The sequence below is a fragment of the Pseudophryne corroboree genome, chromosome 2, assembly GCF_028390025.1.
Source record: "Pseudophryne corroboree isolate aPseCor3 chromosome 2, aPseCor3.hap2, whole genome shotgun sequence".
NCBI lineage: Eukaryota > Metazoa > Chordata > Amphibia > Anura > Myobatrachidae > Pseudophryne > Pseudophryne corroboree.
The window spans coordinates 15984574-16128752 of record NC_086445.1 but is presented as its reverse complement, the minus strand read 5'-3'; the positions used below and the strand labels follow the sequence as shown (position 1 = coordinate 16128752).

Below are 144179 nucleotides of genomic sequence, written 5' to 3'. Positions count from 1 at the left end.
CTGATGTCACAGCGTGGCGTGCCCGTGTTCTCCTGGTGTCAGAGTGTGGCGTACCAGGGGGTGCGTGTGTGCCCGTGTGATCCTGGTGTCACAGCGCGGCGTGCCGCGGGTGCGTGTGTGCCCGTGTGCTCCTGATGTCATAGCGTGGCGTGCCAGGGGGTGCATGTGTGCCCGTGTGCTTCTGGTATCACAGTGTGGCGTGCCAGGGGGTGCGTGTGTGCCCGTGTACTCCTGGTGTCACAGCGTGGCATGCCAGGGGGTGCATATGTGCCCATGTACTCCTGGTGTCACAGCGTGGCATGCCAGGGGGTGCGTGTGTGCTCCTGGTGTCACAGCGTGGCATGCCAGGGGGAATGTTTTCCTGCTGACTGTGTATGAGGTGCCAGGGGGAATGTTTGCCCGCTGACTGTGGATGAGGTGCCAGGGGAACTGTTTGCCCGCTGACTGTGGATGAGGTGCCAGGGGAACTGTTTGCCCGCTGACTGTGGATGAGGTGCCAGGGGGACTGTTTGCCCGCTGACTGTGGATGAGGCTGGCAGTCTGGCCCGGCAGGATTTTAACATGTGGCAGCTTCCTGTGGTGACCCGCAGGGTAATTATATGCTGAGAGATCTGATCCCCATCGCTTCCAACCACATCAATACCACACTTGTTAGTAACATCAGATGGGAGTCTGGGACAAAGGACTCGTGTGTCAGCGGCTGAGGGACGAGCGTCACAGCAGGGGAACCATTACACGGCGACGAGGGGGCAATGTGCACTGAACTTGGCGCTACAGATACCGGCAATCATCCAGTAAATGACACAACTACTAGGTTCCTATTCCTCTTACATTACATGTTACCATCACCCCATATAGGGTAGCTGTATGGGGTGATGGCACAGTATACACAGGTAATATACTGAGGGTCACAATATGTGACAAATATTCCACATCAATTAAACAGATGCCGCTAATCTGTGTATTGGTAAAAGTGACTAGCACAAAGGTATGCATTAACCCTCAATGCCAAAACGGTATCCGGACTCTAGGCCGACACTGTCTAGGTCGACACACATTAGGTCGACACCTATTGGTCGATGCACATTGGGTCGACACAAGCAATAGGTCGACACGGCCATTAGGTTGACCTGAACAAGGTCGACGTGGAAATAGGTTGACATGAGTTTTTCATATTTTTTTCATTATTTTAACTTTTTCATACTTTAAGATCCACATGGACTACGATTGGGAAGGGTAGCCTGTGCCAAGTGCAGCGAGACACCTTGCCCGAAGCATGACGAACCATGCGAGCTATGCAAGGGGACACAGTGCACTAATTGGGGTTCCCCATCACTTTACGAAGAAAACGACACAAAACCCCCCCATTAAAAACTCATGTCGACCTAATGACCATGTCAACATATTTCCTGTGTCGACCTATTTACTGTCGTCCAATGTGTGTCGGTCTAGACACTGTCGACCCTGAGTCCCATACCCTGCCAAAACACAGTCCGTTTATGTACATATATATATATATATATATATATATATATATATTTCTACAGAAAATGGGTATAAATGAAGCCACCACTGGTACCCCACTATGTGAAAGGATTATTCCACCATAAAATAGCCATGTAGGAGTATATCAGTTACAGCAGGGATAACATTCACATTTGGTGCTGTATTCATCCAGTTTCTGTCTATACACTGTACGGTATACGTTCAAGATACTGGTTGTAGGGATCTCGGCAGTCGGAATCCCAACACCCGTTAGAACACCGACACCGGAATCCCAAACAGGTCAACATCCCGACACTGGAATCCTGACAGCCAGAATCCAGAATAATCTAGAAGTTGAGCAACCTATTATTTTTTACCAGCCTTCCACTACATACTCCATCTACATTTCCCTGTGCTGCCCTCTGATCTCTCAGCTAGTTCTTGATTAATGAAAATATTCTTAGTTACTTTCTATGTGGGTATTATAGTTTATGAAACTGCCATCCTGTCTGTCACTGGTGTGTGGCAGTGTTTCATAGATGTGCTATAAACTGCCGGGTGTTTGTGTCGCTGCTCTGTCCCTTAGTGACCAGCCAGCTCACTGCGGCCTTTGGCCAATGTTAGTGAAATCAATATTGTGAGCTGTAAGGTGGTCAAAATTGACTGGAAATGACTGGGAATTAATGTTATTGAAGTATTAATCTACAAATACTGTACAAAAACAAGCCCAAATTAAATGATTTTAGCTGTTTCTAGCATTTTTTTTATTTTAAATATACAGATCTAAAGTCAAAACACGAGGGTGGTTTTGCAAAACCAGAACCAAGACACAAAAATGTATCCAGATCCAAAACCAAAACACGGGGTTCAGTGCAAATCTTTAATATGTAGGTGATGATTCATTTATTCTCTAAAGTTGGCTTGGGACAACCCTTAATACTGTTCTTATCACCTGAAACTCCTTTTCCACCTACTCTTAGAAACATTACATCAGAAAATGAAAAGTGTCAAAAAGTAAATGTGTTTTATCAGTCCCGTAACAGGGTGCCACTGCGCCCTGTGCTTCACCCACCCCCTGGCTGTGCTCAAGCCATCATAACTAAATGACCCAGGGGGACAGTAGGCTGGTCCACATTGCTCTGGCCTATCAGCCTCCAGCTCAGAGCATCTTACAGATGCCCAAGCAGCAGAGCGGCTCCCACGGCCCTAAGGGAGAAGACATAACTTCTCTCCCCACACAGTGCGGGAGCCATGAGCTGGAGCAGGACGCGGGCTGCAGCGGAGGGTAAGTACTGCTGGTACCGCACCCAGGTCATCCCACCCTGTATCCAGCACTGGATGCACGCACACCCCACCTTACAGCACTGTGTTTTAGTTTTTCAGGAACTCTGTATAGTTGAGAATCCAAGAACAAAGAAGCAACTGGTTACAAGGTAAGTATAAACAATTCAGAGCATATTATATGTATAACAGATTTAAAAAGCCAGCACTCACAGTCAATGGTTCAGTTGCAGGGTGCATCCGGTGTCAGTAAGGAGGAATGGCCCGTTTCTCTAACATGGACATAATACACATAAGGCAGGGCACTCACCAGACGTACAGTATGCGCATCAGAATGACTAATCCATAATAACATACTGTAAGATGATCAGATAACTAACAGATTTTTGGTCCTTAATCATGACAGACGGCATCCACAAAGTGAAGTGAACCACATGTCCTAAACCAGGTGTAAATAGCATGAAGGACACTGGCCCTCCCATGGGGAGCAGGCGGCACTCTCCAGTCCTGGCAAGAGGCTGTTGGGACCGCCTCAGTGTTCGAGAAGGCATATTGGGCCCGAAGAGATTACCTGCCCCACGGGTGTCGGTGAGTCTGGTAGATTATGCTACCCACAGCCGCAGTAAAGGAGGTGGCAGAGTCTGGCCACAAGCAAGGGCACTCATTTTGGAAAAGTGAAGACCTACCATTCTCTACGGTGGCAGTTTTTCTGACCCGGCTTGTATGGGATGGTGGAAGGGGTATGCAGAACACGACCAAGCTGTACAGAGATGAAACTATCAGCGCAACAAGTAGAAACGCAGACCATCAAGACAGGAAGGCCATTAGAGATCTTGATGATTGACTACATGTTTATCAGTGACTCAACCAATGGACAACAGCATGCCTTGGTCATGATAGACCACTTCACGAATAGTGGTGCCCATCCGGGATCAACCAGTGGATTCTGCTGTCCAGGCCATCGTGAACCGATTTATCAGTCACTGTGGGGTGTATTCAATTGTTTGAAAAGTCAGTTGGGTGTCAGACACCCAACCGACTTTTCAAACAATTGAATTCCCCCCTATGACTGTCCAAATTGTAATCACTCTCACCAAGGAGCCCACTTTCCAGGATGATTGATGTAGCAGCTGTGCCAGGTCTATGGCCTGGCACAGTCAAGAACCATGCCATATCATCCACAAGGGAATGGAACCTGTGAACGATTCAATCGGACACTCCTGCAGATGATAGGAACTATGGAAACTGAACAAGGCGAGGCTGGCCGGAGGTGATTCTTGTGTTAGTGTGGGCCTACAATAACTGAATCCACTCTATTACAGGGTATACGCCTTACTATATGCTGTTTGGGAAAGAAATGACACAGTAGGTACTCATGTGGACTCCATCTGAGTGGGTGCAAGAGCTCACATACTTGCTCCATACCCCACACTGGATTGCAGGGGATCATATTCAGCAAAACAAGTATCTGGTGCCACCCTTCAGTGCGGAACCATTGCACAATGGCCACAGAGTTCTGATTTGTGATCATTGACCTACAACAAAGCTCAGTGACCATTGGCGGATGTACCTTCCATGTTCCAGAGGCAGATTTGCCCAGAAGGACCCATCTACAAAGTAAGAGGAGGTGAGGGTGCTAGACACATCTTGAGGCTTCATCGCAATGTGATAAGGCTGTGTCCGTTCCCACAGTAAAAGCTGGCCAAGGTTATCTCTGCAGACTGCGGACCAGCAGTAGAGGTAATCAGGGACAAGCTGACCTCCCAGGGTCCTAAGGCTGCCACCCCACCGCCATCAGGGGCAATGGCATATTCAGGCCTGTCCACTAACAGCAGCTATGAGATGCTCCCAGAAATCAAATATTAGGCAATCAGGAGGATGACCCATGGACCGCAACTTAATTTGATACCACCCCATATTAGTAGGAGGAAATCAGGAGAGAAATGTAGTGGGGGTCACATGGGAGTTCTAAGCATGATGGTGGTCTGGATCTCAATGGATCTCAGCCAAAGATGTGCTGGGACCTGCTGTGGTTCTCAGGCACAGAGGCGTTCCTAGTTCTGGGAGGATCCAGCCCCCGCCTGCCCAATCAGCAGAGCACAGCACTGGCTGTGAGTGCATCAGTGGTGTGGACCCACAACACTGCCCCACATGGACAATGGTGATAGGCCTGAAACTACCAGGCTTTAGGCCCAGCTTGTCGTGGCACAGCATTTCGACTTTGGCGCCAGCTGCGAACCAATCGCAGCTTGTAGACAGGAATACAAATGCGGCTTGCCACATCATTGTCCCACCCTCTGGCATTGGCTCACCAACAGGGTTCGGGCATAGGCCTGCGGGTATGTACAGGCATTAGGCCTGGGCATCATAGGTGAGCAATAGGCACAAGGTATGTTAGGGGGCACTAGGCTGTATAGGTCTGCACATTATATTGCACATATAAAATGGCACTAGGCCGAGCCACAAAGGACACTAGGCCTTAAGGCCAGGTTGTTGGTATTGCAATGCTAGGTGGCACCAGCGGCAGCAGGCCCTGTAGAATTGCAGCAGCTTTCCTGGGAAACCACAGGGCAGTACAGACGTGCGGGTGAGCTGTTTATTTGGATTTATTTGCAGGTGCAGATATCAGGACCAGTCATCCCGCGAGGGGGCAAGGTTACATCTGGTGAGTGTAATTCATGTCTTGTGCGTAATTTGTGTGTTATCCCATCCCCCCTCTTATTTGGGCGCTTTGAGGCAAGGCTGTGCCCTGTGCTTTGCACTAAAGGGTAACCAGTCTGAGGCCAGCAGTGCCAATGATGAGCATTAACTGAGCCCAGTGGAGATCATCCCCTCATAACGGGTCCATCTTGCTTTGCAGGGTCCAACAGGAAGTTCCTGTCTGCATCCGGACCGGCGTCCTGAGAGGCGTGAGGTAAGTGCCAGACTATACCTGCAGCGCAGCAGCCCCTAGACACCTCCACAGTAGCACACTTGCTTTGACTTGGTTTTGCGTGTTATGTGTCTAGGGTAGGTGATACTGAATGACAAGACGTATCATTCGCCCTCCTCGTTTCATTCACTCCAGTATAAGCCAGTTACCTACCTCACAACTGTCCCTATTTCAGCAGGACAGTCCTGTTATTCGGACACTGTCACGTTGTTATTCAGACACACTACCGTAGTCCATCCCATGGGCTGCAGTGTCCCACTGGTGGGTGGAAGGCTGGGTGGGATCTTTTGATCTCTGCTGCTGTGTTCCATGAATAGATGCTGTCTCTGCCTCCTGTACTTGCTAGGTGTGGTGGTAGCTTCAGTGTCCGATAGCGGCTGCACAGGCTGGAGCGCTGGAATTGGATTCTATGGGGGTAATTCAGATCTGATCGTAGCAACAATTTTGTTAGCAGATGGGCAAAACCATGTGCACTGCAGGGGGGGGCAGATGTAACATGTGCAGAGAGAGTTAGATTTGAGTGGGGTGTGTTCAAACTTAAATTTAAATTGCAATGTAAAAATAAAGCAGACAGTATTTATCCTGCATAGAAACAATATAACCCACCCAAATCTAACTCTCTCTGCACATGTTACATCTGCCCCACCTGCAGTGCACAGGGTTTTGCCCATCTGCTAACAAATTTGCTGCTATGATTAGATCTGAATTAGGCCCTATTGAGTTGATCGCTCGCTGCCGTTTTCGCACCGCAGCAATCAGGTCTCTACTACGCATGTGTACGCACCGCAATGCGCAGGCGCGTCGTACACAGCGGATCGTTGCTGAGTGATGGATTTAATGAAGAATCCATTCGAACAGCCGATCGCAAGGAGATTGACAGAAAGAGGGCGTTTGTGGGTGTCAACTGACCGTTTTCTGGGAGTGTTTGGAAAAACGCAGGCGTGGCCGGGCGTTTGCAGGGCGGGTGCCTGACGTCAATTCTGGCACCAAAAAGACTCAAGTGATCGCAAGGGCTGAGTAAGTCCAGAGCTACTCAGAAACTGCACAAACTGTTTTTGCAGAGCTCGGCAGCACAGGCGCCCGCACACTTGCAAAGCGAAAATACACTCCCCTGTGGGCGGGGACTATGCGTTTGCGCGGCTGCAAAAAGTAGCTAGCGAGCGATCAACTCGGAATGAGGGCCAATGTTCGGTACATGGTGTAGGGCTTGCAGCGGGTGTAGTATGGTATGCCGGCAGTCGGGCTCCCGGCGACCAGCATACCGGCGCCGGGAGCCCGACCGCCGGCATACCGACAGTGTGGCGAACGCAAATGAGCCCCTTGCGGGCTTGCTGCGCTCGCCACGCTGCGGGCGCAGTGGCGCCACGCTATTTTATTCTCCCTCCAGGGGGGTCGTGGACCCCCACGAGGGAGAATAAGTGTCGGCATGCCGGCTGTCGGGATCCCGGCGCCGGTATACTGAAGACCACCCCTTGCAGCTGCTGAAGTTCTGTAACCTGTAATGTCAGCCACTTCCTCTGTACCGGAACTTGCAGATATCTTATTACAGTAACACAACAACAGGGAACTGTCCGTCTCACAACAGTGTAACAATATACAAGAGCAGTGCAAAATGTTTCTTACTGTAATATTGTAACATGGGTTGTATGATGCATCGTATGTGATACAGCATAACACAGCAGTGTGACCTGTATGCGTAGGCAAACGTGGGGGGTTGGGGGCGGGGGGTTCTGGATGCTCGGAAAAACCCCTCCTCTTGACAAGAGGCTCACATTATGACAATAGCAATGGTATATAATAAGATTACTAGAGCTGCCGCCACATCATGCAGTGTAAGGGACAGAGCAGAGCTGCTGCACATGCCCAGTGGTAGCTACTTCTTCTACCAAGTTTGCTGTGTGTGTGGATTTGAGTGCACTGGACCAGAGAGTAGCTGCCAGGAAGAAGAGACAGGAGCCTTACCATGAGGTGGGAGAATGTGAGCTTAGGAAGTGCAGTACTGGTTCTATTATATCTGTCTATTTATTTACTGTGGTATGTTTAACCTTTTCAGGACCACTTTGTTTGATACAGCCTATACTATAGACCATCTATAATTAAATATTAATACTGTATTCCATACAGTATCCAGTGTATAAAAAGACCACTGTTTACATTAATGTCCAGGGTCAGTACTAGGTTCTTCTACTGCTCCCCCAGACTCCCGCACTTGCTCCAACGTTCCGCAGAGTGGGAGATTGTGGACTGGCATTTGGAAACCCCCCTCTAGAATTCCTGCATTTGCCACTGGTATGTATATGTAACACACAGCAGCGTGAGCTGTCTGTGTATGTACGGGTGACTTCGGGTGGTTGCGGTGGGGCTGCAGGCGGTGGAAGGCGGCTCTGGGAGACTTGGCAGCTTTTCCAGGTGTCGGAAGTGCCTCCTGATTTTCAGGAACCTCCCGGCCGTCGGGTAAGTAGGTGAGTATGTATTGTGCGGCACAGGTACATTCTCTGAGCTGCAGCCCACAGGATACTATGGGCTAACGTCATCTGAAGCTGGCATTGGCTGCGAGGGACAAGCTCCAGAAACCTTCACATCTCACAGCTTGGTAAATCTGAAGCCTATGGGGGCTGCCGTGCAATTGGACTAGGAGGGACTGCGGTAGATATCTGCTGTGGTCCCTCCATGTTCAATTCATTTGATGCTTAATATTTGCGGGTACACCCCTTAATGTTAACTCAGAAGCGCACCGGGGGTCTCTGTGTCGAGTTTAGGCCTTATTCGCAGAAGGCGATACAGCAGTTGTTTCATTGGACAGAAATAGGTTTGTTGTGTAAATAGACGCCTCCGGCCCGCTTGTGTGACCCGCAGCGTCGGCCATCAGAGCAGCCATGGGGTTATGCAGGATGGCCGGGCTGTTCCCGCTGCCAGGGCCAGAAAATCTGCTTACGCAGACCCCAGCCTCACCACTCAGGAATGCCAGCCGGCATACTTTCCCACATCAGCTGCGTACAAATCGGAAACCGGCCCAACGTGTGTATCTGCACAACCAGCGTACGGATTGTATTACGTCTGACATCTGACGTACGTCTTGTACGCTGCGCTACCAGCTTCTGTCTCCCATTCACCAGATGGGTATCTCAGATCAACTGTGCGCATATGGAAGAGTTATTCTCAAGAGGATTTATTATAAGGGGTCGCTATACTGTATATGTGTGACATTCATCACGTCGACGTGATTATAATATCGACAAAACTGTGCGTCCCTCCAGTGCAGCTGCTTCACTGACTTGGCCGCTGCTCCAGTGCTGCAGCAGTGTCTTCTGGGTCTGGCTGTCATCTGATCCAGCGGCGGTGAGCATGTTACCCCTATTTCTATACCTTCCCCTAGTGCCTGACACTCCTCTCCCACAGCCTAAGCCTAACCCAGCCCTCCCGCACCCTAACCCTAACCTCCCGCAGCCTAACCCTAACCCAGCCCTCCCGCAGCCTAACCCTAACCTCCCCTCCCGCAGCCTAACCCTAACCCAGCCCTCCCATAGCCTAACCCTAACCCAGCCCTCCCGCACCCTAACCCTAACCCAGCCCTCCCGCAGCCTAACCCTAACCCAGCCCTCCCGCAGCCTAACCCTAACCTCCCCTCCCGCAGCCTAACCCTAACCCAGCCCTCCCATAGCCTAACCCTAACCCAGCCCTCCCGCAGCCTAACCCTAACCCAGCCCTCCCGCAGCCTAACCCTAACCTCCCCTCCCACAGCCTAACCCTAACCCAGCCCTCCCGCAGCCTAACCCTAACCCTACCCTCCCGCAGCCTAACCCTACCCTCCCGCAGCCTAACCCTAACCCAGCCCTCCCGCAGCCTAACCCTAACCCAGCCCTCCCGCAGCCTAACCCTAACCCAGCCCTCCCGCACCCTAACCTCCCCTCCGCAGCCTAACCCTAACCCAGGCCTCCCGCAGCCTAACCCTAACCCTTCCCACCCACAGCTTAACCCTAATCCTCCCCTCCCACAGCCTAACCCAACCCTATCGTGGCCTAACCCAGCCCTCCCGCAGCCTAACCCTTCCCTCCCGCAGCCTAACCCTAACCCTCCCCACCCACAGCTTAACCCTAATCCTCCCCTCCCACAGCCTAACCCAGCCCTATCGTGGCCTAACCCAGCCCTTCCGCAGCCTAACTCAGCCCTCCCACAGCCTAACCCTAACCCAGCCCTATCGTGGCCTAACCCAGCCCTATCGCAGCCTAACCCTCCCCTCCCACAGCCTAACCCTCCCCTCCCACTGCCTGACCCTAACCCTACCCTCCTGCAGCTTAACCCTAATCCTCCCCTCCCACAGCCTAACCCAGCCCTATCGTGGCCTAACTCAGCCCTCCCGCAGCCTAACCCTCCCCTCCCGCAGTCTAACCCTAACCCAGCCCTCCCACAGCCTAACCCAACCCTCCCGCAGCCTAACTCTAATCCTCCCCTCCCACAGCCTAACCCTAACCCAGCCCTCCCACAGCCTAACCCAGCCCTTCCGCAGCCTAACCCTAACCCAGCCCTTCCACAGCCTAGCCCAGCCCTCCCGCAGCCTAACCCTAACCCAGCCCTCCCGCACCCTCACCATCCCCTCCCGCAGCCTAACCCTAACCCAGGCCTCCCGCAGCCTAACCCTAACCCTCCCCACCCACAGCTTAACCCTAATCCTCCCCTCCTACAGCCTAACCCAGCCCTATCGTGGCCTAACCCAGCCCTCCCGCAGCCTAACCCTCCCCTCCCGCAGCCTAACCCTAACGCTCCCACAGCCTAACCCTAATCCAGCCCTTCCGCAGCCTAACTCAGCCCTCCCACAGCCTAACCCTAACCCAGCCCTATTGTGGCCTAACCCAGCCCTCCCGCAGCCTAACCCTCCCCTCCCGCAGCCTAACCCTCCCCTCCCACGGCCTAACCCTAACCCAGCCCTTCCGCAGCCTAAGTCAGCCCTCCCACAGCCTAACCCAGCCCTATCGTGGCCTAACCCAGCCCTCCCGCAGCCTAACCCTCCCCTCCCGCAGCCTAACCCTAACGCTCCCACAGCTTAACCCTAATCCAGCCCTTCCGAAGCCTAACTCAGCCCTCCCACAGCCTAACCCTAACCCAGCCCTATTGTGGCCTAACCCAGCCCTCCCGCAGCCTAACCCTCCCCTCCCGCAGCCTAACCCTCCCCTCCCACAGCCTAACCCTAACCCAGCCCTTCCGCAGCCTAAGTCAGCCCTCCCACAGCCTAACCCAGCCCTATCGTGGCCTAACTCAGCCCTCCCGTAGCCTAACCCTCCCCTCCCGCAGTCTAACCCTAACCCAGCCCTCCCACAGCCTAACCCAACCCTCCCGCAGCCTAACTCTAATCCTCCCCTCCCACAGCCTAACCCTAACCCAGCCCTCTCACAGCCTAACCCAGCCCTCCCGCAGCCTAACCCTAACCTTCCCCTCCCGCAGCCTAACCCTAACCCTCCCCTCCCGCAGCCTAACCCTAACCCAGCCCTCCCGCAGCCTAACCCTAACCCAGCCCTCCCACAGCCTAACCCAGCCCTCCCGCAGCCTAACCTTAACCCTCCCCTCTCACAGCTAAAAACACAACCCAGCCCTCCCGCAGCCTAACCCTAACCCAGCCCTCTCGCAGCCTAACCCAGCCCTCCCGTGGCCCAACCCTAACCCAGCCCTCCCGCAGCCTAACCCTCATCTCCCACAGCCAAAAACCTAACCCAGCCCTCCCGCAGCCTAACCCTAACCCAGACCTCCTGCAGCCTATCCCTAACCCTCCCCTCTCACAGCCAAAAACACAACCCAGCCCTCCCGCAGCCTAACCCTAACCCTCCCCTCCCGCACCCTCACCATCCCCTCCCGCAGCCTAACCCTAACCCAGGCCTCCCGCAGCCTTACCCTAACCCTCCCCACCCACAGCTTAACCCTAATCCTCCCCTCCCACAGCCTAACCCAGCCCTATCGTGGCCTAACCCAGCCCTCCCGCAGCCTAACCCTCCCCTCCCGCAGCCTAACCCTAACGCTCCCACAGCCTAACCCTAATCCAGCCCTTCCACAGCCTAACTCAGCCCTCCCACAGCCTAACCCTAACCCAGCCCTATCGTGGCCTAACCCAGCCCTCCCGCAGCCTAACCCTCCCCTCCCGCAGCCTAACCCTTCCCTCCCACGGCCTAACCCTAACCCAGCCCTTCCGCAGCCTAAATCAGCCCTCCCACAGCCTAACCCAGCCCTATCGTGGCCTAACCCAGCCCTCCCGCAGCCTAACCCTCCCCTCCCGCAGCCTAACCCTAACGCTCCCACAGCCTAACCCTAATCCAGCCCTTCCGCAGCCTAACTCAGCCCTCCCACAGCCTAACCCTAACCCAGCCCTATTGTGGCCTAACCCAGCCCTCCCGCAGCCTAACCCTCCCCTCCCGCAGCCTAACCCTCCCCTCCCACAGCCTAACCCTAACCCAGCCCTTCCGCAGCCTAAGTCAGCCCTCCCACAGCCTAACCCAGCCCTATCGTGGCCTAACTCAGCCCTCCCGCAGCCTAACCCTCCCCTCCCGCAGTCTAACCCTAACCCAGCCCTCCCACAGCCTAACCAAACCCTCCCGCAGCCTAACTCTAATCCTCCCCTCCCACAGCCTAACCCTAACCCAGCCCTCCCACAGCCTAACCCAGCCCTCCCGCAGCCTAACCCTAACCCAGGCCTCCCGCAGCCTTACCCTAACCCTCCCCACCCACAGCTTAACCCTAATCCTCCCCTCCCACAGCCTAACCCAGCCCTATCGTGGCCTAACCCAGCCCTCCCGCAGCCTAACCCTCCCCTCCCGCAGCCTAACCCTAACGCTCCCACAGCCTAACCCTAATCCAGCCCTTCCACAGCCTAACTCAGCCCTCCCACAGCCTAACCCTAACCCAGCCCTATCGTGGCCTAACCCAGCCCTCCCACAGCCTAACCCTCCCCTCCCGCAGCCTAACCCTCCCCTCCCACGGCCTAACCCTAACCCAGCCCTTCCGCAGCCTAAATCAGCTCTCCCACAGCCTAACCCAGCCCTATCGTGGCCTAACCCAGCCCTCCCGCAGCCTAACCCTCCCCTCCCGCAGCCTAACCCTAACGCTCCCACAGCCTAACCATAATCCAGCCCTTCCGCAGCCTAACTCAGCCCTCCCACAGCCTAACCCTAACCCAGCCCTATTGTGGCCTAACCCAGCCCTCCCGCAGCCTAACCCTCCCCTCCCGCAGCCTAACCCTAACCCTCCCCACCCACAGCTTAACCCTAATCCTCCCCTCCCACAGCCTAACCCAGCCCTATCGTGGCCTAACCCAGCCCTTCCGCAGCCTAACTCAGCCCTCCCACAGCCTAACCCTAACCCAGCCCTATCGTGGCCTAACCCAGCCCTATCGCAGCCTAACCCTCCCCTCCCACAGCCTAACCCTCCCCTCCCACAGCCTAACCCTAACCCTACCCTCCTGCAGCTTAACCCTAATCCTCCCCTCCCACAGCCTAACCCAGCCCTATCGTGGCCTAACTCAGCCCTCCCGCAGCCTAACCCTCCCCTCCCGCAGTCTAACCCTAACCCAGCCCTCCCACAGCCTAACCCAACCCTCCCGCAGCCTAACTCTAATCCTCCCCTCCCACAGCCTAACCCTAACCCAGCCCTCCCACAGCCTAACCTAGCCCTTCCGCAGCCTAACCCTAACCCAGCCCTCCCGCACCCTCACCATCCCCTCCCGCAGCCTAACCCTAACCCAGGCTTCCCGCAGCCTAACCCTAACCCTCCCCACCCACAGCTTAACCCTAATCCTCCCCTCCTACAGCCTAACCCAGCCCTATCGTGGCCTAACCCAGCCCTCCCGCAGCCTAACCCTCCCCTCCCACAGCCTAACCCTAACGCTCCCACAGCCTAACCCTAATCCAGCCCTTCCGCAGCCTAACTCAGCCCTCCCACAGCCTAACCCTAACCCAGCCCTATTGTGGCCTAACCCAGCCCTCCCGCAGCCTAACCCTCCCCTCCCGCAGCCTAACCCTCCCCTCCCACGGCCTAACCCTAACCCAGCCCTTCCGCAGCCTAAGTCAGCCCTCCCACAGCCTAACCCAGCCCTCCCGCAGCCTAACCCTCCCCTCCCGCAGCCTAACCCTAACGCTCCCACAGCCTAACCCTAATCCAGCCCTTCCGCAGCCTAACTCAGCCCTCCCACAGCCTAACCCTAACCCAGCCCTATTGTGGCCTAACCCAGCCCTCCCGCAGCCTAACCCTCCCCTCCCGCAGCCTAACCCTCCCCTCCCACAGCCTAACCCTAACCCAGCCCTTCCGCAGCCTAAGTCAGCCCTCCCACAGCCTAACCCAGCCCTATCGTGGCCTAACTCAGCCCTCCCGCAGCCTAACCCTCCCCTCCCGCAGTCTAACCCTAACCCAGCCCTCCCACAGCCTAACCCAACCCTCCCGCAGCCTAACTCTAATCCTCCCCTCCCACAGCCTAACCCTAACCCAGCCCTCTCACAGCCTAACCCAGCCCTCCCGCAGCCTAACCCTAACCTTCCCCTCCCGCAGCCTAACCCTAACCCTCCCCTCCCGCAGCCTAACCCTAACCCAGCCCTCCCGCAGCCTAACCCTAACCCAGCCCTCCCACAGCCTAACCCAGACCTCCCGCAGCCTAACCTTAACCCTCCCCTCTCACAGCTAAAAACACAACCCAGCCCTCCCGCAGCCTAACCCTAACCCAGCCCTCTCGCAGCCTAACCCAGCCCTCCCGTGGCCCAACCCTAACCCAGCCCTCCCGCAGCCTAACCCTCATCTCCCACAGCCAAAAACCTAACCCAGCCCTCCCGCAGCCTAACCCTAACCCAGACCTCCTGCAGCCTATCCCTAACCCTCCCCTCTCACAGCCAAAAACACAACCCAGCCCTCCCGCAGCCTAACCCTAACCCTCCCCTCCCGCACCCTCACCATCCCCTCCCGCAGCCTAACCCTAACCTAGGCCTCCCGCAGCCTTACCCTAACCCTCCCCACCCACAGCTTAACCCTAATCCTCCCCTCCCACAGCCTAACCCAGCCCTATCGTGGCCTAACCCAGCCCTCCCGCAGCCTAACCCTCCCCTCCCGCAGCCTAACCCTAACGCTCCCACAGCCTAACCCTAATCCAGCCCTTCCACAGCCTAACTCAGCCCTCCCACAGCCTAACACTAACCCAGCCCTATCGTGGCCTAACCCAGCCCTCCCGCAGCCTAACCCTCCCCTCCCGCAGCCTAACCCTTCCCTCCCACGGCCTAACCCTAACCCAGCCCTTCCGCAGCCTAAATCAGCCCTCCCACAGCCTAACCCAGCCCTATCGTGGCCTAACCCAGCCCTCCCGCAGCCTAACCCTCCCCTCCCGCAGCCTAACCCTAACGCTCCCACAGCCTAACCCTAATCCAGCCCTTCCGCAGCCTAACTCAGCCCTCCCACAGCCTAACCCTAACCCAGCCCTATTGTGGCCTAACCCAGCCCTCCCGCAGCCTAACCCTCCCCTCCCGCAGCCTAACCCTCCCCTCCCACAGCCTAATCCTAACCCAGCCCTTCCGCAGCCTAAGTCAGCCCTCCCACAGCCTAACCCAGCCCTATCGTGGCCTAACTCAGCCCTCCCGCAGCCTAACCCTCCCCTCCCGCAGTCTAACCCTAACCCAGCCCTCCCACAGCCTAACCAAACCCTCCCGCAGCCTAACTCTAATCCTCCCCTCCCACAGCCTAACCCTAACCCAGCCCTCCCACAGCCTAACCCTCCCCGCCCGCAGCCTAACCCTAACCCTCCCCGCCCGCAGCCTAACCCTAACCCAGCCCTCCCACAGCCTAACCCTAACCCAGCCCTCCCACAGCCTAACCCAGCCCTCCCGCAGCCTAACCTTAACCCTCCCCTCTCACAGCTAAAAACACAACCCAGCCCTCCCGCAGCCTAACCCTAACCCAGCCCTCTCGCAGCCTAACCCAGCCCTCCCGTGGCCTAACCCTAACCCAGCCCTCCCGCAGCCTAACCCTCATCTCCCACAGCCAAAAACCTAACCCAGCCCTCCAGCAGCCTAACCCTAACCCAGACCTCCTGCAGCCTATCCCTAACCCTCCCCTCTCACAGCCAAAAACACAACCCAGCCCTCCCGCAGCCTAACCCTAACCCTCCCCTCCCACAGCCAAAAACCTAACCCAGCCCTCCCGCTGCCTAACCCTAAACCAGACCTCCCGCAGCCTATCCCTAACCTCCCCTCCCACAGCCAAAAACCTAACCCAGCCCTCCTGCTGCCTAACCCTAAACCAGCCCTCCCACAGCCTAACCCTCATCTCCCACAGCCAAAAACCTAACCCAGCCCTCCCGCAGCCTAACCCTAACCCAGACCTCCTGCAGCCTATCCCTAACCCTCCCCTCTCACAGCCAAAAACACAACCCAGCCCTCCCGCAGCCTAACCCTAACCTCCCCTCCCACAGCCTAACCCTAACCCAGCCCTCCCGCAGCCTAACCCTAACCCTACCCTCCCGCAGCCTAACCCTAACCCTACCCTCCCGTAGCCTAACCCTAACCCAGCCCTCCCGCAGCCTAACCCTAACCCAGCCCTCCCGCAGCCTAACCCTAACCCAGCCCTCCCGCACCCTAACCTCCCCTCCGCAGCCTAACCCTAACCCAGGCCTCCCGCAGCCTAACCCTAACCCTTCCCACCCACAGCTTAACCCTAATCCTCCCCTCCCACAGCCTAACCCAACCCTATCGTGGCCTAACCCAGCCCTCCCGCAGCCTAACCCTCCCCTCCCGCAGCCTAACCCTAACCCTCCCCACCCACAGCTTAACCCTAATCCTCCCCTCCCACAGCCTAACCCAGCCCTATCGTGGCCTAACCCAGCCCTTCCGCAGCCTAACTCAGCCCTCCCACAGCCTAACCCTAACCAAGCCCTATCGTGGCCTAACCCAGCCCTATCGCAGCCTAACCCTCCCCTCCCACAGCCTAACCCTCCCCTCCCACAGCTTAACCCTAACCCTACCCTCCTGCAGCTTAACCCTAATCCTCCCCTCCCACAGCCTAACCCAGCCCTATCGTGGCCTAACTCAGCCCTCCCGCAGCCTAACCCTCCCCTCCCGCAGTCTAACCCTAACCCAGCCCTCCCACAGCCTAACCCAACCCTCCCGCAGCCTAACTCTAATCCTCCCCTCCCACAGCCTAACCCTAACCCAGCCCTCCCACAGCCTAACCCAGCCCTTCCGCAGCCTAACCCTAACCCAGCCCTTCCACAGCCTAGCCCAGCCCTCCCGCAGCCTAACCCTAACCCAGCCCTCCCGCACCCTCACCATCCCCTCCCGCAGCCTAACCCTAACCCAGGCCTCCCGCAGCCTAACCCTAACCCTCCCCACCCACAGCTTAACCCTAATCCTCCCCTCCTACAGCCTAACCCAGCCCTATCGTGGCCTAACCCAGCCCTCCCGCAGCCTAACCCTCCCCTCCCGCAGCCTAACCCTAACGCTCCCACAGCCTAACCCTAATCCAGCCCTTCCGCAGCCTAACTCAGCCCTCCCACAGCCTAACCCTAACCCAGCCCTATTGTGGCCTAACCCAGCCCTCCCGCAGCCTAACCCTCCCCTCCCGCAGCCTAACCCTCCCCTCCCACGGCCTAACCCTAACCCAGCTCTTCCGCAGCCTAAGTCAGCCCTCCCACAGCCTAACCCAGCCCTATCGTGGCCTAACCCAGCCCTCCCGCAGCCTAACCCTCCCCTCCCGCAGCCTAACCCTAACGCTCCCACAGCCTAACCCTAATCCAGCCCTTCCGCAGCCTAACTCAGCCCTCCCACAGCCTAACCCTAACCCAGCCCTATTGTGGCCTAACCCAGCCCTCCCGCAGCCTAACCCTACCCTCCCGCAGCCTAACCCTCCCCTCCCACAGCCTAACCCTAACCCAGCCCTTCCGCAGCCTAAGTCAGCCCTCCCACAGCCTAACCCAGCCCTATCGTGGCCTAACTCAGCCCTCCCGCAGCCTAACCCTCCCCTCCCGCAGTCTAACCCTAACCCAGCCCTCCCACAGCCTAACCCAACCCTCCCGCAGCCTAACTCTAATCCTCCCCTCCCACAGCCTAACCCTAACCCAGCCCTCTCACAGCCTAACCCAGCCCTCCCGCAGCCTAACCCTAACCTTCCCCTCCCGCAGCCTAACCCTAACCCTCCCGCAGCCTAACCCTAACCCAGCCCTCCCGCAGCCTAACCCTAACCCAGCCCTCCCACAGCCTAACCCAGCCCTCCCGCAGCCTAACCTTAACCCTCCCCTCTCACAGCTAAAAACACAACCCAGCCCTCCCGCAGCCTAACCCTAACCCAGCCCTCTCGCAGCCTAACCCAGCCCTCCCGTGGCCCAACCCTAACCCAGCCCTCCCGCAGCCTAACCCTCATCTCCCACAGCCAAAAACCTAACCCAGCCCTCCCGCAGCCTAACCCTAACCCAGACCTCCTGCAGCCTATCCCTAACCCTCCCCTCTCACAGCCAAAAACACAACCCAGCCCTCCCGCAGCCTAACCCTAACCCTCCCCTCCCGCACCCTCACCATCCCCTCCCGCAGCCTAACCCTAACCCAGGCCTCCCGCAGCCTTACCCTAACCCTCCCCACCCACAGCTTAACCCTAATCCTCCCCTCCCACAGCCTAACCCAGCCCTATCGTGGCCTAACCCAGCCCTCCCGCAGCCTAACCCTCCCCTCCCGCAGCCTAACCCTAACGCTCCCACAGCCTAACCCTAATCCAGCCCTTCCACAGCCTAACTCAGCCCTCCCACAGCCTAACCCTAACCCAGCCCTATCGTGGCCTGACCCAGCCCTCCCGCAGCCTAACCCTCCCCTCCCGCAGCCTAACCCTTCCCTCCCACGGCCTAACCCTAACCCAGCCCTTCCGCAGCCTAAATCAGCCCTCCCACAGCCTAACCCAGCCCTATCGTGGCCTAACCCAGCCCTCCCGCAGCCTAACCCTCCCCTCCCGCAGCCTAACCCTAACGCTCCCACAGCCTAACCCTAATCCAGCCCTTCCGCAGCCTAACTCAGCCCTCCCACAGCCTAACCCTAACCCAGCCCTATTGTGGCCTAACCCAGCCCTCCCGCAGCCTAACCCTCCCCTCCCGCAGCCTAACCCTCCCCTCCCACAGCCTAACCCTAACCCAGCCCTTCCGCAGCCTAAGTCAGCCCTCCCACAGCCTAACCCAGCCCTATCGTGGCCTAACTCAGCCCTCCCGCAGCCTAACCCTCCCCTCCCGCAGTCTAACCCTAACCCAGCCCTCCCACAGCCTAACCAAACCCTCCCGCAGCCTAACTCTAATGCTCCCCTCCCACAGCCTAACCCTAACCCAGCCCTCCCACAGCCTAACCCAGCCCTCCCGCAGCCTAACCCTAACCCAGGCCTCCCGCAGCCTAACCCTAACCCTCCCCACCCACAGCTTAACCCTAATCCTCCCCTCCCACAGCCTAACCCAGCCCTATCGTGGCCTAACCCAGCCCTCCCGCAGCCTAACCCTAACGCTCCCACAGCCTAACCCTAATCCAGCCCTTCCACAGCCTAACTCAGCCCTCCCACAGCCTAACCCTAACCCAGCCCTATCGTGGCTTAACCCAGCCCTCCCACAGCCTAACCCTCCCCTCCCGCAGCCTAACCCTCCCCTCCCACGGCCTAACCCTAACCCAGCCCTTCCGCAGCCTAAATCAGCCCTCCCACAGCCTAACCCAGCCCTATCGTGGCCTAACCCAGCCCTCCCGCAGCCTAACCCTCCCCTCCCGCAGCCTAACCCTAACGCTCCCACAGCCTAACCCTAATCCAGCCCTTCCGCAGCCTAACTCAGCCCTCCCACAGCCTAACCCTAACCCAGCCCTATTGTGGCCTAACCCAGCCCTCCCGCAGCCTAACCCTCCCCTCCCGCAGCCTAACCCTCCCCTCCCACAGCCTAACCCTAACCCAGCCCTTCCGCAGCCTAAGTCAGCCCTCCCACAGCCTAACCCAGCCCTATCGTGGCCTAACTCAGCCCTCCCGCAGCCTAACCCTCCCCTCCCGCAGTCTAACCCTAACCCAGCCCTCCCACAGCCTAACCAAACCCTCCCGCAGCCTAACTCTAATCCTCCCCTCCCACAGCCTAACCCTAACCCAGGCCTCCCACAGCCTAACCCAGCCCTCCCGCAGCCTAACCCTAACCTTCCCCGCCTGCAGCCTAACCCTAACCCTCCCCTCCCGCAGCCTAACCCTAACCCAGCCCTCCCACAGCCTAACCCAGCCCTCCCGCACATTAACCTTAACCCTCCCCTCTCACAGCTAAAAACACAACCCAGCCCTCCCGCAGCCTAACCCTAACCCAGCCCTCTCGCAGCCTAACCCTCATCTCCCACAGCCAAAAACCTAACCCAGCCCTCCAGCAGCCTAACCCTAACCCAGACCTCCTGCAGCCTATCCCTAACTCTCCCCTCTCACAGCCAAAAACACAACCCAGCCCTCCCGCAGCCTAACCCTAACCCTCCCCTCCCACAGCCAAAAACCTAACCCAGCCCTCCCGCTGCCTAACCCTAAACCAGACCTCCCGCAGCCTATCCCTAACCTCTCCTCCCACAGCCAAAAACCTAACCCAGCCCTCTCACAGCCTAACCCAGCCCTCCTGCAGCCTAACCCTAACCCAGCCCTCCCACAGCCTAACCTCAGCCCTCCCGCAGCCTAACCCTAACCCAGCCCTCCTACAGCCTAACCCTAACCTTCTGCTCCTGCAGCCTAACCTTAGCTGTCCCCTCCCGCAGCCTATTTATTATTTTTTTATTAACAGTTTCTTACATGGCGCAGCATATTCCATTGCTCTTTACAATCGGAACAACAGTGATAACAAAAAACTCGGTACTATCAGACAGTCATAGAGGTAGGAGGGCCCTGCTCTCAAGCTTACACTCTATAGGGAAAATGGCATTGATACACAAGGATAGGCGCTATCTATTGCATAATGGTCCTGCTCGATTGCAGAGGTTCTTGGTGCACTGTATGATATGGTCACACAGTGATGTTGGCCTGGGGTCAGAAGGATGGGAGAGTGAAGAAAGAGAAGACATGTGAGTATATGTGTGGACTGTGAGGTCCATGATGCACAGGACGGCTACACAAATTCAAACGACATACTTCTCCAAAATACCAAGATTTTAGTGGGTCTTAAGTTATAGGGTAAGGCAATGCTACATCGCAATGATGGTACTGTGGGCGGTTCTGGAATGTGATAAGCTGTCTGAAGAGGCGAGTTTTCAGGGAACGCTTGAAGGTTTGGAGACTAGAGGAGAGTCTTATTGTGCGTGGGAGGGCGTTCCACAGAGTGGGTGCAGCCCAAAGAAAGTCCTGTAATCGTTCATGGGAGCGAATAATGGGGGTAATTCAGACTGCATCACTGCAGTGGCAGCGATCGCAGTCTGAATTATTGTGCGCACACACAGCAGGCGCAGCCAGTGAGACGCGGCGGTTAGCCCCCTGCCAGCGCGCAGAAGCTGTACTGCAGGGTGCTACTTGTCAGGTACAAAAGCATCTCCACCATGCAATGCTTTTGTATCTGTGCGGGGTGGGGGGTGGGGGAGCAGGGTCTGGCATATGGGACGTCCCCCCGCATGTCAGAGTAACTGATCGAAGATCAACTCTGAATTACCCCCAATGTGTGGATGAGAGACGTAGATCTTGTCGTTGCCTAGCGATACCCCTCTGCCTGATTGACAAGCAGAGGCGGTCACTGGGCGGGAGGGGGTGGCACGGCAGCGTTTGGCCGCCATTTTGTGGGTGCGGTACAGCAAACCGGACCTTGCGGGGGGGGGGGGGCACAGCGTCTGCGTGACGTCACACGCAGCTGCTGCGACCCAGGCGACGAGTAGCTCCCGACCAGTACGCAAAAGCTGCGCTGGCCGGGATCTACTCCTGAAATGCTTTTGCACTTCTGCGACGGGCAGGGACTGACATGCGGGGCGGGCGTCCCCACGCATGTCTGTGTTCCTGATCATAGCTGTGCTAAATTTAGTACAGCTACAATCAAGTCAGAATCACCCCCTATAGGGTGTAGTGTGGTATACCGGCTGCCGGGCTCCCGGCGACCAGCATACCGGCGCCGGGAGCCCAATCGCCGGCATACCGACAGCGTGGCGAGCGCAAAGGAGCCCCTTGCGGGCTCGCTGCGCTTGGCACGCTGCGGGCACGGTGGCGCGCTACGCTATTTATTCTCCCTCCAGGGGGGTCGTGGGCCCCCACGAGGGAGAATATCTGTTGGTATGTCGGGATTCCGGCGCCGGTATAATGTGCGTCGGGATCCCGACATTCGGCATACTGAAGACCACCCCCCCCCCATGTATGGGAAGACCGGTCAGGAGACTATTACAATAATCAGTGCGGGAGATAATGAGAGCGTGGATTAGAGTTTTTGCTGTGTCTTGTGTAAGATATGGGCGTATTTTGGATATTATTCTTAGATGTATGTAACATGATCTTGAGACAGATTGAATGTGGGGAACAAAGGACAGATCAGAGTCAGGGATGACACCTAGGCAGCGAGCTTGTGGGGTAGGGATGATTGTCGAGTTCTCAGCAGTGATACAGATATCAGGTTGGAAACTACTATTGGCCGGTTGAAATATAATTAACTCTGTCTTTGAAATATTAAGTTTGAGGTGGTGAGATGTCATCCAGGATGAAATGGCAGAAAGGCATTCAATGACACGGCCCAATACAGATGGTGACAAGTCAGCGGAGGATAGGTAGATGTGAGTATCTGGGGAGGATAGGTAGATGTGAGTATCTGGGGAGGATAGGTCGATGTGAGTATCAGGGGAGGATAGGTAGATGTGAGTATCTGGGGAGGATAGGTAGATGTGAGTATCTGGGGAGGATAAGTATATGTGAGTATCAGGGGAGGATAGGTAGATGTGAGTATCAGGGGAGGATAGGTAGATGTGAGTATCAGGGGAGGATAGGTAGATGTGAGTATCTGGGGAGGATAGGTAGATGTGAGCGTCAGGGGAGGATAGGTAGATGTGAGTGTCAGGGGAGGATAGGTAGATGTGAGCGTCAGGGGAGGATAGGTAGATGTGAGTATCAGGGGAGGATAGGTAGATGTGAGTATCTGGGGAGGATAGGTAGATGTGAGCATCAGGGGAGGATAGGTAGTATCAGGGGAGGATAGGTAGATGTGAGTATTAGGAGAGGATAGGTAGATGTGAGTATCAGGGGAGGATAGGTAGATGTGAGTATCAGGGGAGGATAGGTAGATGTGAGTATCAGGGGAGGATAGGTAGATGTGAGTATCAGGGGAGGATATGTAGATGTGAGTATCAGGGGAGGAGAGGTAGATGTGAGTATCAGGGGAGGATAGGTAGATGTGAGTATCTGGGGAGGATAGGTAGATGTGAGTATCAGGGGAGGACAGGTAGATGTGAGTATCAGGGGAGGACAGGTAGATGTGAGTATCTGGGGAGGATAGGTAGATGTGAGTATCTGGGGAGGATATGTAGATGTGAGTATCTGGGGAGGATATGTAGATGTGAGTATCAGGGGAGGATAGGTAGATGTGAGTATCTGGGGAGGATAGGTAGATGTGAGTATCTGGGGAGGATAGGTAGATGTGAGTATCAGGGGAGGACAGGTAGATGTGAGTATCAGGGGAGGACAGGTAGATGTGAGTATCTGGGGAGGATAGGTAGATGTGAGTATCAGGGGAGGATAGGTAGATGTGAGTATCTGGGGAGGATAGGTAGATGTGAGTATCTGGGGAGGATATGTAGATGTGAGTATCTGGGGAGGATAGGTAGATGTGAGTATCTGGGGAGGATAGGTGTGTGTGAGTATCAGGGGAGGATAGGTAGATGTGAGTATCAGGGGAGGATAGGTAGATGTGAGTATCAGGGGAGGATAGGTAGATGTGAGTATCTGGGGAGGATAGGTAGATGTGAGCATCAGGGGAGGATAGGTAGATGTGAGTGTCAGGGGAGGATAGGTAGATGTGAGCATCAGGGGAGGATAGGTAGATGTGAGTATCAGGGGAGGATAGGTAGATGTGAGTATCAGGGGAGGATAGGTAGATGTGAGCATCAGGGGAGGATAGGTAGTATCAGGGGAGGATAGGTAGATGTGAGTATCAGGGGAGGATATGTAGATGTGAGTATCAGGGGAGGAGAGGTAGATGTGAGTATTAGGGGAGGATAGGTAGATGTGAGTATCAGGGGAGGAGAGGTAGATGTGAGTATCAGGGGAGGATAGGTAGATGTGAGTATCTGGGGAGAATAGGTAGATGTGAGTATCAGGGGAGGAGAGGTAGATGTGAGTATCAGGGGAGGAGAGGTAGATGTGAGTATCAGGGGAGGATAGGTAGATGTGAGTATCTGGGGAGGATAGGTAGATGTGAGCATCAGGGGAGGATAGGTAGTATCAGGGGAGGATAGGTAGATGTGAGTATTAGGAGAGGATAGGTAGATGTGAGTATCAGGGGAGGATAGGTAGATGTGAGTATCAGGGGAGGATAGGTAGATGTGAGTATCAGGGGAGGATAGGTAGATGTGAGTATCAGGGGAGGATATGTAGATGTGAGTATCAGGGGAGGAGAGGTAGATGTGAGTATCAGGGGAGGATAGGTAGATGTGAGTATCTGGGGAGGATAGGTAGATGTGAGTATCAGGGGAGGAGAGGTAGATGTGAGTATCAGGGTAGGATAGGTAGATGTGAGTATCTGGGGAGGAGAGGTAGATGTGAGTATCTGGGGAGGATAGGTAGATGTGAGTATCTGGGGAGGATAGGTAGATGTGAGTATCTGGGGAGGATAGGTAGATGTGAGTATCTGGGGAGGATAGGTAGATGTGAGTATCAGGGGAGGAAAGGTAGATGTGAGCATCAGGGGAGGATAGGTAGATGTGAGTATCTGGGGAGGATAGGTAGATGTGAGTATCAGGGGAGGATAGGTAGATGTGAGTATCAGGGGAGGACAGGTAGATGTGAGTATCTGGGGAGGATAGGTAGATGTGAGTATCTGGGGAGGATATGTAGATGTGAGTATCTGGGGAGGATATGTAGATGTGAGTATCAGGGGAGGAAAGGTAGATGTGAGTATCAGGGGAGGATAGGTAGATGTGAGTATCTGGGGAGGATAGGTAGATGTGAGTATCTGGGGAGGATATGTAGATGTGAGTATCAGGGGAGGATATGTAGATGTGAGTATCAGGGGAGGATAGGTAGATGTGAGTATCTGGGGAGGATAGGTAGATGTGAGTATCAGGGGAGGACAGGTAGATGTGAGAATCTGGGGAGGATAGGTAGATGTGAGTATCTGGGGAGGATATGTAGATGTGAGTATCTGGGGAGGATAGGTAGATATGAGTATCAGGGGAGGATAGGTAGATGTGAGTATCTGGGGAGGATATGTAGATGTGAGTATCTGGGGAGGATATGTAGATGTGAATATCTGGGGAGGATAGGTAGATGTGAGTATCTGGGGAGGATAGGTCGATGTGAGTATCAGGGGAGGATAGGTAGATGTGAGTATCTGGGGAGGATAGGTAGATGTGAGTATCTGGGGAGGATAAGTATATGTGAGTATCAGGGGAGGATAGGTAGATGTGAGTATCAGGGGAGGATAGGTAGATGTGAGTATCAGGGGAGGATAGGTAGATGTGAGTATCTGGGGAGGATAGGTAGATGTGAGCGTCAGGGGAGGATAGGTAGATGTGAGTGTCAGGGGAGGATAGGTAGATGTGAGCGTCAGGGGAGGATAGGTAGATGTGAGTATCAGGGGAGGATAGGTAGATGTGAGTATCTGGGGAGGATAGGTAGATGTGAGCATCAGGGGAGGATAGGTAGTATCAGGGGAGGATAGGTAGATGTGAGTATTAGGAGAGGATAGGTAGATGTGAGTATCAGGGGAGGATAGGTAGATGTGAGTATCAGGGGAGGATAGGTAGATGTGAGTATCAGGGGAGGATAGGTAGATGTGAGTATCAGGGGAGGATATGTAGATGTGAGTATCAGGGGAGGAGAGGTAGATGTGAGTATCAGGGGAGGATAGGTAGATGTGAGTATCTGGGGAGGATAGGTAGATGTGAGTATCAGGGGAGGACAGGTAGATGTGAGTATCAGGGGAGGACAGGTAGATGTGAGTATCTGGGGAGGATAGGTAGATGTGAGTATCTGGGGAGGATATGTAGATGTGAGTATCTGGGGAGGATATGTAGATGTGAGTATCAGGGGAGGATAGGTAGATGTGAGTATCTGGGGAGGATAGGTAGATGTGAGTATCAGGGGAGGATAGGTAGATGTGAGTATCAGGGGAGGACAGGTAGATGTGAGTATCAGGGGAGGACAGGTAGATGTGAGTATCTGGGGAGGATAGGTAGATGTGAGTATCAGGGGAGGATAGGTAGATGTGAGTATCTGGGGAGGATAGGTAGATGTGAGTATCTGGGGAGGATATGTAGATGTGAGTATCTGGGGAGGATAGGTAGATGTGAGTATCTGGGGAGGATAGGTGTGTGTGAGTATCAGGGGAGGATAGGTAGATGTGAGTATCAGGGGAGGATAGGTAGATGTGAGTATCAGGGGAGGATAGGTAGATGTGAGTATCTGGGGAGGATAGGTAGATGTGAGCATCAGGGGAGGATAGGTAGATGTGAGTGTCAGGGGAGGATAGGTAGATGTGAGCATCAGGGGAGGATAGGTAGATGTGAGTATCAGGGGAGGATAGGTAGATGTGAGTATCAGGGGAGGATAGGTAGATGTGAGCATCAGGGGAGGATAGGTAGTATCAGGGGAGGATAGGTAGATGTGAGTATCAGGGGAGGATATGTAGATGTGAGTATCAGGGGAGGAGAGGTAGATGTGATTATTAGGGGAGGATAGGTAGATGTGAGTATCAGGGGAGGAGAGGTAGATGTGAGTATCAGGGGAGGATAGGTAGATGTGAGTATCTGGGGAGAATAGGTAGATGTGAGTATCAGGGGAGGAGAGGTAGATGTGAGTATCAGGGGAGGAGAGGTAGATGTGAGTATCAGGGGAGGATAGGTAGATGTGAGTATCTGGGGAGGATAGGTAGATGTGAGCATCAGGGGAGGATAGGTAGTATCAGGGGAGGATAGGTAGATGTGAGTATTAGGAGAGGATAGGTAGATGTGAGTATCAGGGGAGGATAGGTAGATGTGAGTATCAGGGGAGGATAGGTAGATGTGAGTATCAGGGGAGGATAGGTAGATGTGAGTATCAGGGGAGGATATGTAGATGTGAGTATCAGGGGAGGAGAGGTAGATGTGAGTATCAGGGGAGGATAGGTAGATGTGAGTATCTGGGGAGGATAGGTAGATGTGAGTATCAGGGGAGGACAGGTAGATGTGAGTATCAGGGGAGGACAGGTAGATGTGAGTATCTGGGGAGGATAGGTAGATGTGAGTATCTGGGGAGGATATGTAGATGTGAGTATCTGGGGAGGATATGTAGATGTGAGTATCAGGGGAGGATAGGTAGATGTGAGTATCTGGGGAGGATAGGTAGATGTGAGTATCTGGGGAGGATATGTAGATGTGAGTATCTGGGGAGGATATGTAGATGTGAGTATCTGGGGAGGATAGGTAGATGTGAGTATCTGGGGAGGATAGGTGTGTGTGAGTATCAGGGGAGGATAGGTAGATGTGAGTATCAGGGGAGGATAGGTAGATGTGAGTATCAGGGGAGGATAGGTAGATGTGAGTATCAGGGGAGGATAGGTAGATGTGAGTATCAGGGGAGGAGAGGTAGATGTGAGTATCAGGGGAGGAGAGGTAGATGTGAGTATCTGGGGAGGATAGGTAGATGTGAGTATCAGGGGAGGAGAGGTAGATGTGAGTATCAGGGGAGGATAGGTAGATGTGAGTATCAGGGGAGGATAGGTAGATGTATCAGGGGAGGATAGGTAGATGTGAGTATCTGGGGAGGATAGGTAGATGTAAGTATCAGGGGAGGATAGGTAGATGTGAGTATCAGGGGAGGATAGGTAGATGTGAGTATCTTGGGAGGATAGGTAGATGTGAGTATCGTCTGTGTACTGATGATACTGAAATCCAAAAGAGCTGATTAGTTTACCAAGAGATGAGGTATAGATAGAAGAAAGCAGAGGACCTAGGACTGAGCCTTAACCCTAACCTCCGTTCCCGCCTAACCTAACCTCTAATGTTGTAGTTCTGCCGAATGTCGCATCTCAGATGATGGCATGTTCTATGTTAACATTAAAACAATGTCGACAATTTATTTTTTATTTTTTTGAGCTGAAATACATCCTTTTGCTCCAAGAGGTGGCATCTGCCGGTCACTTGCGTCAGGGGCTCAGCGCAGTGTTCAACGAGAGGAGCTTAGAAAACAGATTTTATTCACAGATATAACATTATACATGACAGGAAATATCCCGCTGCATAACCATACGCAGAACAGTCAGTCAGCCTGGGCACAGTAACCTATCCGGTATAGCGGCATCGCAGGAGCGTCACGCCACACTGTCCCCGGAAGAGACATTTACCCCTCACCCTGGGCACATCCTGTGTTATTTATCCCAGAATAGAGGATACGGTGATAAGAGAGGTCTCCCGGCATATAATGTCAGAGGACACTCTCTGCTCTTTTCACATTACAATGGGGTCACCGGGGGCCACAGTGTGGTCGACGGACACCTACCGCAGTAACTTATGGGGCCTGAAAATGCACAACAATGTGTGTAACAAACTGTTGTAGCTGAACCAGAGCTGGATTAGCAACATGGCAGCCAGGGCAGCCGTCATCCCCTGCCCACCACCACATAGCTGCATCACCAGTGTGGGGGCACTGTAGCATAGTGTGAACTGGGGTGACTCTGTGGCATAATGTGTGTAGCATAGGGGGTTATTGGGATGTGGATGGAGGTAGTGGCAGAAGTTGTGAGTGGCGGGCCCAGGTGCAGATATATAATTTGGGACCCCTCCTTCACTCCAACCCAAGTTTACAATATTCCACATGGCAGTGGGTGACAGGGAGAGGCAGTGGGTGACAGCAGAGGGCAGGGGGAGGCAGTGGGTGACAGGGAGAGGCAGTGGATGACAGGGAGAGGGCGAGGGTGACAGCAGAGAGTAGGGGGAGGCAGTGGGTGACAGATAGAGGCAGAGGGTGACAACAGAGAGCAGGGGGAGGCAGTGGGTGATAGAGGCAGTGGGTGACAGGGAGAGGCAGAGGGTGACAGCAGATTGCAGGGGGAGGCAGTGGATGACAGCGAGAGACAGTGGGTGACAGGGAGAGGCAGAGGGTGACAGCAGATTGCAGGGGGAGGCAGTGGATGACAAGGAGAGACAGTGGGTGACAGAGTGAGGCAGAGGGTGACAGCAGATTTCAGGGGTAGGCAGTGGATGACAGGGAGAGACAGTGGGTGACAGAGAGAGGCAGTGGGTGACAGCAGATTGCAGGGGGAGGCAGTGCTTGACAGAGAGAGACAATGGCTGACAGAGAGAGACAGTGGGTGACAGGGAGAGGCAGAGGGTGACAGCAGAGTGCAGGGGGAGGCAGTGGGTGACACAGAGAGACAATGGGTCTCAGGGAGAGACAGTGGGTGACAGATAGAGGCAGAGGGTGACAGCAGAGTGCAGGGGGAGGCAGTGGGTGACAGAGAAAGACAGTGGGTGACAGGGAGAGGCAGTGGATGACAGAGGCAGAGGATGTCAGCAGAGAGCAGGGGGAGGCAGTAGGTGACAGAGAGAGACAGTGGGTGAATGATAGAGGCAGAGGGTGACAACAGAGAGCAGGGGGAGGCAGTGGGTGACAGGGAGAGGCAGAGGGTGACAGCAGATTGCAGGGGGAGGCAGTGGATGACAGGGAGAGGCAGAGGGTGACAGCAGATTGCAGGGGGAGGCAGTGGATGACAGAGAGAGATAGTGGGTGACAGAGAGAGGCAGTGGGTGACAGCAGATTGCAGGGGGAGGCAGTGCTTGACAGAGAGAGACAATGGGTCTCAGAGAGAGACAATGGCTGACAGAGAGAGACAGTGGGTGACAGATAGAGGCAGAGGGTGACAGCAGAGTGCAGTGGGAGGCAGTGGGTGACAGGGAGAGACAGTGGATGATAGGGAGAGGCAGTGGGTGACAGACAGCAGATGGTGGCAGCAGAGAGCAGGGGGAGGCAGTGGGTGACAGAGAGAGACAGTGGGTGACAGGGAGAGGCAGAGGGTGACAGCAGAGTGCAGGGGGAGGCAGTGGATGACAGAGAGAGATAGTGGGTGACAGAGAGAGGCAGTGGGTGACAGCAGATTGCAGGGGCAGGCAGTGCTTGACAGAGAGAGACAATGGGTCTCAGAGAGAGACAATGGCTGACAGAGAGAGACAGTGGGTGACAGATAGAGGCAGAGGGTGACAGCAGAGTGCAGTGGGTGACAGGGAGAGACAGTGGATGATAGGGAGAGGCAGTGGGTGACAGACAGCAGAGGGTGGAAGCAGAGAGCAGGGGGAGGCAGTGGGTGACAGAGAGAGACAGTGGGTGACAGGGAGAGGCAGAGGGTGACAGCAGAGTGCAGGGGGAGGCAGTGGATGACAGAGAGAGATAGTGGGTGACAGAGAGAGGCAGTGGGTGACAGCAGATTGCAGGGGGAGGCAGTGCTTGACAGAGAGAGACAATGGGTCTCAGAGAGAGACAATGGCTGACAGAGAGAGACAGTGGGTGACAGATAGAGGCAGAGGGTGACAGTGGGTGACAGGGAGAGACAGTGGATGATAGGGAGAGGCAGTGGGTGACAGACAGCAGAGGGTGGCAGCAGAGAGCAGGGGGAAGCAGTGTGTGACAGAGAGAGACAGTGGGTGACAGGGAGAGGCAGAGGGTGACAGCAGAGTGCAGAGGGAGGCAGTGGGTGACAGAGAGAGACAGTGGGTGGCAGCAGAGTGCAGTGGGTGACAGAGAGAGGCAGTGGGTGACAGAGAGGCAGAGGGTGACAGCAGAGAGCAGGGGAGGCGGTGGGTGAGAGAGAGGCAGTGGGTGACAGCAGAGAGCAGGGGAGGTAGTGGGTGACAGAGAAAGGCAGTGGATGACAGGGGTATAATTACAATGTCCTGCACAGTGTGTACAGCAGGGAGCATGTACCTTGGAGGGGGCAGGAACACAGCGGCCTCTGCTCTGTCTGTGACAGGGCCCCCCGTCCCGTGTGCTTTCCTCAGTCTGGAACACACAAGGTTAGCCCTGCCCACCTAAGGTAAGGGACCGCAGCTGCAACTCCCTCGCCCTTGTACACACACGAATCTGAGGCGGCGGGAGTACACACAATGCAAGGAATGGCGGCAGTCATTGTATACACATTACGTTTAATGGGCGTACAGTGCAGATAATAAGCGCCCACGTGGCTGGCAGCATGGGAAACGCTGGGTGGAAATGGAAGCAAATATCAAGACTAATACACATAAGGGCAGCCGCCCCCTTCAGTGCAGAGTAATGTGACCGGGCATACACCGCTGCAGCACTTTCACTGTGTTTGTATAGATGGGTTTTAGTTGTTCTTGTCCAGTCAGACGCAGCTGCCTCCATCATCAGGTCACAATGTACACAGGTGCTTCCACAAGTCAGGTCGCCCGCCACACCCTGTTCTTTGTCCGCATCTAGGTGCCCCAACAGAGTCGCAGGTCCATGTTGCGTGTGGAAAGAGATGCACAATGCGCACAGACTGAATAAGGCCGCCGTGCTCTTTGCTGTACATCCGGTGTTGTCTCTCCATATATTACTCTTCCATATGCTGTAATCATGGGCGTAAGAGTGGGCGCAGGGGGTGCCATTGCTATGGGGCCCAGAGGCTTAGAGGGGCCTGGACCCAGGTTATAAAGTTGCCCAGCCTAAATTGTGTGACATTATATTGTCAGTGAGAAGAGTGTGTGGTGGATGTTAAGATGGTAAGTGGGCACTGTATTGTGGCACAGCATGAACTGGAGGACACTGTATTGTGGCACAGTATGAACTGGAGGGCGCTGTAATGTGGCACAATATGAACTGGAGGACAATGTAATGTGGCACAGTATGAACTGGAGGGCACTGTAATGCTGCACCGTATGAACTGGAGGGCACTGTAATGCTGTACAGTATGAACTGGAGGGCACTGTAATGTGGCACAGTATGAACTGGAGGGCACTGTAATGTGGCACAGTATGAACTGGAGGGCACTGTAATGTGGCACAGTATGAACTGGAGGGCACTGTAATGTGGCACTGTATGAACTGGAGGGCACTGTAATGCTGCACAGTATGAACTGGAGGGCACTGTAATGCTGCACAGTATGAACTGGAGGGCACTGTAATGTGGCACAGTATGAACTGGAGGGCGCTGTAATGTGGCACAGTATGAACTGGAGGGCGCTGTAATGTGGCACAGTATGAATTGGAGGGCACTGTAATGTGGCACAATATGAACTGGAGGGCACTGTAATGTGGCACAATATGAACTGGAGGGGACTGTAATGTGGCACAGTATGAACTGGAGGGCACTGTAATGTGGCACAGTATGAACTGGAGGGCACTGTAATGTGGCACAATATGAACTGGAGGGCACTGTAATGTGGCACAGTATGAACTGGAGGGCACTGTAATGTGGCACAGTATGAACTGGAGGGCGCTGTAATGTGGCACAGTATGATCTGGAGGGCACTGTAATGTGGTACAATATGAACTGGAGGGCACTGTAATGTGGCACAGTATGAACTGGAGGGCGCTGTAATGTGGCACAGTATGAATTGGAGGGTACTGTAATGTGGCACAGTATGAACTGGAGGGCGCTGTAATGTGGCACAGTATGAACCGGAGGGCGCTGTAATGTGGCACAGTATGAATTGGAGGGCGCTGTAATGTGGCACACTATGAACTGGAGGGCACTGTAATGTGGCACAGTATGAACTGGAGGGCACTGTAATGCTGCACAGTATGAACTGGAGGCAAATGTAATGCTGCACAGTATGAACTGGAGGGCACTGTAATGTGGCACAATATGAACTGGAGGGGACTGTAATGTGGCACAGTATGAACTGGAGGGCACTGTAATGTGGCACAGTATGAACTGGAGGGCACTGTAATGTGGCACAATATGAACTGGAGGGCACTGTAATGTGGCACAGTATGAACTGGAGGGCACTGTAATGTGGCACAGTATGAACTGGAGGGCGCTGTAATGTGGCACAGTATGATCTGGAGGGCACTGTAATGTGGTACAATATGAACTGGAGGGCACTGTAATGTGGCACAGTATGAACTGGAGGGCGCTGTAATGTGGCACAGTATGAATTGGAGGGTACTGTAATGTGGCACAGTATGAACTGGAGGGCGATGTAATGTGGCACAGTATGAACCGGAGGGCGCTGTAATGTGGCACAGTATGAATTGGAGGGCGCTGTAATGTGGCACACTATGAACTGGAGGGCACTGTAATGTGGCACAGTATGAACTGGAGGGCACTGTAATGCTGCTCAGTATGAACTGGAGGCAAATGTAATGCTGCACAGTATGAACTGGAGGGCACTGTAATGTGGCACAGTATGAACTGGAGGGCACTGTGATGTGGAACAGTATGAACTGGAGGGCACTGTAATGTGGCACAGTATGAACTGGAGGGCACTGTAATGTGGCACAGTATGAACTGGAGGGCACTGTAATGTGGCACAGTATGAACTGGAGGGCACTGTAATGCTGCACAGTATGAACTGGAGGCAAATGTAATGCTGCACAGTATGAACTGGAGGGCACTGTAATGTGGCACAGTATGAACTGGAGGCAAATGTAATGCTGCACAGAATGAACTGGAGGGCACTGTAATGTGGCACAGTATGAACTGGAGGGCACTGTAATGTGGCACAGTATGAACTGGAGGTCACTGTAATGTGGCACAGTATGAACTGGAGGGCACTGTAATGTGGCACAGTATGAACTAGAGGGCACTGTAATGTGGCACAGTATGAACTGGAGGGCACTGTAATGTGGCACAGTATGAACTAGAGGGCACTGTAATGTGGCACAGTATGAACTGGAGGGCACTGTAATGTGGCACAGTATGAACCGGAGGGCACTGTAATGTTGCACAGTATGAACTGGAGGGCACTGTAATGTGGCACAGTATGAACCGGAGGGCACTGTAATGTGGCACTCTATTAACTGGAGGGCACTGTAATGTGGCACAGTATGAACTGGAGGGCACTGTAATGTGGCACAGTATGAACTGGATGGCACTGTAATGCGGCACAGTATGAACTGGAGGGCACTGTAATGTGGCACAGTATGAACTGGAGGCAAATGTAATGTGTCATAATCTGCTCTGCTCTTTGTAACGTGGAGGGCAGTATAATGTTACATAATGAGCACTGGGGCACTGTAGTGTTGCACAATATGAAATGGAGACACTATAGTGTGGTATAATATGAACTGGGGCACTGTGTGGCATCATTTGAACTGGAGGGCACTATCATGTTGCATAATATGAACTGGGGCACTGTGTGGCATAGTGTGCACTGGCAGCCCTACAGTGTGACATCATGTAACTAGGGAACACGATGATTCAGAAAATAAACTAGGGCACTACTATGGGGAATAATATAAACTAGGGCACTACTATGGGGAATAATATAATCTAGGGCACTACTATGGGGAATAATATAAACTAGGGCACTACTATGGGGAATAATATAATCTAGGGCACTACTATGGGGAATAATATAAACTAGGGCACTACTATGGGGAATAATATAATCTAGGGCACTACTATGGGGAATAACATAAACTAGGGCACTACTATGGGGAATAATATAATCTAGGGCACTACTATGGGGAATAACATAAACTAGGGCACTACTATGGGGAATAATATAATCTAGGGCACTACTATGGGGAATAATATAAACTAGGGCACTACTATGGGGAATAATATAAACTAGGGCACTACTATGGTTCAGGATATTAATTACTCTTGCCGAGACGACAGGGGCCCCTTCAATATGTTGCTACTGGGCCCCCAAAGTTCTGGTTACGCCACTGATTGTAATATTAGATATTCGGTGCTTACTGTATATTTATTTTCTTGATTCCAGTTTCCCAGTTGTAACATTATGGGACATATTTATTAGTTATTGGGTATGACCTGAAAATGCTTAGACTCTCAGCGCAGGTATTCTGACCTATCGCTTGTGTTTCCCATGAAGCCGAGGTGCATACGGCAGGAATTTACTGACCGCTCATTTCCGCTACAAATCCAACTACTCGGACGTCTTGCAAAAAGACAGCCGGGGACTGGCACAAGCTAACATCCCGCATGGTAAGTCTGAATAATAACTGTTTGTCCATAACAATAATAATGATTTGTACAACACCGTCAGCGAGCTTTACTGCAGGATCCTGACACAACCTGACCATGGAGAACACACAGTCGCTGCTTTCCTGGCCTCCTGGTGTAGTCGTGGATAGAGGTACGGTGGTTGCGTCCAACACAAGGTGACCGAGCAACTGTCCGAGCTTTTGCTGAACGTCACTAAACTGAGGTCTCCTATCCTGAATCTTGGGTCTAAGTTTCCATACTACAGAATACACATACTTTATTTATTGGTTGAGGGGACTGCAAATAGTCTTCAGCACTTTGAAAGGGGAGATTGTAAGGCCTAGGAAGGACGTTGTGAGGGCCTTCCCCTGGAGGCATTCCCTACTCACAATATGAAGCATGGACTCTTCTTCTTGACCGGGGTTGGGTCAAGAACAGCTTTCACTGACTCCATAAAGACCTCCTTGATGCCGTCATGGTTCAAAGCCGAGCATTCCATGTACTTGACGGCGTGGATGTGCTTGGACAGGCTGACGCCCTGCTGGTGGGTGATCAGGGAAAGGTTCTGCTCCTTCAGCTTTTTGATGGCTTCAGGGTTATTCCGGAGATCCTTCTTAGTCCCCACCAGGAGGATGGGCACATTCGGGCAGTGGTGGCTCACCTCCGGGTACCACTTGTGCTTTACGTTTTCATAGGACGGAGGACTAGAGATGGAGAAGCAGATGATAAAGACGTTAGTCTGGGGGTAGGAAAGTGTCCGTAGCCGGTCGTACTCCTCCTGGCCCGCCGTGTCCCACAGGTTTAAGCTAACAGTTCTCCCGTCCACTGTGCTCTGAGCGCTGTAATTGTCAAACACCGTGGGGATGTACTCCTTGGGGAAAGCGTTGGTGGTGTAGCAGATGAGGAGGCAGGTCTTCCCCACGGCGCCATCTCCCACCACCACGCACTTAATGCTCTGCATCGTGTGTCTGCCGGGTCTCAGCAACCTGGAGAAGAAGAGATGGACGTGGTCAGACATGAACACCGCTGTCAGCAATCTACTCAGTATTTATTTCTGCTACAGTTTAGAAAATGCAAGGATGGTTGCTACGGGTGACATCACTTTATCCTGCGCACCAGGTTTTCAGCAAACTCCCAATAACTGGCGTACTGCTGCAATGTCACTGTCTTCTGAATGAATGGACGGGGAACTGGTGACATACTGTATCACACAATATCGTTACCTAAGCTTCAGGATGGGAGAACTACTATATATATATCTGTATAATAATGTTACATGGTCTGTCCCGAGGCAAACGTGTCCAGTGGTAGCGTGGCTGATTCAGGACAGACGTGCGCCCGCCAACAGCTCCCACTTCATGGGGACGAAGAGAAGGGACCACAATTATAGAACGGCCTGGGTAGACGTGGGTGGGCTAGAGGGATTAATATGCTTATATATACACATATGAGTGGGAATAGAACCCCCCTCCTGGCAATCTGGCACCAGTCACCTAAACCCAACCCGTGGAGACATGGTTCACACATTGGGATGTGTAGTGTGATCAGATGTCTGCGTCTAAAGGGCCCATCAGCAGCTGACATTCATCGCCAGGTGAACGGTGATAGCGTCATGTTGCGGGGACAGGTTTGGGTTTGATTAGCTGCCTGTGGTAGACGTGCTCGCCCGGCTGGATTGCTGCTCATCTTGACTGTCTATCCTGCCGTTATCACGGGCAGTGTGCCACGCCCAAACCTGTTTCTGTGACCTGACGCTATCACCGTACACCTGGACAAGTTGGCGATATAGAGAACATCACACACGTGAGAGGTTGTTACCTTGCTTACTGAACCACCCTCATATATATATATATATATATGTGGCGACACGGTGGGCCCAGGTGCGACAAAATGCTTTGGGCCCCCCATCCCATCCAAGGCTACCCCCTCACCCCTGGAGAGGATCTGGTGAGGGGTACCTGCTCAGGGCCAGAGAAATGGATACCTAGCAACAGTGCCGTCACTGTGTGCAAGAAACGGCATCGGAGCCCCCCACCTCCATGTAAAATAGAGGCAGTGCGCGCGGCAGGAGTGCAAAAAAATATAGGGGCATGGCTTTGTGGGGAAAGGGTGTGGCCACAAAATAGTACCACAGCGTCCCCTTTTTACACATTATGGCAGACAGCGCCCCCTTTTTACACATTACGGCAGACAGCGTCCCATTTTTTACACATTACGGCAGACAGCGTCCCCTTTTTACACATAACGGCAGACAGTGACCTCCTTTTTACACATAACGGCAGACAGTGACCCCCTTTTTACACATTACGGCAGACAGTGACCCCCTTTTTACACATTGAGGCAGACAGAAAAGAAAGAAAGAAAGAAAGAAAGAAAGAAAGAAAGAAAGAAAGAAAGAAAGATAGAAAGAGAATTATACTTACAGTCTCCGCTGGCTCAGGCTCCTCGTGCAGCTTCTGGCAGACGATGATCCCGGGCAGGAGAGAAGGAGGAGGAGGGAGGTGGAGGAGGGAGCCGCAGCAGCGCACTGTAATTGGTAGAGGTGCTGCAGCATTCACAGCGGCGGAGGACAGCCTATGGGGAAGGAAAGGGACAGCAGCAGCGTCTCTACCAATTACAGTGCGCTGCTGCGGCTCCCTCCTCCACTTCACTCCTCCTCCTTCACCCCCGTAGCCGCTGCTCCTCTCCTGTCCTCGGCGGCGGCTGTGTGCTGCGGGCGGCAGTTTGACTCATTACATGCCGCGCTGCTTTGGGCCCCTAGACAGTGGCGGGCTCCAGTGCAACGCACTGGTTGCACTGGCGGTAGTTCCGCCACTGATATATATATATATATATATACACGCAAGTCACACATGTGCAGTTGGCCAGCAATGAAGCGGTAAGTTAGTAACACTGCTACGTCAGTGTTAGAGATCCCCAGGACAGCTGATTTTCAGAGCAGATGTCCCCACACTGGAGCAATACTGAAGGCTAACCTTGACACTCCAGCTGTTGGTGAACTACACATCCCAGCATGCCCTGCATCAGTTTTAGCATGGCCAAATAGCAAAACTGTAGCAGGGCATGCTGGGATGTGTAGTTCAACAACAGCTGGAGTGTCGAGGTTAGCCATCACTGATGTAAGCACTTACCCAGCCATGTCACACACTAATTTGGGGCTTTGCAGCCTTGGGACCCTCCATTCCCCCTCACACCATACTTGCCTACTTTTGAACAAGCCTGTCAGGGAGATGTGACAGTAACACCTATCGGCACGGACGTGCACTGCTATATCGGAGAGACGTGGCACGAAAATGACTTACATCCAAATGTAAATAAGCCCCAAAGTTAGTAAGATCTACTCGTTGAAGAAAAGACTCTGATATGTTTCAGGATTTGTGTATTGTGTTTTACAAGAGGCTCCATATACTGTAAGTGGCCACAAGAAACCTTATGTAAAATCATGTAGCCATAGGGATCACTGTGCCTTATAAACAATGCTGGGACTGATGATCCCATGTGAATGTTTATATCTCTGATTTCTCTTTCTCCCCAAGAATGTAACAGCTGGATAATGGGGGTCAGGTGCAATCAGGGAGATTGCTGGTCTATTCAGGGAGTCAGGGAGATCGCTGCACTATTCAGGGAGTCAGGGAGATTGCTGCACTATTCAGGAGTCAGGGAGATTGCTGCACTATTCAGGGAGTCAGGGAGATTGCTGCACTATTCAGGGAGTCAGGGAGATGGTTGGTCTATTCAGGGAGTCAGGGAGATCGCTGCACTATTCATGGAGTCAGGGAGATTGCTGCACTATTCAGGAGTCAGGGAGATTGCTGCACTATTCAGGGAGTCAGGGAGATTGCTGCACTATTCAGGAGTCAGGGAGATTGCTGCACTATTCAGGGAGTCAGGGAGATTGCTGCACTATTCAGGGAGTGTGGGAGATCGCTGCACTATTCATGGAGTCAGGGAGATTGCTGCACTATTCAGGAGTCAGGGAGATTGCTGCACTATTCAGGGAGTCAGGGAGATTGCTGCACTATTCAGGAGTCAGGGAGATTGCTGCACTATTCATGGAGTCAGGGAGATTGCTGCACTATTCAGGAGTCAGGGAGATTGCTGCACTATTCAGGGAGTCAGGGAGATTGCTGCACTATTCAGGGAGTCAGGGAGATTGCTGCACTATTCAGGGAGTCAGGGAGATTGCTGCGCTATTCAGGGAGTCAGGGAGATTGCTGCACTATTCAGGAGTCAGGGAGATTGCTGCACTATTCAGGAGTCAGGGAGATTGCTGCACTATTCAGGGAGTCAGGGAGATTGCTGCACTATTCAGGGAGTCAGGGAGATTGCTGCACTATTCAGGGAGTCAGGGAGATTGCTGCACTATTCAGGGAGTCAGGGAGATTGCTGCACTATTCAGGGAGATTGCTGCACTATTCATGGAGTCAGGGAGATTGCTGCACTATTCATGGAGTCAGGGAGATTGCTGGTCTATTCAGGGAGTCAGGGAGATTGCTGCACTATTCAGGGAGTCAGGGAGATTGCTGCACTATTCATGGAGTCAGGGAGATAGCTGCACTATTCATGGAGTCAGGGAGATTGCTGCACTATTCAGGGAGTCAGGGAGATTGCTGCGCTATTCAGGGAGTCAGGGAGATTGCTGCGCTATTCAGGGAGTCAGGGAGATTGCTGCACTATTCAGGGAGTCAGGGACATTGCTGCACTATTCAGGGAGATTGCTGCACTATTCATGGAGTCAGGGAGATTGCTGCACTATTCATGGAGTCTAGGAGATTGCTGGTCTATTCAGGGAGTCAGGGAGATTGCTGCACTATTCAGGGAGTCAGGGAGATTGCTGCACTATTCATGGAGTCAGGGAGATTGCTGCACTATTCAGGGAGTCAGGGAGATTGCTGCGCTATTCAGGGAGTCAGGGAGATTAGCGATTGCTGCACTATTCAGGGAGTCAGGGAGATTGCTGCACTATTCATGGAGTCAGGGAGATTGCTGCACTATTCAGGAGTCAGGGAGATTGCTGCACTATTCATGGAGTCAGGGAGATAGCTGCACTATTCAGGGAGTCAGGGAGATTGCTGCACTATTCAGGGAGTCAGGGAGATTGCTGGTCTATTCAGGGAGTCAGGGAGATTGCTGCGCTATTCAGGGAGTCAGGGAGATTGCTGCACTATTCAGGGAGTCAGGGAGATTGCTGCACTATTCAGGGAGTCAGGGACATTGCTGCACTATTCAGGGAGATTGCTGCACTATTCATGGAGTCAGGGAGATTGCTGCACTATTCATGGAGTCAAGGAGATTGCTGGTCTATTCAGGGAGTCAGGGAGATTGCTGCACTATTCAGGGAGTCAGGGAGATTGCTGCACTATTCATGGAGTCAGGGAGATTGCTGCACTATTCAGGGAGTCAGGGAGATTGCTGCGCTATTCAGGGAGTCAGGGAGATTAGCGATTGCTGCACTATTCAGGGAGTCAGGGAGATTGCTGCACTATTCATGGAGTCAGGGAGATTGCTGCACTATTCAGGAGTCAGGGAGATTGCTGCACTATTCATGGAGTCAGGGAGATAGCTGCACTATTCAGGGAGTCAGGGAGATTGCTGCACTATTCAGGGAGTCAGGGAGATTGCTGGTCTATTCAGGGAGTCAGGGAGATTGCTGCACTATTCATGGAGTCTGTCACGATCCGGGTATCTGGACGCCATTTCTTACCCATCAGATGCCTCCTAAGGCTGGCTCAGCGCTCCAGGACCGGATCCCATCTGTTATCCTGATGTTTACATTCCTGTATCCTTTCCTGTCACTCTGAGACGCTGTCACAGTAAACGCCATATTACACCTGGCATGGCGTCTCCCGCGGCCTCCGCCGCCGTCCCTGAGCGTCTGCATGCAGAGTGTCTGAGTGGCGATTACGTCAGCCGCGGCCTCCGCTGTGTCCGCGTGGTTGGATGTGCACCTGTCAGCTTGGCGCCTCCTGTCTCCAGTGGCCGGCGCCGCCATTACTGTTTTCATTACCACATGGATTACAAACCAAACTTCCCTCCAAGTGTCTGCATGGGCGCAGCCATCTTGGATTCTGTCAGCTGATCATTTCCACCAATCTGTTCTCAGTATTGATAATCTGCATAATTGCCTAGCCAATCCCTTCCTTGCTGCAGGTATAAATACACTGTGCCTGAGCAAGGAAGGCGTCAGTGCTTTGGTTGTCAAACCTAGTTCCTGTTTGTCTCTCTCCTGTGATTGTCTTTCAGGTTCCAGCTCCTGTCTCAAGACTTCCACCATAGAGACCCGCACCAGCATTCCACCTGCGGTGTAGCCTGACTCTCCGATCCATTGTGGATTCATCTGTTTCCAGCTACAACATTACCTGCTTCCAGCCCAGCTTCCAACAGAGTACAGCTTCTCTTAAAGGGCCGGTGTCCTTTCTACAGTTTACCACTCTCCACCGGTATTATTATTTCTCCGCTCTCAAACTCTACATTTCATTCATATTGCATCGCTCTCAAGCCTCATTTATTATTTAACTGGTTCCAGCCAGTATCCACTCCGTGCCAACATCTGTCTGGTTCCAACCAGAACCCACAGCAGCTATTTTATTTACAGCAGTCCAGCTTTCCCTGGAACACCAGCTGATACGATCCTGGGCTTTCTTCATTGCTACAGTCAGGCCTGGTAAGGACTTTCCAACTCGCAGATAATAAGAACTGTCTCATACTACCAGAGCTCTGTGGCCCCTGCCCCTGTAGTACCCAGGAACTGTATTATTTCTCTGCTGATTTTATGTTTCTTTTACTGCTACTGTGATGCATGGAGTTTGTCATAAATAAACATCATTGACTTTTATTCAAGTTGTCGTGGTCACGCCTTCGGGTGGTTCTTCTTCATGTTTCTTACATGTCCAGGGGTCTGATACAACCTCCCAGGTTCCGGTACATCTCAGCCCCTACAACTGAGGCTGCCTCCCGTCAGCTCAGGCCCTCAGTTGTGACAGTAAGCACTGACCTAAATGAATCCAGCCGGAGACCAGGATCAAGCGGCCAGGCCGATGCAAGAACTGGCAGCCCGACTAGAACATCAGGAGGCTGCACAGGGCCACATCATCCGCTGTCTCCAGGATTTCTCTACTCGGCTGGATGGGATTCAGACAACTCTCCGTGGATCAGGCGCGTCTGGTGCGTCAACCACAGTGACTCCAGCTATAACCCCACCCACCTTACCCATTTCTGCTCCATGTCTTCATCTTCCAACGCCAGCAAAATTTAACGGATCTCCAAGATTCTGCAGGGGATTTCTCAACCAGTGTGAGATTCAGTTTGAGCTACAACCTGGCAATTTTCTCAGTGACCGTACAAAAATTGCCTACATTATTTCTCTTCTCAGTGGCTCAGCCCTTGATTGGGCATCACCGTTATGGGAGAGGTCCGACACCCTGCTATCTTCCTACACTGCCTTCGTGTCAACATTCAGGCGCATCTTCGACGAGCCAGGCCGGGTAACCTCAGCTTCATCCGAGATTCTCCGTTTACGCCAGGGGTCACGTACTGTAGGACAATATCTGATACAGTTCCAGATCCTGGCATCCGAACTGGCATGGAACGACGAGGCCCTGTATGCTGCATTCTGGCATGGCTTATCTGAGCGTATTAAAGATGAGTTAGCTACCAGAGACTTACCCTCTAAGTTAGATGAGCTAATCTCACTCTGCACGAAAGTTGATTTACGTTTCAGAGAGAGAGCAACTGAGCGTGGAAGATCATCTGCTCGAAAATCTTCTGCTCCTCCTCCTCGCCAACTGTCACCAACTAAAGATGAGCCCATGCAAATTGGCCGTTCCCGTTTAACTCCTGCTGAGCGCCGAAGACGTCTCTCCGAGTCTCTCTGTCTTTATTGTGCAGCTCCGTCTCACACCATTAATGCCTGTCCCAAACGTCCGGGAAACTCCAAATCCTAGCTCGCCAAGGAGAGGGCCGGCTAGGAGTAATGATCTCCTCTCCATCTCCTCAAGATTGTAATCTCCCAGTCTCACTTCAAGTTGCTCAACGTTATCGGAACGTCATTGCCCTCCTTGATTCCGGAGCAGCTGGGAACTTTATTACCGAAGCCTATGTTAAACGGTGGTCCCTACCCACCGAGAGACTTCCTTCGTCCATTTCTTTAACTGCTGTGGATGGCAGCAAAATTTTTGATGCAGTTATTTCTTTAAGGACTCTACCAGTTCGTCTGAGAGTGGGAGTTCTTCATTCCGAACTTATTTCTTTTTTAGTGATTCCAAGAGCCACACATCCTGTGGTCCTGGGCCTTCCATGGCTCCGTCTTCACAATCCTACAATTGATTGGACGACTACGCAAATCCTGGCATGGGGTTCCTCCTGTGCTGAGACATGTTTGTTTAAAGTATTGCCTGTCTGTTCTTCCTCCCCCAGGTCGTCTGATGTTCCACATCCTCCATATCAAGATTTCACGGATGTGTTCAGTAAAGCTTCTGCTGATATCCTTCCTCCTCATAGAGAATGGGACTGCCCGATTGATCTCGTTCCAGGGAAGGTTCCACCTCGAGGCCGAACTTATCCGTTGTCTCTGCCTGAGACGCATTCTATGGAGGAATACATTAAAGAGAACCTAGCAAAGGGGTTCATTCGACCTTCTTCTTCCCCAGCCGGCGCAGGCTTCTTTTTTGTAAAAAAGAAAGATGGTGGTCTGCGGCCGTGCATCGACTACAGAGGTTTGAACGACATTACCATCAAGAACCGTTATCCTTTACCCCTGATTACTGAGCTCTTTGACAGAGTTAGCGGAGCTACCATCTTTACAAAGCTGGACTTGAGAGGTGCGTACAATCTCATCCGGATCCGTGAGGGTGACGAGTGGAAGACCGCCTTTAACACCCGTGACGGACATTATGAGTACCTCGTCATGCCCTTCGGATTGAGCAATGCTCCAGCTGTCTTCCAGCATTTTGTAAATGAGATCTTCAGAGACATTCTATACCGTCATGTCGTGGTCTATCTAGACGATATCCTCATTTTTGCCAACGATTTAGAGGAACATCGTTTTTGGGTTAAAGAGGTTCTGTCCCGTCTCCGTGTCAATCATCTCTATTGCAAATTAGAGAAATGCGTCTTTGAAGTCAAGTCCATTCCGTTTCTAGGGTACATTGTGTCCGGTTCCGGACTAGAGATGGATCCTGAGAAACTACAAGCAATCCAAAATTGGCCGATACCCTTAACCCTCAAAGGGGTCCAGAGGTTCTTGGGGTTCGCCAACTATTACCGAAAGTTTATACGAGACTTTTCCACCATTGTGGCGCCTATTACTGCTTTCACTAAGAAGGGTGCTAACCCGTCCAAGTGGTCTGAAGAAGCCATGCAAGCATTTCATCTTTTAAAACAAAGGTTCATCTCAGCGCCTGTTCTGAAACAGCCTGACATCGACTCTCCTTTCATCTTAGAGGTGGATGCCTCCTCCGTTGGAGTAGGAGCGGTGTTATCTCAGAGGGCTAAAGATGGCCATTTACACCCTTGCAGTTTCTTCTCCCGGAAGTTCTTCCCAGCTGAGCGCAACTATGCCATTGGCGATCAGGAGTTGCTAGCCATCAAGCTCGCTCTAGAAGAGTGGAGGTATCTGTTGGAGGGAGCTTCTCATTCAATCACCATACTTACAGACCACAAGAACCTTTTATATCTGAAAGGCGCACAATGTCTCAACCCTCGTCAGGCCAGATGGGCACTTTTCTTTTCCAGGTTCGACTTTAAACTCCAGTTCTGTCTGGGCTCTCAGAATCGCAAGGCCGATGCCCTTTCCCGCTCATGGGAGCAAGAAAATGAGTCAGAGTCTTCAGACAAGCATCCTATTATAAATCCGTTGGCATTCTCCACGGTAGGGATGGACTCTACGCCCCCATCAGGGAAAAGTTTTGTGAAACCAATGCTAAGGAAGAAGCTCATGCATTGGGCCCATGCTTCCCGTTTTGCCGGACATACAGGTATCCAAAAAACCCTGGAGTTTATCTCTAGGTCCTATTGGTGGCCAACTCTGAAAAAGGACGTCTTGGAGTTTATTGCATCTTGCCCAAAGTGTGCTCAACATAAGGTATCCCGCCAGTCGCCTGCGGGGCAACTGGTTCCACTATCTGTTCCCCGTCGACCTTGGACCCATTTGTCGATGGATTTTATTACAGATTTACCCATGTGCAACAAGTTCAATACCATCTGGGTGGTAGTTGACCGGTTCACCAAGATGGCACACTTCATTCCTCTCACCGGTCTTCCGTCAGCTTCCAAGTTGGCTCAAGTATTCATACAAGAGATCTTCCGACTCCACGGTCTTCCTGAAGAAATTATCTCAGATCGAGGAGTTCAATTCACAGCCAAATTCTGGCGAAGTTTATGTCAAGTCCTCCAAGTCAAGCTAAAGTTTTCTACGGCTTACCATCCTCAGACCAATGGTCAAACCGAGAGGGTGAATCAGGATTTGGAGGCCTTCCTCCGCATCTATGTGTCCTCCTCTCAAGATGACTGGGTTCAATTACTTCCCTGGGCCGAGTTCTGTCATAACAACCAGTATCATTCTTCATCTGCTTCAACACCATTCTTCACTAACTTTGGATTCCACCCTAAAGTCCCTGAGTTCCAACCGCTTCCAGCAACTTCTGTTCCCGCAGTGGATATCACCTTGCATCAGTTTGCCAATATCTGGAAGAGCGTACGATCAGCTCTGCTCAAGGCATCGTTCAGGTACAAGAAGTTTGCGGATAAGAAGCGTCGAGCAGTTCCTGCTCTCAAGGTGGGTGATCGGGTATGGTTATCCACAAAGAATTTGAGGTTAAGAGTTCCCAGTATGAAGTTTGCACCTCGCTATATCGGTCCTTTCAAGATTTAACAAGTCATCAATCCTGTTGCTTACAGACTTCAGTTGCCTCCCTTCTTAAAAATACCCAGGACATTCCATGTTTCCCTGTTGAAACCGCTGATCTTGAATCGGTTTCATTCCTCACTTCGTCCAACTCCGAAAGTCCAAACTCAACGAGGCGTTGAGTATGAAGTAGCCAAGATCCTGGACTCACGTCACCGTTACGGTCGACTACAATATCTTATTGACTGGAAGGGTTATGGTCCTGAGGAACGTTCATGGACCAATGCTTCTGATGTCCATGCTCCTGCCTTGGTCCGGAGATTCCATTCCAAGTTTCCTCAAAAGCCAAAGAAGTGTCCTGGGGCCACTCCTAAAGGGGGGGGTGCTGTCACGATCCGGGTATCTGGACGCCATTTCATACCCATCAGATGCCTCCTAAGGCTGGCTCAGCGCTCCAGGACCGGATCCCATCTGTTATCCTGATGTTTACATTCCTGTATCCTTTCCTGTCACTCTGAGACGCTGTCACAGTAAACTCCATATTACACCTGGCATGGCGTCTCCCGCGGCCTCCGCCGCCGTCCCTGAGCGTCTGCATGCAGAGTGTCTGAGTGGCGATTACGTCAGCCGCGGCCTCCGCTGTGTCCGCGTGGTTGGATGTGTACCTGTCAGCTTGGCGCCTCCTGTCTCCAGTGGCCGGCGCCGCCATTACTGTTTACATTACCACATGGATTACAAACCAAACTTCCCTCCAAGTGTCTGCATGGGCGCAGCCATCTTGGATTCTGTCAGCTGATCATTTCCACCAATCTGTTCTCAGTATTGATAATCTGCATAATTGCCTAGCCAATCCCTTCCTTGCTGCAGGTATAAATACACTGTGCCTGAGCAAGGAAGGCGTCGGTGCTTTGGTTGTCAAACCTAGTTCCTGTTTGTCTCTCTCCTGTGATTGTCTTCCAGGTTCCAGCTCCTGTCTCAAGACTTCCACCATAGAGACCCGCACCAGCATTCCACCTGCGGTGTAGCCTGACTCTCCGATCCATTGTGGATTCATCTGTTTCCAGCTACAACATTACCTGCTTCCAGCCCAGCTTCCAGCAGAGTACAGCTTCTCTTAAAGGGCCGGTGTCCTTTCTACAGTTTACCACTCTCCACCGGTATTATTATTTCTCCGCTCTCAAACTCTACATTTCATTCATATTGCATCGCTCTCAAGCCTCATTTATTATTTAACTGGTTCCAGCCAGTATCCACTCCGTGCCAACATCTGTCTGGTTCCAACCAGAACCCACAGCAGCTATTTTATTTACAGCAGTCCAGCTTTCCCTGGAACACCAGCTGATACGATCCTGGGCTTTCTTCATTGCTACAGTCAGGCCTGGTAAGGACTTTCCAACTCGCAGATAATAAGAACTGTCTCATACTACCAGAGCTCTGTGGCCCCTGCCCCTGTAGTACCCAGGAACTGTATTATTTCTCTGCTGATTTTATGTTTCTTTTACTGCTACTGTGATGCATGGAGTTTGTCATAAATAAACATCATTGACTTTTATTCAAGTTGTCGTGGTCACGCCTTCGGGCGGTTCTTCTTCATGTTTCTTACATGTCCAGGGGTCTGATACAACCTCCCAGGTTCCGGTACATCTCAGCCCCTACAACTGAGGCTGCCTCCCGTCAGCTCAGGCCCTCAGTTGTGACAGAGTCAGGGAGATTGCTGCACTATTCAGGAGTCAGGGAGATTGCTGCACTATTCAGGGAGTCAGGGAGATTGCTGCACTATTCATGGAGTCAGGGAGATAGCTGCACTATTCAGGGAGTCAGGAAGATTGCTGCACTATTCAGGGAGTCAGGGAGATTGCTGCGCTATTCAGGGAGTCAGGGAGATTGCTGCGCTATTCAGGGAGTCAGGGAGATTGCTGCACTATTCAGGGAGTCAGGGAGATTGCTGCACTATTCAGGGAGTCAGGGAGATTGCTGCACTATTCATGGAGTCAGGGAGATAGCTGCACTATTCAGGGAGTCAGGGAGATTGCTGCACTATTCAGGGAGTCAGGGAGATTGCTGCGCTATTCAGGGAGTCAGGGAGATTGCTGCACTATTCAGGGAGTCAGGGAGATTGCTGCACTATTCAGGGAGTCAGGGAGATTGCTGCACTATTCAGGGAGATTGCTGCACTATTCATGGAGTCAGGGAGATTGCTGCACTATTCATGGAGTCAGGGAGATTGCTGCACTATTCAGGGAGTCAGGGAGATTGCTGCACTATTCAGGGAGTCAGGGAGATTGCTGCGCTATTCAGGGAGTCAGGGAGATTGCTGCACTATTCAGGGAGTCAGGGAGATTGCTGCACTATTCAGGGAGCCAGGGACATTGCTGCACTATTCAGGTAGATTGCTGCACTATTCATGGAGTCAGGGAGATTGCTGCACTATTCATGGAGTCAGGGAGTTGCTGGTCTATTCAGGGAGTCAGGGAGATTGCTGCACTATTCAGGGAGTCAGGGAGATTGCTGCACTATTCATGGAGTCAGGGAGATAGCTGCACTATTCAGGGAGTCAGGGAGATTGCTGCACTATTCAGGGAGTCAGGGAGATTGCTGCGCTATTCAGGGAGTCAGGGAGATTGCTGCACTATTCAGGGAGTCAGGGAGATTGCTGCACTATTCAGGGAGTCAGGGAGATTGCTGGTCTATTCAGGGAGTCAGGGAGATTGCTGCACTATTCATGGAGTTAGGGAGATTGCTGCACTATTCAGGAGTCAGGGAGATTGCTGCACTATTCAGGGAGTCAGGGAGATAGCTGCACTATTCAGGGAGTCAGGGAGATTGCTGCACTATTCAGGGAGTCAGGGAGATTGCTGCACTATTCAGGGAGATTGCTGCACTATTCATGGAGTCAGGGAGATTGCTGCACTATTCATGGAGTCAGGGAGATTGCTGCACTATTCAGGGAGTCAGGGAGATTGCTGCACTATTCAGGGAGTCAGGGAGATTGCTGCACTATTCAGGGAGTCAGGGAGATTGCTGCGCTATTCAGGGAGTCAGGGAGATTGCTGCACTATTCAGGGAGTCAGGGAGATTGCTGCGCTATTCAGGGAGTCAGGGAGATTGCTGCACTATTCAGGGAGTCAGGGAGATTGCTGCGCTATTCAGGGAGTCAGGGAGATTGCTGCACTATTCAGGGAGTCAGGGAGATTGCTGCACTATTCATGGAGTCAGGGAGATTGCTGCACTATTCAGGGAGTCAGGGAGATTGCTGCGCTATTCAGGGAGTCAGGGAGATACCTGCACTATTCAGGGAGTCAGGGAGATTGCTGCACTATTCAGGGAGTCAGGGAGATTGCTGCACTATTCAGGGAGTCAGGAAGATTGCTGCACTATTCAGGGAGTCAGGGAGATAGCTGCACTATTCAGGGAGTCAGGGAGATTGCTGCGCTATTCATGGAGTCAGGGAGATTGCTGCGCTATTCAGGGAGTCAGGGAGATTGCTGCGCTATTCAGGGAGTCAGGGAGATTGCTGCGCTATTCAGGGAGTCAGGGAGATTGCTGCGCTATTCAGGGAGTCAGGGAGATTGCTGCGCTATTCAGGGAGTCAGGGAGATTGCTGCGCTATTCAGGGAGTCAGGGAGATTGCTGCGCTATTCAGGGAGTCAGGGAGATTGCTGCGCTATTCAGGGAGTCAGGGAGATTGCTGCGCTATTCAGGGAGTCAGGGAGATTGCTGCGCTATTCAGGGAGTCAGGGAGATTGCTGCGCTATTCAGGGAGTCAGGGAGATAGCTGCGCTATTCAGGGAGTCAGGGAGATTGCTGCGCTATTCAGGGAGTCAGGGAGATTGCTGCACTATTCAGGGAGTCAGGGAGATTGCTGCACTATTCAGGGAGTCAGGGAGATTGCTGCACTATTCAGGGAGTCAGGGAGATTGCTGCACTATTCAGGGAGTCAGGGAGATAGCTGCACTATTCAGGGAGTCAGGGAGATTGCTGCACTATTCAGGGAGTCAGGGAGATTGCTGCACTATTCAGGGAGTCAGGGAGATTGCTGGAGTATTCAGGGAGTCAGAGAGATTGCTGCACTATTCAGGGAGTCAGGGAGATTGCTGGTCTATTCAGGGAGTCAGGGAGATTGCTGCACTATTCAGGAGTCAGGGAGATTGCTGGAGTATTCAGGGAGTCAGGGAGATTGCTGCACTATTCAGGGAGTCAGGGAGATTGCTGCATTATTCAGGGAGTCAGGAACATTGCTGCACTATTCAGGGAGATTGCTGCACTATTCAGGGAGTCAGGGAGATTGCTGCACTATTCACGGAGTCAGGGAGATTGCTGGAGTATTCAGGGAGTCAGGGAGATTGCTGGAGTATTCAGGGAGTCAGGGAGATTGCTGCACTATTCAGGGAGTCAGGGAGATTGCTGCACTATTCAGGGAGTCAGGGAGATTGCTGGAGTATTCAGAGAGTCAGGGAGATTGCTGGAGTATTCAGGGAGGCAGGGAGATTGCTGGAGTATTCAGGGAGTCAGGGAGATTGCTGGAGTATTCAGGGAGTCAGGGAGATTGCTGCACTATTCAGGGAGTCAGGGAGATTGCTGCACTATTCAGGGAGTCAGGGAGATTGCTGCACTATTCAGGGAGTCAGGGAGATTGCTGCACTATTCAGGGAGTCAGGGAGATTGCTGGTCTATTCAGGGAGTCAGGGAGATTGCTGGTCTATTCAGGGAGTCAGGGAGATTGCTGCACTATTCAGGGAGTCAGGGAGATTGCTGGAGTATTCAGGGAGTCAGGGAGATTGCTGCACTATTCAGGGAGTCAGGGAGATTGCTGCACTATTCATGGAGTCAGGGAGATTGCTGCGCTATTCAGGGAGTCAGGGAGATTGCTGCACTATTCAGGGAGTCAGGGAGATTGCTGCACTATTCATGGAGTCAGGGAGATTGCTGCGCTATTCAGGGAGTCAGGGAGATTGCTGGAGTATTCAGGGAGTCAGGGAGATTGCTGGAGTATTCAGGGAGTCAGGGAGATTGCTGGAGTATTCAGGGAGTCAGGGAGATTGCTGGAGTATTCAGGGAGTCAGGGACATTGCTGCACTATTCAGGGAGTCAGGGAGATTGCTGCACTATTCAGGGAGTCAGGGAGATTGCTGCACTATTCAGGGAGATTGCTGGAGTATTCAGGGAGTCAGGGAGATTGCTGGAGTATTCAGGGAGTCAGGGAGATTGCTGGAGTATTCAGGGAGTCAGGGAGATTGCTGGAGTATTCAGGGAGTCAGGGACATTGCTGCACTATTCAGGGAGTCAGGGAGATTGCTGCACTATTCAGGGAGTCAGGGAGATTGCTGGAGTATTCAGGGAGTCAGGGAGATTGCTGCATTATTCAGGGATTCAGGGAGATCGCTGATATTTCAGGGAGTCTCCTGCAGAATGAGGGAGGGTAGGTAACTATGCCTCACACTGTATTCTCCCTTCTATGTGACGGACCCCAGAACCTGCTGTGACCCACCACTGCAGAGGCTTCGGTGACCAGTCCCAGGGGGGAGATACCGCAATGGATAATTGGGAGTATAATTTACCCCAATCATTGCACACAGGGCTGTAATGTAACTACTGGGATCCCCTCCCCCCTGACCACAACTGCATTGCAGAACGTGCCAGGAAACGGCCGGGGGTCACAAAGAGGAATTTCTTGGGTCACAATAAACAAAAAATAAAAAAAAATTTGGAGGAAATATTACTTAAAATGGGATTATCCTTCAGCGAATTACAGAGAGAGTTCCTGCAATTCAGTACTGTGACTGAGGCCTGTTATTAAACGGAAAAAAACAAATAGGGAAGGGCAACCAATGACACTGGTCTGTGGGAGGGGAGAACATACAAACACACACAGGGTCGCTTCATCCTATACGTCCATTGGTGAATGGGCAGCTTTCATACAGACCATGTACTATGGACCTTTAGGCAAAGTGTATTTACTATTTAAAAAAAAATAGGCAAAAACATTTGTTATCACTGTAATAATCTGTTTAAACATAATGCTGTAACTAACAGACCCAGCCGAGGTGTCTATCTGACACTGGCAGGTCATCCCTGCGCTGTTATTATGCTAATGGAGTGCAATTATACAAAATAACGTCATGACAGGGGAGACTTAGGGGATCATTCCGAGTTGATCACTCGCTAGCAGTTTTTAGCAGCCGTGCAAACGCTATGCCGCCTCCCACTGGGAGTGTATTTTAGTTTAGCAGAAGTGCAAATGAAAGGATCGCAGAGCGGCGGCAATTTTTTTTTGTGCAGTTTCTGAGTAACTTCAGACCTACTCAGCGCTTGCGATGACTTCAGACTGTTCGCTTCCTGTTTTGATGTCAAAAACACGCCCTGCGTTCTCCCCAGGGCCGTAACTGCGCTGTGTGCCAAGTGGGCTTGGCACACAGCGCAGTTGCCCTGAGGGCGCACGGCCAGCGGCATGTAATGAGTCAAATTGACTCATTACATGCCTCTGAAGTCTGTGCCGTGCGCCGCCGCCGCGCTGTGGAGGAGAGCTACAGCGCCGGGCAGGTGAGAAGGAGGAGGAGGGAGGGGGAGCAGGGAGCCGCAGCAGCGCTATTTCATTGGTAGTAAGCGCCGCTGCAGCATCCCCCTCTCCTTCCGAATAGGCTGCCCGGCGCTGCTGTGGATGCTGGGATGCGGTTCCTCTATTCCAGCATCCACAGCAGCGCCGGGCAGCCAATATGGAAGGAGAGCGGGATGCTGCAGCGGCGCTTACTACCAATGAAATAGCGCTGCTGCGGCTCCCTGCTCCCCCTCCCTCCTCCTCCTTCTCACCTGCCTGCACCGAGGGAGCTGAGCTGCACGAGGAGCCTGTCAGCGGGGAGATGGTAAGTATGTATCTCTCTCTCTCAGGGGGACACCGTCTGCCATAATGTGTAAAAAGGGGGACTGGCTGCTGTAATGTGTAAAAAGGGGGACTGGCTGCCGCAATGTGTAAAAAGGGGGCCTGGCTGCCGCAATGTGTAAAAAGGGGGACAGGCTGCCGCAATGTGTAAAAAGGGAGCCTGGCTGCCGCAATTTGTAAAAAGGGGGCCTGGCTGCTGCAATGTGTAAAAAGGGGTCCTGGCTGCTGCAATGTGTAAAAAGGGGACGCTGTCTGCTGCAATGTGTAAAAAGGGGGACTGGCTGCCGCAATGTGTAAAAAGGGGGACTGGCTGCCGCAATGTGTAAAAAGGGGGCCTGGCTGCCGCAATGTGTAAAAAGGGGGCCTGGCTGCCGCCAGAGGCGTAACTAGGGTTTTCGGAGCCCAGGGCAAGATGGAAAATGGCGCCTCCCCCCCCCCCAAAAAAAAACAAAACACAAAATGAAGCATGTGCGCGCACCGAAGGCGAGCGCGGCAAAAAAATGGGCGTGGTCACACACCAGAAGGGGTGTGGCTACGCTCCAGAAGGGGTGTGGTCACTGAAAATGGCCCACAGTGCCAGTTACATTGCCCCACAGTGCCGGATACATGCCCCACAGTGCCAGTTACATTGCCCCACAGTGCCGGATACATGCCCCACGGTGCCGGATACATTGCCCCACAGTGCCAGATACATGCCCCACAGTGCCAGATACATGCCCCACTCAGTGCCAGTTACATTGCCCCACAGTGCCAGTTACATTGCCCAACAGTGCCAGTTACATTGCCCCACAGTGCCGGATACATGCCCCACTCAGTGCCACATACATGCCCCACGGTGCCAGTTACATTGCCCCACAGTGCCGGATACATGCCCCACAGTGCCAGATACATTGCCCCACAGTGCCAGATACATGCCCCACTCAGTGCCACTTACATTGCCCCACAGTGCCGGATACAATGCCCCACAGTGCCAGATACATGCCCCACAGTGACAGTTACATTGCCCCACAGTGCCGGATACAATGCCCCACAGTGCCAGATACATTGCCCCACAGTGCCAGATACATGCCCCACTCAGTGCCAGTTACATTGCCCCACAGTGCCGGATACAATGCCCCACAGTGCCAGTTACATTGCCCCACAGTTGCAAGTTACATTGCCCCACAGTGCCAGTTACATTGCCCCACAGTGCCGGATACATGCCCCACGGTGCCGGATACATTTCCCCATAGTGCCGGATACATTGCCCCACAGTGCCAGATACATGCCCCACAGTGCCAGATACATGCCCCACTCAGTGCCAGTTACATTGCCCAACAGTGCCAGTTACATTGCCCCACAGTGCCAGTTACATTGCCCCACAGTGCCGGATACATGCCCCACAGTGCCAGATACATTGCCCCACAGTGCCAGATACATGCCCCACTCAGTGCCAGATACATGCCCCACAGTGCCAGTTACATTGCCCCACAGTGCCGGATACAATGCCCCACAGTGCCGGATACATGCCCCACAGTGCCAGATACATTGCCCCACAGTGCCAGATACATGCCCCACTCAGTGCCAGTTACATTGCCCCACAGTGCCGGATACAATGCCCCACAGTGCCAGATACATGCCCCACAGTGCCAGTTACATTGCCCCACAGTGCCGGATACAATGCCCCACAGTGCCGGATACATGCCCCACAGTGCCAGATACATTGCCCCACAGTGCCAGTTACATTGCCCCACAGTGCCGGATACAATGCCCCACAGTGCCGGATACATGCCCCACAGTGCCAGATACATGCCCCACAGTGCCAGTTACATTGCCCCACAGTGCCGGATACAATGCCCCACAGTGACGGATACATGCCCCACAGTGCCAGATACATTGCCCCACAGTGCCAGATACATGCCCCACTCAGTGCCAGTTACATTGCCTCACAGTGCCGGATACAATGCCCCACAGTGCCAGTTACATTGCCCCACAGTGCCAGATACATTGCCCCACAGTGCCAGTTACAGTGCCCCACAGTGCCAGATACATTGCCCCACATTGCCAGTTACATTGCCCCACAGTGCCAGACACATGCCCCACAGTGCCAGGCCCCACTTGGTGCCAGATACTTGCCCCACTGTGCCGCCGGACCCCCCGTGCCGCCGCCCCCCCCCCCCCCCACCCCCCCGTCACTCACCGGCCGCTGGCTTGTTATGTGAGGGGAGGGGAGGAGAGCGCAGCGCCTCTCCTTACCCTCCCCGCTCCAGGTCTCCGGCGGCTGTCTGGCGCCGGTTCGCTAGCCAATCAGAGCTCGCGGACCGGCAGCCAATCAGGAGCCGGTCCGCAAGCTCTGATTGGCTAGCGCCGGAGACCGGACACAGCAGCGCTGCTGGCAGCGGCGGTGAGGGGAGGGAGAGACGCTGCGCTCTCCTCCCCTCACATTTAGGGTTGACGGGGGCGAGTGGGGCATGATGCCCTGAACGCCGGCAGCGCCCCCCTCTCCTGGGCCTGCCAAGGCGCCCAGGGCACGTGCCCCACTCACCCTACCCTAGATACGCCTCTGGCTGCCGCAATGTGTAAAAAGGGGGCCTGGCTGCCGCAATGTGTATAAAGGGGGACACCATCTGCCGTAATGTGTAAAAACGGGGACGCTGTCTGCTTTGATGTGTAAAAAGGGGACGCTGTCTGCCGTAATGTTAAAAAAGGGGACGCTGTCTGCCGCAATGTGTAAAAAGGGGGACTGGCTGCCGCAATGTGTTAAAAGGGAGACTGTCTGCTGTAATGTGTAAAAAGGGGGACGCTGTCTGCTGTAATGTATAAAAGGGGCTCTACCTGGTGTAGTGGCGCTACTGTGCAGCGTAATTTGAATAATGTAGACTACTGTGCACCGTAGTATGAATTGCTATTATTTTGTGGCCACGCCCCTTCCCCATGAAGCCACGCCCCTATATATTTTTCGCGCGCCTACGGCGCGCACTGCCCCTATCTTACGTGGGGGGGGCCGCCAATGTCGTTTCTTGCACACAGCGCTAAAATGCCTAGTTACGGCACTGGTTCTCCCAGCCACGCCTGCGTTTTTCCTGGCACGCCTGCGTTTTTTCGAACACTCCCAGAAAACGGTCAGTTGACACCCAGAAACGCCCACTTCATGTCAATCACTCTGCGGCCAGCAGTGCAACTGAAATGCTTCGCTAGAACGATGAAACTACATCGTTCGTTGTAATAGTACGACGCGCGTGCGCATTGCGCCGCATGCCCAGAACTGCCATTTTTTTGCCTGATTGCTGCACAGCGAATGAATGCAGCCAGCGATCAACTCGGAATGACCCCCTAAGTATCATGTAGGGCTGAGTAAGCACATTCTCCGTCTCTCTAATGTAGCAATTAAGGGGTGACAGTATAAATATTCCTATTACAGAATCTGATAGACAGCTGCAGTTATGAAAGTCTGGGGGGAGATGTACTAAGCATTGGAGAGAGATATAGTGCCGGCTAATCAGCTCCTAACTGCCATGTTACCGGATGTGTTTGAAAAATGACAGCTGTTAGCGGATTGGCTGGTAGTTTATCTCTCTCCACTTTATCACTCAGCAAGGCTTAGTACATCTCATGACACAGCTCACAGATTACGGTAACCCCAATCCTCTGCCGTACTTGCATAGAAACTAGGGAGTGATAAAGCCCATCACACGGGCAGCTGTGAGACATGGACCCTTCCAGTACATCTGCAATCCCTATGCTGGCGCAGAGTAGCTGCGGGAACTGAGACGCTGCCGCCACGTTCTCTGAGTACAAGATCACAGATATAGTCTGAGAAATGCCCCGGAAACGCTCGTGACATGCCTGCACATTTGCTGCCACTCCCCGTAACCAACCCAAATGGTTCCCCACTTTGCAAAGAAATCCTCACACGAGCAACACTGAAAAGGTCCCTTGGCGCGTGTGCAGTGCGACCGTGACGCATTTACAGTCAGATGACAATCGCTCAACTCCGTAAATATTAGTGTTGCCTGAATCAGGCCCCATGTGTAGAAATGGCAGCTGCACAGTACTACTCATTATGCTCCATACGCTGGGTGCAATTCTCAGCTACACAGTACTACTCATTATGCTCCATACACTGGGTGCAATTCTCAGCTGCACAGTACTACTCAACCTGCTCCATACGCTGGGTGCAATTCTCATCTGCACAGTACTAATCCTGCTTCATACGCTGGGTGCAATTCTCAGCTGCACAGTACTACCCATCGTGCTCTGTATGCCTGTGAGTTTCAGCATCTACTCTTATCACTGCACAGTGCAACGTCACATGCCCCATACGCTGGGTGCAATTCTCAGCTGTACAGTACTACCCGTTGTGCTCCCACGCCCTATACACTGGATGCAATTCTCAGTTGCACAGTACTACCCATCATGCTCTGTATGACTGGGACTTTCAGCATCTACTCTCATTACTGCACAGTGCAACTTCACATGCCCCATACGCTGGTTGCAATTCTCAGCTGTACAGTACTACTCGTGCTCCCACGCCCTATACACTGGATGCAATTCTCAGCTGCACAGTACTACCCATTGTGCTCCGTATGACTGGGACTTTTAGCATCTACTCTTATCACTGCATAGTGCAACTTCACATGGCCCATATGCTAGATGCAATTCTCAGCTGCACAGTACTACTCATCATGCCCCATACGTTAGATGCAATTCTCAGCTGCACAGTACTACCCATTGTGCTCCGTATGACTGTGAGTTTCAGCAGCTACTCTTATCACTGCACAGTGCAACGTCACATGCCCCATACGCTGGATGCAATTCTCAGCTGCACAGTACTACTCATCCTGCCCCATATGCTGGGTGCAATTCTCAGCTACACAGTACTACCCATCGTGCTCCATACGCTGGGTGCAATTCTCAGCTGCACAGTACTACCCATCGTGCTCCATACGCTGGGTGCAATTCTCAGCTACACAGTACTACCCATCGTGCTCCATACGCTGGGTGCAATTCTCAGCTGCACAGTACTACCCATCATGCTCCGTATGTCAGGGAGTTTCAGCATCTACTCTCATCACTGCACAGTGCAACGTCACATGCCCCATACGTTAGATGCAATTCTCAGCTGCACAGTACTACTCATCATGCCCCATACGTTAGATGCAATTCTCAGCTGCACAGTACTACTCATAATGTCCCATACGTTAGATGCAATTCTCAGCTGCACAGTACTACCCATTGTGCTCCGTATGACTGTGAGTTTCAGCATCTACTCTTATCACTGCACAGTGCAACGTCACATGCCCCATACGCTGGGTGCAATTCTCAGCTGTACAGTACTACCCGTTGTGCTCCCACGCCCTATACACTGGATGCAATTCTCAGTTGCACAGTACTACCCATCATGCTCTGTATGACTGGGACTTTCAGCATCTACTCTCATTACTGCACAGTGCAACTTCACATGCCCCATACGCTGGTTGCAATTCTCAGCTGTACAGTACTACTCGTGCTCCCACGCCCTATACACTGGATGCAATTCTCAGCTGCACAGTACTACCCATTGTGCTCCGTATGACTGGGACTTTTAGCATCTACTCTTATCACTGCATAGTGCAACTTCACATGGCCCATATGCTAGATGCAATTCTCAGCTGCACAGTACTACTCATCATGCCCCATACGTTAGATGCAATTCTCAGCTGCACAGTACTACCCATTGTGCTCCGTATGACTGTGAGTTTCAGCAGCTACTCTTATCACTGCACAGTGCAACGTCACATGCCCCATACGCTGGATGCAATTCTCAGCTGCACAGTACTACTCATCCTGCCCCATATGCTGGGTGCAATTCTCAGCTACACAGTACTACCCATCGTGCTCCATACGCTGGGTGCAATTCTCAGCTGCACAGTACTACCCATCGTGCTCCATACGCTGGGTGCAATTCTCAGCTACACAGTACTACCCATCGTGCTCCATACGCTGGGTGCAATTCTCAGCTGCACAGTACTACCCATCATGCTCCGTATGTCAGGGAGTTTCAGCATCTACTCTCATCACTGCACAGTGCAACGTCACATGCCCCATACGTTAGATGCAATTCTCAGCTGCACAGTACTACTCATCATGCCCCATACATTAGATGCAATTCTCAGCTGCACAGTACTACTCATCATGCCTCATACGTTAGATGCAATTCTCAGCTGCACAGTACTATCCATTGTACTCCGTATGACTGGGAGTTTCAGCATCTACTCTTATCACTGCACAGTGCAACGTCACATGGCCCATATGCTGGATGCAATTCTCAGCTGCACAGTACTACCCATCGTGCCCCATACGTTAGATGCAATTCTCAGCTGCACAGTACTACTCATAATGTCCCATACGTTAGATGCAATTCTCAGCTGCACAGTACTACCCATTGTGCTCCGTATGACTGTGAGTTTCAGCATCTACTCTTATCACTGCACAGTGCAATGTCACATGCTCCATACGCTGGGTGCAATTCTCCGCTGCACAGTACTACTCATCCTGCCCCGTACGCTGGGTGCAATTCTCAGCTGCACAGTACTACCCATCATGCTCCATACGCTGGGTGCAATTCTCAGCTGCACAGTACTACCCATCGTGCTCCATACGCTGGGTGCAATTCTCAGCTGCACAGTACTACCCATCGTGCTCCATACGCTGGGTGCAATTCTCAGCTGCACAGTACTACCCATCGTGCTCCATACGCTGGGTGTAATTCTCAGCTGCACAGTACTACACATCGTGCTCCATACGCTGGGTGCAATTCTCAGCTGCACAGCACTACCCATCGTGCTACATACGCTGGGTGCAATTCTCAGCTGCACAGTACTACCCATCATACTCCATACGCTGTGTGCAATTCTCAGCTACACAGTCCTACCCATTGTGCTCCGTATGACTGGGAGTTTCAGCATCTACTCTTATCACTGCACAGTACAACGTCACATGCCCCATACGTTAGATGCAATTCTCAGCTGCACAGTACTACCCATTGTGCTGTGTATGCCTGTGAGTTTCAGCATCTACTCTTATCACTGCACAGTGTAACGTCACATGTCCCATACGCTGGGTGCAATTCTCAGCTGCACAGTACTACTCATCATGCCCCATACACTGGATGCAATTCTCAGCTGCACAGTGCTACCCATCGTGCTCCGTATGACTGGGAGTTTCAGCATCTACTCTTATCACTGCACAGTACAACGTCACATGCCCCATATGTTAGATGCAATTCTCAGCTGCACAGTACTACTCATAATGTCCCATACGTTAGATGCAATTCTCAGCTGCACAGTACTACCCATTGTGCTCCGTATGACTGGGACTTTCAGCATCTACTCTTATAACTGCACAGTGCAACTTCACATGCCCCATACGCTGGGTGCAATTCTCAGCTGCACAGTACTACCCATTGTGCTCCGTATGACTGGGACTTTCAGCATCTACTCTTATAACTGCACAGTGCAACTTCACATGCCCCATACGCTGGGTGCAATTCTCAGCTGCACAGTACTAGTCATCATGCCCAATACACTGGGTGCAATTCTCAGCTGCACAGTGCTACCCATCATGCTCTGTATGACTGGGAGTTTCACCATCTACTCTTATCACTGCACAGTGGAACGTCACATGGCCCATACGCTGAGTGCAATTCTCAGCTGCACAGTACTACTCATCATGCTCTGTGTGACTGGGAGTTTCAGCATCTACTCTTATCACTGCACAGTGCAACGTCACATGCCCCATACGCTGGGTGCAATTCTCAGCTGCACAGTACTACCCATCATGCTCCGTATGACTGGGAGTTTCAGCATCTACTCTCATTGACTATATGCTGGGTGCAATTCTCCGTTGCACAGTACTACCCATCATGCTCTGTATGACTGGGAGTTTCAGCATTTACTCTCATTGACCCATACGCTGGGTGCAATTCTCAGCTGCACAGTACTACCTATCGTGCTCCATACACTGGGTGTAATTCTCAGCTGCATAGTACTACCCATCGTGCTCCATACACTGGGTGTAATTCTCAGCTGTACAGTACTACCCATCGTGCTCTGTATGACTGGGAGTTCCAGCATTTACTCTTATCACTGCACAGTACAACGTCACATGCCCCATACGATGGGTGCAATTCTCAGCTGCACAGTACTACTCATCCTGCCCCATACGCTGGGTGCAATTCTCCGCTGCACAGTACTACCCATCATGCTCTGTATGACTGGGAGTTTCAGCATTTACTCTCATTGACCCATACTCTGGGTGCAATTCTCAGCTGCACAGTACTACCCATCGTGCTCCATACGCTGGGTGCAATTCTCAGTTGCACAGTACTACCCATCGTGCTCCATACGCTGGGTGCAATTCTCAGCTGCACAGTACTACCCATCGTGCTCCATACACTGGGTGTAATTCTCAGCTGCACAGTACTACCCATCGTGCTCCATACGCTCGGTGCAATTCTCAGCTGCACAGTACTACCCATCATGCTCCATACACTGGGTGTAATTCTCAGCTGTATAGTACTACCCATCGTGCTCCATACACTGGGTGTAATTCTCATCTGCACAGTACTACCCATCGTGCTCCATACACTGGGTGTAATTCTCAGCTGCACAGTACTACTCATCCTGCTCCATACACTGGGTGCAATTCTCAGCTGCACAGTACTACTCATCCTGCCCCATACACTGGGTGCAATTCTCAGCTGCAGAGTACTACTCATCCTGCTCCATACGCTGGGTGTAATTCTCAGCTGCACAGTACTACTCATCCTACCCCATACACTGGGTGCAATTCTCAGCTGCACAGTACTACTCATCCTGCTCCATACGCTGGGTGTAATTCTCAGCTGCACAGTACTACCCATCGTGCTCCGTATGACTGGGAGTTTCAGCATTTACTCTTATCACTGCACAGTACAACGTCACATGCCCCATACGCAGTATCCATGTGCCGCGATATTGCTGCGGCTCTGGCGCAGTGTGTTAGGCTGCGGCCGTTTGGTGGAGGAGACAGGTAAAATTGCACATAATGGTGGCATGGAGTGCCGAGGCCGGTGACTGCGTCTTCAGACACGGGTTTATCGGCCGGTGTGGTGGCAGCAGCGGCCATTCTGCGTAACCTGAGGGTAGGCTCGGTGACCGGCCCCGCCACTTTCGTCACCTTGGTTTTCCAGCAATGTTTTGCCAGTAAAGAGACTGAAGAAACTGACGTGACAGCTTCCCCTAAACCACAAGAGGAAGTTCCATCTGAAATCCTGCACCTCGCACCTCATCCTTCCTCTTTTCACCTATCCCCATGTAGAATCCTACTTCCCCCTAGCCTATAGGCCCCTGGACCATACATGGGACCAAGAGTCCCCTCAGAGTCCCTCGCCCACATTCTCTATCTGTAACATTACATCACAGGAAAACTACAATTACCCGGAGTGCTATGATAGATATTTATGTGGCCTCAGGGGCCTACTTATCAGGAGGCATAAGGGCTGGCAAAGCCTTTTCTGAGTATGGGGGGGGTACCTTGAGCAAGCATCGCCAAGTGGAAGTGAAAGTTGCGGACTGCGCATGTGTGGCTAGTTGTGTCCTGAGACTGGCCGGCGAATCAATACGTTTACCCTCAGCACTAGGCTGGCACGCCTGGGCACATGAGATACTGTATACATAAATTGGGGCGATAAAAACCACACGTATGCCCAATATTGCTGACATCAGTCTCTGTCGGAGAAATGTGATATTAGCCCAAATAAATCGCCCAGTTCTGCAGCCTCCTACGTTATGCATGAGTTTCCGATGGACTCGTGTCGCATCGCCCTGGCGGGGGCGCTGGAAATCGCCGCGCCATTTTCCTGCACCTAGAACGGCTGACCACCAGTTCCGGTTTACCAGATAGGCAGAGTAGGCACCAGCCTATGGTCCCGCGCCTTCTAGGGGCCCCGCAACAATATGGATTTGATCTGGAAAGAAGATTACAAGCAAGCTTTCTTATATCATTTCCAAAAGATAGAAACACGAATCAACTCAAAGAAACAAAAACTTTACAGTAAAGACTATAGAGAATACTGTATCAATGTAATGTACCCAATAACAACTCCCAGTGCATAAACCACAGACATCACATTCACATCACAGCGTCCAGATCGTAGCCTGTTGGTCGGTAAAGTTAAAGACATATTAGGAGATAATTTGCGAGGGGGTCCCCATGGGGGCCTTATAACAGAGGAGGGGGCCCGTGTGCAGCCCCCTCCTCTGCACGGCACAGTAGACTGTTTACAATTAATATTAATCAAAATCGATGCTGTACTTCCTGGGCTGAAACACTCAGATTTATATTTAAAAATGAATATATTAAATCAGATGTTAGCAAATGTGTGTTTCAGGCCCTGGAACCCAACATCGGTTGAGATCGCTTTTAAATCGATCAAAATCGTTAAAAATCGACCTTTAGTAAATAACCCCAGAGAGATAAAGTGGAGAGAGATGCAATACCATCCAATCAGCTCTAACTGTCATTTTTCAAACACAGCCTGTAACATGACAGCTAGGATCTGATTGGCTGCTACTTTATCTCTCTCCAATTCTTAGTGCATTTCCTCCCATAAACTAGAGTGTCGGCGGCTGTCCGTGGCCGTGTTGATGGTTCGGGCAGTTTTGTGTCTCTGATTCCCTGCGTGGAATGTTTGGGAAGTCTGTGTCCGGTCGGAAGGCCGGGAAGTTCTCTGCGTCTGCAAGGAAGAGCAGAATGTAGGAAACGCTGGTGCTATATGGATAGTTTACGTCTGGTGTGGAAGCTGCAGGAAGTGCATCAGCCTGCTCCAAATTATTCACATTGGCCCTCATTCCGAGTTGTTCGCTCGCTAGCCGCTTTTCGCAGCAGTGCACACGCTAAGCCGCCGCCCTCTGGGAGTGAATCTTAGCTTAGCAGAATCGCGAACGAAAGATTAGCAATATAGCGAAAAGTTTTTTCTTTGCAGTTTCTGAGTAGCTCGAGACTTACTCTTCCAGTGCGATCAGTTCAGTGCTTGTCGTTCCTGGTTTGACGTCACAAATACACCCAGCGTTCGCCCAGACACTCCCCCGTTTCTCCAGACACTCCCGCGTTTTTCCCAGAAACGGCAGCGTTTTTTCACACACTCCCATAAAACGGCCAGTTTCCGCCCAGAAACACCCACTTCCTGTCAATCACATTACGATCTCCAGAACGAAGAAAAAACCTCGTAATGCCGTGAGTAGTAATTGCGCATGCGCAGTTAGCGGAAAATCGCACCGATGCGAAGGAAAATAACGAGCGAACAACTCGGAATGAGGGCCATTGTGCAGTGGCAGCCTGGGGTGCTGGGGGGGGCACAGTGACAATGACAAGGGACAAGGAACGTGCATAAAGGATTCTGTGCTGCTGCTGCGCTGAAATCAGCGGCGGGATGAAATCAGCAGCCATGCTGCATTCGGTTCGATGGAGGATGCCGCTAACGACGCACCGGAGCGCACATCGTCAGTGACATAGCGCATACACTGGACAATATTGTGAACGATAGGTCCGAACTGGGCACATTGCGCCGATATAGGGCCTAAGGGGGTCATTCCGAGTTGATCGCTAGCTGCATTTGTTCGCTGTGCAGCGATGAGGCAAAAAAACGGCACTTCTGCGCATGTGGCGCAATGCGCACGCGCGACGTACTATTACAAAGAAAGATGTCGTTTCGCACAAGGTCTAGCGACGCTTTTCAGTCGCACGGCTGGCCGCAGAGTGATTGACAGGAAAGGTGCGTTTCTGGGTGTCAACTGACCGTTTCAGGGAGTGTTCGAAAAAACGCAGGCGTGCCAGGAAAAATGCAGGCGTGTCAGGAAAAACGCAGGTGTGGCTGGGCGAACGCAGGGCGTGTTTGTGACGTCAAAACAGGAACTGAACAGTCTGAAGTCATCGCAAGCGCTGAGTAGGCTACTCGAAAACTGCACAATACAACTTTGTAGCCGCTCTGCGATCCTTTCGTTCGCACTTCTGCTAAGCTAAAATACACTCCCAGTGGGAGGCGGCATAGCGTTTGCACGGCTGCTAAAAACAGCTAGCGAGCGATCAACTCGGAATGACCCCCTAAGTCAGACCTGATCGCTCGCTATGGTTTTTTTTCAGTTCTGCGTTCACATAGTCGCTGCCCATAGGGGAGGGTATTTTCGCTGTGTAAGTGTGTGATCGCATGTGTAGCCGAGCTGTACAAACAGATCTTGTACAGTTTCTGAGTAGCCCAGGACTTACTCAGCCGCTGCGATCACTTCAGCCTGTCCGGGGCCGGAATTTACGTCAGACACCCGCCCTGCAAATGCACGGACACGCCTGCGTTTTTCCAACCACTCCCAGAAAACGGTCAGTTGCCACCCACAAACGCCCTCTTCCTGTCAATCTCCTTGCGATCGCCTGTGCGAATGGATTCTTGGCACAAACCCATCGCAGAGCAACGATCCGCTTTTGTACCCGTGCGACACGCCTGTGCATTGCGGTGCATACGCATGCGCAGTTCTGACCTGATCGCAGCGCTGCAAAAAATCAGGTCTGAATTACCCCCATAGTCCTAGTGTGTACGTTGTCTGATTGGCTTGAAATTTCAGCACTTAGTAAATACGACCCGCAACCTCTCCGGAACGACAGACGGACAGCTTAACCAAATGGAAAACAGATAATACAACCTGTGGATGGTGTTAGTAGCAGGATGTAATACAGCTCGGAGAGAGATAAAGTGGACGGAGGTAAAGTGCCAACCAATCAGCTCCTGTCATTTGTCAAACACAGCGTGTAACACGGCAGAAGATGATTGGCTGGTACTTAGGTGTACAGGTGTCAGAAGACTATAGTGGGAAGTCCTGAAACAACGGCAGGAGGAATGGCGCTGTGATCGCGCCCCACCCCTGCTGTAAAATGCTGCGATCAGCATAAAATGTGCAGCAGGAGGCGGGGTCACAATGATGCCATACGCTGGATGTGGTGAGATGCAGGAGGGTCGTCTGTGGGGGTCTCCCAAACATTGTATGTCCCCAATCCATCCATCTACAACGGATGGGTCACAATTTTGTGTGCTAAAACTCAGAGGAGGTGATATACATGTGGGGTCCCCCTGGCTTTAGGCCTCTGCAGGGCCCCTGGATAACATGGAGAGAAGCTGGCAGAAACAAGGCATTAAACAATGTTATTGACAAAGGTCCATTTCACAAGTTTCTTTCTGCAGTCCCCACCCTGTCTCCTCTGGTACAGCTTCCTCTAATTCACTCTAAACTACACCTCACATTAACCTCTTCACTGCCGCTGTCCTATGCAAGACAAGGGGCCTGATTCAGTCATGGGGCAAAGGAGTAACTCTGCACCTGGACAAACCATGCTGCAATGCACAGGATGAACATACACTTATTAATTATTATTATTATTATTTGGTAAATACTGGCTGCTTTGCCTGTCACCCACAAATAAATAGCATTTACTTTGCTATTTACATGTTAATAAGGACATGCCCCACCCAACTCTACTTTAATACATTTTGTGAACTTTAATTTCTTATCGCTGCAAATCATGACAGCAAGAAATATATTATCTGGGCAATTTACCACAACTGTCTTGATGGGATAGTCAGAGACTCTGAAACTACACCATCTAAGATGCATCTGCATGTCTAACTATACCCAACCAGTCTATCCTACTCTGTCCAACCAGACCTACCTTCTTACCCCAACTATACCCAACCAGTCTATCCTACTCTGTCCAACCAGACCTACCTTCTTACCCCAACTATACCCAACCACTCTATTCTACTATGTCCAACCAGACCTACCTTCTTACCCCAACTATACCCAACCAGTCTATCCTACTCTGTCCAACCAGACCTACCTTCTTACCCCAACTATACCCAACCAGTCTATCCTACTCTGTCCAACCAGACCTACCTTCTTACCCCAACTATACCCAACCACTCTATCCTACTATGTCCAACCAGACCAAACTTCTAACCTCCAACTATACCCAACCACTCTATTCTACTATGTCCAACCAGACCTACCTTCTTACCCCAACTATACCTAATCACTCTATCCTACTATGTCCAACCAGACCTACCTTCTAACCCCAACTATACCCAACCACTCTATCCTACTATGTCCAACCAGACCTACCTTCTTACCCCAACTATACCTAACCCCTCTATTCTACTATGTCCAACCAGACCAAACTTCTAACCCCCAACTATACCCAACCACTCTATCCTACTATGTTCAACCAGACCAAACTTCTAACCCCCAACTATGCACAATCACTCTATCCTACTATGTCCAACCAGACCAAACTTCTAACCCCCAACAATGCCCAACCACTCTATCCTACTATGTTCAACCAGACCAAACTTCTAACCCCCAACTATGCCCAATCACTCTATCCTACTATGTTCAACCAGACCAAACTTCTAACCCCCAACTATGCCCAATCACTCTATCCTACTATGTCCAACTGGACCAAACTTCTAACCCCCAACTATACCCAACCACTCTATCCTACTATGTCCAACCAGACCAACCTTCTAACCCCCAACTATACCCAACCACTCTATCCTACTATGTCCAACCAGACCAAACTTCTAACCCCCAACTATGCCCAATCACTCTATCCTAAAATGTCCAACCAGACCAAACTTCTAACCCCCACGTATATTCAACCACTCTATCCTATGTCCAACCAGACCAACCTTCTAACCCCCAACTATACCCAACCACTCTATCCTACTATGTCCAACCAGACCAAACTTCTAACCCCCAACTATACTCAACCACTCTATCCTACTCTGTCCAGCCAGACCTACCTTCTAACCCCAACTATACCCAACCACTCTATTCTACTATGTCCAACCAGACCTACCTTCTTACCCCAACTATACCTAACCCCTCTATTCTACTATGTCCAACCAGACCAAACTTCTAACCCCCAACTATACCCAACCACTCTATCCTACTATGTTCAACCAGACCAAACTTCTAACCCCCAACTATGCCCAATCACTCTATCCTACTATGTCCAACCAGACCAAACTTCTAACCCCCAACAATGCCCAACCACTCTATCCTACTATGTCCAACCAGACCAAACTTCTAACCCCCAACTATACTCAACCACTCTATCCTACTATGTACAACCAGACCAACCTTCTAACCCCCAACTATACCCAACTACTCTATCCTACTATGTCAAACCTGACCAAACTTCTAACCCCCAACTATACCCAACCACTCTATCCTATGTGCAACCAGACTAACCTAACCCCCAACTTTACCCAACCACTCTATCCTACTATGTCCAACCAGACCAAACTTCGAACCCCCAACTATGCCCAACCACTGTACCGTAATATGTCCAACTAGTACAACATTCTCACCCCAACTATACCCAACCACTCTATCCTACTATGTCCAACCAGACCAAACTTCTAACCCCCAACTATACCCAACCACACTTTCCTACTATGTCCAACCAGACCAAACTTCTAACCCCCAACTATGCCCAACCACTGTACCGTGCTATGTCCACCCAGACCAACCTTCTCACCGCAACTATGCCCAACCACTCTATCCTACTATGTCCAACCAGACCAAACTTCTAACCCCCAACTATACCCAACCACTCTATCTTACTATGTTCAACCAGACTAATCTAACCCCCAACTATACCCAACCACTCTATCCTACTATGTTCAACCAGACCACCCTTCTAACCCCCAACTATGCCCAACCACTCTATCCTACTATATTCAACCAGACCAACCTTCTAACCCCAACTATGCCCAACCACTGTACCCTACTATGTCCACCCAGACCAACCTTCTAACCCCAACTACAACCACTCTATCCTACTATGTCCAGCCAGACCAAACTTCTAACCCCATCTATGCCCAACCACTTTACCCTACTATGTCCAAACCGAACAACCTTCTAAACCCCAACTATACCCTACCATTCTATCCTACTATGTCCAAACATACCAACCTTCTAACCCCAACTATGCCCAACCACTCTATCCTAGTATGTCCAACTAGAACAACCTTCTAACCCCCAACTACTCTATCCTACTATGTCCAACCAGACCAAACTTCTAACCCCCAACTATACCCAACCACTCTATCCTATGTGCAACCAGACTAACCTAACCCCCAACTTTACCCAACCACTCTATCCTACTATGTCCAACCAGACCAAATTTCTATCCGCCAACTATACCCAACCACTCTATCCTACTATGTCCAACCAGACCAAACTTCTAACCCCCAACTATGCCCAACCACTTACCGCACTATGTCCAACCAGACCAACATTCTCATCCCAACTATACCCAACCACTCTATCCTACTATGTCCAACAAAACCAAACTTCTAACCCCCAACTATACCCAGCCACTCTATCCTACTATGTCCAACCAGACCAACCTTCTAACCCCCAACTATGCCCAATTATTCTTTCCTACTATGTCCAACCAGACCAAACTTCTAACCCCCAGCTATACTCAACCACTCTATCCTACTATGTCCAACCAGACCAACCTTCTAAACCCCAACTATACCCAACCACTCTATCCTGTGTCCAACCAGACCAACCTTCTAACCCCCAACTATACTCAACCACTCTATCCTACTATGTCCAACTGGACCAACCTTCTAACCCCCAACTATGCCCAATCACTCTATCCTACTATGTCCAACCAGACCAAACTTCTAACCCCCAACTATACCCAGCCACTCTATCCTACTATGTCCAACCAAACCAAAATTCTAACCCCCAAATATACCTAGCCACTCTATCCTACTATGTCCAACCAGACCAAACTTCTAATCCCCAACTATACCCAACCACTCTATTTTACTATGTCCAACCAGACTAACCTAACCCCAAACTATACCCAACCACTCTATCCTACTATGTCCAACCAGACCAAACTTCTATCCCCCAACTATACCCAACCACTCTATCCTACTATGTCCAACCAGACCAAGCTTCTAACCCCCAACTATACCCAACCACACTTTCCTACTATGTCCAACCAGACCAAACTTCTAACCCCCAACTATGCCCAACCACTGTACCGTGCTATGTCCACCCAGACCAAACTTCTATCCCCCAACTATACCCAACCACTCTATCCTACTATGTCCAACCAGACCAAGCTTCTAACCCCCAACTATACCCAACCACACTTTCCTACTATGTCCAACCAGACCAAACTTCTAACCCCCAACAATGCCCAACCACTCTATCCTACTATGTCCAACCAGACCAAACTTCTAACCCCCAACTATACCCAACCACTCTATCCTACTATGTTCAACCAGACTAACCTAACCCCCAACTATACCCAACCACTCTATCCTACTATGTTCAATCAGACCACCCTTCTAACCCCCAACTATGCCCAACCACTCTATCCTACTATATTCAACCAGACCAACCTTCTAACCCCAACTATGCCCAACCACTGTACCCTACTATGTCCACCCAGACCAACCTTCTAACCCCAACTACAACCACTCTATCCTACTATGTCCAGCCAGACCAAACTTCTAACCCTATCTATGCCCAACCACTGTACCCTACTATGTCTAAACCGAACAACCTTCTAAACCCCAACTTTACTCTACCATTCTATCCTACTATGTCCAAACATACCAACCTTCTAACCCCAACTATACCCAACCACTCTATCCTACTATGTCCAACCAGACCGACCTTCTAACCCCCAACTATGCCCAACCACTCAATCCTACTATGTCCAACCAGAACAACCTGCTTTTCCCAACATTACACACTCACTCTATTCTACTATATCTAACCTAGCTATAACTGACTAGGGTTAATTATGATGGTATCCCATCGACAGGAGGACTATCGATGGGTTTACACACCAATGGTCATTCTTGCTCTATTACTCACTGGGCAGCAGGCCAATCAGAGGTGAGGCGGGTTTTTGCAATCGGATCGGGAGCTGGAGATAGGCTCTATGTCCAAATGCCAATTAGATCAACAATGTATTGGTCGACAGATAATAGGTCGACACCATATGGTAGACATGCATTAGGCCGACAGGTACAAAAGGTCAACAGATCAAAGGTCGACAGTGCTTAAGGTTGGCAGGTTCAAAAGGTCGACATGACAATGAACGACACAAATGGTCGACACACTTTTTTGGGGTTTACACATGTTTTCTCAACATAAGCTTGATTTACTATCCACGTGGACATCTATTGGGAAGAGTGACCGATGGTGAGTGAAGCCACCTTGCCCTAAGCATGGTAAGCAAAGTGAGCCCGCGAGGGTACACGTTTGTACTGATGGTGGTCACATAACATGAAATATACAAGATTTGGCTCAAAAACACAAAAAACATGTGTTGACCATTTGTGTGTCGACCATTATGTTGACCTTTTGACCATGTCGCTCTTTTGTACATGTCAACCTTAAGCACTGTTGACCTTTTGTACGTGTCGACCTAATGCAATAACATTGTCGATTTGTTGATGGCAAAACCATCTACCATGGTGGATGAATGTCAACCATCGATGGTCAGTGGCCATGCCTATGACCGACTGCTACTCTTCCTGTTATTTATATCAGGTAGATGTGGTCATAGACATGAAACCATATGTAATCATCTTCAAACATTATGGGGGTCATTCCGAGATGATCGTAGATGTGCTAAATTTAGCACAGCTACGATCATTCACACTGACATACGGGGGGACGCATGGCAGTGCCGCCCCCCCCCCCCCCCCCCGCAGAAGTGCAAAGGCATTGACCAGCGGTGATGCCTTTGCACTTCAAGAGTAGCTCCCGACCAGCGCAGCTTTAGCGTGCTTGCCAAGAGCTACTCATCGCTCCCCGGCCCGCAGCGGCTGCGTGTGACGTCACGCAGCCTCTGCGGCCCGCCGCCTGTTTGGTACGGCCACGCCTGCGTTGGCCAGACTGCGCCCACGAAACGGCGGCCAAACGCCGCCGTTCCGCTTCCTCCCGTCCAGTGACCGCCTCTGCCTGTCTATCAGGCAGAGGCAATCGTAACAGCCCGGCGGCCTTCGGCCGTCTGGCATGCGCCGGCGCATGCGCAATTCTGACCCGATCGCACCGCTGCGATAAACTGCAGCGTGCGATCGGGTCAGAATGACCCCCTATATTCCTACCTCTATGTCTGTCTGTTTTTGCCCAGTTTTGTTCTATTACTGTTGCTCTAATTGTAAAGCGCAACGGAATATGTTGCGCTATATCAGAAACTGTTAATAAATAATAATAATAAATGATATTGCGATGATGGCAGCCAGTACTGCAGGAGGTATTTTGATGGCGAAACAGAGTTTAGCACCAGTGCGGTAATTCCATACATTGTGTTACAGGATATATGTGATTATTGTATATTTGCTGCTTTTCTAGAGATATTCTGCATATTCATACTCTGTAACTGCAAGCAGCAATGCCCGGCGAAATGCGTGTCATACATTGTTGTATGTCTGACATGCAGCTGTCATCCTTTATATGACATGTTCCAGCCCTCTGCGCAGAATGGAAGAAAGGCCACAAGTGGCGGCAGTGTTCTTATACAGAGGTGAATGCTAACAATCAGTAGGAAACAGACTCCTCATAGAGGAAACACAGGCCACAGCTGAGAAACGCGTGGCTTATGGGATTCCAAACCTAGATGAAAGGCAAAAGGCTTAAAAGGACGAACAATATTTTTTATTTTCCCTTTTTATTTTTGTATATAAATATTAAGTGGTGACTACAAAAATGTTTTTGTTATAGGACTATACTATATATAGGATGTCATATACATGTAGGATGGGTTGGGGTCGGGTGACCGGCGGTTGGGATCCCGGCGGTCAGCATATCGACGCCTGGATCCCAGACGGCAGAATGACGTCAGCGGAGCGAGTGCAACAAATCCCCTTTGCGGCTCGCTGTGCTCACCACGCTGCAGACTCTATAGGTGTCGTGGACATGAGTGGGAGTAGCCCTCAACCCCCTGTTGGCATTCTGGCGTTCAGGATCCTGGCATTGGTATTCTGACTACAGGGATCCCGACCGCCGGTAACATGTCTACATCCCTTTAGGATATAGTGGATCTCATACACATGTAGGATATAGTGGATCTCATACACATGTAGGATATAGTGGATCTCATACACATGTAGGATATAGTGGATCTCATACACATGTAGGATATAGTGGATCTCATACACATGTAGGATATAGTGGATCTCATACACATGTAGGATATAGTGGATCTCATACACATGTAGGATATAGTGGATCTCATACACATGTAGGATATAGTGGATCTTATACACATGTAGGATATAGTGGATCTTATACACATGTAGGATATAGTGGATCTTATACACATGTAGGATATAGTGGATCTCATACACATGTAGGATATAGTGGATCTCATACACATGTAGGATATAGTGGATCTTATACACATGTAGGATATAGTGGATCTCATACACATGTAGGATATAGTGGATCTTATACACATGTAGGATATAGTGGATCTCATACACATGTAGGATATAGTGGATCTTATACACATGTAGGATACAGTGGATCTTATACACATGTAGGATACAGTGGATCTTATACACATGTAGGATATAGTGGATCTCATACACATGTAGGATATAGTGGATCTTATACACATGTAGGATACAGTGGATCTTATACACATGTAGGATACAGTGGATCTTATACACATGTAGGATATAGTGGATCTCATACACATGTAGGTTATAGTGGATCTTATACACATGTAGGATATAGTGGATCTTATACACATGTAGGATATAGTGGATCTTATACACATGTAGGATATAGTGGATCTTATACACATGTAGGATATAGTGGATCTCATACACATGTAGGATATAGTGGATCTCATACACATGTAGGATATAGTGAATCTCATACACATGTAGGATATAGTGGATCTCATACACATGTAGGATATAGTGGATCTCATACACATGTAGGATATAGTGGATCTCATACACATGTAGGATATAGTGGATCTCATACACATGTAGGATATAGTGGATCTTATACACATGTAGGATATAGTGGATCTTATACACATGTAGGATATAGTGGATCTCATACACATGTAGGATATAGTGGATCTCATACACATGTAGGATATAGTGGATCTCATACACATGTAGGATATAGTGGATCTCATACACATGTAGGATATAGTGGATCTTATACACATGTAGGATATAGTGGATCTCATACACATGTAGGATATAGTGGATCTCATACACATGTAGGATATAGTGGATCTTATACACATGTAGGATACAGTGGATCTTATACACATGTAGGATATAGTGGATCTCATACACGTGGCAGCACAGGGCAGGAGACCCTAACAGTAGGATCTAGCAGATCTCATACACATGCAGGATATAGTGGATCTCATACACATGTAGGATCTAGCAGATCTCATACACATGTAGGCTATAGCTGATCTTATACACATGTAGGATCTAGCAGATCTCATACACATGCAGGATATAGTGGATCTCATACACATGTAGGCTATAGCTGATCTTATACACATGTAGGATCTAGCAGATCTCATACACATGCAGGATATAGTGGATCTCATACACATGTAGGCTATAGATGATCTTATACACATGTAGGTGTTATGCACACCAGTGCCTGCAGGAAAGTACTGGTGTCAGAACTGTTATGCACTCCAGTGCCTGCAGGAATGTACTGGTGTTTGAACTGTTATGCAAAACAAATGGACTCACAGACAGACTGGGGAATATGACATAACGTACACAGAAGGTGATAGGGTAACAAAATACACACAAAGTGAACAGAGAAGCCCAGAGGCTAAGGAACTGGGTATCTCCCTTGTATTAGAACTGCTCAGATGGGAAAAGCAAGATGTTGTGTTTTAATACGTAGAGAACCCGAAATGCTGTTGCTAAGGGCAACAGCAAAACCCTAAAGGGTTACCAACGGGTGTGGCAGTAAACTCCTTGGTCAGAGATGGAATGATAGACACAAGGAGAGTCTCCACAATCCTAATTCTCACTTGCAGTGCACAGGTTCAGCTTACTGCCACTAAACTGACCCCTGACACCTAGCACAGTGAGACAGGATTAGACAGGCAAGTCTTAGAATACAGCCGCAAACTTGCTAAGTTCACAGAGTAGTAACAGAACCCCAGCAAGCTAAACGACTGACTCCAGTCTTACTGCTAGGTCTGGATTGGCAGAGTGTAATACCAAATCCCCAGGCCTATTTGCAGTAAGCAACAAACAAATACAAAGCTACACAGTACTGGCTAACTTTCAGGAACTGACTAACCAACAAAGATTCAGCAGCATCTGCTTACCCTGAGAAGAGGCCTTATAAAGCAGGTGCTGTCCACGCCCCACTCAGACCTCACAGACTGTGAGCACAAAAACCAGCACCGGATCCCCTGCGGTGCACAGAGCCTATAACCACTGCACAGAAAAAGACCCGAACCGGAGTATCAGCTGCGCTCAGGTTACTCCGCTAGCACTTGTCTCCCGGTTGCCATGACGACGTGGCAGCACAGGGCAGGAGACCCTAACAGTACCCCCCCTCTGACGAGGGGTCAAAGAACCCCTACCACCGGGTTTATCGGGGAACTGCGAGAAGAAAGAGCGTATCAGTCTGGGGGCATGAAGATCACAACTGCGCACCCACGACCGCTCCTCCGGGCCATACCCCTTCCAGTGCACCAAAAATGACAGCCGACCCCGAACCACCTTGGAGTCAAGAATCCTTTCAACAACAAACTCCCTCTGGCCACGTATCAGAAGAGGGGAAGGTCTTCCACTGGAAGAAGGATTACTAATCGCCCGTTTTAAAAGGGAACAATGAAATGTTTTATTGATACCCAAAGAACGGGGCAGATCTAACTGAAATGCCACCGGATTGATAACCCTGGTGATCTTATAAGGGCCGATGAGCCGGGGGCCTAACTTATGAGATGGCTGTCTCAACTTCAAATTCTTGGTAGACAACCAGACGAAGTCTCCTAATTTGAAGCTGCAGGGTCTTTTCCGCTTATCAAAAACCCTTTTGGTCACTAATGACACAGACACAAGGGCTTTCTTCACTTTCCGCCAAATACCTCTAAGGACCGAAACCACAGAGGAACCACCAGGCGTGGAGTCCAGGGGGTCAAAAGAATTGGCCTTAGGATGATGCCCATACACACAAAGGAAGGGAGAGATCCCTGTAGCAGAGTGAGCCGCGTTGTTATAGGCAAACTCCGCAATGGACAGATGAGCAACCCAGTCAGTCTGACACTTGGAGACATAACACCTGAGGAACTGCTCCAAGGACTGGTTCACCCTTTCAGTCTGCCCATTAGACTGCGGATGGTAGCCTGACGACAAGCTGACAGAAATCTGGAGATCGGAACAAAATGCCCTCCAGAATTTGGCCACAAACTGGGATCCGCGGTCAGAGTCCACATCAAGTGGCAACCCGTGGAGACGCACAACATGCAGCATAAATAATTCAGACAGGCGTCTGGCCGATGGCAGCCCAACCAGTGGAACGAAGTGCGCCATCTTCGAAAACCTGTCAACGACAACCCAGATGGCTGTCATCCCCGAAGATTTGGGCAAGTCCACCACAAAATCCATTGAAATGTGGGTCCATGGCTTAGATGGGATAGAGAGTGGATGTAATGGGCCAACAGGAACCCCTCTAGGAGTCTTATTTCGGGCACAGATGTCACATGCCCGAACCCACTGATCCACATCCTTAGCCACCGAGGGCCACCACACCGCCCTAGATAGCAACTCCCGAGTTCTGGCAATACCCGGGTGACCTGCCGACTTCTTGGCATGGAATTCCAGGAACACTCGCTGTCTTAACCTAGGAGGCACAAACAAAAGACCTACCGGAAGGTCTGGAGGAGCCTGCTCCTGTGCTCTAAGGACTAATGATAAGAGGTCCTGGGTAATGCCCACTTTAATACATGATGGGGAAACAATGGGCAACGGCTCCTCGGTGGTCTCCTGGATTGGAGCAAAACTCCGCGAGAGCGCATCAGCCTTGATGTTTTTTGACCCAGGGCGATATGTTATCAAAAAATTAAAGCGAGCAAAAAACAAAGCCCATCGTGCCTGCCTGGCATTGAGACGCTTCGCTGACTCTAAATATGCCAGATTCTTATGGTCAGTGAGAATTGAGACCACAAACTTAGCCCCCTCAAGCCAGTGTCTCCACTCCTCGAGTGCATCCTTAATAGCCAACAATTCCCGGTTACCCACGTCATAATTCATCTCGGCAGGCGAAAATTTACGGGAAAAGTAAGCACAGGGATGAAGGCGATTATCAGACACTCCCATCTGAGAAAGCACTGCCCCAATACCCATCTCAGAGGCATCCACCTCCACCACAAAAGGACGCTCTGGATCTGGGTGTCGCAGCACCTTGGCCGAAACAAATGCCCTTTTGAGACGGGCAAAAGCCGCTTTAGCCTCGCAAGACCAGTGAGCAACATCCGCCCCTTTCTTAGTGAGTGCCACCAAGGGCGCCACTATAGACGAAAATCCAGCGATAAATCGTCTATAAAAATTTGCAAAGCCCAGGAAACGCTGAAGCGCCTTCAAACTAGTGGGCTGCACCCAATCCAGGACTGCCTGTACCTTGGAACCCTCCATTTGGAAACCTTCTGGGGAGATAATATATCCTAGAAATGCGATTTGCTGAACTTCAAATTCGCACTTCTCCAGCTTCGCCCCAAGCCGGTGGTCTCTGAGTTTCTGGAGGACTAAGCGTACATGCTTCCGATGTTCCTCCAGGGAATGGGAGAAGATTAGGATGTCATCTAAGTATACAACTAAGAATCTATCTAAATATTCCCTGAGCACATCATTCATGAAATCCTGGAAGACTGCCGGGGCATTACAGAGCCCAAAAGGCATCACCAAATATTCATAATGCCCTGAGTGGGTATTAAAGGCAGTCTTCCATTCATCCCCCTCTCTTATTCGGATTAGATTGTACGCACCGCGTAGGTCAATCTTAGAAAAAATGGTGGCAGGACGAAGCTGGTCAAACAAGACCGAAATGAGAGGCAGTGGGTATGAGTTTTTAATCGTGATACGGTTCAATTCCCTGAAGTCGATGCAGGGTCGCAACGAACCGTCCTTTTTACCCACGAAGAAGAACCCCGACCCAACTGGAGACTGTGAAGGTCTGATAAATCCCTTAGCCAAGTTCTCCTGAATGTACTCTGCCATAGCCTGAGTCTCAGGACGTGACAGGGAGTACAACCTGCTCTTGGGAAGCTTAGCATTTGGCAACAAATCAATGGCACAGTCATAGGGGCGATGGGGAGAACACGTCCGCAAAATCTGCATAACACCCTGGCAATCCTGGCAAACTTAGCTGCGAGAGCCTGACTGGAAGGCTCAAGCAACTCCTGAAACAATCAGTACCCCAACTAAGAATCTCCCCAGAGACCCAGTCAAATTGAGGATTGTGGGCCCTTAACCAGGGTAACCCCAACACCAATGGGGCAAAAGTACAGACAGTCACATAAAAGGACAGTTTTTCAGAGTGTGTGGCTCCAATAAACAAAGAAATCTGGCTAGTGCAAGAGGTAATTTTACCTTGGGATAATGGTTCCCCGTTTAACCCACAAATCTCAATTTCCGATGCCAAGGATACTAAGGGAACAGAGTGTTTCAGGGCGAATTGGCGGTCCATAAAAACCCCGTCGGCCCCACTGTCCACAAAGGCCTCAGTCTTGACAGTTTGACCGAGGATCTTCAAGGTCACCGGAATGATAAAAGTCTTCTTGGGAAATTCTGACTTCTGGCCTGACAGGATATTTCCCATCACCCTCAGGCCCTGAAGTGTTCCGGCTTTTCTGGGCATGATACTACCACATGACCTTTATTCCCACAGTACAAACACAACCCCTGCTGTCTCCTCCGCGTCTTCTCACGCGAGGAGAGGCGGGTAGCCCCAATCTGCATAGGCTCCTCAGAAAATTCCTCAGAGTCTGAGGTTCCCTTGGGAAGGAAGGAAATCTCAGTCTCCCTTTCAAGCCTACGCTCTCTCAGCCGTCTATCCACCCGGATGGATAACTGCATGAGCTGATCCAAGCTATCAGGCAAGGGATATTGTACCAGTTTGTCCTTTATCTGGTTAGAAAGACCTCTTCGGTACTGGTGTCTCAGGGCTGGGTCATTCCACTGGGTATCATGGGCCAACCTCCGAAACTCCGTACAGTAAACCTCAACTGGCCTTCGCCCTTGCTTAAGGATCGAAATCTGAGCCTCGGCTGAGGCCGTCTTGTCAGGGTCATCATACAACATGCCCAGTGCCGTAAAAAAAGCATCAACACTTTTAAGCGACGGACAGTCAGGCTGCAACCCATATGCCCAGACCTGTGGGTCTCCTTGTAGCAAGGAAATCACTATGCCCACCCGCTGAATCTCCGACCCAGAAGACTGAGGCCTAAGCCGGAAGTATAGCTTGCAGCTCTCCTTGAAACAAAAGAACTGCGAGCGATCTCCAGAAAAACGATCCGGGAGATTTACTTTCGGCTCCTTAACCCCTGCAGGTGCTGCTGCTGCGGGAGCTCCGCCAGCAGCCTGGGAGGTGTGCATTTTAATGGACAAATCATTAAATTGTCGAGTCAGGACCTGCACCTGATCGACCACCTGTTGCAACGTATTTTGAGGGGTATGCTCCATATTCCCACAAAATTTCAACAGGAGTATTAGGCTGCTGAATATGTTATGCACACCAGTGCCTGCAGGAAAGTACTGGTGTCAGAACTGTTATGCACTCCAGTGCCTGCAGGAATGTACTGGTGTTTGAACTGTTATGCAAAACAAATGGACTCACAGACAGACTGGGGAATATGACATAACGTACACAGAAGGTGATAGGGTAACAAAATACACACAAAGTGAACAGAGAAGCCCAGAGGCTAAGGAACTGGGTATCTCCCTTGTATTAGAACTGCTCAGATGGGAAAAGCAAGATGTTGTGTTTTAATACGTAGAGAACCCGAAATGCTGTTGCTAAGGGCAACAGCAAAACCCTAAAGGGTTACCAACGGGTGTGGCAGTAAACTCCTTGGTCAGAGATGGAATGATAGACACAAGGAGAGTCTCCACAATCCTAATTCTCACTTGCAGTGCACAGGTTCAGCTTACTGCCACTAAACTGACCCCTGACACCTAGCACAGTGAGACAGGATTAGACAGGCAAGTCTTAGAATACAGCCGCAAACTTGCTAAGTTCACAGAGTAGTAACAGAACCCCAGCAAGCTAAACGACTGACTCCAGTCTTACTGCTAGGTCTGGATTGGCAGAGTGTAATACCAAATCCCCTGGCCTATTTGCAGTAAGCAACAAACAAATACAAAGCTACACAGTACTGGCTAACTTTCAGGAACTGACTAACCAACAAAGATTCAGCAGCATCTGCTTACCCTGAGAAGAGGCCTTATAAAGCAGGTGCTGTCCACGCCCCACTCAGACCTCACAGACTGTGAGCACAAAAACCAGCACCGGATCCCCTGCCGTGCACAGAGCCTATAACCACTGCACAGAAAAAGACCCGAACCGGAGTATCAGCTGCGCTCAGGTTACTCCGCTAGCACTTGTCTCCCGGTTACCATGACGACGTGGCAGCACAGGGCAGGAGACCCTAACAGTAGGATCTAGCAGATCTCATACACATGCAGGATATAGTGGATCTCATACACATGTAGGATCTAGCAGATCTCATACACATGTAGGCTATAGCTGATCTTATACACATGTAGGATCTAGCAGATCTCATACACATGCAGGATATAGTGGATCTCATACACATGTAGGCTATAGCTGATCTTATACACATGTAGGATCTAGCAGATCTCGCACGCATGCAGGATATAGCAGCTCTCATTCACATGTAGTATGTAGCGGATCTAATTAATTTGTGGTATGTAGCGGATCTCATTCACATGTAGTATGTAGCAGATCTCATTCACATGTAGTATGTAGAAGATCTCATAGGAGTTCCAGAGCTTTGGAATAATGTGTTCTGCATCTGGTCACATCTGTGTCATCCCCTCTGTATGTGAGTTACAGGAATGTATGTACTATGTACAGGAATCTCCTAACACCTCCTGCTGTGCGTCTGTCCTGGGTCTAGCACTGTGTATATACAGTGCATTCTTTCCTGCATACATTCCCACAGACCGCCAAATAAAGAAAACACGCCGCGCACGTCCATTACCCTATCACACTAATGTCAGCCGCAGCTCCCCTCTCACCAACATAATCCCAGGCAGTTGCACCTCATCCTAGACATGTAACAGATATAGGCTCCGTCACCCTCACACAGCTGGGATACAATGTAAACACTGTAATAGTTACACAGATTCAGGTCCACTGAGCCCAGCCTGACATAAATTGTAATTACGTTTATCCAGAAACAAAACAAGTTTCTGCAGGGTGACAGCCGCAGATTCGGGGGGATAGTTACAAAGCAGTGAGCAGTGTCGGACTGGGGCATGTAGGGTCCACCTGGGGGGAGCAGAGGTAGCAGCCCATGTTTAGGGGTGTGGCCAGTCTCCAGAGGGGGTGTGGCCAGCCACCACATTGGTTTGCCTAACCATTAGAGAGTACATGAGCTGGGCCCCTTCATAAATATATATATATTAAATACTGGCCCTCATTCCAAGTTGTTTGCTCGCTAGCTGCTTTTAGCAGCATTGCACACGCTAGGCCGCCACCCTCTGGGAGTGAATCTTAGTTTAGCAGAATAGCAAACGAAAGGTTAGCAGTTCTGCTATTAAATAATTCCCTGCAGTTTCTGAGTAGCTCCAGACCTACTCCTAGATTGCGATCACCTCAGTCCGTTTAGTTCCTGGTTTGACGTCATAAACACGCCCTGCGTTCAGCCAGCCACTCCCCCGTTTCTCCAGCTACTCTTGCGTTTTAGCCTAACACACCTGCGTTTTTTAGCACACTCCCGGAAAACGCTCAGTTACCACCCAGAAACACCCACTTCCTGTCAATCATTCACCGATCAGCAGTGCGACTGAAAAGCGTTGCTCGCCCCTGTGTAAAATTGCATAGTTTTGTGTGAAAATACTTAGCGCGTGCGCCCTGCGGCCCATATGCATGCGCAGTATCGCCGATTTTTAGCCTGATCGCTATTCTGCTAAAAACGGCAGCGAGCGAACAACTCGAAATGACCCCCACTGCTAGCTCATGCACTGTAGAAAATACAGCAAAGTTCTGTGTAGAATAAGGTAACATTTATGTATAATGTATAATTCAACTGCACAGTCTGGAACCTGACTAGAGGAGGAGGTGGGCCCCCAGGCAGTGGGACCCACTGGAGGTTTCCTTTGTACCCCCCTGAGCCAGTCCGACCCTGGCAGTGAGTTTGTTAAAAGAGTGTAAAAAGGACAGAATTTACTAAAGGTCATCTAGAGCAGGCTTGTCCAACCCGCGGCCCGCGGGCCGCATGCGGCCCAAGTCGGCTAGTAATGCGGCCCAGGAGCAGCGCTGCAGCAGAGGTTTTTTTTTTTTTTTTCCCGAGTACGGACACCACATGTGAGGCTGAGCCGGCCCCAGCAGGCTGTCAGCACATCCTGATTGGATTGCTGCTGCTGGGACCAGCACCAGCTCACGCCCTCTCCGCTGTCAGTCACAGGGGTATATTTACTAACATTCGTAATTTTCGGAAAAAGGTCAAAGTTCAATCACGAATGACATCGAAAGTGTAAAACTGCAACTTTTTGAATTTATTACGACTAATTTACTAAGCTGTCGTATTCTGCATTTTCATTTGTTCCGATGTCGATGTCATTCGTGTTTTTTTCCCGTTTTTTACGGCAGTGATTAGCAAAACACTGCCGACTTTATCACAATGAATCTCGGCCGGATCTGTGTGATCCGTGCTGGGGTTCATTTTTTTTTTTTTTAAATAAACACTGTAAAATCACAAAAAAAAAATGCGTGGGGTCCCCCCTCCTAAACCAAACCAGCCTCGGGCTCTTTGAGCCGATCCTGGTTGCAGAAATATGGGGAAAAAATTGACAGGGGTTCCCCCATATTTAAGCAACCAGCATCGGGCTCTGCGCCTGGTCCTGGTTCCAAAAATACGGGGGACAAAAAGAGTAGGGGTCCCCCGTATTTCTAAAACCAGCACCGGGCTCCACTAGCTGGACAGATAATGCCACAGCTGGGGGTCACTTTTATATAGTGCCCTGCGGCTGTGGCATCAAAAATCCAACTAGTCACCCCTGGCCGGGGTACCCTGGGGGAGTGGGGACCCCTTCAATCAAGGGGTCCCCCCCCCCTGCCACCCAAGGGCCAGGGGTGAAGCCCGAGGCTGTCCCCCCCATCCAATTGGCTGCGGATGGGGGGCTGATAGCCTTTTGTGAAAATGAAAAGATATTGTTTTTAGTAGCAGTACTACAAGGCCCAGCAAGCCTCCCCCGCATGCTGGTACTTGGAGAACCACAAGTACCAGCATGCGGCGGAAAAACGGGCCCGCTGGTACCTGTAGTACTACTACTAAAAAAATACCCAAAAAAAGACAAGACACACACACCTTGAAAGTAAAGATTTATTACATACATCCACACAAACATACAAACATACTTACCTATGGCCCCACGCAGGTCGGTCCTCTTCTCCAGTAGAATCCAAGGGGTACCTGTTGAATAAATTAAACTCACCAGCTCCAGGGTCCCAGGCTCCTCGTAGCATCCATTTGTAATCCACGTACTTAAATAAAATAAAAAAACGGACACCCGAGCCACGCACTGAAAGGGGACCCATGTTTGCACATGGGTCCCCTTTCCCCGACTGCCAGAAACCCACTCTGACTTCTGTCTAAGTGGGTTTCTTCAGCCAATCAGGGAGCGCCACGTTGTAGCACCCTCCTGATCGGCTGTGTGCTCCTGTACTGACTGACAGGCAGCACGCGGCAGTGTTACAATGTAGCGCCTATGCGCTCCATTGTAACCAATGGTGGGAACTTTCTGCCCTGCGGTTGACCGAAAGTGACCTCACCGCTGAGCAGAAAGTTCCCACCATTGGTTACAATGGAGCGCATAGGCGCTACATTGTAACACTGCCGTGTGCCGCCTGTCAGTCAGTACAGGAGCACACAGCCGATCAGGAGGGTGCTACAACGTGGCGCTCCCTGATTGGCTGAAGAAACCCACTTAGACAGAAGTCAGAGTGGGTTTCTGGCATTCGGGGAAAGAGGTCCCATGTGAAAATATGGGGCCCCTTTCAGTTCGTGGTCGGGACTCCGTTTTTTTATTTTCTCAAGTACGTGGATTACAAATGGATTTGAAGAGGACCGATCTACACTGGATTTTGTGAGTATAATTTTTTCAACAGGTACCCCATGGATTCTACGGGAGAAGAGGACCGACCTGCGTGTGAACATAAGGTAAGTATGTGTATATGTTTGTGTGGATGTATGTAATAAATCTTTACTTTCAAGGTGTGTGTGTCTTGTCTTTTTTTGGGTATTTTTTTAGTAGTAGTACTACAGGTACCAGCGGGCCCGTTTTTCCGCCGCATGCTGGTACTTGTGGTTCTCCAAGTACCAGCATGCGGGGGAGGCTTGCTGGGCCTTGTAGTACTGCTACTAAAAACAATATCTTTTCATTTTCACAAAAGGCTATCAGCCCCCCATCCGCAGCCAATTGGATGGGGGGGACAGCCTCGGGCTTCACCCCTGGCCCTTGGGTGGCTGGGGGGGGGACCCCTTGATTGAAGGGGTCCCCACTCCCCCAGTGTACCCCGGCCAGGGGTGACTAGTTGGATTTTTGATGCCACGGCCGCAGGGCACTATATAAAAGTGACCCCCGGCTGTGGCATTATCTGTCCAGCTAGTGGAGCCCGGTGCTGGTTTTAGAAATACGGGGGACCCCTACTCTTTTTGTCCCCCGTATTTTTGGAACCAGGACCAGGCGCAGAGCCCGATGCTGGTTGCTTAAATATGGGGGAACCCCTGTCAATTTTTTCCCCATATTTCTGCAACCAGGATCGGCTTAAAGAGCCCGAGGCTGGTTATGCTTAGGAGGGGGGACCCCACGCAATTTTTTTAAGAAAATAACCACTTTCACACCCCTTCCCACTGATATACATGCACGGATCTCATGGATCCCTGCATGCCTATACAATCACGGATTAAAAAAGCAGGTCTGTTTTTTTTAGCACTTTTTTACGAGTTGTAATTTTTCACGGCAGTGTTTTATTTTTTTTTGCTTTGCACTTCTTAGTAAATGACCGAGATTCATACTTAAACAGCCGCGTTTTGACCGATGGTGTATTCATTCGTAATTATTTTCATGGACTACCCAAAAAATACGAATGCCCTCATCACTGCCGTGATTTGAGTTTAGTAAATTACCGAGATGACACTTTGATGAAAAAACGGCATCTCGGTCAAAATCGGGACCTTAGTAGATATACCCCACAGTGTAGCCCTCCTCCGCTGCATAGCGGCACACGTGACTGAGCAGCGCGAGAGTAGAGGAGCCCAGCAGAGAAGTTGGTTGTACAAGAACACGTAAGTGAGCCGGGGGTGGGTGTCTGTCCGTGGCCGCGCCGCTGTACAGTGTCCCATGGGGGGGGGGGAATCAAGATCTGAAGTCCTGCGTCGCTGTACAGTGTCCGGGGAAGGGGGGGGGGGGGGAAATCAAGATCTGAAGTCCTGCGCCGCTGTACAGTGTCCGGGGAAGGGGGGGGAAATCAAGATCTGAAGTCCGTGGCCGCGGCCTGCGCCACTGTACAGTGTCCTGTACAGACGTCCCTCCCGTAGTACAGCAGAGAGGAGCGGCGGACGGAGACGGAGGCAGCGCTGCAGGAGCGGTAAGTATGTGTCTGTGTGTGTGTTTTTTTTTTACAGCTACAAGGGGCACAGTACAAGGGGGCAGCTACAGGGCCACAACTACAAGGGGCACAGTACAAGGGGGCAGCTACAGGGCCACAACTACAAGGTGCACAGTACAAGGGGGCAGCTACAAGGGGCACAGTACAAGGGGGCAGCTACAGGGCCACAACTACAAGGGGCACAGTACAAGGGGGCAGCTACAGGGCCACAACTACAAGGTGCACAGTACAAGGGGGCAGCTACAGGGCCACAACTACAAGGTGCACAGTACAAGGGGGCAGCTACAAGGGGCACAGTACAAGGGGGCAGCTACAGGGCCACAACTACAAGGGGCACAGTACAAGGGGGCAGCTACAGGGCCACAACTACAAGGTGCACAGTACAAGGGGGCAGCTACAGGGCCACAACTACAAGGTGCACAGTACAAGGGGGCAGCTACAAGGGGCACAGTACAAGGGGGCAGCTACAGGGCCACAACTACAAGGGGCACAGTACAAGGGGGCAGCTACAAGGGGCACAGTACAAGGGGGCAGCTACAGGGCCACAACTACAAGGGGCACAGTACAAGGGGGCAGCTACAAGGGGCACAGTACAAGGGGGCAGCTACAGGGCCACAACTACAAGGGGCACAGTACAAGGGGGCAGCTACAAGGGGGCAGCTACAGGGCCACAACTACAAGGGGCACAGTACAAGGGGGCAGCTATAAGGGGCACAGTACAAGGGGGCAGCTACAGGGCCACAACTACAAGGGGCACAGTACAAGGGGGCAGCTACAAGGGGCACAGTACAAGGGGGCAGCTACAGGGCCACAACTACAAGGGGCACAGTACAAGGGGGCAGCTACAGGGCCACAACTACAAGGGGCACAGTACAAGGGGGCAGCTAGTGCTACAGGGCCACAACTACAAGGGGCACAGTACAAGGGGGCAGCTACAGGGGCACAACTACAAGGGGCACAGTACAAGGGGCGCAGCTACAGGGGCACAACTACAAGGGGCGCAGCTACAGGGGCACAACTACAAGGGGCACAGTACAAGGGGCGCAGCTACAGGGGCACAACTACAAGGGGCGCAGCTACAGGGGCACAACTACAAGGGGCACAGTACAAGGGGGCAGCTACAGGGGCACAACTACAAGGGGCGCAGCTACAGGGGCACAGCTACAAGGGGCGCAGCTACAGGGGCACAACTACAAGGGGCGCAGCTACAGGGGCACAGCTACAAGGGGCGCAGCTACAGGGGCACAACTACAAGGGGCGCAGCTACAGGGGCACAACTACAAGGGGCACAACTACAAGGGGCACAGCTACAGGGGCACAACGTCAAGTTGCACAGTACAAGGGGCGCAGCTACAGGGGCACAACTACAGGGGCACAACTACAAGGGGCGAACATCTTCCCGCGTCAGTGAGGGCATAATATTCATTCATTCGTTTGTAAGTATAATTTTCATTTTTATAGGTACCGACCCTTTTGGATTCTACTGGACAAGTGGACGTGACCGGCGTGGGATGTAGGTAAGTAATCTGTCTCTCATTCAGGTATCGTTACTGTTATTTTATTTTATGTGCGGCCCAAACCAAATTTTCATCTTCTAATGTGGCCCAGGGAAGGTGAAAGGTTGGACACCCCTGATCTAGAGCTTCTAAACTGAACCCATCCACGCTAGGATCTGTGTAGGTTGCTCTATATTATTTTCCTTAAAAAAAAAAAGACATAAAATGAATTGCTAATCAGCATTAGGCCTTTAAACCTAGGCTTGTAGTAGAAAAATTGTGGGGACACGCTGCGGGCTAGGTGGCGCGCGTATGGCTGTCGTGGACACCCATAGAGGGGGAATCACCTACCTCGCCAGTATTCCTGCAGCGGTATAGTGCCCCCGTCGGGATACCGGTATTGGTATTGAGACAGCTGGGATCCCGGCGGGTGGCATACCAGATTATACACCTACTGGACATTATACACCTGATCCAGATTTATACACACGACTGCATGTCTGATACAGTTTATACACCTACTGCGCATTATATACCTGAGTATGTGTATAATCTGGATTAGGTGCATAATATGCAGTGAGTGTTAATCTGGAGGTGTATAATCCACAGTAGGTGTATAATCAGGACCAAGTGTATGTTCCACAGTAAGTGTATAATCTGGGTCAAGTGTATAATCCACAGTAGGTGTATAATCTGGATCAAGTGTATATTCTGCAGTAGGTGTATAATCTGGATCAGGTGTATATTCCACAGTTGGTGTATAATCTGGACCAGGTGTATATACAGCAGTAGGTGTATAATCTGGATCAGGGGTATATTCCGCAGTTGGTGTATAATCTGAACCAGGTGTATATACCACAGTAGGTGTATAATCTGCAGTAGGTGTATAATCTGGACCAGGTATATTTACTGTACTGCAGTAAGTGTATAATCCGCAGTAGGTATATGATCTGCAGTAGGTGTATATTCCGCGCTACAGTTGGTGTATAATCTGGAACAGGTATAAAATCCGCAAGTAGGTGTATAATCTGGATCAGGTGTATGTTCCACAGTAGGTGTATAATCTGGATCAGGTGTATGTTCCACAGTAGGTGTATAATCTGGATCAAGTGTATATTCCACAGTAGGTGCATAATCCGCAGTAGATGTATAATCTGGATCAGGTGTATAATTCGCGATAGGTATATAGTGTCGAAGTCGAAAAAATAAGATTTTACTCACCGGTAAATCTATTTCTCGTAGTCCGTAGTGGATGCTGGGTACTCCGTAAGGACCATGGGGAATAGACGGGCTCCGCAGGAGACTGGGCACTCTAAAGAAAGATTTAGGTCTACCTGGTGTGCACTGGCTCCTCCCCCTATGACCCTCCTCCAAGCCTCAGTTAGGACACTGTGCCCGGAAGAGCTGACACAATAAGGAAGGATTTTGAATCCCGGGTAAGACTCATACCAGCCACACCAATCACACCATATAACTCGTGATAGGAACCCCGGTTAACAGTATGATAACAATGGAGCCTCTGAACAGATGACTCGCAATAACAACCCGATTTTTGTAACAATAACTATTTACAAGTATTGCAGACAATCCGCACTTGGGATGGGCGCCCAGCATCCACTACGGACTGCGAGAAATAGATTTACCGGTGAGTAAAATCTTATTTTCTCTGACGTCCTAGTGCAGGCTTGTCCAACCCGCGGCCCGCGGGCCGCATGCGGCCCAAGTCGGCTAGTAATGCGGCCCAGGAGCAGCGCTGCAGCAGAGGTTTTTTTTTTTTTTTTCCCGAGTACGGACACCACATGTGAGGCTGAGCCGGCCCCAGCAGGCTGTCAGCACATCCTGATTGGATTGCTGCTGCTGGGACCAGCACCAGCTCACGCCCTCTCCGCTGTCAGTCACAGGGGTATATTTACTAACATTCGTAATTTTCGGAAAAAGGTCAAAGTTCAATCACGAATGACATCGAAAGTGTAAAACTGCAACTTTTTGAATTTATTACGACTAATTTACTAAGCTGTCGTATTCTGCATTTTCATTTGTTCCGATGTCGATGTCATTCGTGTTTTTTTCCCGTTTTTTACGGCAGTGATTAGCAAAACACTGCCGACTTTATCACAATGAATCTCGGCCGGATCTGTGTGATCCGTGCTGGGGTTCATTTTTTTTTTTTTAAAATAAACACTGTAAAATCACAAAAAAAAAAATGCGTGGGGTCCCCCCTCCTAAACCAAACCAGCCTCGGGCTCTTTGAGCCGATCCTGGTTGCAGAAATATGGGGAAAAAATTGACAGGGGTTCCCCCATATTTAAGCAACCAGCATCGGGCTCTGCGCCTGGTCCTGGTTCCAAAAATACGGGGGACAAAAAGAGTAGGGGTCCCCCGTATTTCTAAAACCAGCACCGGGCTCCACTAGCTGGACAGATAATGCCACAGCTGGGGGTCACTTTTATATAGTGCCCTGCGGCCGTGGCATCAAAAATCCAACTAGTCACCCCTGGCCGGGGTACCCTGGGGGAGTGGGGACCCCTTCAATCAAGGGGTCCCCCCCCCAGCCACCCAAGGGCCAGGGGTGAAGCCCGAGGCTGTCCCCCCCATCCAATTGGCTGCGGATGGGGGGCTGATAGCCTTTTGTGAAAATGAAAAGATATTGTTTTTAGTAGCAGTACTACAAGGCCCAGCAAGCCTCCCCCGCATGCTGGTACTTGGAGAACCACAAGTACCAGCATGCGGCGGAAAAACGGGCCCGCTGGTACCTGTAGTACTACTACTAAAAAAATACCCAAAAAAAGACAAGACACACACACCTTGAAAGTAAAGATTTATTACATACATCCACACAAACATACAAACATACTTACCTATGGCCCCACGCAGGTCGGTCCTCTTCTCCAGTAGAATCCAAGGGGTACCTGTTGAATAAATTAAACTCACCAGCTCCAGGGTCCCAGGCTCCTCGTAGCATCCATTTGTAATCCACGTACTTAAATAAAATAAAAAAACGGACACCCGAGCCACGCACTGAAAGGGGACCCATGTTTGCACATGGGTCCCCTTTCCCCGACTGCCAGAAACCCACTCTGACTTCTGTCTAAGTGGGTTTCTTCAGCCAATCAGGGAGCGCCACGTTGTAGCACCCTCCTGATCGGCTGTGTGCTCCTGTACTGACTGACAGGCAGCACGCGGCAGTGTTACAATGTAGCGCCTATGCGCTCCATTGTAACCAATGGTGGGAACTTTCTGCCCTGCGGTTGACCGAAAGTGACCTCACCGCTGAGCAGAAAGTTCCCACCATTGGTTACAATGGAGCGCATAGGCGCTACATTGTAACACTGCCGTGTGCCGCCTGTCAGTCAGTACAGGAGCACACAGCCGATCAGGAGGGTGCTACAACGTGGCGCTCCCTGATTGGCTGAAGAAACCCACTTAGACAGAAGTCAGAGTGGGTTTCTGGCATTCGGGGAAAGAGGTCCCATGTGAAAATATGGGGCCCCTTTCAGTTCGTGGTCGGGACTCCGTTTTTTTATTTTCTCAAGTACGTGGATTACAAATGGATTTGAAGAGGACCGATCTACACTGGATTTTGTGAGTATAATTTTTTCAACAGGTACCCCATGGATTCTACGGGAGAAGAGGACCGACCTGCGTGTGAACATAAGGTAAGTATGTGTATATGTTTGTGTGGATGTATGTAATAAATCTTTACTTTCAAGGTGTGTGTGTCTTGTCTTTTTTTGGGTATTTTTTTAGTAGTAGTACTACAGGTACCAGCGGGCCCGTTTTTCCGCCGCATGCTGGTACTTGTGGTTCTCCAAGTACCAGCATGCGGGGGAGGCTTGCTGGGCCTTGTAGTACTGCTACTAAAAACAATATCTTTTCATTTTCACAAAAGGCTATCAGCCCCCCATCCGCAGCCAATTGGATGGGGGGGACAGCCTCGGGCTTCACCCCTGGCCCTTGGGTGGCTGGGGGGGGGACCCCTTGATTGAAGGGGTCCCCACTCCCCCAGTGTACCCCGGCCAGGGGTGACTAGTTGGATTTTTGATGCCACGGCCGCAGGGCACTATATAAAAGTGACCCCCGGCTGTGGCATTATCTGTCCAGCTAGTGGAGCCCGGTGCTGGTTTTAGAAATACGGGGGACCCCTACTCTTTTTGTCCCCCGTATTTTTGGAACCAGGACCAGGCGCAGAGCCCGATGCTGGTTGCTTAAATATGGGGGAACCCCTGTCAATTTTTTCCCCATATTTCTGCAACCAGGATCGGCTTAAAGAGCCCGAGGCTGGTTATGCTTAGGAGGGGGGACCCCACGCAATTTTTTTAAGAAAATAACCACTTTCACACCCCTTCCCACTGATATACATGCACGGATCTCATGGATCCCTGCATGCCTATACAATCACGGATTAAAAAAGCAGGTCTGTTTTTTTTAGCACTTTTTTACGAGTTGTAATTTTTCACGGCAGTGTTTTATTTTTTTTTGCTTTGCACTTCTTAGTAAATGACCGAGATTCATACTTAAACAGCCGCGTTTTGACCGATGGTGTATTCATTCGTAATTATTTTCATGGACTACCCAAAAAATACGAATGCCCTCATCACTGCCGTGATTTGAGTTTAGTAAATTACCGAGATGACACTTTGATGAAAAAACGGCATCTCGGTCAAAATCGGGACCTTAGTAGATATACCCCACAGTGTAGCCCTCCTCCGCTGCATAGCGGCACACGTGACTGAGCAGCGCGAGAGTAGAGGAGCCCAGCAGAGAAGTTGGTTGTACAAGAACACGTAAGTGAGCCGGGGGTGGGTGTCTGTCCGTGGCCGCGCCGCTGTACAGTGTCCCATGGGGGGGGGGGAAATCAAGATCTGAAGTCCTGCGCCGCTGTACAGTGTCCGGGGAAGGGGGGGGAAATCAAGATCTGAAGTCCGTGGCCGCGGCCTGCGCCACTGTACAGTGTCCTGTACAGACGTCCCTCCCGTAGTACAGCAGAGAGGAGCGGCGGACGGAGACGGAGGCAGCGCTGCAGGAGCGGTAAGTATGTGTCTGTGTGTGTGTTTTTTTTTTACAGCTACAAGGGGCACAGTACAAGGGGGCAGCTACAGGGCCACAACTACAAGGTGCACAGTACAAGGGGGCAGCTACAGGGCCACAACTACAAGGTGCACAGTACAAGGGGGCAGCTACAAGGGGCACAGTACAAGGGGGCAGCTACAGGGCCACAACTACAAGGGGCACAGTACAAGGGGGCAGCTACAGGGCCACAACTACAAGGTGCACAGTACAAGGGGGCAGCTACAGGGCCACAACTACAAGGTGCACAGTACAAGGGGGCAGCTACAAGGGGCACAGTACAAGGGGGCAGCTACAGGGCCACAACTACAAGGGGCACAGTACAAGGGGGCAGCTACAGGGCCACAACTACAAGGTGCACAGTACAAGGGGGCAGCTACAGGGCCACAACTACAAGGTGCACAGTACAAGGGGGCAGCTACAAGGGGCACAGTACAAGGGGGCAGCTACAGGGCCACAACTACAAGGGGCACAGTACAAGGGGGCAGCTACAAGGGGCACAGTACAAGGGGGCAGCTACAGGGCCACAACTACAAGGGGCACAGTACAAGGGGGCAGCTACAAGGGGCACAGTACAAGGGGGCAGCTACAGGGCCACAACTACAAGGGGCACAGTACAAGGGGGCAGCTACAAGGGGGCAGCTACAGGGCCACAACTACAAGGGGCACAGTACAAGGGGGCAGCTATAAGGGGCACAGTACAAGGGGGCAGCTACAGGGCCACAACTACAAGGGGCACAGTACAAGGGGGCAGCTACAAGGGGCACAGTACAAGGGGGCAGCTACAGGGCCACAACTACAAGGGGCACAGTACAAGGGGGCAGCTACAGGGCCACAACTACAAGGGGCACAGTACAAGGGGGCAGCTAGTGCTACAGGGCCACAACTACAAGGGGCACAGTACAAGGGGGCAGCTACAGGGGCACAACTACAAGGGGCACAGTACAAGGGGCGCAGCTACAGGGGCACAACTACAAGGGGCGCAGCTACAGGGGCACAACTACAAGGGGCACAGTACAAGGGGCGCAGCTACAGGGGCACAACTACAAGGGGCGCAGCTACAGGGGCACAACTACAAGGGGCACAGTACAAGGGGGCAGCTACAGGGGCACAACTACAAGGGGCGCAGCTACAGGGGCACAGCTACAAGGGGCGCAGCTACAGGGGCACAACTACAAGGGGCGCAGCTACAGGGGCACAGCTACAAGGGGCGCAGCTACAGGGGCACAACTACAAGGGGCGCAGCTACAGGGGCACAACTACAAGGGGCACAACTACAAGGGGCACAGCTACAGGGGCACAACGTCAAGTTGCACAGTACAAGGGGCGCAGCTACAGGGGCACAACTACAGGGGCACAACTACAAGGGGCGAACATCTTCCCGCGTCAGTGAGGGCATAATATTCATTCATTCGTTTGTAAGTATAATTTTCATTTTTATAGGTACCGACCCTTTTGGATTCTACTGGACAAGTGGACGTGACCGGCGTGGGATGTAGGTAAGTAATCTGTCTCTCATTCAGGTATCGTTACTGTTATTTTATTTTATGTGCGGCCCAAACCAAATTTTCATCTTCTAATGTGGCCCAGGGAAGGTGAAAGGTTGGACACCCCTGTCCTAGTGGATGCTGGGTACTCCGTAAGGACCATGGGGATTATACCAAAGCTCCCAAACGGGCGGGAGAGTGCGGATGACTCTGCAGCACCGAATGAGAGAACTCCAGGTCCTCCTCAGCCAGGGTATCAAATTTATAAAATTTTGCAAACGTGTTTGCCCCTGACCAAGTAGCTGCTCGGCAAAGTTGTAAAGCTCTTGGCTGCCCAGGACCTGGTGAAGGTACAGCTCTATAGGGGGAGCTTCACAAATACCCTTGTACGCTATTTACTGTGCCTTCCTGGAAGGTCATTTGTGGTACGCATTTTAAGTGTAAAATATTGTTTTTTGAATAAATTTGTAGAAGTCTGCACCATGATTCCCCATTATTTGTTTTGCATGTACCTAGACTGAGGAGCTAGACAAAGAATCATATACGGTGGGGACGACTTACTACAAATATTAAGAAGGATACCAGATAAGAGACTTATTGCTTTTTCTTTGATCCGGATTATTGGACTTTGATTGGACTTTATACATTTCATGATATTATCACGAGACTTTTTCTTTTGTTGTACATTTTCTGCGATAAATAAGACGGATGTTAAAATTTAAAAACCCTGAATAAGGTGGTCTATACATTTCCTCCAGAATTTAGGAGAAATATCTGTACTTATACATATTAAACGTGGAGAGATCTGTCTGATAGAAAAATCAACTTACATATAATTAGAAAAATTGGTTAAGGTTTTAATCACACCAAATAAGGTGTGCTATATACCCTTTCCAGTGCGCAGGAACTTTTTCCCCTTTTTTTGTATTGTAAAGCCGAGACCCCTCGGGCAGCCGCCCAAGATGAGCCCACCTTCCTTGTGGAATGGGCTTTCACATTTTTAGGCTGCGGTAGTCCCACCGTAGAATGCGCCAGCTGAATAGTGCTACAAATCCAGCGCGCGATAGACTGCTTAGAAGCAGGTGCACCCAGCTTGTTGGGTGCATATAGAACAAACAGCGAGTCAGTTTTCCTGACTCCAGCCGTCCTGGAAACATAAATTTTCAGGGCCCTGACTACGTCCAGAAACTTGGAATCCTCCAAGTCCCTAGTAGCCGCAGGCACCACAATAGGTTGGTTCAAGTGAAAAGCTGACACCACCTTCGGGAGAAACTGAGGACGAGTCCTCAACTCTGCCCTATCCATATGGAAAATCAGATAGGGGCTTTTACAGGACAAAGCCGCCAATTCTGACACCCGTCTGGCTGAAGCCAGAGCCAACAACATAACCACTTTCCACGTGAGATATTTTAAATCCACAGTCTTAAGTGGCTCAAACCAATGTGATTTTAGAAATTCAAAGACCACATTGAGATCCCAAGGTGCCACTGGGGGCACAAAAGGAGGCTGAATATGCAGGACTCCCTTGACAAAAGTCTGAACTTCAGGCAGTGAAGCCAGTTCTTTCTGGAAGAAAATCGACAGGGCCGAGATCTGGACCTTAATGGACCCCAATTTGAGGCCCAAAGTCACACCTGCTTGCAGAAAGTGTAAGAAACGACCCAGTTGAAATTCCTCCGTTGGGGCCTTCTTGGCCTCACACCAAGCAACATATTTCCGCCATATTTCCGCCAATAATGCTTTGCGGTGACATCCTTCCTGGCATTGATCAGGGTAGGGATGACTTCCACCGGAATACCTTTTTCCTTCAGGATCCGGCGTTCAACCGCCATGCCGTCAAACGCAGCCGCGGTAAGTCTTGGAACAGACAGGGTCCCTGCTGCAGCAGGTCTTGTCTGAGCGGCAGAGGCCAAGGGTCCTCTGCAAGCATCTCTCGAAGTTCCGGGTACCAAGTCCTTCTTGGCCAATCCGGAGCCACGAGAATAGTTCTCACTCCTCGCCTTCTTATTATTCTCAGTACCTTGGGTATGAGGGGCAGAGGAGAAAACACATAAACCGATTGGTACACCCACGGTGTCACTAGAGCGTCCACAGCGATCGCCTGAGGGTCCCTTGACCTGGCGCAATATCTTTTTAGCTTTTTGTTTAGGCGGGACGCCATCATGTCCACCTGTGGTTTTTCCCAACGGTTGACCAGCATTCGGAAAACTTCTGGATGAAGTCCCCATTCTCCCGGGTGGAGGTCGTGCCTGCTGAGGAAGTCTGCTTCCCAGTTGTCCACTCCCGGAATGAATACTGCTGTCAGTGCTAACACATGATTCTCTGCCCATCGGAGAATCCTTGTGGCTTCTGCCATTGCCCTCCTGCTTCTTGTGCCGCCCTGTCTGTTTACATGGGCGACCGCCGTGATGTTGTCTGACTGGATCAGCACCGGCCGGTTCTGAAGCAGGGGTCTTGCTTGACTTAGGGCATTGTAAATGGCCCTTAGCTCCAGAATATTTATGTGAAGTGAAATCTCCTGATTTGACCATAGTCCTTGGAAATTTCTTCCCTGTGTGACTGCCTCCCAGCCCCGAAGGCTGGCGTCCGTGGTCACCAGGACCCAGTCCTGTATTCCGAATCTGCGGCCCTCTAGTAGATCAGCCCTCTGCAGCCACCACAGCAGCGACACCCTGGTTCTTGCCGATAGGGTTATCCGCTGTTTTATCTGGAGATGGGACCCAGACCATTTGTCCAACAGGCCCCACTGGAAAGTCCTTGCGTGGAACCTTCCGAATGGAATTGCCTCGTACGAAGCTACCATCTTTCCCAGGACTCGTGTGCATTGATGTACCGACACCTGTCCCGGTTTTAGGATGTCTCTGACTAGAGATGACAACTCCTCGGCTTTTTCCACTGGAAGAAACACTCTTTTCTGGTCTGTGTCCAGAATCATTCCCAGGAACAGAAGACGTGTCGTCGGGACCAGCTGTGACTTTGGAATATTGAGAATCCAGCCGTGCTGTTGTAGCACGTCCCGAGCAAGTGCTACCCCTACTATCAACTGTTCCTTGGACCTCGCCTTTATCAGGAGATCGTCCAAGTACGGGATAATTGAAACTCCTTTCTTGCGAAGGAGTATCATCATTTCGGCCATTACCTTGGTAAAGACCCTCGGTGCCGTGGATAACCCAAACGGCAGCGTCTGGAACTGATAGTGACAGTCCTGTACCACAAATCTGAGGTACTCCTGGTGAGGAGGGTAAATGGGGACATGTAGGTACGCATCCTTGATGTCCAGGGATACCATGTAGTCCCCCTCCTCCAGGCTCGCAATAACCGCCCTGAGCAATTCCATCTTGAACTTGAACCTTTTGATATAAGTGTTCAAGGATTTTAAATTTAAGATGGGTCTCACCGAACCGTCCGGTTTCGGTACCACAAACATTGTGGAATAGTAACCCTTTCCTTGCTGAAGGAGGGGTACCTTGATTATCACTTGCTGTGAATACAGTTTTTGAATAGCCACCAACACTGCCTCCCTGGCAGAGGGAGTTGCCGGTAAGGCAGATTTTAGGAAACGGCGGGGGGGAGACGTCTCGAATTCCAGTCTGTACCCCTGAAGTACTACTTGAAGGACCCAGGGATCCACCTGTGAGAGAGCCCACTGTGTGCTGAAATTTTTGAGACGGGCCCCCACCGTACCCGGGTCCGCCTGAGCAGCCCCAGCGTCATGCTGTGGACTTACCGGACGCAGGGGAGGACTTCTGCTCTTGGGAACTAGCTGTGTGTTGCAGCTTTTTTCCTCTACCTTTGCCTCTCAGCAGAAAGGATGAGCCTCTAGCCCTCTTGCTTTTCTGGGGCCGAAAGGACTGTACCTGATAATACGGTGCTTTCTTTTGCTGTGGGGCAGCCTGTGGCAAAAAGGTCGATTTCCCAGCAGTAGCTGTGGACACGAGGTCCGAAAGACCATCCCCAAACAGTTCCACCCCCTTATAGGGCAAAACCTCCATGTGCCGCTTTGAGTCGGCATCGCCAGCCCATTGCCGAGTCCATAACCCCCTTCTGGCGGCAATGGACATAGCGCTTATTCTTGATGCCAGCCGGCAAATATCCCTCTGTGCATCACGCATGTATAAGACTGCATCTTTTATATGCTCAATCGTCAGCAAAATATTGTCCCTATCCATGGTATCAATATTATCCGACAGGGAATCTGACCACGCAGCAGCAGCACTGCACATCCATGCTGATGCAATGGCTGGTCGTAATATAATGCCTGTGTGTGTGTAAATAGCTTTTAGGGTAGCCTCCTGCTTTCTATCAGCAGGTTCCTTCAGGGTGGCCGTATCCGGAGACGGTAGTGCCACCTTCTTTGATAAGCGTGTCAGCGCCTTATCTACCCTAGGGGGTGTTTCCCAACGTGACCTATCCTCTAACGGGAAAGGGTACGCTGCCAATAATCGTTTTGAAATTATCAATTTCTTATCAGGGGAAGTCCACGCTTCCTCACACACCTCATTTAATTCCTCAGATGCAGGAAAAACTACTGGTAGTTTTTTCTCACCAAACATAATACCCTTTTTTGTGGTACCTGGGGTATTATCAGAAATGCGTAAAACATTTTTCATTGCCTCAATCATTTAACGGGTGGACCTATTGGAGGGTACACTTGTCTCGTCATCGTCGACACTGGAGTCGGTATCCGTGTCGACGTCTGTATCTGTCACCTGAGTTAGCGGGCGTTTTAAAGCCCCTGATGACATTTGAGACGCTGGAACAGGCACAAGCTGTGTAGCCGGCTGTCCTATATCGTCAAACCTTTTGTGTAAGGAGTTGACACTTTCACGCAATTCCTTCCATAAGTCCAGCCACACAGGTGTCGACCCCGCAGGGGGTGACATCACATTCACAGGCATTTGCTCCGCCTCCACATCATTTTCCTCGTCATACATGTCGACACAGCAGTACCGACACACAGCAGACACACAGGGAATGCTCTTAGAGAGGACAGGACCCCACAAAGCCCTTTGGGGAGACAGAGGGAGAGTATGCCAGCACACACCAGAGCGCTATATATCACAGGGATATCACCTATAGAAGTGTGTTTTCCCTTTATAGCTGCATAAATATAGTTATACTGCGCCTAATTTGTGCCCCCCCTCTCTTTTTTACCCTTTTCTGTAGTGCAGGACTGCAGGGGAGAGCCAGGGAGCTTCCTTCCAGCGAAGCTGTGAGGGAAAATGGCGCCAGTGTGCTGAGGGAGATGGCTCCGCCCCTTTTTCGTCTGGCTTTCTCCCGCTAATGTAAAAGTTCTGGCAGGGGTTAAAAAGCACCTATATAGCCCCTGGGGCTATATATGGTGCCAGTTTGCCAGCCAAGGTGTTAGTATTGCTGCTCAGGGCGCCCCCCCCCCCCCCAGCGCCCTGCACCCATCAGTGACCGCAGTGTGTGGTGTGCATGAGGAGCAATGGCGCACAGCTGCAGTGCTGTGCGCTACCTTGGAGAAGACAGAAGTCTTCAGCCGCCGATTTTCTGGACCACCTTCTTGCTTCTGGCTCTGTAAGGGGGACGGCGGCGCGGCTCCGGGAACAGACGACGAGGTCGGGTCCTGTGTTCGATCCCTCTGGAGCTAATGGTGTCCAGTAGCCTAAGAAGCCCAAGCTACCACCACTTAGGTAGGTTCGCTTCTTCTCCCCTTAGTCCCTCGATGCAGTGAGCCTGTTGCCAGCAGGTCTCACTGAAAATTAAAAACCTAAACTATACTTTCTTTCTAGGAGCTCAGGAGAGCCCCTAGTGTGCATCCAGCTCGGCCGGGCACAGAAATCTAACTGAGGCTTGGAGGAGGGTCATAGGGGGAGGAGCCAGTGCACACCAGGTAGACCTAAATCTTTCTTTAGATGTGCCCAGTCTCCTGCGGAGCCCGTCTATTCCCCATGGTCCTTACGGAGTACCCAGCATCCACTAGGACGTCAGAGAAATATTGCAGTACACACATCATGTACAAACTACACACAGATGGCCTCTGTGCGCGTACTTGTTTTGCTGTGCATGCGCATATTCGCAATTTGCGTATGGTCGCTCCCGCGGTCCTGCGTATTAGCGCGTGGTATGAGTAATTACGGTAGTGTTTGTAATCGCATGGAAAAGCCATAAACACACATTACATATTTAATCCAAATAGAGCACAATGTACACATAGTCTCCCTGCACCACATCAGCAAGTTACAACAGTTTAAATGGTATTAGAACAAAGGGATTCACCTTTACAGGATAGGAGGGGACAGAACTAGGTTATAAGGTGGTGTTTGGTATCCAGCTGTAGGGTATTTTAAGAGCAATATTCCGGTGTTGGTTTGCAGAAGATCGCACGCTCCTGCGAATAGTTATGCGCAGGAGCAGAATATAAATATTAACTGTATTTACTGTACATTTGGTATGCGGCGGGAACCCAGAGGAGAACATCTGCAACTGCACCTGGAACAGACATCGCCCACCTATTCAAACCGACCTATGACCTCTCCTGTACTGTAAATCACCATCCCTGTGTCCAATGGACAAAGAGATTACAGTCTCCATTGTGTTAGGTTTTGGACAAATGTATAAAAAGCCAGCTGCAGGCCAGGTCACTATCACAGACTCTGAAGGTCATCTACCTTGATGACTGAGGACCGGGCCAGGAAGCGCAGGTGAAACCAAAACGTATGTACCATTGACTGTAGCCATTTTTCTATTGTATTGTATTGTTGTTATTGTAACCCCCTTTCAGCAATTATATGTTGGTGTGTCGGAACCCAGCATCTTAAATACAATCTGGTGTCGTGTCTCTTTTCCCTGCTAAGGTTATAAGTGTATTTCAGTCACACGTGTAGCTGCTAAGTGCTCACGGAGTGTCTTTGGGTGTGTACGCACTGCGTGTACTTTGTACAGCCAGCGCGGCGTTTGTACGCAAAGTACGTACACGGTACGGGGCTTTGTACGCTAACGGTGTAAAAAGTACGTAGGCTAACGTTTGATCACAGCGGCTGCAGTGGCTCCATTTTAAAGTGTATTTAATGTGTTTTTAAAGTGTTGCTTTTAGTCCTGTATGTAAATCGACATTTACAATAGTCTGGACCAGGTATATATACTGCAGTAGGTGTATAATCTGCAGTAGGTGTATATTCCGCACTACTGTAGGTGTATAAACTGGACCAGGTATATAATCCACAGTAGGTGTATAATCTGGATCAGGTGTATATTCCGCACTACCGTAGGTGTATAATCTGGATCAAGTGTATATTCCACAGTAGGTGTATAATCTGGATCAGATGTATAATCCGCAGTAGGTGTATAATCTGCAGTAGGTGTATATTCCACATTACATTAGGTGTATAATCTGGAACAGGTATATAATCTGCAGTAGGTGTATAATCCACATTACAGTAGGTGTATAATCTGGAACAGGTATATAATCTGCAGTAGGTGTATAATCCACATTACAGTAGGTGTATAATCTGGAACAGGTATATAATCCGCAGTAGGTGTATCATCTGGATCAGGTGTATAATCCGCAGTAGGTGGATAATCTGGATCAGGTGTATAATCTGCAGTAGGTGTATCATTTGGATCAAATGTATAATCTGCAGTAGGTGTATCATTTGGATCAAATGTATAATACGCAGTAGGTGTATAATCTGGATCAAGTGTATATTCCACAGTAGGTGTATAATCTGGATCAAGTGTATATTCCACACTAGGTGTATAATCTGGATCAGGTGTATAATCCGCAGTAGGTGTATAGTTTGGACCAGGTATATATACTGTAGTAGGTGTATAATCCGCAATAGGTGTATCATTTGGATCAAGTGTATAATCTGCAGGAGGTGTATAATCTGGATCAGGTGTATAATACGCAGTAGGTGTATAATCTGTATCATCTGTATAATCCGCAGTAAGTGTATAATCTGGATCAGGTGTATAATCCGCAGTAGGTGTATAATCTGGATCAGGTGTATAATCTGCAGTAGGTGTATAATCTGGACCAGGTATATAATCCGCAGTAGGTGTATAATCTGGATAAACTATAATACGCAGTAAGTGTATAATCTGGATCAGGTGTATAATACGCAGTAGGTGTATAATCTGGATCAGGTGTATAATCCGCAGTAGGTGTATAATCTGGATCAGGTGTATAATCCGCAGTAGGTGTATAATCTGGACAAGGTATATAATCCGCAGTAGGTGTATAATCTGGATAAACTGTATAATCCGCAGTAAGTGTATAATCTGGATCAGGTGTATATTCCACAGTAGGTGTATAATCTGGATCAAGTGTATATTCCACAGTAGGTGTATAATCTGGATCAGGTGTATATTCCACAGTAGGTGTATAATCTGGATCAGGTGTATAATACACAGTAGGTATATAATCTGGATCAGATGTATAATCCGCAGTAAGTGTATAGTCTATAGACCATGCCGTCACATCAGCACTTCCTATAAGAGAATCCGCCTCGATGCTACAAAGCACAGGAAGGCAGCTCGGCGGGTTGAGGAAGCCGTAGCGGACGTGTCTCATCTCTTTGTTCTCCATCTGACAGAAGCTGCCACTGCACCGCTGTCATTTTCAAAAAGTCAAAAAGAAAAACAGAAAACAAAAGCAGCTCCTGGTTATGTCACCGGCTTCCGGTTCACGCCATAGAGCTGAGACTCAAGAGACAACGTAGAAACGCCGTCCTGCCCTACTGAGTGTCCCACATAGTGACTCCACCGAGCTCTTCCATTCTAGTTACAGGATATAACTCAACACAGCCCCCGAATCCCCCTAATTCTATGTATTCCCCTCACAGGAGTGTATTTATCACTAATTGCATTCACAGTGGGATCAGGATGTGACTTTAGCGCTCAGAATCACATTGCAGTATGTATGTGATTACACCGAGGAAAAGTAATATGGAGCAACAGCACCGACAGGGGATGTGAAAGAAGTATATTTACTCGCATGTGCCGGGGAATACTCTGCCGACTGGATTTGCGATCTGTAGCCCATAGACTACACAGCACAACGCCATCTTCAGATGGCGGCAGCTGCAGGGGCTGTGCTCGGGGATGCTTCACGTTCCACAGCTTGGTGAATCTGACAGCGCTGCTTCCCATAGAACCCCCTGGGAGCTGCGGCTGCTGTCAGGAATGGAGATATCTGCTGCGGTCCCTCTGTGACACATGGGGGCGATACTAAAAATGTGTGGTCACCCCGCAAAACGGGTGTTTTCAGGGAACACACGCACACTCCAATCACTACAGTCACATACAAACCATCCCCTTCGATCAGGGCTGACAGGAATTGTGGGGCCCCGGGATTTACAAAATGGACAGAGCCCCCATTCAACCAAAAAAAAAAGATTCTGCCACACCGCTCCAACCCTATGTGATGTCACACACCGCGCCGTTACATATAGGTGGAGCATTGCAGACCCGCAGGAATGATTCAAAGAGAGCTGATGCAAACAAGCCTTCCCTACGCATCAGCCCACTGTAAGGGCCCGGGACTGCAGTCCCTGCAGTCCCCCCCTGATGACAGCCCTGCCTTCAATCACTACAAACAAGCGCACAAACAAACACACACACACACACACACACACACACACCATCCCTTCCAATCACTACACACACACACACACACACACACACACACACACACACACACACACACACACACACACACACACACACCCACCCTATCCAGTCACTACACACACACACACCCACACACACACACCCCATCCAGTCACCACACACACACACACACACACACACACACACACACACACACACACCATCCCTTCCAATCACTACACCCACACACACCCCATCCAGTCACCACACACACACACACACACACACACACACACACACACACACACACACACACACACACACACACACACACACCATGCCTTCCAATCTCCATCCAATCTCCCACCAGACCAATAGAATCCGTTCTCAGTCACACACCATCCCATCCAATATATGACAAGATCTATAGATTCCGTACTCAGACACTATCCCACCGGATCCATAGTGATGAAGAGCTATGAGTTAATAAGCGTCACAATATCCCCAGCCGCCCAGTGAGTGTCTGCACAACAGGAACAGAGCCTCACTTCTTGTTTTCTAGACTAGTTACAAGCCGGGAGCTGCACTGTGTTGGTTCTGGGGCCTGTTTATCATAGATCCCGTATTCAATGTGATCTGGGCATGATCTTACCACCCAGGATCACAATGCGGTATGCAATCTATCAGATCATTTCCAGATGGCGGAATCTGCGCGGGCCAATACCGTCAATGCTTCACATTCCGGATATTGGTAAGTCCGGCTGCATCCCCCTCCGCCTATGAGGGATGGAGAAATGGCAGCAGGTATCGGAGATGTCTGACGCAGTCCCTCCTTCATCCGTTCACGTGACAGCTAATATTAGCAGCTAACCTCAAATAAAAGGGGTGTTTCTATCTGGGGAATAGTGGTGAATATGCAATGATATATTGGCCCCTGCAAGTGGAAGCAAAGGGCCTAATTCAGTAAGGATTGCAAATTCTAATAAGCAGAATTTACAATCCTTTTCCTGACATGCAGACCGTCGCGCTCCCCCCTCGATGAAGTAGAAATTGCGATCGCCTCACAATTTCTGCTTCATTGTAGAAATTAGTGGAGCCTCCTGCCGGCGCAGTTTAGCTGTGCCGGCAGGAGACCCATCGCCATGTTCGCGATCGCGTCGCGCAGCCGCCACGATCACGCCCCCGACATGCCCTTATTCGCGCAGCACTGCCCCCGTTCGTCCGGCCACGCAACGCTCCGTCTCCTCCCCGGAAACGGAGCCTTGACCCGCCCGCACCCCCCCTCCTCCAGCGACCACATCTGCCTGATTGACCGGCAGAGGCGATCACATTTTCTGCACCCCTCCCCCGCAGAAAATGCAGAAATGGGCAACCTGAAATAGGCCCTAAATCTGCATTTTTCTTTTCATTTATCAAACTCCACCCTGAAAATGTGTGGGCTACGTTACAGCTCTCTCATTTCCGGGTCACCCCTGTGAGATGGGAGGAGGGCTGGTGACTGTGGCAATGCATCACATGTTCCACCTGTAGTCTGGGATTAACGACCAGTCACAGATCTTACGCGCTCCCATACGCACCGAGGCGAGTCCCGGAATACTGCAGAGTTCTGGGATCATACAATCATTTCCAGCAAAACTCCAGCGAGTGGTAAGTGGTAAACATTAAATTATGCAACATTTACGTCCGCCTCGGGTGCAGTTTCCTAAATACCTCTCATTGCATAGGGGCTTATTCATGAGACACACAGTAGACGATGGCCGGCAGGTACCACTTGGGGCCCAGCGGAATTTTCTGCCAGCATAATGGTATGCTGCGTTGGGCTTGCAGACCTCCGCTTACTTGTAGCTTAATGTACAGACCACATTCCAAGACCTTGTTCCACGGCATCCTCCTCCCACATGTGTGAAAGCTGATCTAACGTAATGGCATGCCCCACTCATGATTTCTCCACGCATTTCTCTATTTTAGTCATCTGGCCTGAATTCACGTGAGAAAAACAACACTTTTATGATCAGTATAATCCTGCCCCAGATGTTGCAATCCAAAAAGTTGCAGAACTAGTTGTGAAGCGTTATGTCCCGTGAGCGGGTCATCTGTCAGCACCGTGTACTGTCATTATAACACAAGGTATCAGAATATTACATCCTGGGTGAATGGAGTACTTTGAGGAAGATATAAATATTGTATTCTCCCTCAGCTAACACTCTGCACAATAGTTTAGAGCGTCAGCTCTGCAGACCAGCATTCTCTACAGGATAGAGAAGACAGAGTGGTCACATGGTGACAGGCTGAGGGCACGGGGGCTTGTAGTAACACTACAGCCACACAGCTGGGAATCCCTGGGCCGGTGTCTGCGTCCTGTAGGTCACTGTGCATGCATGATGCCCCCTACAGGGTGCTCTCATCAGCTGAGCTGCTCCATTACACGGCAACTAACTGTAAGGGAGGGTCAGCGATGAAAGCCAGAAACCACAAGTTAATGAAGACCGGCTGGCTCGCCAAAATGACTTAACTCTTCATTTAACTGACGTAGTAGAAATAAGCTGAATATTCCGATAAGGCGTCATGACCGCCCCCAGTTATCACTTCCCCCTTTTATATCCTGTACAGTGTCTCGGGGATTACATTAACCCTCTCCCCCCTGGTTCCTGTATACCCTTGCTCATAGTACTATCCTCAGACACAGGGGGAGATACGTCAAACCTTGCAGGGAGATAAAGTATAAAGTACCAGCCAATCAGCTTCTGTCATTTTACTGTTTGTGTTTGACAAATGACAGAAGCTCGTCGGTTGGTACTTTATCTCTATTTTATCTCTCTCCAAAGATTGATACATCTCACTCAAGATCGGTCAGTATTAAAGGTAAAAAGATGCCTGGTATTTGGCGCTGTGACCCAGGCGACAGGTTATGATATAACACATGACCGCGATTAAACATCTATTGTCGATTATTTCCTTACACGCCGTGTTACGCCTCTCATTCATCGCTTCCTGACACCATGAAGATATCTCCTATGGAGCAGCCCCCAGCGTGGGCACCTAAAGCAGCCAACTTTACATGATGATCCACTTGCCCGCCGGGCATTGATTGGTCCTTCTCCTGCCCCTTCACAGGGCTATCACTGGAACATTTCCAGAGCATCTCAACCTAACCTGTTCCTGGGTGTAGCTGACAAGATGGTTACACAGATATGGTGTGACCGAGCCCCAGTGGTATTTCATACAACGTCTCTCACTCACTGTGCGCACGGAGGGGCCTAATCCAGAGAGAGGAGGAAACGTAGCTCTAAGGGACAGTCTATACCCCTGGCAAATCCACGCTGAGCTGCAGGGGACGCATCTACAATGTACAGGCAGGTTCTGGATTTGGGAGGGGGGCACATCCTAGCTCAGATGTAAGTCCCAGTTCCCAATGTCGGCGTGAGCTACATCCAGAAGCCGCCAGCACTGTGACTGTGCCCCACTTATACAATACCACGGTTTGCCAGCCCCTTACCCCTAGACCAGGACCATGGACGCATCTATAAATTACTGGGTGTCAGAACAATTTGGAACGGGGCTTTCCCAGCCACCTTTGTGCTATCCTAACACTGCAAGACACAGGGGGTCATTCCGAGTTGTTCGCAGCCAGCAACTTTTTGCTGCTGGTGCGATCAGCTAATCGATCGCTTGTGCAGCCCTGCTTAGCTAAAAAAGTTTTGTGCAGTGGAAGAGTAACCCTGGAGCTACTTACCCTGTGCGACGGATCCAGCGACGTTCCTCCCGGCTTTGACATCAGACATCCGCCCTCCGTTTGCCTGGACACGCCTGCGTTCAGACGACCACTCCTCGAAAACGGCATCCAACGGTGAGTATCCGCCCCGGAACGCCTCTCCGCTGTCAATCTGCTTGCGATCGGCGCTGCGCCTTCTTTTTTTGCTGTGCGCGTTGTTGCGGGCAACGACGCGCGTGCGCAGTTCTGACCCATTCGCACCGCGCACCGCAGCGAAGAACCGCTGCTTGCGCACGGGTCGGAATAACCCCCACTATATCTTGGGAGGACACTAGCAATAGGAAACCCAGGCAGGAGGCTAGGGCGACAATATTTTGGGGGTGCCTAAAACCATCCATGGGGTATAACTACAACGCAGCAGCTTTTGCATATTATAAAAGCGCAGCTAATGCATTTTGAGGTCAAACCCGTGGAGAAGCAGCAACTTGCAGAAAACCGCCACTTGGTAACTATAGCCCAAGGAGGCGCAGCCAGCGCTTCTCACCTGCCTGCTGCTGCGCTCCACGTCAGTGCTAGGCTGGGAGTGCTGCGCTGGGCTGCGAGGTCACAACCAGGTGCCGCACTCCTGGGGAGCTGAGGATGGCGTCCCCGCATCCCGCCAACCAACCATCAGGGATGGTGGTGCAGTACTAGAGGCGCTGGACTGTAACTGCACAGCACTGACCCTGGGCTGCAGTGTCGGACACACAGTGCAGGAGGGGGGCTTAGCACACACAAACATACGTGTTATGCTGTATGTAATATATGTGCTGGCTGTTAAAACCGATCGTTGGGATCCCGGCAAGCACAATACAGACGACAGGATCCCGACGGGGGCACCATACCGCCACCGATATACCCATAGAGGGAGAATTGAACCTGTGGCGAGCTAAGTTCGCCACCAAGCCCGCAGCGTGGCGAGCGCAGCGAGCTCTCAAGGGGCTTAGTTGTGCTCGCCTCCCTGCCAGCATTCCACCCCTCGGGATACCAATGTCGGCATAATGACATTCGGCATCCCATGCTGCGGTAAATCATACCAAACCAAATCCCAGGGATCGGCAGCGCTATGTGTATCATCGGTAACTCTGCAATAGACTTCACTCTCCTTCCACGGTAAGCCTGTCCGCACACTACCATTGGCTAGTTTCCCAGGAGTCACCATGGCCAGCGATGGCAACAATAGCCGGGGTGACTGAGATGGCAGCAATGGCCGGGGTGACTGAGATGGCAGCGATGGCCGAGGTGACTGAGATGGCCGGCGATGGCCGGGGTGACTGAGAGGGCAGCGATGGCCGGGGTGACTGAGAGGGCAGCGATGGCCGGGGTGACTGAGATGGCAGCGATGGCCGAGGTGACTGAGATGGCCGGCGATGGCAGGGGTGACTGAGAGGGCAGCGATGGCCGGGGTGACAGAGGGCAGCGATGGCAGGGTTGACTGAGAGGGCAGCGATGGCAGGGGTGACTGAGATGGCAGCGATGGCCGAGGTGACTGAGATGGCAGCGATGGCCGAGGTGACTGAGATGGCCGGCGATGGCAGGGGTGACTGAGAGGGCAGCGATGGCCGGGATGACTGAGAGGGCAGCGATGGCCGGGGTGACTGAGAGGGCAGCGATGGCCGGGTGACTGAGATGGCAGCGATGGCCGTGGTGACTGAGATAGCAGCGGTGGCCGTGGTGACTGAGATGGCAGCGGTGGCAGTGGTGAATGAGATGGCAGAGATGGCCGGGGTGACTGAGAGGGCAGTGATGGCCGGGGTGACTGAGAAGGGTCAGCGATGGCCTGGGGTGACTGAGAAGGGCAGCGATGGCTGGGGTGACTGAGATGGCAGCGGTGGCAGTGGTGAATGAGATGGCAGCGATGGCCTGGGGTGACTGAGAAGGGCAGCGATGGCTGGGGTAACTGAGAGGGCAGCGGTGGCCGTGGTGACTGAGATGGCAGCGATGGCTGGGGTGACTGAGATGGCAGGGGTGACTGAGAGGGCAGCGATGGCCGGGGTGACTGAGAGAGCAGCGATGGCTGGGGTGACTGAGATGGCAGGGATGGCCTGGCTGACTGAGAAGGGCAGTGATGGACGGGGTGGCTGAGATGGCAGTGATGGCCGGGGTGACTGAGATGGCAGGGATGGCCTGGGTGACTGAGAAGGGCAGTTGTGGACGGGTTGGCTGAGAGGGCAGCGATGGCCGGGGTGAATGAGATGGCAGCGATGGCCGGGGTGACTGAGAGGGCAGCGATGGCCGGGGTGACTGAGATAGCGATGGCTGGGGTGACTGAGATGGCAGCGATGGCCGGGGTAACTGAGAAGGGCAGTGATGGCCGGGGTGACTGAGAAGGGCAGTGATGGCCGTGGTGACTGAGATGGCAGCGATGGCCGTGGTAACTGAGAAGGGCAGTGATGGCCGGGGTGACTGAGATGGCAGGGATGGCCTGGGTGACTGAGAAGGGCAGTTGTGGACGGGGTGGCTGAGAGGGCAGCGATGGCCGGGGTGAATGTGATGGCAGCGATGGCCGGGGTGACTGAGAGGGCAGCGATGGCTGGGGTGACTGAGATAGCGATGGCTGGGGTGACTGAGATGGCAGCGATGGCCGGGGTAACTGAGAAGGGCAGTGATGGCCGGGGTGACTGAGAAGGGTAGTGATGGCCGGGGTGACTGAGACGGGCAGTGATGGCCGGGGTAACTGAGAGGGCAGTGATGGACGGGGTGAATGAGAGGGCAGCGATGGCCGGGGTGACTGAGAAGGGCAGTGATGGCCTGAGGTGACTGAGAAGGGCAGTCATGGCCGGGGTAACTGAGAAGGGCAGTCATGACTGGGGTAGCTGGGGGCATCAGTCGGCCCTGGACCATGTATAAGCTGACCTCCAGTGTAGAACCCTGGGACAGATTGTCCAGCAGAATGACTGGGTCGCCTTGTGTAACTTCCTGTCAGTTCTCAGAGCAGGCACACATCACACCCGCAGCACAGCCGCAACAACATGACAACAGTAGGATTATAAAGATGAAGTCTACACGTCTGTCTGAAGGGACACGGCCCCTGTTTCACATGTGAGATCCTCATCCTACCCTTAGATGTCAGACCAGCTCTTTGGCCCTGGAAAATAATTCAGGTTTCTCACAGACCACTGCCATATTTCTGTAAAAGTCTAGCCCCTAACTCAAGTCACTGCCTTGCAGGGTCGGACTGGCCCACAGGGGTACCAGGGAAACCACCGGTAGGCCCCACTGACTCAGTGCCCACTCCTTCCTCTAGGGATCAGGTTCCAGACTGTGCACTTGTATTATACATGGTAGATATGTTGCATTACACTGCACTAAACTATTGTGTATTTCAAGCCTCTTTGGAGGCTGGCCACACCCCCTTTGTAGGTTGGCCACACCCCTAAGTATGGGCCCCTATAACCGCATCCCCCTGGTGGGCCCTTCATGCTCCAGTCCGACACTGCTGCCTTGAACCTATAGTGCAGTTGCCCTGTTAGCAGAAAACTTTGTTCCACAATAAAATGATCAGTAGTATCACTATATTATTATATTTATTATTAGTGCGTTTATCAGCCAACAGAATTGGGATTATATACGTGAATAAAAATGAGACGTAATTTCCCGGTACAAAACACCATATGAGGAGACCTAAGCAGTCTTAGGAGCTTGCAATCTAGCTTTCCCCGGAATTAATACACAGAAAACTAAAATACAGTATATATATATATATATATATATGCAGTAACCTGCACTGATGACGCAAATTCCAATGTTGACCTCATACAGCACAGAAGAGCTTGCAATCTAGATAAATATGCATTTCCCCCATATACCAGGCACCGTGCAGTCCAGCTGGTTTTGCTCACAGTGAGATCCCCAGGTCAGGGAGAACCACTACACCCCCACCTTCAGCATCATGTAGAGGAATGTGGAGAGAAGTTACACAATTCCCACTGTCTGTACAGGAGACTGTGTATCAAACCAGACGCTGCGCCTACCGAAACATTCTCCCTGGGCTCAGAGTATTCCCCCCACTTCTCATGGGACCCCCCAACAGCTACAGGAATTACTGTCATACACTCACCACTCATATCTCTGTGTAGCTCCTCTGGGTGCTTGGAGCTGTCTTCTGGATGTGCGGGCCTCGTCTGGGCTAGAAGTGCCTCTTGGGGTGTCCTGTGGGCAGCTACAGGCAATATGTGCTGCGGGAGCCTGGACAGATGCTGCTAGTAATTGTCCAGGGCGTTTAATGCTGGGAGAGTCAGTGTAAAAGTCTGCAAAGCAGAAGGAAGTGAGAGAGAGGAGGAAGTTAGGAAACAGAACTAGCTACAGTCACAGCAGCCAGTCCCTGCTGGGTCCCTGCTCCCCTGCCCTGCCCTGCCAGAGCATTATATACTGTATACTATATACATATACACACACATATACAGGCCAGTCCCTGCTGGGTCCCTGCTCCCCTGCCCTGCCAGAGCATTATATACTATATACATATACACAAACATATACAGGCCAGTCCCTGCTGGGTCCCTGCTCCCCTGCCCTGCCCTGCCAGAGCATTATATACTGTATACTATATACATATACACACACATATACAGGCCAGTCCCTGCTGGGTCCCTGCTCCCCTGCCCTGCCAGAGCATTATATACTATATACATATACACACACATATACAGGCCAGTCCCTGCTGGGTCCCTGCTCCCCTGCCCTGCCCTGCCAGAGCATTATATACTGTATAATATATACATATACACACACATATACAGGCCAGTCCCTGCTGGGTCCCTGCTCCTCTGCCCTGCCCTGCCAGAGCATTATATACTGTATAATATATACATATACACACACATATACAGGCCAGTCCCTGCTGGGTCCCTGCTCCCCTGCCCTGCCCTGCCCGAGCATTATATACTGTATAATATATACATATACACACACATATACAGGCCAGTCCCTGCTGGGTCCCTGCCCCCCTGCCCTGCCCTAGCATTATATACTGTATAATATATATATATATATACACACACATATACAGGCCAGTCCCTGCTGCGTCCCTGCTCCCCTGCCCTGCCAGAGCATTATATACTGTATAATATATACATATACACACATATATACTGGCCAGTCCCTGCTGGGTCCCTGCTCCCCTGCCCTGCCAGAGCATTATATACTGTATAATATATACATATACACACACATATACAGGCCAGTCCCTGCTGGGTCCCTGCTCCCCTGCTCTGCCCTGCCAGAGCATTATATACTGTATAATATATACATATACACACATATCTACAGGCCAGTCCCTGCTGGGTCCCTGCTCCCCTGCCCTGCCCTGCCAGAGCATTATATACTGTATACTATATACATATACACACACATATACAGGCCAGTCCCTGCTGGGTCCCTGCTCCCCTGCCCTGCCAGAGCATTATATACTATATACATATACACACACATATACAGGCCAGTCCCTGCTGGGTCCCTGCTCCCCTGCCCTGCCCTGCCAGAGCATTATATACTGTATAATATATACATATACACACACATATACAGGCCAGTCCCTGCTGGGTCCCTGCTCCTCTGCCCTGCCCTGCCAGAGCATTATATACTGTATAATATATACATATACACACACATATACAGGCCAGTCCCTGCTGGGTCCCTGCTCCCCTGCCCTGCCCGAGCATTATATACTGTATAATATATACATATACACACACATATACAGGCCAGTCCCTGCTGGGTCCCTGCCCCCCTGGCCTGCCCTAGCATTATATACTGTATAATATATATATATACACACACATATACAGGCCAGTCCCTACTGCGTCCCTGCTCCCCTGATCTGCCAGAGCATTATATACTGTATAATATATACATATACACACATATATACAGGCCAGTCCCTGCTGGGTCCCTGCTCCCCTGCCCTGCCAGAGCATTATATACTGTATAATATATACATATACACACACATATACAGGCCAGTCCCTGCTGGGTCCCTGCTCCCCTGCTCTGCCCTGCCAGAGCATTATATACTGTATAATATATACATATACACACATATCTACAGGCCAGTCCCTGCTGGGTCCCTGCTCCCCTGCCCTGCCAGAGCATTATATACTGTATAATATATACATATACACACACATATACAGGCCAGTCCCTGCTGGGTCCCTGCCCCCTGCCCTGCCCCCTGCCCTGCCCTGCCAGAGCATTATATACTGTATAATATATACATATACACACACACATATACAGGCCAGTCCCTGCTGGGTCCCTGCTCCCGTTCCCTGCCCTGTCAGAGCATTATATACTGTATAATATATACATATACACACACATATACAGGCCAGTCCCTGCTTCCCTGCCAGAGCATTATACACTGTATAATATATATATATATACATATATACACACATATCTACAGGCCAGTCCCTGCTGGGTCCCTGCTCCCCTGCCCTGCCCTGCCAGAGCATTATATACTGTATACTATATACATATACACACACATATACAGGCCAGTCCCTGCTGGGTCCCTGCTCCCCTGCCCTGCCAGAGCATTATATACTATATACATATACACAAACATATACAGGCCAGTCCCTGCTGGGTCCCTGCTCCCCTGCCCTGCCAGAGCATTATATACTGTATACTATATACATATACACACACATATACAGGCCAGTCCCTGCTGGGTCCCTGCTCCCCTGCCCTGCCAGAGCATTATATACTATATACATATACACACACATATACAGGCCAGTCCCTGCTGGGTCCCTGCTCCCCTGCCCTGCCCTGCCAGAGCATTATATACTGTATAATATATACATATACACACACATATACAGGCCAGTCCCTGCTGGGTCCCTGCTCCTCTGCCCTGCCCTGCCAGAGCATTATATACTGTATAATATATACATATACACACACATATACAGGCCAGTCCCTGCTGGGTCCCTGCTCCCCTGCCCTGCCCTGCCCGAGCATTATATACTGTATAATATATACATATACACACACATATACAGGCCAGTCCCTGCTGGGTCCCTGCCCCCCTGCCCTGCCCTAGCATTATATACTGTATAATATATATATATATATACACACACATATACAGGCCAGTCCCTGCTGCGTCCCTGCTCCCCTGCCCTGCCAGAGCATTATATACTGTATAATATATACATATACACACATATATACTGGCCAGTCCCTGCTGGGTCCCTGCTCCCCTGCCCTGCCAGAGCATTATATACTGTATAATATATACATATACACACACATATACAGGCCAGTCCCTGCTGGGTCCCTGCTCCCCTGCTCTGCCCTGCCAGAGCATTATATACTGTATAATATATACATATACACACATATCTACAGGCCAGTCCCTGCTGGGTCCCTGCTCCCCTGCCCTGCCCTGCCAGAGCATTATATACTGTATACTATATACATATACACACACATATACAGGCCAGTCCCTGCTGGGTCCCTGCTCCCCTGCCCTGCCAGAGCATTATATACTATATACATATACACACACATATACAGGCCAGTCCCTGCTGGGTCCCTGCTCCCCTGCCCTGCCCTGCCAGAGCATTATATACTGTATAATATATACATATACACACACATATACAGGCCAGTCCCTGCTGGGTCCCTGCTCCTCTGCCCTGCCCTGCCAGAGCATTATATACTGTATAATATATACATATACACACACATATACAGGCCAGTCCCTGCTGGGTCCCTGCTCCCCTGCCCTGCCCGAGCATTATATACTGTATAATATATACATATACACACACATATACAGGCCAGTCCCTGCTGGGTCCCTGCCCCCCTGGCCTGCCCTAGCATTATATACTGTATAATATATATATATACACACACATATACAGGCCAGTCCCTACTGCGTCCCTGCTCCCCTGCCCTGCCAGAGCATTATATACTGTATAATATATACATATACACACATATATACAGGCCAGTCCCTGCTGGGTCCCTGCTCCCCTGCCCTGCCAGAGCATTATATACTGTATAATATATACATATACACACACATATACAGGCCAGTCCCTGCTGGGTCCCTGCTCCCCTGCTCTGCCCTGCCAGAGCATTATATACTGTATAATATATACATATACACACATATCTACAGGCCAGTCCCTGCTGGGTCCCTGCTCCCCTGCCCTGCCAGAGCATTATATACTGTATAATATATACATATACACACACATATACAGGCCAGTCCCTGCTGGGTCCCTGCCCCCTGCCCTGCCCCCTGCCCTGCCCTGCCAGAGCATTATATACTGTATAATATATACATATACACACACACATATACAGGCCAGTCCCTGCTGGGTCCCTGCTCCCGTTCCCTGCCCTGTCAGAGCATTATATACTGTATAATATATACATATACACACACATATACAGGCCAGTCCCTGCTTCCCTGCCAGAGCATTATACACTGTATAATATATATATATATACATATATACACACATATCTACAGGCCAGTCCCTGCTGGGTTCCTGCTCCCCTGCCCTGCCCTGTCAGAGCATTATATACTGTATAATATATACATATACACACACATATACAGGCCAGTCCCTGCTGGGTCCGTGCTCCCCTGCCCTGCCAGAGCATTATATACTGTATACTATATACATATACACACACATATACAGGCCAGTCCCTGCTGGGTCCCTGCTCCCCTGCCCTGCCAGAGCATTATATACTGTATAATATATACATATACACACACATATACAGGCCAGTCCCTGCTGGGTCCCTGCTCCCCTGCCCTGCTAGAGCATTATATACTGTATACTATATACATATACACACACATATACAGGCCAGTCCCTGCTGGGTCCCTGCTCCCCTGCCAGAGCATTATATACTGTATAATATATACATATACACACACATATACAGGCCAGTCCCTGCTGGGTCCCTGCTCCCCTGCCCTGCCAGAGCATTATATACTGTATACTATATACATATACACACACATATACAGGCCAGTCCCTGCTGGGTCCCTGCTCCCCTGCCAGAGCATTATATACTGTATAATATATACATATACACACACATATACAGGCCAGTCCCTGCTGGGTCCCTGCTCCCCTGCCCTGCCAGAGCATTATATACTGTATAATATATACATATACACACACATATACAGGCCAGTCCCTGCTGGGTCCCTGCTCCCCTGCCCTGCCAGAGCATTATATACTGTATAATATATACATATACACACACATATACAGGCCAGTCCCTGCTGGGTCCCTGCTCCCCTGCCCTGCCAGAGCATTATATACTGTATAATATATACATATACACACACATATACAGGCCAGTCCCTGCTGGGTCCCTGCTCCCCTGCCCTGCCCTGCCAGAGCATTATTTACTGTATAATATATACATATACACACATATATACAGGCCAGTCCCTGCTGGGTCCCTGCTCCCCTGCCCTGCCAGAGCATTATATACTGTATAATATATACATATACACACACATATACAGGCCAGTCCCTGCTGGGTCCCTGCTCCCCTGCCAGAGCATTATATACTGTATAATATATGCATATACACACACATATACAGGCCAGTCCCTGCTGGGTCCCTGCTCCCCTGCCCTGCCAGAGCATTATATACTGTATAATATATACATATACACACACATATACAGGCCAGTCCCTGCTCCCCTGCCCTGCCCTGCCAGAGCATTATATACTGTATAATATATACATATACACACATATATACAGGCCAGTCCCTGCTGGGTCCCTGCTCCCCTGCCCTGCCAGAGCATTATATACTGTATAATATATACATATACACACACATATACAGGCCAGTCCCTGCTCCCCTGCCCTGCCAGAGCATTATATACTGTATAATATATACATATACACACATATACAGGCCAGTCCCTGCTGGGTCCCTGCTCCCCTGCCCTGCCCTGCCAGAGCATTATATATTGTATAATATATACATATACACACACATATACAGGCCAGTCCCTGCTGGGTCCCTGCTCCCCTGCCCTGCCAGAGCATTATATACTGTATAATATATACATATACACACACATACAGGCCAGTCCCTGCTGGGTCCCTGCTCCCCTGCCCTGCCAGAGAATTATATACTGTATAATATATACATATACACACATATACAGGCCAGTCCCTGCTGGGTCCCTGCTCCCCTGCCCTGCCAGAGCTTTATATACTGTATAATATATACATATACACACACATATACAGGCCAGTCCCTGCTGGGTCCCTGCTCCCCTGCCCTGCCAGAGCATTATATACTCTATAATATATACATATACACACACATATACAGGCCAGTCCCTGCTGGGTCCCAGCTCCTCTGCCCTGCCCTGCCAGAGCATTATATACTGTATAATATATACATATACACACACATATACAGGCCAGTCCCTGCTGGGTCCCTGCTCCCCTGCCCTGCCAGAGCATTATATACTGTATAATATATACATGATACACACACATATACAGGCCAGTCCCTGCTGGGTCTCTGCTCCCCTGCCCTGCCAGAGCATTATATACTGTATAATACACACACACACACACACACACACACACACACACACACACACACACACACACAGGCCAGTCCCTGCTGGGTCCCCTGCTCCCCTGCCCTGCCAGAGCATTATATACTGTATAATATATACATGATACACACACATATACAGGCCAGTCCCTGCTGGGTCTCTGCTCCCCTGCCCTGCCAGAGCATTATATACTGTATAATATACACACACACACACACACACACACACACACACACACACAGGCCAGTCCCTGCTGGGTCCCCTGCTCCCCTGCCCTGCCAGAGCATTATGAACTGTGTAATATATACATTATACACACACATATACAGGCCAGTCCCTGCTGGGTCTCTGCTCCCCTGCCCTGCCAGAGCATTATATACTGTATAATATACACACACACACACACACACACACACACACACACACACACACACACACGCATACAGGCCAGTCCCTGCTGGGTCCCCTGCTCCCCTGCCCTGCCAGAGCATTATATACTGTATAATATATACATTATACACACACATATACAGGCCAGTCCCTGCTGGGTCCCTGCTCCCCTGCCCTGCCAGAGCATTATATACTACACACACACACACACACACACACACACACACACACACACACACACACACACATATATACAGGCCAGTCCCTGCTCCCCTGCCCTGCCAGAGCATTATATACTGTATAATATATACATACACACCCACATATACAGGCCAGTCCCTGCTGGCTCCCCACTACACTGCACTTCTCAGTGCATTATGTACGGTATAATATATACATACACACACATATGCTAGTCCCTGCTGGGTCCCTGCTCCCCTGCCCTGCCAGAGCATTATATACTGTATAATATATACATATACACACATATACAGGCCAGTCCCTGCTGGGTCCCTGCTCCCCTGCCCTGCCAGAGCATTATATACTCTATCATATATACATATACACACACATATACAGGCCAGTCCCTGCTGGGTCCCTGCTCCCCTGCCAGAGCATTATATACTGTATAATATATACATATACACACATACAGGCCAGTCCCTGCTGGGTCCCTGCTCCCCTGCCCTGCCAGAGCATTATATACTGTATAATATATACATATACACACATATACAGGCCAGTCCCTGCTGGGTCCCTGCTCCCCTGCCCTGCCAGAGCTTTATATACTGTATAATATATACATATACACACACATATACAGGCCAGTCCCTGCTGGGTCCCTGCTCCCCTGCCCTGCCAGAGCATTATATACTCTATAATATATACATATACACACACATATACAGGCCAGTCCCTGCTGGGTCCCAGCTCCTCTGCCCTGCCCTGCCAGAGCATTATATACTGTATAATATATACATATACACACACATATACAGGCCAGTCCCTGCTGGGTCCCTGCTCCCCTGCCCTGCCAGAGCATTATATACTGTATAATATATACATGATACACACACATATACAGGCCAGACCCTGCTGGGTCTCTGCTCCCCTGCCCTGCCAGAGCATTATATACTGTATAATATACACACACACACACACACACACACACACACACACACACACACACACACACACACACACACACACACAAGTCCCTGCTGGGTCCCCTGCTCCCCTGCCCTGCCAGAGCATTATATACTGTATAATATATACATTATACCCACACATATACAGGCCAGTCCCTGCTGGGTCTCTGCTCCCCTGCCCTGCCAGAGCATTATATACTGTATAATATACACACACACACACACACACACACACACACACACACACACACACACACACACACATACAGGCCAGTCCCTGCTGGGTCCCCTGCTCCCCTGCCCTGCCAGAGCATTATATACTGTATAATATATACATTATACACACACATATACAGGCCAGTCCCTGCTGGGTCCCTGCTCCCCTGCCCTGCCAGAGCATTATATACTATACACACACACACACACACACACACACACACACACACACACACACACACACACACACACACATATATACAGGCCAGTCCCTGCTCCCCTGCCCTGCCAGAGCATTATATACTGTATAATATATACATACACACCCACATATACAGGCCAGTCCCTGCTGGCTCCCCACTACACTGCACTTCTCAGTGCATTATGTACGGTATAATATATACATACACACACATATGCTAGTCCCTGCTGGGTCCCTGCTCCCCTGCCCTGCCAGAGCATTATATACTGTATAATATATACATATACACACATATACAGGCCAGTCCCTGCTGGGTCCCTGCTCCCCTGCCCTGCCAGAGCATTATATACTCTATCATATATACATATACACACACATATACAGGCCAGTCCCTGCTGGGTCCCTGCTCCCCTGCCCTGCCAGAGCATTATATACTGTATAATATATACATATACACACATATACAGGCCAGTCCCTGCTGGGTCCCTGCTCCCCTGCCCTGCCAGAGCATTATATACTCTATAATATATACATATACACACACATATACAGGCCAGTCCCTGCTGGGTCCCTGCTCCCCTGCCCTGCCAGAGCATTATATACTGTATAATATATACATATACACACACATATACAGGCCAGTCCCTGCTGGGTCCCTGCTCCCCTGCCCTGCCAGAGCATTATATACTCTATAATATATACATATACACACATATACAGGCCAGTCCCTGCTGGGTCCCTGCTCCCCTGCCCTGCCAGAGCATTATATACTGTATAATATATACATATACACACACATATACAGGCCAGTCCCTGCTGGGTCCCTGCTCCCCTGCCCTGCCAGAGCATTATATACTGTATAATATATACATATACACACACATACAGGCCAGTCCCTGCTGGGTCCCTGCTCCTCTGCCCTGCCAGAGCATTATATACTGTATAATATATACATATACACACACATACAGGCCAGTCCCTGCTGGGTCCCTGCTCCCCTGCCCTGCCAGAGCATTATATACTGTATAATATATACATATACACACACATACAGGCCAGTCCCTGCTGGGTCCCTGCTCCTCTGCCCTGCCAGAGCATTATATACTGTATAATATATACATATACACACACATACAGGCCAGTCCCTGCTGGGTCCCTGCTCCCCTGCCCTGCCAGAGCATTATATACTCTATCATATATACATATACACACACATATACAGGCCAGTCCCTGCTGGGTCCCTGCTCCCCTGCCCTGCCAGAGCATTATATACTGTATAATATATACATATACACACATATACAGGCCAGTCCCTGCTGGGTCCCTGCTCCCCTGCCCTGCCAGAGCATTATATACTCTATAATATATACATATACACACACATATACAGGCCAGTCCCTGCTGGGTCCCTGCTCCCCTGCCCTGCCAGAGCATTATATACTGTATAATATATACATATACACACACATATACAGGCCAGTCCCTGCTGGGTCCCTGCTCCCCTGCCCTGCCAGAGCATTATATACTCTATAATATATACATATACACACATATACAGGCCAGTCCCTGCTGGGTCCCTGCTCCCCTGCCCTGCCAGAGCATTATATACTGTATAATATATACATATACACACACATATACAGGCCAGTCCCTGCTGGGTCCCTGCTCCCCTGCCCTGCCAGAGCATTATATACTGTATAATATATACATATACATACACATACAGGCCAGTCCCTGCTGGGTCCCTGCTCCTCTGCCCTGCCAGAGCATTATATACTGTATAATATATACATATACACACACATACAGGCCAGTCCCTGCTGGGTCCCTGCTCCTCTGCCCTGCCAGAGCATTATATACTGTATAATATATACATATACACACACATACAGGCCAGTCCCTGCTGGGTCCCTGCTCCTCTGCCCTGCCAGAGCATTATATACTGTATAATATATACATATACACACACATACAGGCCAGTCCCTGCTGGGTCCCTGCTCCTCTGCCCTGCCAGAGCATTATATACTGTATAATATATACATATACACACACATACAGGCCAGTCCCTGCTGGGTCCCTGCTCCTCTGCCCTGCCAGAGCATTATATACTGTATAATATATACATATACACACACATATACAGGCCATTCTCAGTGCATTATGGGGGTAATTCTGAGTTGATCGCAGCGGGAACTTTGTTAGCAGTTGGACAAAACCAAGGCCCTCATTCCGAGTTGTTCGCTCGCTAGCTGCTTTTAGCAGCATTGCACACGCTAAGCCGCCGCCCTCTGGGAGTGTATCTTAGCTTAGCAGAATTGCGAACGAAAGATTCGCAAAATTGCGAATAGAAATTTCTTAGCAGTTTCTGAGTAGCTCGAGACTTACTCCTACACTGCAATCAGTTCAGTGCTTGTCGTTCCTGGTTTGACGTCACAAACACACCCAGCGTTCGTCCAGACACTCCCCCGTTTCTCCAGCCACTCCCGCGTTTTTCCCAGAAACGGCAGCGTTTTTTCACACACACCCATAAAACGGCCAGTTTCCGCCCAGAAACACCCACTTCCTGTCAATCACAGTACGATCACCAGAACGAAGAAAAATCCTCGTAATGCCGTGAGTAAAATACCTAACTATTGAGTAAAAGAACTAAGCGCATGCGCTCTGCGAACATTGCGCATGCACAGTAAGCGACTAATCGCAATATAGCGAAATTCGGCAACGAGCGAACAACTCGGAATGAGGGCCCATGTGCACTGCAGGGGGGGGGGGGCAGATATAACATGTGCAGAGAGAGTTAGATTTGGGTGTGGTGTGTTCAATCTGCAATCTAAATTGCAGTGTAAAGATAAAGCAGCCAGTATTTACCCTGCACAGAGACAAAATAACACACCCAAATCTAACTCTTTCTGCACATGTTATATCTGCCCCCCCCCCCCCCCCCCTGCAGTGCACATGGTTTTGCCCAACTGCTAACTAAATTCTTGCTACGATCAACTTGGAATTACCCCCTATATACGTTATAATATATACATACACATACATATGCTAGTCCCTGCTGGGTCCCCGCTCCCTCTCTCTCTGCTTGATTCAGGTGCACACAATGTCGGTCTGATTCAATAGAGCAATTTTTTACTACTGCGCATGTGTCAAAGCCACACTGCGTAGCATAGGTTTGGTCAGAGGTCCAATGGTGCGAAAAAAGTGCGCACAATGGGGGTCATTCCGATTTGATCGCTCGCGAGCAGTTTTTAGCAGCCCTGCAAACGCTATGCCGCCGCCCACTGGGAGTGTATATTAGCTTAGCAGAAGTGCGAACGAAAGGATCGCAGAGCGGCTACACAAAAAAATTGTGCAGTTTCAGAGTAGCTCCAGACCTACTCAGCGCTTGCGATGACTTCAGACTATTCAGTTCCGGATTTGACGTCACGAACATGCCCTGCGTTCTCCCAGCCACGCCTGCGTTTTTCCTGGCATGCCTGCGTTTTTCCGTACACTCCCTGAAAATGGTCAGTTGACACCCAGAAACGCACCTTTCCTGTCAATCACTCTGCGGCGGACATTGCGAATGAAAATCCTCGCTAGATCTTGTGTAAAACTACATCGGCTGTTGTGAAAGTACGTCGCACGTGTGCATTGCGCCGCATATGTATGCGCAGAAGTGCTGCTTTTTCACTTAATCGCTGCGCTGCAAACATTTTTATCTAGCGATCAACTCGGAATGACCCCCAATGTTCCTACTTACGTATGTGAGCAGTAGATGTGAGATGCTGGCAGTGGGCGTCTCTGTGCACAAGTCATTAGCATATTTTCACAAGTACCCTGTAGGTGAAATCGCAGCTGCGTATGCAACTGTGTGCACCTCTGCATCAGCCCCCCTCCCTCTGTCTCCCTCCATCTCTCTCCCCTCTCTATCTCTCTCACATCTCTCCCCTCTCTTTCTCATTCTCTCACCCCTCTATCTCTCTCTCTCGCTATTTCTCACTCTCTCCCTCCCCCCCTCTGTGTCCTCTTACTATCTCTCCTCCTCTCCCCACCCTACTCTCTCACTCTCTCCTCCTCTCCCCACCCTACTCTCTCACTCTCTCCTCCTCTCCTCCTACTCTCTCCTCCTCTCCCCCTACTCTCTCATTCTCTCTCCTCCTCTCCCCCTACTCTCTCTCTCTCTCACTCTCCCTGTCTTCCTTTCTCACTCTCTCTCTGTCCTCTCTCCTCCTCTCCCCCTACTCTCTCTCTCTCTGTCTTCCTCTCTCTGTCCTCTCTCACTCTCTTTCTCTCTGTCCTCTCACCCTACTCTCTCTGTCCTCTCTCACTATCTCTCTGTCCTCTCTCATTCTCTCACTCTCTCTCTCTCTCTCTGTCCTCTCTCCTCCTCTCCCCCTACTCTCTCACTCTGTCTCTCTCTGTGTCTTCCTCTCTCTTTGTCCTAGGGATGGCCATCAGTGTGTTCACCATCGATGGTTGCTATCGATGGTGAAACTGGGAGTGGCCATCGATGGTCACTAGCTATGGTATGGGAGAGCATTGATAGTTTCTCTAATCTAATCGATGGACATCCCTGTTATTTTTGTGAAAGACCCGCGGGACAATCACAGCCTGGTGGGTGTCGGGGGTGGAGCTATGCTCTGTGTCTCGGCATCTTGTAAAAAAATAATAATTATATATTAGTTTAAGACTAGCCATCGATGGAGGGAACCATCTGGTTCTCCTCCATCGATGGTACAAGTATGCAACATCGGTCATCGATGGCCATCCCTACTGTGTCCTCTCTCTTCCTCCTCCCTCTTTCTCTCCTCCCCTCTCTCTGTCCTCTCGAACTATCTCTTCCTCCTCCCTGTCTCTCTCCTCCTCCCCCCTCTCTCTCTCTAACTCTCTGCCTTCTCCCTCTCTCCTCCTCTCCCCCCACTCTCTCTTTTTCTCTCCTCCTCTCCCTCCTTCTCTCTGTCCTCTCACTATCACTTCCTCCTACCTGTATCTCTCCCCCCTCCCCCCTAACTCTCTGCCTTCTCCCACTCTCCCCCCTCCCTCTTTTTCTTCCCCAAACTCCTCCTCTCCCTCCTTCTCTCTGTCCTCTCTCACTCTCTTCCTCCTCCCTGTATCTCCCCCCCCTCCCCCCTAACTCTCTGCCTTCTCCCTCTCTCCCCCCTCCCTCTTTTTCTCCCCCACTCTCCTCCTCTCCCTCCTTCTCTCTGTCCTCTCTCACTATCTCTTCCTCCTCTCTTTCTCTCTCTCTCTCTAACTCTCTGCCTTCTCCCCCTCTCTCCTTCTCCCCCCCCCTCTCTCTCTTTTTCTCTCCTCCTGTCCCTCCTTCCCTCTGTCCTCTCTCACTATCTCTTCCTCCTCCCTACCTTTCTCCCCTCTCTCTTTCTCTCTCTCTATAACTCTTTGTCTTCTCCCCCTCTCTCCTCCTCCCCCCCTCTCTCTCTCTTTCTCTCCCTCCTTCCCTCTGTCCTCTCTCACTATCTCTTCCTCCTCCCTGCCTCTCTCCCCTCTCTCTAACTCTTTGTCTTCTCCCATCTCTCCTCCACCCCCCCTCTCTCTCTCTCCATCCTTCTCTCTGTCCTCTCTATCTCTTCCTCCTCCCTGTCTCTCTCCTCCCCTCTTGTTCTCTCTCCTCCCCCCCCCTCTCTCTCTCTCTCCCTCCTTCCCTCTGTCCTCTCTCACTATCTCTTCCTCCTCCCTGCCTCTCTCCCCTCTCTCTAACTCTTTGTCTTCTCCCCCTCTCTCCTCCACCCCCCCCCCTCTCTCTCTCCATCCTTCTCTCTGTCCTCTCTATCTCTTCCTCCTCCCTGTCTCTCTCCTCCCCTCTTGTTCTCTCTCCTCCTCCCCCCCTCTCTCTCTCTCTTTCTCTCCCTCCTTCCCTCTGTCCTCTCTCACTATCTCTTCCTCCTCCCTGCCTCTCTCCCCTCTCTCTAACTCTTTGTCTTCTCCCCCTCTCTCCTCCACCCCCCCTCTCTCTCTCTCCATCCTTCTCTCTGTCCTCTCTATCTCTTCCTCCTCCCTGTCTCTCTCCTCCCCTCTTATTCTCTCTCCTCCTCCCCCCCTCTCTCTCTCTTTCTCTCCCTCCTTCCCTCTGTCCTCTCTCACTATCTCTTCCTCCTCCCTGCCTCTCTCCCCTCTCTCTAACTCTTTGTCTTCTCCCCCTCTCTCCTCCACCCCCCCTCTCTCTCTCTCCATCCTTCTCTCTGTCCTCTCTATCTCTTCCTCCTCCCTGTCTCTCTCCTCCCCTCTTGTTCTCTCTCCTCCTCCCCCCCTCTCTCTCTCTTTCTCTCCCTCCTTCCCTCTGTCCTCTCTCACTATCTCTTCCTCCTCCCTGCCTCTCTCCCCTCTCTCTAACTCTTTGTCTTCTCCCCCTCTCTCCTCCACCCCCTCTCTCTCTCTCTCTCCATCCCTCTCTCTGTCCTATCTATCTCTTCCTCCTCCCTGTCTCTCTCCTCCCCTCTCGTTCTCTCTCTCTCCTGTACCTGGAAGATCGCAGACCTCTGCTTTGTTTGACATTCTATGAGCACAGTCTATATATCAGGCCGGGGTTGTACCTTGTGCTTGGGACCTTTGCAGCCAGGTCACATCTGGAGCAGATCAGGGAGGAAAGGTTGGGGAGCAGTGTGAGCCTAGGACGGGCAATGTGTTCCCCTAATGTCAGCTCGCAGTGCAGCCATCCACATTAACACTTTCACCACCAGGTCACTTATTCACATTGTGATTAGACTCACGTACAGTACAGCTCCTAGGTAAACATTGGTGGCATTTGGACATCATATGACATGTCAACACAGTGGAAATGTTGACATTAGTGTCAGGGGTCACAGTTGTGTTACAGACACTTAAGAAATGGATTGTTGACATTATGGCCGCATTCCTATTTTCATGTTCACATTCTGAATGTCGCCATCAGGGACATCGTAAGGAATAGGCACAATGCTGGGTAGTTGCCCAAGGCCCTACAATTCTAATAGGAGCAGGCAGGCTGGGTCAGGGGGCATTTGCACCTCCCGGGCTTCTGGGGAGGCAGAGAGAGAATGCTGTGTTACACACAATCAGAGAGCAGCATTCTCTACCAGCCTTTAAGCCTGATGCCAGGCAGTCAACGGCTGTGTGCATGCTGATTGGTGGATGGCTGCAGCTATCCACCAATCAGAGAGCAGCATTCTCTACCAGCCTTCAAGCATGATGCCAGTCAACGGCTGTGTGCATGCTGATTGGTGGATGGCTGCAGCTATCCACCAATCAGAGAGCAGCATTCTCTACCTGCCTCCCAGCCTGCAGCCAGACAGTGAACAGCTTTCAGCAGGCTGATTGGTGGATGGCTGGAGCTATCCACCAATCAGAGAGCAGCATTCTCTACCTGCCTCCAAGCCTGCAGCCAGATAGTGAATGGCTGTCAGCATGCTGATTGGTGGATGGCTGGAGCTATCCACCAATCAGTGAGCAGCATTCTCTACCGGCCTTCAAGTCTGATGCCAGACAGTCAACCGCTGTGTGCATGCTGATTGGTGGATGGCTGAAGCTATCCACAAATCAGAGAGCAGCATTCTCTACCTGCCTCCAAGCCTGCAGCCAGACAGTGAATGGCTTTCAGCATGCTGATTGGTGGATGGCTGGAGCTATACACCAATCAGAGAGTAGCATTCTCTACCTGCCTCCAAGCCAGCAGCAGACAGTGAACGGCTGTCAGCATGCTGATTGGTGGATGGCTGGAGCTATCCACCAATCAGAGAGCAGCATTCTCTACCTGCCTCCAAGCCGGCAGCCAGATAGTGAACGGCTGTCAGCATGCTGATTGGTGGATGGCTGGAGCTATCCACCAAACAGAGAGCAGCATTCTCTACCAGCCTTCAAGCCTGATGCCAGTCAACGGCTGTGTGCATGCTGATTGGTGGATGGCTGGAGCTATCCACCAATCAGAGAGCAGCATTCTCTACCTGCCTCCAAGCCTGATGCCAGACAGTCAACCGCTGTGTGCATGCTGATTGGTGGATGGCTGAAGCTATTCACAAATCAGAGAGCAGCATTCTCTACCTGCTGTCACGATCCTGACTGTAGTTCTCGTATTTGGTGATTTACCCCTGCCATCTGTCCCGGATCCTGTGCCTTTTTGCTCACTGAGATAAACAGCTTGTCAGCACCATGAGTTTCCTGAGTTCTCTCGCTGGAAGGTAATAGTTAACGAGCTCCACCTGTGGTGATCTCCTGTGTGAGTCTGAATTCAGCAATCTGAAGTTTAGGTTTAAAAGCCAGCATCCTATGTTTTGCAGAAGTTCAGGCTTCAGTGTTCTCTCGGCCTGCTAGGCCTCACTCCACATCACAGCCTAGTCTAGAGTACTCACATGACAGTGACTGTTCACCTGACCCAGAGCTGTCCAATCCTCTGCCAGCCTGAGACTCTCTGCATCACCTGACACTGCTCACCAATCACCAAGGACCAGGAAGTATAAGTCTGGAGACTGAGTTGGAAACTGGGCCAGTTCCTCGTGTCACACACAGCTCTGTGTGAGCTTTGAAGCTGAGCTCCCTAAAGGTAACCCTTGTACTTTGGTTCCTGTAAAAACTCTGTTTCTTTGTTACCCAGTTTGATTACATTTGTGTTGCCATTGATATCCAGTATTTCCACGAGTTTCAACTTAAAAGCACAGTACAGTATTCCACCATCTCCACCTAAAGGCACAGTTGCAGTGTTTCATCTTAAAGGCACAATACAGTATTCCACCATCTCCACTTAAAGGCACAGTTGCAGTGTTTCATCTTAAAGGCACAATACAGTGTTCCGCAGTCTCCACTTAAATGCACAGTTGCAGTGTTTCATCTTAAAGGCACGGTGCAGTGTTCCACAGTCTCAACTGGAAACCACAGCAGCAGTGTTCTACCGTCACAGCCGCAGGGTTCTTCAGCCTCGTATTAGAGTTATAGCCACAGTCATCGTCCTACTTTCAGTTGCGTTTCCAGTTATATCCGGTACCAGCACGCATTACAGTTGCATCCCAGTCTCACCAGTAACCAGTCTGTCTTACCATCTTGCCAGTAACCTCGAGTACATAAGCACCTACTCCTGTGACACTATATCCAGTACAGTCTCACCTATACATTCATCCTGCTATCAAAGTCCCTGGTGATCCAGTGGTCAGGATACGGCTTCCTCTGCCGAGGCCCGGGTTCGATCCCCGGTCAGGGATTGCTCCTTCTTCTCACTGATTCCTACAGACCAGCCTAATATTCACATAGTCCTCCAATTGCCCGCACAGACTTCACTAACACCGGGTTCACAAAACCACATTCATGACAGTAGGAACTGGCCCCATGTACCCGGCCGAAAGTGTTTGTCTGACGCAGGACCTCCTAAGCAATATTGCGGGACGATTGGAGGGTTTGGAGTCGACTCAGCATCAATTGGCACAGTGTCTGCAGCAGAATTCGTTCTCCAGAGATTCTCTGACCTTCTGCACTAAGACTCCTGACCAACTGCAGATTTTCTACCAGATATTATTACAGTTACAAGAACTTTTGTCTAGTATTCTTTATGTGATGCCTGATCTCTTCAGGAATACTACCAACGTTGTTGATCCTGTTTTGTCCCATCCAGTTAATAGAGTCTCTTCCTCTGTGCAAGGAAAAGTTTTTCATCAGAGCTATCCACGGCCCAAGCTCTCTGAAGCTGAACGTCAGCGGCGTAGGGAGCTACACCTCTGTCTTTACTGTGGAAATTCCGGTCATTTTGTTAAAGATTGCATTCTTCGCAAGCCAGGAAATGGTGACAAATCTCAGTATCATAGCGCTCATGTCTACAAGTCATCCACAGTAGCCGATCCTGCTACTGCTGACGGGGGTATCAAGAAGGCTACTCTGAAAGAGACTCAAATTTATGACTGGGGTCCGGTGATTAAAAGACCTTATCCCAAGTTGGGTGTCCAGAGAAGAATGTGCAAGCCATTTAGAGTCACAGAGGAGTCCGTGTCTACAGCCCAAGGAGGGGCGTCAGTGTCTACAGCCCAAGGAGGGGCGTCCGTGTCTACAGCCCAAGGAGGGGCGTCCGTGTCTACAGCCCAAGGAGGGGCGTCCGTGTCTACAGCCCAAGGAGGGGCGTCCGTATCTACAGCCCAAGGAGGGGCGTCCGTGTCTACAGCCCAAGGAGGGGCGTCCGTGTCTACAGCCCAAGGAGGGGCGTCCGTGTCTACAGCCCAAGGAGGGGCGTCCGTGTCTACAGCCCAAGGAGATGCGTCCGTGTCTTTAGCCAAAGGAGGGGCGTCCGTGTCTTCAGCCCAAGGAGGGGCGTCCGTGTCTTCAGCCCAAGGAGGGGCGTCCGTGTCTTCAGCCCAAGAAGAGGTGTCCGTGTCTTCAGCCCCAGGGAGGGGTTCAGAGCGTCCAACCCCAGGGAGGGGTTCAGAGCATCCAGCCCCAGTGAGGGGTTCAGAGCGTCCAGCCCCAGTGAGGGGTTCAGAGCGTTCAGCCCCAGGGAGTCTTCAGAGCGCTGCCCAGCCAGAGAGTCTTCAGAGCGCTGCCCAGCCAGAGAGTCTTCAGAGCGCTGCCCAGCCAGAGAGTCTTCAGAGCGCTGCCCATCCAGAGAGTCTTCAGAGCGCTGCCCAGCCAGAGAGTTTTCAGAGCGCTGCCCAGCCAGAGAGTCTTCAGAGCGCTGCCCAGCCAGAGAGTCTTCAGAGCGCTGCCCAGCCAGAGAGTCTACAGAGTGCTGCCCAGCCAACGAGTCTACAGAGTGCTGCCCAGCCAGAGAGTCTACAGAGTGCTGCCCAGCCAGAGAGTCTACAGAGTGCTGCCCAGCCAGAGAGTCTACAGAGTGCTGCCCAGCCAGAGAGTCTGCAGAGTGCTGCCCATCCAGAGAGTCTACAGAGTGCTGCCCATCCAGAGAGTCTACAGAGTGCTGCCCAGCCAGAGAGTCTACAGAGTGCTGCCCAGCCAGAGAGTCTACAGAGTGCTGCCCAGCCCCGTGAAGTGGGGTCTCTTGCCTCAGCCCAGCCCTGTGAAGTGGGGTCTCTTGCCTCAGCCCAGCCCCGTGAAGTGGGGTCTCTTGCCTCAGCCCAGCCCCGTGAAGTGGGGTCTCTTGCCTCAGCCCAGCCCCGTGAAGTGGGGTCTCTTGCCTCAGCCCAGCCCCGTGAAGTGGGGTCTCTTGCCTCAGCCCAGCCCCGTGAAGTGGGGTCTCTTGCCTCAGCCCAGCCCCGTGAAGTGGGGTCTCTTGCCTCAGCCCTGCCCCGTGAAGTGGGGGCTCTTGCCTCAGCCCAGCCCCGTGAAGAGGGGGCTCCTGCCTCAGCCCAGCCCCGTGAAGAGGGGGCTCCTGCCTCAGCCCAGCCCCGTGAAGAGGGGGCTCCTGCCTCAGCCCAGCCCCGTGAAGAGGGGGCTCCTGCCTCAGCCCAGCCCCGTGAAGAGGGGGCTCCTGCCTCAGTTCAGCCCCGTGAAGAAAGGGCTCCTGCCGGTCAAGCAATATTCCAGGCTCCACCTGGTCAGTCCGTCCCGGTTCCAGCCGGTCCAGCAATACTCCAGGCCCAGCCTGGTCAGTCCGTCCCAGTTCCAGCCGGTCCAACAATACTCCAGGCTCCACCTGGTCAGTCTGTCCCAGTTCCAGCCGGTCCAGCAATACTCCAGGCCCTGCCTGGTCAGTCCGTCCCGGTTCCAGCCGGTCCAGTAATATTCCAGGCCCTGCCTGGTCAGTCCGTCCCGGTTCCAGCCGGTCCAGCAATACTCCAGGCCCAGCCTGGTCAGTCTCCTTTGGCTCCAGCCAATTCAAGTATCCTCGGATGCAATCCGGTCCTACTTGTCCAGCCCAAGATTTCTCCAGTTTTAGTCAGTTCAAGCTCATCTGGACTCAAACCAATTCCAAGCATTGGTCCGAGTAAAGGACTTTTGTCAGTTAGTCCCAGTAAAGGACTTCCACCATCTAGTTCTAAAGTTAGACTTCAGTCTGTCTCTGATTCTGTTTCCTCGTCTTCCAGCATTGAGTCCACAGCTTCTGCAGGGAAATCTAATACCTCTTCTCATCAATGTCAGAATAATTCTGCTGTAGCCACCAAAGTCAAGAAAACTCCCAAGGCTACTTACTTAAAGTCTGAACGTGCTACAGAGCTGGATACCGATCTGAGTACAGTTTTCTCAGCTTTGTCCCTAAGCTTGTCTGAGCAACCTAATGTTCCATCTGCTGATTCGGATAAAGGACTTCAGAGTAATATTGCTGAGAAGGATACTGATATTGCTTCCTCAATCCAGTCATCAGAGTCATTTGCCTCAGTCGCAGACGCGAGTGTCGCAGCTTCAGGGAAAATTACTAGCATCTCCATCCAGAAGGAGATTTCAAGTGACTTTTCAGTCTCATTTGAGGATTCCAGTGAGGCAACTTCAGAAAGGATATTTTCTCATCGATGTCGGGATAATTCTGCTGTAGCAACGAAAGTCAAGAAAAATACCAAGGCTATTGACCTAATGTCTGAATGTGTACCTCAGTCTAATGTTTCAGTGGCATCTGTTTCCTTGAGTCCAATTTCATCCTCCACTCAGTCTTCAGAACATTCAGCCAATGCTCCGTTTTGTGACCCATCGCTTTCTGAGCAAGATAATGCCTTGATGAACCTTAAGAATTTCAGGGATGCCAAGAATTGGAAAACAGTACAAAGACAACAGCCTGTTGATTTAAGAGTTGGTTATGTTTCCATTGATTCCACTCCAAGTTCCTTGTGTTGTTCTAAACTTGTTAATGCAGCTTACAAAACGGATGTAGTTACTCCCAAAGAAGACTGGTATCTTCCAATAGACTTGGACTCAGACTCTGAATTTGATTCAGTTTATGATGCTACTCCTTTCCTGGGAGGTCCTGTTCGTTCCTGTTATACTTTAACGCATGAAGAGGTTCCAGAATTACCAAAAAACTCTACAGGTCTCGGTATGAAAAGTCCTCGTTATAGAACAAGAATTAATTTAAGCCTCAGTGGAGTGCTAACTTCAAAAGCACAATCCTCTCGTACTACTAATCTAGGAAAGGAACCTTCTACAGTTTATTCCTCAGTCCTTTCAGATGAAGGAAATTCCAGTTTTGTCAATGATGGATGGTTTACCTGTTCAGAAGATGAAGATCAGGAAGACTTCTGAAGAATTCAGCTTAAGTTTTGTTTCTGGACCCTCAGGTTTCCACTTTTCTGAATCTTTGTGTACAAGTTATTCATCAAGTTCCTCTAAGACCAAAGATGGGTGTACCGAGTCCACCCTTGAAGAGGGGGGTACTGTCACGATCCTGACTGTAGTTCTCGTATTTGGTGACTTACCCCTGCCATCTGTCCCGGATCCTGTGCCTTTTTGCTCACTGAGATAAACAGCTTGTCAGCACCATGAGTTTCCTGAGTTCTCTGCCTGGAAGGTAATAGTTAACGAGCTCCACCTGTGGTGATCTCCTGTGTGAGTCTGAATTAAGCAATCTGAAGTTTAGGTCTAAAAGCCAGCATCCTATGTTTTGCAGAAGTTCAGGCTTCAGTGTTCTCTCGGCCTGCTAGGCCTCACTCCACATCACAGCCTAGTCTAGAGTACTCACATGACAGTGACTGTTCACCTGACCCAGAGCTGTCCAATCCTCTGCCAGCCTGAGACTCTCTGCATCACCTGACACTGCTCACCAATCACCAAGGACCAGGAAGTATAAGTCGGGAGACTGAGTTAGAAACTGGGCCAGTTCCTCGTGTCACACACAGCTCTGTGTGAGCTTTGAAGCTGAGCTCCCTAAAGGTAACCCTTGTACTTTGGTTCCTGTAAAAACTCTGTTTCTTTGTTACCCAGTTTGGATTACATTTGTGTTGCCATTGATATCCAGTATTTCCACGAGTTTCAACTTAAAGGCACAGTACAGTATTCCACCATCTCCACTTAAAGGCACAGTTGCAGTGTTTCATCTTAAAGGCACAATACAGTATTCCACCATCTCCACTTAAAGGCACAGTTGCAGTGTTTCATCTTAAAGGCACAGTACAGTGTTCCGCAGTCTCCACTTAAATGCACAGTTGCAATGTTTCATCTTAAAGGCACGGTGCAGTGTTCCACAGTCTCAACTGGAAACCACAGCTGCAGTGTTCTACCATCACAGCCGCAGGGTTCTTCAGCCTCGTATTAGAGTTATAGCCACAGTCATCGTCCTACTTTCAGTTGCGTTTCCAGTTATATCCGGTACCAGCACGCATTACAGTTGCATCCCAGTCTCACCAGTAACCAGTCCGTCTTACCATCTTGCCAGTAACCTTGAGTACATAAGCACCTACTCCTGTGACACTATTTCCAGTACAGTCTCACCTATACATTCATCCTGCTATCAAAGTCCCTGGTGATCCAGTGGTCAGGATACGGCTTCCTCTGCCGAGGCCCGGGTTCGATCCCCGGTCAGGGATTGCTCCTTCTTCTCACTGATTCCTACAGACCAGCCTAATATTCACATAGTCCTCCAATTGCCCGCACAGACTTCACTAACACCGGGTTCACAAAACCACATTCATGACAGTAGGAACTGGCCCCATGTACCCGGCCGAAAGTGTTTGTCTGACGCTGGACCTCCTAAGCAATATTGCGGGACGATTGGAGGGTTTGGAGTCGACTCAGCATCAATTGGCACAGTGTCTGCAGCGGAATTCATTCTCCAGAGATTCTCTGACCTTCTGCACTAAGACTCCTGACCAACTGCAGATTTTTTACCAGATGTTATTACAGTTACAAGAACTTTTGTCTAGTATTCTTTATGTGATGCCTGATCTCTTCAGGAATATTACCAACGTTGTTGATCCTGTTTTGTCCCATCCAGTTAATAGAGTCTCTTCCTCTGTGCAAGGAAAAGTTTTTCATCAGAGCTATCCACGGCCCAAGCTCTCTGAAGCTGAACGTCAGCGGCGTAGGGAGCTACACCTCTGTCTTTACTGTGGAAATTCCGGTCATTTTGTTAAAGATTGCATTCTTCGCAAGCCAGGAAATGGTGACAAATCTCAGTATCATAGCGCTCACGTCTACAAGTCATCCACAGTAGCCGATCCTGCTACTGCTGACGGGGGTATCAAGAAGGCTACTCTGAAAGAGACTCAAATTTATGACTGGGGTCCGGTGATTAAAAGACCTTATCCCAAGTTGGGTGTCCAGAGAAGAATGTGCAAGCCATTTAGAGTCACAGAGGAGTCCGTGTCTACAGCCCAAGGAGGGGCGTCCGTGTCTACAGCCTAAGGAGGGGCGTCCGTGTCTACAGCCCAAGGAGGGGCGTCCGTATCTACAGCCCAAGGAGGGGCGTCCGTATCTACAGCCCAAGGAGGGGCGTCCGTGTCTACAGCCCAAGGAGGGGCGTCCGTGTCTACAGCCCAAGGAGGGGCGTCCGTGTCTACAGCCCAAGGAGATGCGTCCGTGTCTACAGCCCAAGGAGGGGCGTCCGTGTCTTTAGCCAAAGGAGGGGCGTCAGTGTCTTCAGCCCAAGGAGGGGCGTCCGTGTCTTCAGCCCAAGGAGAGGCGTCCGTGTCTTCAGCCCCAGGGAGGGGTTCAGAGCGTCCAACTCCAGGGAGGGGTTCAGAGCATCCAGCCCCAGTGAGGGGTTCAGAGCGTCCAGCCCCAGTGAGGGGTTCAGAGCGTCCAGCCCCAGGGAGTCTTCAGAGCGCTGCCCAGCCAGAGAGTCTTCAGAGCGCTGCCCAGCCAGAGAGTCTTCAGAGCGCTGCCCAGCCAGAGTCTTCAGAGCGCTGCCCAGCCAGAGAGTCATCAGAGCGCTGCCCAGCCAGAGAGTATTCAGAGCGCTGCCCAGCGAGAGAGTCTTCAGAGCGCTGCCCAGCCAGAGAGTCTTCAGAGCGCTGTCCAGCCAGAGAGTCTACAGAGTGCTGCCCAGCCAGAGAGTCTACAGAGTGCTGCCCAGCCAGAGAGTCTACAGAGTGCTGCCCAGCCAGAAAGTCTACAGAGTGCTGCCCAGCCAGAGAGTCTACAGAGTGCTGCCCAGCCAGAGAGTCTACAGAGTGCTGCCTAGCCAGAGAGTCTACAGAGTGCTGCCCAGCCAGAGAGTCTGCAGAGTGCTGCCCAGCCAGAGAGTCTACAGAGTGCTGCCCATCCAGAGAGTCTACAGAGTGCTGCCCAGCCAGAGAGTCTACAGAGTGCTGCCCAGCCAGAGAGTTTACAGAGTGCTGCCCAGCCCCGTGAAGTGGGGTCTCCTGCCTCAGCCCTGCCCTGTGAAGTGGGGTCTCTTGCCTCAGCCCAGCCCCGTGAAGTGGGGTCTCTTGCCTCAGCCCAGCCCCGTGAAGTGGGGTCTCTTGCCTCAGCCCAGCCCCGTAAAGTGGGGTCTCTTGCCTCAGCCCAGCCCCGTGAAGTGGGGTCTCTTGCCTCAGCCCAGCCCCGTGAAGTGGGGTCTCTTGCCTCAGCCCAGCTCCGTGAAGTGAGTGTCTTGCCTCAGCCTAGCCCCGTGAAGTGGGGGCTCTTGCCTCAGCCCAGCCCTGTGAAGAGGGGGCTCCTGCCTCAGCCCAGCCCCATGAAGAGGGGGCTCCTGCCTCAGCCCAGCCCCGTGAAGAGGGGGCTCCTGCCTCAGCCCAGCCCCGTGAAGAGGTGCTCCTGCCTCAGCCCAGCCCCGTGAAGAGGGGGCTCCTGCCTCAGCCCAGCCCCGTGAAGAGGGGGCTCCTGCCTCAGCCCAGCCCCGTGAAGAGGGGGCTCCTGCCTCAGTTCAGCCCCGTGAAGAAAGGGCTCCTGCCGGTCAAGCAATATTCCAGGCTCCACCTGGTCAGTCCGTCCCGGTTCCAGCCGGTCCAGCAATACTCCAGGCCCAGCCTGGTCAGTCCGTCCCAGTTCCAGCCGGTCCAACAATACTCCAGGCTCCACCTGGTCAGTCCGTCCCAGTTCCAGCCGGTCCAGCAATACTCCAGGCCCTGCCTAGTCAGTCCGTCCCGGTTCCAGCCGGTCCAGCAATATTCCAGGCCCTGCCTGGTCAGTCCGTCCCGGTTCCAGCCGGTCCAGCAATACTCCAGGCCCAGCCTGGTCAGTCTCCTTTGGCTCCAGCCAATTCAAGTATCCTCGGATGCAATCCGGTCCTACTTGTCCAGCCCAAGATTTCTCCAGTTTTAGTCAGTTCAAGCTCATCTGGACTCAAACCAATTCCAAGCATTGGTCCGAGTAAAGGACTTTTGTCAGTTAGTCCCAGTAAAGGACTTCCACCATCTAGTTCTAAAGTTAGACTTCAGTCTGTCTCTGATTCTGTTTCCTCGTCTTCCAGCATTGAGTCCACAGCTTCTGCAGGGAAATCTAATACCTCTTCTCATCAATGTCAGAATAATTCTGCTGTAGCCACCAAAGTCAAGAAAACTCCCAAGGCTACTTACTTAAAGTCTGAACGTGCTACAGAGCTGGATATCGATCTGAGTACAGTTTTCTCAGCTTTGTCCCTAAGCTTGTCTGAGCAACCTAATGTTCCATCTGCTGATTCGGATAAAGGACTTCAGACTAATATTGCTGAGAAGGATACTGATATTGCTTCCTCAATCCAGTCATCAGAGTCATTTGCCTCAGTCGCAGATGCGAGTGTCGCAGCTTCAGGGAAAATTACTAGCATCTCCATCCAGAATGAGATTTCAAGTGACTTTTCAGTCTCATTTGAGGATTCCAGCGAGGCAACTTCAGAAAGGATATTTTCTCATCGATGTCGGGATAATTCTGCTGTAGCAACTAAAGTCAAGAAAAATACCAAGGCTGAATGTGTACCTCAGTCTAATGTTTCAGTGGCATCTGTTTCCTTGAGTCCAATTTCATCCTCCACTCAGTCTTCAGAACATTCAGCCAATGCTCCGTTTTGTGACCCATCGCTTTCTGAGCAAGATAATGCCTTGATGAACCAATACCTTAAGAATTTCAGGGATGCCAAGAATTGGAAAACAGTACAAAGACAACAGCCTGTTGATTTAAGAGTTGGTTATGTTTCCATTGATTCCACTCCAAGTTCCTTGTGTTGTTCTAAACTTGTTAATGCAGCTTACAAAACGGATGTAGTTACTCTCAAAGAAGACTGGTATCTTCCAATAGACTTGGACTCAGACTCTGAATTTGATTCAGTTTATGATGCTACTCCTTTCCTGGGAGGTCCTGTTCGTTCCTGTTATACTTTAACGCATGAAGAGGTTCCAGAATTACCAAAAAACTCTACAGGTCTCGGTATGAAAAGTCCTCGTTATAGAACAAGAATTAATTTAAGCCTCAGTGGAGTGCTAGCTTGAAAAGCACAATCCTCTCGTACTACTAATCTAGGAAAGGAACCTTCTACAGTTTATTCCTCAGTCCTTTCAGACGAAGGAAATTCCAGTTTTGTCAATGATGGATGGTCTACCTGTTCAGAAGATGAAGATCAGGAAGACTTCTGAAGAATTCAGCTTAAGTTTTGTTTCTGGACCCTCAGGTTTCCACTTTTCTGAATCTTTGTGTACAAGTTATTCATCAGGTTCCTCTAAGACCAAAGATGGGTGTACCGAGTCCACCCTTGAAGAGGGGGGTACTGTCACGATCCTGACTGTAGTTCTCGTATTTGGTGACTTACCCCTGCCATCTGTCCCGGATCCTGTGCCTTTTTTGCTCACTGAGATAAACAGCTTGTCAGCACCATGAGTTTCCTGAGTTCTCTGCCTGGAAGGTAATAGTTAACGAGCTCCACCTGTGGTGATCTCCTGTGTGAGTCTGAATTCATCAATCTGAAGTTTAGGTCTAAAAGCCAGCATCCTATGTTTTGCAGAAGTTTAGGCTTCAGTGTTCTCTCGGCCTGCTAGGCCTCACTCCACATCACAGCCTAGTCTAGAGTACTCACATGACAGTGACTGTTCACCTGACCCAGAGCTGTCCAATCCTCTGCCAGCCTGAGACTCTCTGCATCACCTGACACTGCTCACCAATCACCAAGGACCAGGAAGTATAAGTCGGGAGACTGAGTTGGAAACTGGGCCAGTTCCTCGTGTCACACACAGCTCTGTGTGAGCTTTGAAGCTGAGCTCCCTAAAGGTAACCCTTGTACTTTGGTTCCTGTAAAAACTCTGTTTCTTTGTTACCCAGTTTGGATTACATTTGTGTTGCCAATTGCCATTGATATCCAGTATTTCCACGAGTTTCAACTTAAAGGCACAGTACAGTATTCCACCATCTCCACTTAAAGGCACAGTTGCAGTGTTTCATCTTAAAGGCACAATACAGTATTCCACCATCTCCACTTAAAGGCACAGTTGCAGTGTTTCACCTTAAAGGCACAGTACAGTGTTCCGCAGTCTCCACTTAAATGCACAGTTGCAGTGTTTCATCTTAAAGGCAAGGTGCAGTGTTCCACAGTCTCAACTGGAAACCACAGCTGCAGTGTTCTACCGTCACAGCCGCAGGGTTCTTCAGCCTCGTATTAGAGTTATAGCCACAGTCATCGTCCTACTTTCAGTTGCGTTTCCAGTTATATCTGGTACCAGCACGCATTACAGTTGCATCCCAGTCTCACCAGTAACCAGTCCGTCTTACCATCTTGCCAGTAACCTCGAGTACATAAGCATCTACTCCTGTGACACTATTTCCAGTACAGTCTCACCTATACATTCATCCTGCTATCAAAGTCCCTGGTGATCCAGTGGTCAGGATACGGCTTCCTCTGCCGAGGCCCGGGTTCGATCCCCGGTCAGGGATTGCTCCTTCTTCTCACTGATTCCTACAGACCAGCCTAATATTCACATAGTCCTCCAATTGCCCGCACAGACTTCACTAACACCGGGTTCACAAAACCACAGTCATGACACCTGCCTCCAAGCCTGCAGCCAGACAGTGAATGGCTTTCAGCATGCTGATTGGTGGATGGCTGGAGCTATCCACCAATCAGAGAGCAGCATTATCTACCTGCCTCCAAGCCAGCAGCAGACAGTGAACGGCTGTCAGCATGCTGATTGGTGGATGGCTGGAGCTATCCACCAATCAGAGAGCAGCATTCTCTACCTGCCTCCAAGCCTGCAGCCAGACAGTTAACAGCTTTCAGCATGCTGATTGGTGGATGGCTGGAGCTATCCACCAATCAGAGAGCAGCATTCTCTACCTGCCTCCAAGCTGGCAGCCTGATAGTGAACGGCTCTCAGCATGCTGATTAGGGATGGCTGGAGCTACCCACCAATCAGAGAGCAGCATTCTCTAACTGCCTCCTCGCCTGCAGCCAGACAGTGAACGGCTTTGTGCATGCTGATTTGGGGATGGTTGGAGCTATCCACCAATCAAAGAGCAGCATTCTCTACCTGCCTCCCAGCCGGCAGCCAGACAGTGAACGGCTGTCAGTATGCTGATTGGGGGATGGCTGGAGCTATCCCCCAATCAGAGCAGCATTCTCTACCTTTCTCCCAGCCTGCAGCCAGATAGTGAATGGCTGTCAGCATGCTGATTGGAGATGGCTGGAGCTACCCACCAATCAGAGAGCAGCATTCTCTACCTGCCTCCTCGCCTGCAGCCAGACAGTGAACGGCTTTGTGCATGCTGATTTGGGGATGGTAGGAGCTATCCACCAATCAAAGAGCAGCATTCTCTACCTGCCTCCCAGCCGGCAGCCAGTGAACGGCTGTGTGCATGATGATTTGGGGATGGCTGGAGCTATCCACCAATCAGAGCAGCATTCTCTACCTTTCTCCCAGCCTGCAGCCAGACAGTGAATGGCTGTCAGCATGCTGATTGGTGGATGGCTGGAGCTACCCACCAATCAGAGAGCAGCATTCTCTACCTGCCTCCTAGCCTGCAGCCAGACAGTGGATGGCTTTCAGCATGCTGATTGGTGGATGGCTGCAGCTATCCACCAATCAGAGAGCAGCATTCTCTACCTGCCTCCCAGCCGGCAGCCAGACAGTGAACGGCTTTGTGCATGCTGATTTGGGGATGGTAGGAGCTATCCACCAATCAGAGAGCAGCATTCTCTACCTGCCTCCCAGCCGGCAGCCAGACAGTGAACGGTTGTGTGCATGATGATTTGGGGATGACTGGAGCTAGCCACCAATCAGAGAGCAGCATTCTCTAACGGCCTCCAAGCCTGATGCCAGACAGTCAATGACTGTGTGCATGCTGATTGGGGGATGGCTGGAGCTATCCACCAATCAGAGAGCAGCATTCTCTACCTGCCTCCAAGCCTGCAGCCAGACAGTGAACGGCTTTGTGCATGCTGATTTGGGGATGGTAGGAGCTATCCACCAATCAAAGAGCAGCATTCTCTACCTGCCTCCCAGCCGGCAGCCAGTGAACGGCTGTGTGCATGATGATTTGGGGATGGCTGGAGCTATCCACCAATCAGAGCAGCATTCTCTACCTTTCTCCCAGCCTGCAGCCAGACAGTAAACAGCTTTCAGCATGCTGATTGGTGGATGGCTGGAGCTATCCACCAATCAGAGAGCAGCATTCTCTACCTGCCTCCAAGCCCACAGCCAGATAGTGAATGGCTGTCAGCATGCTGATTGGTGGATGGCTGGAGCTATCCACCAATCAGAGAGTAGCATTCTCTACCTGTCTCCAAGCCGGCAGCTAGATAGTGAACGGCTGTCAGCATGCTGATTGGTGGATGGCTGGAGCTATCCACCAATCAGAGAGCACCAGAGAGAGGCTCATTGTAAGAGCTTGCATTCTAAAGTGATAGCTTGGCTTTTTAGGTGAACTGTGAGTTTGAAACAGCAGCAGGTGAGTTAGAATACAGATAAAGGTGAGTTTTATAATACACAAACAGGAATACAAATATTTGTAATACCATTAGCATCTGATCAGAGCTGGATTAAGGCCTTGGGGGGCCCGGGGTACTTAAGACAAGGGGGCCCTAAGGTCTAAAAATTATATATATATATATATATATATATACACACACAATACAGATCAGAGGGCGCTAAACGTAATGGGGTATTCCTAAAATCCACCATCCATTATAAAAAAATTAATAAAAGCATTGGCTTAAAAATTCATTAACAAGCTCAAATAAAATCAATTCATTCCATAATAGTACAATAACATAACAGATTTTTCAGTTTATCACTTCTCAGACTGACAACTATTTGGGGTATATTCCCTTGTTGCTGTGAATTCAACGTGTACCAATACGTAGATCAGGGTTCTTCTTCAATTATTTTTAGACCTTAAAATATATATGTATAAATAATATATACACTGTGTATAGTGTATGTATATGTAGTATGTGTGTGTGTGTATTTATATATATATATATATATATATACACATATAAACCACAATAGTCAGCACTCTCCTTGTACTATACCATGTAACTGCCCTGGTGCCCTCCGAGGTACTTTCTCACCAAATATAATCCTTCCAAGACTGCGGCACTCACGGGACTATGTAAATGAAGAATCAGAGACACCAAGGTCTGTTCAACGGACCTTTATCAAGAACCCCTTGATAAAGGTCCAGCGGACAGAAACGTTGAACAGACCTTGGTGTCTCTGATTCTTCATTTACATAGTCCCGTGAGTGCCGCAGTCTTGGAAGGATTATATATATGTATATATGTGTGTGTGTGTGTATATATATATATATATACATACATACATACATAAATATATGTGTATATATATGTATATATGTATATATATACACATATATAAATATATATATATATATATATATACACACACACACACATACATACACATACTATATATATATATATATATAGTATATATCTCATATGATCCAGAGAATAAAATGTAAATGAAGCCAGCCTTACTGTACTTTTTGTTCTGCTGTGTCTTTACTCCAAGCAAGCAGCACACAGACTCCATCCTCCGGGGCTCCACAAGCCACCAGGGATCCCTCCTCATTCCCCTCTGCAGCCGGTGAGCCCAGCCGCAGTTGCTGATTCACGCGGTATTGCACAGCTGCCCTCCCTGCCTGGAATGCTAGTTTGCCGCGGCGGGAGTGCAGCACCACTGATGCACCAGGGATCCCTTCGTCCTCATTAGTCTCTGCAGCCTGTGAGCCCAGCCGCGGGCTGCTATTCACGTGGTATTGGACAGCTGCCCTTCCTGCCAGCCTGTAATGCTATGCAGCGCCGGCGTTTGCCGCGGCGCTGACGTTTCGGGAGCCGGGACTGCAGCACCACTGATCTGATCTGTAATTGTAAGAGATCCGATCTGCTGCAGGTGGTGGGGGGCCCTTTTAGAAAGGGGGGCCTGGGGTACTTACCCCCAGGGACCCCCCCTTAATCCGGCTCTGCATCTGATACAATGTTTGGGCCAGTGCAGTGCAGGGGATGTAATGTATTTGTGGGGCGGGAGGCAATGTGGAGACTCAGCTGCTGTCCAATCTGTGAGCAAAGAGAGAGAGCTAAACTGCATGCTGAGATGGGTGTGGATCATAGGGTCGACTGTGTCTAGGTCGACAATGTTTAGGTCGACCACTATTGGTCGACAGTAACTAGGTCGACAGGTCTTCAAGGTTGACAGGGTGTGTAGATCGACATGATCTAGGTGGACAGGTCAAAAGGGCTTTTTTGGTGTCGTTTTCTCGGAACAGTGATCGTGAACCCCAATTAGTGCACCGTGTCCCCTCGCTCTACTGCCGCTGCACTCGGCACAGGATACTGTTCCCAATTGTAGTCCACGTAGATCGTTAAGTATGAAAAAGTTTAAAAAAAAAAAATTTGTGAAAAACTCATGTTGACCTGTCGACCTAGAACATGTTGACCTAGACGCCCTGTCGACGTTGAAAACATGTCGACCTACTTACTGTCGACAAATAGTGGTCAACCTAAACAGACTGGATCCCGCTGAGATATGTAGGATGTCTGTGTCCTTGAGGCCTCCACTGCCACAGAGAGCCTCCAGAAGACATTCTGCCTGGACTACTGTGGGCTCTCAAGGGCAGAGATTCTAGAGGGACACAGACACCTCCCGCAAGCTGTGACACTGCAAAACTCATGCTGCTCTTACAGGGCTGGAAGATACAACTCATAGAGGCACCACAGGACAGGAGGATATGGGGACATCTACTAACTATAGGAACAGGAAAAGGAACAGGAAAATTGCATCTCCTAGAAGAACTGCACTTCTCTTGGGAGATTCCATTATTAGAGGAATACATCTGGGAGATGAAAAGGAAGTAGAGATACAAGTAAGGTGCTTTGGAGCCACAGCTCCAAGGGATAAAGAGCGCATGCTAAGAATTGTGAAGGCAGCAAGAAAAGATGGGGAGGTGGATGTCATTGTCCACCTAGGGACAAATGACCTGGTCAATGCTGAACTCATTGCCATAAAAGATGAATTTAGGAAGGACTGCTCTGAAGCAGGTGGCAACCACTGCATTGGCGTATCTATAATGGGTGCAGTGTGTGCGAGGCACACAGGCCCCCAGGGTCCAGGGGGGTCCACCCTGCACCCATTTGTTTAATACTTATCTCTCTGGAGTCCCCCGTTGGAGCCATCCCTTCTCGGCAGTGCAATAGAGTTTGAACACTAGGGGGAACAAACTCTATTGCACCTGCTGAAAACTCCGGAAAGATGACACAGCGGCCATTTTTCCGTAGTTTCGTGCATGCACATTAGCAAAATCTACGGGAAAATGGCAGCTGCGCCGTGTTCCTGGAGGTTTGCGCATGCGCAGTAGAGTCTGTTCTCAGACTCTGTTGCCGCTGCGAAGGATGGCACCGCCGGGGGACTCCAGAGAGGTCAGAATTAAATCCTGTGCATCAGTCAGAGTGGAGGGGACCCCTAAAGCACA

At 50.9% G+C, this 144179-nt stretch overlaps 1 protein-coding gene across 1 annotated transcript; it reads right to left on the bottom strand.

Moving 5' to 3' along the window:
• Positions 1 to 30943: 30943 nt before the first annotated feature.
• RHOG (ras homolog family member G) lies at positions 30944 to 111231 on the bottom strand. Its single transcript, XM_063950848.1, has 2 exons — positions 111048 to 111231; positions 30944 to 35922 (listed from the first exon to the last, which is right to left on the bottom strand). Exon 2 carries the CDS (start codon positions 35895 to 35897, stop codon positions 35322 to 35324), a length of 576 nt encoding a protein of 191 aa, XP_063806918.1. The 5' UTR covers positions 35898 to 35922; positions 111048 to 111231; the 3' UTR covers positions 30944 to 35321.
• Positions 111232 to 144179: the final 32948 nt, after the last annotated feature.

Coding starts and splice junctions, on each gene's coding strand:
- RHOG (XM_063950848.1), bottom strand. CDS start 35,897: ATGCAGAGCATTAAGTGCGTGGTGGTGGGAGATGGCGCCGTGGGGAAG.